The following is a 121896-nucleotide window of genomic DNA, read 5'->3' as shown; positions in this document are numbered from 1 at the left end:
CCATTTCTAAGCTGAAGAGCCATTGTTGTCCGTAAACGCCTCCAAGGTCATGTGGCCGGCATGACTGCATGGAGTGCCGTTGCCTTCCCACCAGAGTAGTACCTATTGATCTACTCATATTTGCATGTTATCAAGCTGGTAGGTAGGCAGAAGCTGGGGCTAATAGGGGGAGCTCACCCTGTCCCATGGATTTGAACTGCTGACCTTTCAGTCAGCAAGTTCAGCAGCGCTGCGGTTTCACCCATTGCACCACTGCAGCCCCTAAGAACAAATCTACGGAACCTATTTTGTTCGTAACTTGGGGTCTGCCTGTAATATATTTCTGTTTTCTATCTTACTTAAAACTACTGGTCTTTATTTGCACACTTTAACATTGTTCATGATTCTGGACACTTCAGGTTTGTCACATGAGGTGATCTTCAGATGTATACGGTCACCTGGTTTGTTTAAGTACACCAAAATAATAGTGATGACATTATTATACATTTTAGGGAGTCCCCAGTGGTGCAGTGAGTTAAACCCCTGTGCTGGCAGGACTGAAGACCGACAGGTCGCAGGTTCGAATCCGGGGAGAGGCGGATGAGCTTCCTCTATCAGCTCCAGCTCCTCATGCGAGGACATGAGAGAAGCCTCCCATAAGGATGATAAAAACACCAAATCGTCCGGGCGTCCCCTGGGCAACGTCCTTGCAGACGGCCAATTCTCTCACACCAGAAGCAATGTGCAGTTTCTCAAGTCGCTCCTGACACAACAAAAAAATTATACATTTTATGACAGGACCATCATTTATAATGACATCATGTCACTTTTGATAACACAGATGACACTGGGTTGTTATGGGTTTTCCAGGCTGTATGGCCATGTTCCAGAAGCTCAGGAAAGAATGCCATACAGCCCAGAAAACTCACAGCAACCCAGGGATTCCAGCCATAAAAGCCTTCGACAACACACAGATGATACTCTTCTCTTCCCTTTCTTTCTTTCTTTCTTTCTTTCTTTCTTTCCTTCCTTCTTTCTTTTTTTCCTGCAGAAGAATCCAAAAGATATTTTCTGCTATAGTCCAAGAGTTTGGCTTAGAATCACTTGGAAATGTGCTTCATTAGATTCCTACAAATAAAAAAATGGAAATGCACCAAAGAAATGCAAAGACAAAATGACAACAACCACTCCACCCAAGGTATTATACGCAGCCCAGTGGCATCTGGAGTCATTCTCTGGTTCATTTTGTGAAGTGTAGATATTATTAGAAAGTACATCAGTATCCTTTGGTAAGTCTCTAAATATATCTATCATAGAGATGCAATGATTTGTGGCTCTGGATTGTTTAATAATAGAAACAACACAATGTTCCCAGGCTCTTATAATTATACAGTGGAATGAAAAAAAGCTCAAGAGAAGTAGTATTGGATTCTTCTCTGAAAGGCCTGTGGGTTTTGTTCAAGACAAATTCCTGGAATCGGGATGTTTTTAAATTGTAAGTATATATGATTCTTCGATGCCAAGCTACAGCCAGTGTTGAGGAGTGCTGGAAGCTGCAACTCAACAATATCTGAACAGTCATGTGATTCCAACTCTAATTTAAAAGGGTATCTATGAACAAGAGGAGAACAGATCCACCTCCAATCTGAGCAGCTTTATGTGACAGATCAATGGTCTGACTCAATGTTAGAAAGGTGCATATGGTGGACACTACAATACAACCTCCAGGATTTTTATTTGGATTGCCGCGCATCTGTTGACATTAGCAAGCAAAGGATTCAGTGGCACATTTTGGCTTCCTGAGTGCTGAGAGGCTGGGGTTTTTAACAAGCGTATAGAAGAGCAGCCATCTTGTTCTGGCTTTATTCGATACTTTAAAATCTAAAGGAATGGAAGAAAGAAAGGGTTAATTTCCAATGGGTTCTATGACATTGTACTCCAGATCTGTTCCCTCGATGGCACGGCCAACAGGTAGAACAGACAACTGACTATTAAAATGCAATAAACTCTTGACTCCAGCTGCGGTATGAGCCAAGCACTCTTGGCACCATTATCATCTATCTATTTATCTATCAACCACTGTGTGCATTTGAAAGATGGAACATTTCTCCACAAATGTCAACATTTTGTGCAGAACACGAAATACAGCACAGGATGAAATTTGATCATTTAGCAAAGGCACTGCTCGAACTCTAAAGGTTTACCAGTAAATGACAGAATATTCTGACATTTCCTACTGACATTTCCTAAAACATTTAAGCCTTATTGGTAAATGTCAAGCTTTTATTTGTAATATTTGCTACAGAATAGCACTAGGGATAAAAAAAATCATACTCAGAGGTACCAGATCCTCTCTGACCTTGGATGGTAAGGGTCAACTTTGATTAATACTTGGATGAAGACTGCCAATACCAGGTGGTGTAGGCTATATTTCAGAGGCAGGAACCAACAAAGGCACCTCTGATGATTCCTTGTCTAAGAAAACCCTATGAAAATCATGGAGTTGGCATGAGTTGATAGGCAACTTGAAGGCATACACAGAGAGACCAGGTAAGTACATAATCCCAGACAAATGTTTACACAGTCAAAATCTACCTGTTGCATTACTGAAGTGGCTATACAAGGTGCCAGTCTGTTGCTGCCTCTCTCTGGTTTTCATCATGACATGACAAAAGCAGATAAGAGTAGGGTTTGTGTGATAATTGTCCATAAAAAGCATCCCAATCCACGTCCTGAATCCTGCAGTGAAATAATTGTTCTCATTGTTATACAGTAGAACCTTTACATAAGAATGTCCCAACATAAGTATGTCTTGACTTACAAATCCTCCCCCAGCCTATAGCAATGTTTTGACATCCAAACACTGTTTTGACCTGCAAACAGTGCAAAAGAGGCCTCCTTGCCCCCTAAACTAGTTCTAACAGCAAGAAACAAAACCTGAACAGCTCTGGATCTTCATGCAAGGCAGGAACTCCAACTCCGTGTGATTGTTTCCCCTCCATGTGATTGTGTCCTTCTGACTCACCCGCACCATAGCAAACCTACCTATTAGGCCAGTGTTTCTTAACCTTCCTAATGCTGCGACCCCTTAATACAGTTCTTCATGTTGTGGTGACCCTCAACCATCTAATTATTTTCATTGCTACTTCATAACTGTAATTTTGCTATTGTTTTGAATCGTAATCTGATATGCAGGATGTATTTTTATTCACTGGACCAAATTTGGCACAAATAACCGATACATCCAAATTTGAATACTGGTGGGGTTGGGAGGGGGGATTGATTTTGTCATTTGGGAGTTGTAGTTGCTGGGATTTATAGTTAACCTACAATCAAAGAGCATTCTGAACTCCACCAATGATGGAATTGAACTAAACTTGGCACACAGAACTCCCATGACCAACAGAAATTACTGGAAGAGTTTGGTGGGCATTGACCTTGACTTTTGAAGTTGTAGTTCACCAACATCCAGAGAGCACGGTGGACTCAAACAAATACTCAATATGCCCAAATATGAACACTGGTGGAGTTTGAGGAAAATAGAGCTTGATATTTGGAAGTTGTAGTTCTTGGGATTTATAGTTCACCTACAATCACAGCAGGAGAAGGACTTTAGGTAGGAGGATTCACCCTCTGTTTCCAAAAAGGAAGATAAGGACAGGTGGACAGATCTTCAGCCTTCTCTGCCAAAGGGGTTCTTATCATCAGAAATATATGTTTTCTGATAGTCTTTGGCAACCCCTCTGAAACCCCCTCGCAACTCCCCCAAGAGTCCTGACCGCCAGGTTGAGAAATGCTCTATTAGGCAAAGTATGAAGGGAGTATTCTGTCCATCTACCATCATTAGGTGTCAGATTATGTGTCATAATCTGCTCAGCACCTACATTGGGCAGATAACTCCAGTGTAAATCTGCCATCAGAGCAATCTTCAGCATGTCCTCCCTTTTGCCATCACTGCTGCTTCTTGCCATTGGAAGAAGCAGCGGGGAACTTCAGAGTACTGCTAAACTTTGCCAAATGTAGAGCAAAGTTGGTTTAAAGTAGTAACAATAACAACAAAACCCACAATACTCACTGTAAGCCACTGAGTGTCAGGGACAGCCAGTGATCCATTTGAGGTGAGTACAGGATTTGTGGGCAATATAGACAAGACCTTTGTTGGCTTGTGGAAATGGAACAGGGCAGGGAGAAGACATCTAGTTATTTGCCTCCAATAGCAACATTTTAACATCAGAACAGGCCCTCATTCATTATTCTGTTAGTTGTTTTTTTCACTGTTCTTATTTACAAAACAGATGGAAGTGTGCAGCCACAGCTTGTTCTTTTTGTTTGATTGTGGGTCTGCCTGTTTGCATATTTGCTTCCTTTTAAAGTCTGGAATAATTGGGAATCCTACACCCTGAGGACCCCATGCCCTTACCCATGTCAGCTGCTTCGTAGCCTTTGGGCATGATTGTCCTGTCTATCCGTGCAATGAGCCAGGCTCCCACCATGACACTACACAGCAGCCGGAAGAGGCACATACTCAGACCCAGCATCACGTTGTAGAAGAACAGAAAGTAGTTGAAATTGTGGAACATTTTCCTGAAAACAATAAAACAAACAAACAATCGGTCAAATATCACAGGAGATCTTAGCATCTGTACGCAAGAGACAAGTCCCAGTGTTGCAGTTTTCATATGTACATCAAATGTCAGTTTGGGAGAACAAAAGAGTGCCCCTTTAGCCATGTTTGCATAGATTCATATTATTTAGCCCAACCAGGTTTTGAGTATTGTGAGTGATCTTCATTAATCCAGAGTAAAATAAAATGAGCCACACTCTAAACTCACTGGGAGAGTCACAATTTGTATCTCTGTTGCACTCCAATGCCATCATCAAGGCTATGCAATTTTGCAAATATACCTCTGGATGTAATATTGTAATTGATTAGTACATCTGAAGAAGTAGATTGAAATCCACAAAAACTCATGATGAAATAAAACAACATTAAAGGGCTGCTCCCTTATTTCTTCCCTCCTCCAATATTCCTTTTCATGCTGATGCAGACTTACATGGCTGTCTCTTTGAAAACTATTCAAGAAGAGATACACACATACATGTGTGTACGAACAAATGAGATGGGGAACTTTCAGTTTTCATGTCTCAACATTGCTCCCCCCAATAGCTACTGTATTGCAATTACTCATTGAAAAAACAAAACAAAAAACTGCAAGAAACCAACCAGGAAAATAAGTAAGACCATATTTTCTCCAAAGGCATGCAAGCACCAAAAATATCTTTATCTTTCTCAGCAAGACATATATAAGAGGCAAGACGATATATATATGTGTGTGTGTGAGAGAGAGAGAGTATATATATGTGTGTGTGTGTGTGTGTGTACACACACACACACACATATATACTCTCTCTCTCTCTCTCCCCCTGTGTACACTATACACACATACATATACATATGCACACACAAACTATTGTTCCAGAAAGCTGGATTTCAAGAGTCATTTGTGTGGTGGAATCTTAAGTGGGTTCAATTATACATCTGAACAAGTCCAGAGTTATGATGTACAGAGCTGCTTAGATCAGGTTTATTCAAAGTGGTGGTCCATGGGGGACGCCTGACTCGACAGCAGTATATGTGAAAAAGATCTTGGGGTCCTCATAAACAAGAAGTTAAACATGAGCCAACAAAGTCATGTGAGGGAAAGTCATAGGAAGGAGGGAGCAAGCTTGTTTCCTGCTGCCCTGGAGACTGGACGTGGAACAATGGGTTCAAACTACAGGAAAAGAGATTCCACCTGATCATTAGACAGAACTTCCTAACTGTGAGAACTGTTTAGCGGTGGAACTCGCTGCCCTAGAGTGTGGTGGAGGCTCCTTCTTTGGAGGCTTTTAAACAGAGGCTGGGTGACCATCTGTTGGGGGTGCTTTGAATGCGGTTTTCCTGGTTCTCTTCCAACTCTAGGATTCTAGATACTCACCTACTCGTCTACGTAAGAGCTGCAAAGATGTAGGAGTCAGTGGCCACAAATATGGCACTGGTCCCTGGCACATTCAGAGAAAAACACTGGAAGTCCCTCTCATCACATAGCAAGATAGGCATCCGCTTAGAGTCAGGGTTGATGCCAATGTTCTGGCTATTCAATACCACAGCTGAGACAGCAACCCTTCCTGTCTGCACAGCTTCCGCTTTTTGTTGTTCTTCCATCTTTTTGTTAGGTTACTTCAGTATATATGTTCCTCCTAGTAGGAATTGTCCACATTTTTAGAAGTATGACTCTTCCACCTTAAACATTAGAACTATACATACACACATGCATACAGGGTTGGAAACACTTTTGTTTGTTTGTTTGTTAATGCAAGCTGACAAAAATGCGGATCCCTTAGGGAAAAATAAAAGTTGGTATCACAATTCTCTGGGACTGACCTGTTATCAAGAGCCAAAGGCTTTTCCTTGTCATCCAGTAAAATCTTTGGCTGAAGGAAGAATATGCCAGCAGTCCCAATCTGCATCAGCATGAACCCCACGAAAATGCCAATTGTGAGACTGAGATAGAAAAAGCAGCAGGAGGTTAGACTTTTAAAAGATTCAATTAACAAAAATAAAGGGAGCGGGAGACAAAGTCTTGTCTTGAGCCAAAAAGGATTTAGATATATACAGGCTCAAGACAAAATCATGATATGAATGTGATCCAGAAGCAGTATATGAATAATTTCACTGTACTCCAAAAATAGTGGCATCATCTCATAATAAAGCTTTCTGGAGCAGTATAACAGTGGTTCTACAACTCTCAGAAATCCCAGCCAGTTTACCAGCTGTTAGGATTTCTGGGAATTGGAGCCCAAAACATCTGGAGACCCACAAATTTAGTACCACTGCACTAGAAGCATATCACCAATTATAGACTATAAGACACTGGTTTGCCTGCAGCCTCCAAGTAAATTTGCGTTGAACAAATTACTGCTTCACAGCACATCCTCCCGGCCACTCTACTAGTTCAACTACAATTGAAGGTACTTACATCACCATTCCCACACTTTTCAACATGTTTATCCCTTCGCCATTCATGATGGGCAAAACGAAAATGTACATGAACACCAGCCCCAAAAGACACTGCACTATGTGGATGATCAGGTATCCTGTGGGGAAAACACACAACCAATTAGAAAGGAAATAAGAGGGCAACCCCCAAAATGAATGCTTGTTTACAGTATAGAGCTCCACGTACCCCATAGAATGTATGCAATTTGCCAGCCAGAATATCTTGCTATTGATGCCTGTTAATGTTTCAACAAAATGAAAAATGGAGAGACATTTATATATGATCGTTTCCCATCTGTGTAATGGATAAGAAGAGTATATTTACAGCCTGACCTGCATCTTTAATGGAAATTATTTCTTGGACCAAATTCTTTTTTTTCCAACTGAAGTCATTACTAACAATGCTACACAATTACTAAGAGACTGATATTTGACATACGTGTATATAAAATCCAAACATCCATCTTCCATCTCGCTTTCATCACATCCCAGTGCGATAGGAAAATATGACAAGACCTTGCTGTCCAGCATGAAGTCAAGCAATCATTATTGTTTTCAGTGACCATACTCACTAATATTAGAAAGCAAGCTTGGTCCACACACCAGCCAAATTCTCAATGTCACCTCTTTATTTTCTGAAGTAAAAGGGAATAGATATGTTTGATTCCCTTAAGGAAAAATAAAGCTCTGCATTTTGGAAATACAATTGCAAAGAAAGGCAGCCTCTCAACATCCCTGATACTTGATGATCAGAAAATTTGATGGATCTTTCTATGTTGTTGTCATAGCATGTGTTATGGTTGTTAATAATAGATAATATCTAATCATATTTGCCACAATGTACTTCCCTGCTATCCTTTGCCTATACAGCAAAGGTAGAAAATCTGTGGCTATTCAGTGATTTTGGAACTCTAGTCCTTATCAGCCATAACTTTCAGTCTCCATCAACCATAGCCAGCAAACAAATAGATATTGGAGTCCAGCAACGTGTGATTCCACAGCCATAGCATTTAAAATCGTGTCAAACTGCACTAACAGATGCACTTTCTCTCTGTCTTATCCCTACCACCCACTTTTCAATCTATTATATATAATAATAATAATAATATTTTTCTAATAATAATAATAATAATAATAATAATAATAATAATAATAATAATATACTTTATTTATATTCTGCTTTATCTCCCTGAAGGGACTCAGAGTGGATTACAACAATAATAATATTTTTCAAATAACAATAATAATAATAATTATAATAATAATAATACACTTTATTTATATTCTGCTTTATCTCCCCGGAGGGACTCAGAGTGGATTACAATAATAATAATAATATTTTTCAAATAATAATAATAATAATAATAATAATACACTTTATTTATATTCCGCTTTATCTCCCCAGAGGGACTCAAGAGTGGGTTACAGTACACACATATATAGGCAAACATTCAATGCTTTTTATACAGAGAACAACAATGACACGCAATACACAACAAAGGCAAAGGTTTCCCTTCCATCTCCGGCATCTGGAGACAGCGCTCATGGGGAGGTGCTCTTGTTCCATTTTTCCATGCTGAGGAGGTTATTATCCATAGGCCCTCCTGTTCATGTTTCTGGCATGGCTGCATGAGTGCATTTTGCCTTCCTGCCGAGGCGGTACCTATTGATCTACTCACATTACATGTTTTCGAACTGCCAGGTTGGCAAGGGCTAAGGTTAAAAGTGGGAGCTCACCTCAACTCGTGGTTTCAAACTGCTAATCTTATAGTCAGCAAGATTTTCTGTAGCTAGTGGTTTAACCTATTGTGCTGCCGCGGCCCTTTTCAGTCTATCTTAGGCATAGCAATAATTAAGAGATGCCCAGAAATGACTGATAATAGGAGTCAGGGAGTAGCAGTTATGATGAGTTTGATTCAAGGTTTTCTTACAGAGGACAGATTTAAGGACCAAAGAGACTGAGGACTCACCACACTTTGAGTAGATGAAAGTTTGCTGAACACCAGCGGAAGGAATTCCTTCTGCCCTGCCCACAGTCGCTTCATGTGTTTCCTAGGAAAATGCATTATCATGCTGTGAAAATTGAGTCAACGTTTTTCCAGTCTTGTAGCTGCAGAAACAAAGGCCCCATCTATACCAAACATTTAATGCAATTTCAAACTGGTATTGAAGAAAGTGGTTTCGCTGGGCAGACGATTCCATAGGAAATGTTGGAATTGGTTTGTAGCCTCGATGGTGATTACACAAACCACAGAGCACTGGAGCACATTGAGGGCTTTCTTTTACACATTTATGTGGGAGTTTGTTGTTCGGTCGCTACAGTTTGAAGCCAGCTTCGAACTGCATTAAATGATCAGTGGGGTCACAGATACACATGTGACTGGAGGAAGTCTAGTTGTAAACTGCCCTCAGATCAGCCAGAAATGTGGACTTTCTATGTATTGTCGAAGGTTTTCATGGCCGGAATCACTGGGTTGTTGTAGGTTTTTTCGGGCTATATGGCCATGTTCTAGAGGCATTTTCTCCTGACGTTTCGCCTGCATCTATGGCAAGCATCCTCAGAGGTAGTGAGGTGACTACCTCTGAGGATGCTTACCATAGATGCAGGTGAAACGTCAAGAGAAAATACCTCTAGAACATGGCCATATAGCCCGAAAAAACCTACAACAACCCTGTGGAGTCTCTGTCCCCATGCCTAAGCCCCAGCAGAAATACCAAACATCACAAAGTCAGGACTGAGAACATGCATACCTGTAGCAGGCTAAAATGTGGAACACGTAGGTGATGCATGTGAGAGAGGCAGTGAAGGTGGTGAAAATCCAAACACCTGTGGGACAAAGAACCATAGTCTTTAGCCTGTATTAAATTAAATCTATCCCATGTATCAAAATGACAATGTTCTCAATCCAACATCCCTTCAGGATAAAGTAAATATGAAATATAGAACAGCCATGCGAGGTGGCTTTGAGACTATACTGCACAGGGAGGAAGGGAGTATCAACTTACCCAGTACCCCAAAAAAGAAGAGCCAGGCATATAAGGGACAGTTATGTATGCATATATATTTTTTGGCTTTTTTGTGATTAATATCCATATATATCAAAAGCTGGTTTTAGAACTAGGATCCCTGCAAAGTGTTACCTTCTATGTTGGCAAGAAATTCTTTCAAACGCTGGATACTTGCAACTGCTTCTGATGCATTCCTGGATGTGTTGCTGGAAGCAGCAAGTGCCTCAAAATCCAGCTCCAAGGTTTCCAGCACATGAGAAACACGCACGTAAGCATAACGTTCCACCACAACAAACTGGAGGAAAAGTAGATTAAAAAGCTCCTTAATTAGCTTGCTGAGAGTTTATCCACTCAAATATTTCATGCTGCGAATCCAGCCATGAGTGACTGATTTTGGCAATGTTTTAATTTGCTATGCAAATGACTATAATTATCTACCCAACATCCACCGGAGAAAGAAGCCTTTCAGTATCCAAAAAGGCCTGCACTACAGTGAGTACTCCAGCAGCCTTAGAAAACTAGACAACACCTATGCACTGACTTTTTTTTTTACCATTCAAACCAAATGCCAGCTTTGCTGATGTAGGGCCCTTCCACACAGCCCTATATCCCAGAATATCAAGGCAGAAAATCCCACATGATTGGAGTGTGGGCTCAGATAACCCAGTTCAAAACAGATATTGTGGGATTTTCTGCCTTGATATTCTGGGATATAGGGCTGTGCGGAAGGGCCCGTAGAAAATATATTACTTTGAGCTTCTATTCTATGTGACTCCAAGAGTCTCTTAACTTTGAAAAAGGCAATGAGCAATGCTCAGCCATCAGTCAGCTCTTTAGTTGGTGGAATTATCTGTACATATTAGTGAGCTGAGAGCTGGTATTTTAATACTTTAATACTTCTTCTCTTCACTTAGGGTACATCTGCACTGTAGAACTAATGCAGTTTGAACCATATAAACTTCCATGGCTCAGTGCTACGCAAACATGGAAGTCGTAGTTTTACAAAGCCTTTAGCTTTCTCTGTGAAATACTGCTTGCACCTCTCCAGATGACAACTCCCATGATTCCACAGAATCAAGTTAAAGGGGTATCAAACTGCATTAATTCTACAATGTGGATCAAGCATGGGCAAACTTTTTTGCCCTGGGGCCGTCTTGTGGGCCCGGTCGCAAGGGCTGGGCCAAGAGGGAGTGCAGGTGGGGCCAGAAATGGGGGAGGGGCAGTGGGGTTGGGTCAGGGCCAAAAGAGGGCACAGCCAGGGTTGGAAAGATGGGGCTGGGGCCAGGGCTGGGAAAGGGAAGGAGCAGGTCTGTCAAATGGCATTAGAATTTTTGTCTCCCTGGTTCCTCTGGGCCATGGGAAGGCAGCAGTCTGTCTTCCCAGGTCCAGAGAAGGGAGACAAACACGCCACTGCTGAGCACTCTCCAGAGAGTGCTTGGCAGCGGTGTGTCTCTGACTTGGTCCTCCTCTCAGCCTGGGAATGTGACTGGCCATTGCGTCCGCATACTGAAAGGAGGGGCAGAGCAGATGGGGGGTGGAGCCAAGAGCCCAAAGGGCCATGTCTGGCACATGAGCCTGGGTTTGCCCATGTCTGGTGTAGATGCACCCACAGCCTGCAGTAATCATCTTGCAGAAGAGACATACACAATGGCTAATACCATTGCTTCTTAAACTATGGATCCCAACCCCAAAGGGGGTTGTCTTAGCTTAATGTTGTGGTCATGAAAAATTTGGCAATAGTAAAAGGTTTCAGAATGCCACCTAGTGGTTTTATAGACATTTACATGACTCTATATAGCAACAACACTGTTTACAGGGGACTCTAGAAAATGCTTCAACCTTTTTTTTTTAATTTTCATGTCAGGAGCAACTTGAGAAACTTCAAGTTGCTTCTGGTGTGAGAGAATTGGCCATCTGCAAGGACATTGCTCAGGGGACGCCCAGAAGTTTTGACATTTTATTATCCTTGTGGGAGGTTTCTCTTATGTCCTCACATGGGGAGCTGAAGCTGACATCCACGCTCCCCCCGTATTCAAACCTCCAACCTTTCAGTCTTGCCAGCACAAGGGTTTAACCCACTGCACCACTGGGGGATTAAGCTGTACTACATAAAAAGAAAAATCAAGCAAGCCTTGCAAATGCTGATTTGTTATCAGAACATGTTTGGTTTTTTTAAATACCTATTTCATACCTATATACCTAGGGTCATGTAAATATTCCTTGGGGAAAAGGTGTTGTGAGTGGAAAAAGTTTTAAAAGCCCTGCACTAGACGAGCTTTCTGGTTTCTTTCTTGATGACATAGGCAGATACAACTGGGAATCGCTGTCCCATCTCTCCACACTTGTAAATTTTAATTTCACAGATTGGATTATTGTTGCTACTAAACACCATTTTAATAGAGTCCACCATAACACCACTGTCCATCTTGAGCTGTATAAAGTCAGGATTAGTAAGTAATCAAATCTTTAGTTACTGGGAAGAAAAATGATGGGAAGGCGTGCATGAGCATTTCTACATATTCTCACTCAAATGGACAGGGGAATGGGGATGGCATTGGGAAGTGCAAGGAGGGCCAGAGCCCCCATAGCCCATTCCCACTGCTCTTGCCATCATCCCACTGCTGTCCTCTTCATGCTCTCCCATTTCATTCCCTCCCCCTCACATGAAGAAGATAGCAAATGTGCAAGGGAATGCATGTGTGCAGCCAGGCCCACCCTCCCTACCACTACATATACTTTTCCTCTCCACTGAAGTCTTGTCCACCCCCCCACCCCCCGCAAAGTTGACTGTGCATCTCCACATATATGCTACTCACACATTTCAAAAAATGTATTAGCAGTGACATATCTTTTTCTCCTAAAACTTCTTGAACATACAGTGCAGACAAAAGCATCACCCTGAAAAAACTTTCTCCACAAAGAAAAGAAAGAAACGAAATAATATGCAAGCTCTCAGCTTACCATGTAGAGGCATATGATGGCCAGCAGAGCCATGCAAATCATTCTGCTGGGAAACTGAAAACAAGGGTCCCATTTGTAAATCTTTCGCTGGATCCAGGATTTCTCAGGCTGCCTGTCAAGAACAAACAATGCATGAAGTATACTAAGGAGATGGGTCTCAATGGAATTAAGAAAGAAAGTGTGATCTGTGGTCAGGAAATGTTTGGTAGACAGCATCTTTTTCTCTTTCTGATATTGCACTATAGACCCCAATATAGCTGTCATCAGCAGATGCCTTCTCTCCATTGTGAACATTGCCCTGCATCCTATCACACTATGTAAAATTATTGTTGTTCCTGGTTATAAATGACATTTCCTAATTGTTTTTATCTTTAAAACATGGGAAAAGTTTATGAAACTGCAAAAACTTTGTCTTTTGAAGTTATACCAAAAGGTTAAAATGGCATATGAAAGGTTAAAGACAGCAGCCACAAAAATAAAGTTTCTGGAGTACTTTCAAGGTAAGAACTACTTTCAAGGTAAGTAAATTAAACAGAAAATAACAGTTTTACGCCAGGAACAGATTTTTGTTTTCAAATTTTGTTACATAGTTGGATTGCTGTGAGTTTTTGGGGGGCTGTATGACTATGTTCCAGTAGCATTGTCTCCTGACATTTCACCTTCATCTATGACAGGCATCCTCAGAGGTTCAACTGCCATAGATGCAGGAGAAACATCAGGAGAGAATGCTTCTGGAACACGGCCATACAGCCCAAAAAACTCACAGCTAGCCAGTGATTCCGGCCATGAAAGCCTTTGACAACACATTTGTTACACAGTGCAATTTCAACAGGAGTAGATGTCTTGGATCAGTGCGGTTTACCTGTGAGTCAACTCATCATTCAACAGCTGAGTCAACAAATTGACACTAGCTGGAAGTAATCAATAGGGTTCAGGTCAATATGTCTTCTGTGGGCAGCTTTATTCATTCAGACAGAGGACACATCTACACTGAACCATTTATTAGGTCAGTTTAGGGTTGGATCATCCTGTGGGCAGTTACGAAATGCACATGGACTGATCCAGATTAAGACCAGGAATGTGGCTTAGTGTGGCTGCATCCCAGGTAAAAATAGCTCAGAGTAAAGCCCAAAGTCTGCACTAGGATTTGGGCTCTTCCTTGAGTTTTGGCAATGCAGACACTAACAGCAGGCTCCAATGTGGAACAGCTGTGGGTGTCCTGCTAGCTATCCCAAGCTTTCCAGATTCAGGGGACAAGAGACATTTGTCCCCTCCTGCTACCTCCCTCCCTGTCAGTGTTAGCTACAGCAGCAACATGCCTCTCAAAAAATTTCCCTTTCTCTTTCTGTGCCATGCGATTGGCGAAGGAGCCTGGGGGACGGGAGAAGGGCTCAATAGGGGCCATGGTAGCACAGCAGGTTAAACTGCCAGCTGCAGAAAAACTTGCCAACCAAAAGGTTGGCAGTTCAAAGCCATGAGTTGGGGTGAGCTCCCGCTGTTAGTACTAGCTTCTGCCTACTTAGCAGTTCTGAAACAATAATGTGAGTAGATCAATAGGTATTGCTTTGGCAAGGCGGTAAAAGGTGCCCATGCAGACATGCTGGCAATCTGATCAGTTAGGCGTCCACAGACAACAGACTCCTTGGCATGGAAAATGGAACAAAAACACCTCCCCATGGCCAGAGTTGAGCATAGCCCCCAGATTCTGGAGATGTAAAGAGGGAAGCCTTTGCCTCTGTCTGTGAACTGTCTGTCTTTGTTATTAACTGTACAATAGATTGAATGTATTCCAATCTAAGTCCCCTCAGGGAGATAGAGCGGAATATAAATAAAGTTTATTATTATTATTATTATTATTATTATTATTATTATTATCCCTACTTGCTCCTCCCAAGCTCTGTTGCCAGTCAGATGGCTCAGAAGGAGGAAAGGTGACTGCCAAGCCACACGTGTATTGCCCTGTCATCACTGTAGTTAAGCAACAAGAAGGGAAAGAGTGTGGCAGTTGGCCCCCTGGCCCAAACTGGCTTTGGCATAACTAAGGATGCTCTCCAACTGTTGAAGTGGCTCAGGGTGGCTCTGTCAGGTTGCAGTGTGGGCCGGAATCATCATTTTGGATGCCAAAAATGGCCCATGTTATGTGTAGAACTGCCCAGAGACAAATGAAAATAAGAAATGTTCTGAGTATTTAGGAATAGTTGGAATATATGACACACAGTGGATAAGCTGGAATGTGTCCAGAGGAGGGTGACTAAAGTGATCAAGGGTCTGGAGAACAAGTCCTATGAGGAGCGGCTTAAGGAGCTGGGCATGAGAAAGTGGAGAGGAGATATGATAGCCATGTATAAATATGTGAGAGGAAGTCACAGGGAGGAGCAAGCTTGTTTTCTGCTTCCCTGGAGACTAGGACACGAAACAATGGCTTCAAACTACAAGAAAGAAGATTCCATCTGAACATGAGAAAGAACTTCCTGACTGTGAGAGCCGTTCTGCAGTGGAACTCTCTGCCCTGGAGTGTGGTGGAGGCTCCTTCTTTGGAAGCTTTTAAACAGAGGCTGGATGACCATCTGTCAAGGGTGCTTTGAATGCAATATTCCTGCTTCTTGGCAGGGGGTTGGACTGGATGGCCCATGAGGTCTCTTCCAACTCTAGGATACTATGATTCTATGATTTTTGAGTTCCAATTTCAAAAAGGAAAAATGAGCACAACACAGAAAACAGAAAAATGAGCACAAAACCATCCTCACTGCTTTGGAGGCTTCCTCATCAGTTGCTGGACATACTGAGCCTGATGCACTTCCAGGAAAGATGTTTCCCCCTGTAAGAGAGAAAGAAAGAGTTTCTGATTGTTCCAACGATCCCAGTTTTGAGTTGGCAAATTGAAAAATCTGTGAATGATGCAGAGTTTAGGAGATCATGCCTTGATATCTTCCATAGATTTCCTCTATATTTAATAAATATGTGCATACATATGTGCTAAAAGAGACCTACACGAAGTCAACTTATGCATAGCACAAAGAATAGTACAAGAGTCGATCCAACGTCTAGTTCCAAGAAACACATAAAAGTCAAAATCACAAGCAAAGAACTTGCTATAATGGCAAGTTAGAATGTTGCAGCTGTCTTCTGTCATGTGAAATGGGTGCATGACAGGTAGGCAATTTTTAACACATGGAACAAAGCAAATATATTACCAGCAAAAATACTCACAGTTTGATTAGTCTGGAATTGGAACCATGAAATTTTCACAAACGTAAGGACAAATCTCCCTAGCAGAAATACCAGGCAGAGCAAAGAAGGCCAGTAAAAAATGATATTTTCATAGACTCCCACCATCTGTGTAGATAAAAAATGGATTTAGTAGGTTTCCAACATGTACAATTGCTGGTCATTTCTAAACCTGAGGCAGACTCTGTATTATTTTTTTCCCAGGCTTCAGCACACCATTGCTTTCTCGCAAGAGTGCAAGGTACAAGTAAATGCAGTTGTTAGGTCTGATCTTACTGATAGTTCCAACTCGAGTAGATCTACTGAGTCAATGAAATAGACATATGTGTTGATTCACCAGTGAACAAAATGGATATACTGTAGTTGGGACTAATTAACAGAATTCCAGCCTTAGACTCAGCCATAGCATTAAATTAATGGGGTTTACAAAAATGGTGATTTAAAAAGTCTTATTAATTCTTTATATGCAGAGTGCAAACATGATGTATCATTTGGGTTTTGTTTTTTTTTTTTAAATATATTTTTATTGGCGTTTTCAATTAATACATACAGTGAGGTACGGAGGGGTAGCGGGTATAGGGATTTAGGATGGGGAGGGGAGGGGAAACGAGGGGAGGGGGTGGTAGGGTGTGTGGGTGGGAGATCACCAGGGATTGGGGGTAGGGAGGATCCCAGGGGGAGTAGAATGGGGAGTAAAGGGAGTGCGACTGCTTAAAAAAAAAGCTTGACTTCCAAAATAGTTGGCGGAAGATGTTCCTCAGTTTGTAGTTTCTTTACTTCTTCCCTTGTTGTTTTGTTTCCACTACCCTATGATCCGTATTCTTGTAGGATATTTTTCTTTTCTTTTAGGTATGACCTCATCGGTTCCCAGTCCGTCCTTCTTTTCTTATTTTTGTCATGTAGTAAATTGGCGAGGGAGTCCATCTCCATTAGGTCTCTGGCTTTTAATAGCCAGTCTTCTGTCGTAGGCAGCTCTTTTTGTTTCCACTTGCTCGCAAGTACTGTTCTTGCTGCTGCTGTCAGATGGTAGAGAATTCTATCTTTATTAGTATCAAGGTCGAAGTCTATTAAGTGAAGTAAGTAATATTCAGGTTTTAGATCGAATTTTGTTTGAATTATTAGTTGGATCTGTTTGTGGATCTCAGCCCAGAATCTCTTCACTTTCTTGCACTGCCACCAGGTGTGCAGGTATGTACCTAGTTGGGAGCCACATTTCCAGCAATTGCTGTTAATTCCTTTATGGAACCTCGATATTTTTTGTGGAGTAAGGTGCCACCTGTAAGCCATCTTGTACCAATTTTCTGTTATTGCGGCTGAGCTGGCGTATCTGATCTTTTTCCTCCAGATGTCTTCCCATTCTTGGAGCAGGATGGTGTGTTCAAAATCTTTAGCCCAAGCAATCATGCATTCTTTAACTAGGTCCTTTTCCGTGTCCCATTCTAATAGTTTGCTATATATCATTTTTATAAGTTTTTTCTCCTTCACCATGACTGAATCCCAGAAGTTGCCTGTCGATGCAAAATCCGCTTTCTTGTCCTCCTTGAATGCGTTTGCCACTTGGTGATAGTGGAACCATGACAGATTTTCGTCGATCCTCCTGAGCGATTCGATGGATTTTAGTCTCCACTGGTTATCCTTCTTTTCTATCAGGGTTTTGTAGGTGTGCCAGCGGCTGCTTGGGAACTCTCTCTTATGATTGGCTTCGATGGGTGATAGCCATAAAGGTGTTTTGCAGTAAAAATTTCTCTTATATTTGTCCCAGACTTTGAGGAGGGCTGCTCTGACAAAGTGATTGGTAAAGCTTTTTTCAATTTTTGCTTTGTCATGCCATAAATAGGCATGCCAGCCTCGCCTCAAGTCAAAGCCTTCTAGATTGAGCATCCTTGTTTTCGAAATGGTGGCCCACTCCTTCACCCAGGTCAGCACGCTGGCATGATAGTATAGTTGTAAATTTGGTAGGTTTAGCCCTCCTCTTTCTTTTGCATCTGTCAGCGAATTATATTTAATCCTAGCTTTTTTGCCATTCCATACAAATCTTAGTATGTCTTTCTTCCATTGTGTAAAACAATGGTTGGTTCTTAATATCGGAATCATTCTAAACAGAAAGGTCATTTTAGGGAGTAAGCTCATCTTTATAATGGCTATTCTGCCCAATAAACTCAGATTTAGTTGCTTCCAGCTTTCTATCTTTTTGGTAATGTCTCTCCGTGTAGCCTCATAATTGTTCTTCACTAGCTGTGCGTTGTTTGTTGTGAGGTAGATTCCTAGATATTTTATCTTGCTGACGATCTCGAATTGCGATATGTTTTGTAATTTTTCCTTTTTTGTTGGAGTCATATTTTTGGTCATAATTTTGGTTTTTAATTTGTTTATCTTTAGTCCTGAGACCTTCCCATAGTTGTCTATTTTGTGAATCCAATTTGAAATCGCGTCGAGGGGTTTTTCCATAATACAGACAATGTCATCCGCGTAAGCTTTAACTTTGAATTCATCCTTTCTGATTCTAGTTCCTTTCAGATCATTGTCTGCTCTTATATCCTCCAGCAAGATTTCCAATGTCAAAACGAATAGCAGGGGTGATAATGGGCATCCCTGCCTCGTTCCCCTTTCAATATTGATGTTTTCTGTTTCCTGTCCGTTGACCCTGACATTTGCTCTTTGTTTTGAATATATTGTTTTTATCACGTTTATAAATTGAAAGCCCATATCTTTTTCTCTGATTAGTTGCAACATAAAATCCCAACTGACCCGATCGAAGGCTTTCTCGGCATCTAGAAACAACAGGCCTAGCTCTTTCTGTGGATTACTTGCGTAATACTCTATTATGTCCAAAATCATTCTTAGGTTTTCGTGCATGTGTCTCGATGGGAGAAATCCCATTTGATCTTCATTGATGATGTTACTGAGGAGTTTTTTCACTCTACTTGCAATTATACTGGTAAAAATCTTATAATCTGTGTTCAACAGCGATATAGGTCGGTAGTTTTTCATGTTTTCAGTCTCTGTTGAGTCTTTTTGGATGAGTGTGATGGTTGCTTCCTGCCAGGAATCGGGCATTCTGGCCTCGGATAAGATGTTGTTGAATATTACTTTTAAGTGCGGGCTCAGGTCATCCTGGAATATCTTGTAGTATTTTGCAGTGAATCCATCAGGACCTGGTGCTTTGTTATTTGGTAGATCATTTATTGCTTTCCTGATTTCCGATTCTGCTATTGGTGTGTTGAGGAGTTCTCTTTGCTCATCGTTAATTTTTTCCAATTTGTGCTTTGCCAGGTATTCTGCTATGTCTTCCGGTCTGATTTTGTCTTTCTGATATAATTCCTCATAGAATTCTTTGAATTGGTTTAATATCTCTTCTTCTGTGTAGTAGGTTTTCCCGTTTCTTGCGATTTTGGTGACGTGCTGTTGTTGTTTCTTCTTCATCAGTTTCCTGGCTAGCCATTTGCCCGGCTTGTTTGCGTTAACAAAATAGTTGACTTTCATGTATTTTAAATTTTTTGTGAGTTTTTCAAGTTGGGATGAATTTAGCTGTTTCTTCAGCAGATCTAACTCCAGCTTAATCCGTTTATTTTTTGTTTTTTTTTTAGTTCCACTTCTTTTTCCTTTATTTTTTCTGTTAGTGTAAGTAATTCTTCATGTCTTTTCCTGTTCCTGATTGTGCCTTTCTGGATGAAGTGCCCCCTAAGCACTGCCTTGCTGGCGTCCCAAATCACCTCTGGTTGAATTCCATCATTTTTGTTGAGTTCGAAGAATTCCTGGATGTTTTTTCTAAATGTCTCTATATCTTCTTCTTTTCGTAGTAGGAATTCATTTAATTTCCACTTCCGTTGTCGTCTGGGCCCTTGGGTCTCTATTAGGATCGGGCAGTGGTCGGACAGTGTTCTGGGCAGAATCTGAATTTTCTTCAGCTTAGTCATTAAAGTGTTTGAGGCCCAGCAGGCGTCTATTCTGGACCATGATGAGTGTCTGTCCGAGTAGAAGGTGTAGTCCCTTCCCTCCGGATTCCTAACTCTCCAAGCGTCTTGGAGGAATAGATCTTTTCTTAAATCGAGGAAGCTAGTTGGTAATTTCCCTCCATTGGTGTCTTTCCTGTTTTTCCTTGTTCTGTCCATGTTGCAATCTATTACGCCGTTGAAGTCTCCTACTATCATAATATCCATTTGTGTGTGTTCGGAGAGTTTTTTCCGGAGTTCCTTAACAAAGTTTGTTTTGGGACCCGTGGGGGCATAAATGTTACAAACCAGAATCTCTTGTTCGTTGTTTCTGATTTTAATCCCCACCATCCTACCATCTTCATCCTTAAACGCCATTGTTGCACTTAATGAGCTTTTAGCATAAATTACTACTCCTCTTTTTTTTTGTGTTGCTAGTGAGTGAAATTCCTTTCCCAGTTGAGGTTGTGTCAGGTATGTACTGTGTTTCACCGTGATGTGCGTTTCCTGAAGGGCGATCAGATCATAATTACCTTTTTTGAGTAGATTGAATATTAGTCTTCTTTTATTCGGGGTGTTCATTCCGTTGACATTATTAGAGTATATTTTAATCTTACTCGTCATCAGGGGGTTGCTTCTCGCTGGCTAAAGGTCCCATGTCCTTCTTTCCCTCCTCTTCGTCCAACGATTCTGGTCTTGGCCTCTTCTTGTCTTTCTTCCTCCATTCCTCGACTTTGTGCCTGAACCCTGTCGGGTCATGACTCATTTTATTTGGTTCGGCTGCACCTGCGGGGTTTGAGGATAAATCCAGATCTTTTTGGAGTCTCCTATAGAATTCCTTCGCTTTCTCCTCAGATGTAAGCCAGAATTTGCTTTCTCTGTATGTCACTTGAATTCCCTCTAGGCGCTCCCATCTAAATTTGATCTTGTGTTTCTTGAGTTCGTCTGTCAATAAATAATATTTCTTCCTCTTGCTTATTGATGTGGCCGTGAATTCTTTAAGTATTATCACTTTTTTCCCCTTGTATGTGATCTGATCTCTTGCTTTCATCCTGATTATCTCATCACGAACACTTCTTCTACAGAAGTTGACCACAATATCTCTGGGGACCTTGTTTCTTTTAGCGTAGCCGGAATTTATTCTCTGTATCGTGTCAATCTCCTTGCTTATTTCCTCAAGGGCAGTATTAATCGTGTGGGCAGTGATTTCCGTTATTATTTCTCTTAAGTTTTCACCTTCTTTCTCTTCAATATTTCTAAATCTGAGTTGGAAGTCGGTCTCTTTGCTCGCCCATAGCTCTTGTTGTTTTTCTAGTTTGTCCTTCGCCTCCTCTAATTTCTTTATTTTGATTTCCGTTTTGTCTTGACCTTTCTTTAAGCCTAGGCTTTCTTTCTTTAGGGTTTTTATCTCGTCCTGTACACCGGAGACCTCTTTCCGTATCTGAGCCATGTCTTCCTTCATTTCTTGTCTTAATTTTCCCATTTCTTTTTGGAATAGCTTTTCCATATTCTGCTGTGTTTTTTCCTGGCTTTCTTCTATTTTTTTTTCAATCTTTTCTTGCATCTTCATCATTTCCTGCAGTAGATCTTTGAAGGTTGTTTCTTTCGGAGTCGTTTCGAGTTGTGTGGAGAGCCTTCTAGCAGGGGTGGGGATCAGAACCGGTGCTTGCATTGTGGGTGTAGTTGCGATTGCAGTTATAGGGTTTGTTGTGGAGCTTGTTATGGAACTTGTTATTTTGCTTTGATTCGCTGCTGTTGGGATTTTCTCCGCCATTCTCCCTCTTTCCCTTCTATTGGGATGATTGGGTCTTGGGGTTTGGAGTAGTTTCAGTACCGGACAGTCCTGTTTCTGATGTTGCTTGAGGTGTTTTATACCTCTGTGCTTCCTTGGTCTGCCACGTCACTTAGAATGTTCTTACTCAAAGTTTTAATTCTGTTTCTTTTTCCTTCCCCGGCTGGTTACTTTTTGGGGATTTTCCCTGTGGTGTCTTTTCTGTGTTATTCCCTGTCTTCTCTACTGGTTCCCTCTGCGCGTCCTTTGCGTCGGCTTTGAGTCGGTTTGTCCACTTGCGGGAGATCCTGTTGGGGTGGGGCAGTCCTTCTCGTGAGGAGGAGGGCGAAAGGCAGCAAAGTAAGTGGTTTTACTTTTATTACTCGTCGGAAAAACGCGGGGCGGTAAGATCAGCAGGGTGGGTAGAGTTGGAACGGGGTGGGAAAGCCGAGGGTAGGTCCAGTTGACTTGGGGGTAAACTAAGAAAAAAAATTAAGTAATGATGCGAGAGTGCTAGTGACTACTCACGTTTTCCTGCTTTCCTGCTTTCCGCTCCCTCAATTCTCCAATTCTCCAACTCTCCAATTCTGCAGCCCGTGTAAAAAGAATAGGAGGACAGAAGAGATCCTCAGTTCCTCCGTTTTGTCCGTTTTGTTGCCTTGCCGTATCATTGCTTGCTTTCAATTCACGTTTTGTTGTCCTCAATCCCGCTGTAAATAAGTAGTGGGCCCGGTATTCCGCCTCTCTATTTTCTTCCTTCTTTTTTCTCTTCTTCTTCGTGTTTCATGACTAGGTGCCTTTTGTGGAGGCAGGTTACATTTACAGTTCTTTCGAACCGTGCTTTCCCCTCTGGGTGCCGGCCCTGAGATTGCCAGGCAGGTTTGACCATCCCCCTTGAGAGGAGGCAGTACTACCCGCCCTCGCAATTCAACAGGGGTTTGGCAAACAAACCGACCTCCGTCCGTCGGTTTGTGGGGTTTCTGGCCCCTTGCCCTGTTGGGGGGAAGCTCAGGTCTTCCTCTGGCTCGTGGAGCCTTGGAAGCCTGCTGCTGCCGCCATAACGCCTCCACCGGAAGTCCCTATCATTTGGGTTTTGGATTAGGACTCTGAAGACCTGGGTTTGAATTCCCACTTAGCATGAAAACCCACAGGATGGCCTTGGGCAACTCACACTCAGAGGTGGCCCTAGGTAATTTTCAACAGTAAGCAAACAATATTTTGGCGCCCCCCTCCCCCCCAACCAATCACTGATATATATTTTCTGTGCATCGTGGGAGTTCTGTGTGCCATATTTGGTTCAATTCCATCATTGGTGGAGTTCAGAATGCTCTTTGATTGTAGGTGAACTATACATCCCAGTAACTACAACTCACATATGTCAAGGTCTATTTTCCCCCAAGAGCGCCTCAAGAGCGCCCCTGGGCAAAATCAAGTATACTGCGAATGCTTACTTTGCGTAATGGTTGAGCCGCCCCTGCTCACACTTTCTCAGCCTCAGAGAAAATTAAGGGCAAATCCAATGCAAACCAATGCTGCCAAGAAAACCCCATGATAGGGAACCCTAGCATTATCATGAGTCAGAAATTACTTGGAAGCATACAAGGGCATCAAATATGAGAGTTGAAACGATTGGATTTATCACCAAAGGTTATAATATTAAAACATATCTAAAGTATCATGGAGCCCCCAGTAGCTCAGCGGGTTAAACTGCTGAGCTGCTGAACTTGTTGACTTAAAGGTCAGCAGTTCAAATCCAGGGAGCAGGGTGAGCCCCCACTGTTAGCCACAGCTTCTGTCAACCCAGCAGTTCAAAAACATGCAAATGTGAGTAGATCAATAGGTGGAAAGGTCACCACGCTCAAGGCAGTCATGCTGGCCACATGACCTTGGAGGCGTCTACGGACAACGCCGGCTTTTCGACTTAGAAATTGAGATGAGCACCACTCTCCAGAGTTAGGCATGACTAGACTTAATGTAAAGGGGAAACCTTTACCGTTGTTAAAATATCCTATTAAAAACAGTTGCATTAAAGGCACAACAGTAAAAGAAATATGGCACCCATTAAAAGCCTCTTCCTTGCCAACCATGCAATTGCTAAAAGCCCAGAATACAGACCTTAAATATGCCCTGTGTCTTATGGTGCATCCACAGTCCACAACAGCAGTTTGATGCCATTTTAACAGCAGTGACTCCATCCTACAGACTCCTAGTATATATACTTTGGTGAAGTATGTGGTGTCTGTTACAGAGTTTTGCTGCAATACTTTCCTGAACTACAGCACTACTGCTCTCTAGACAGACCACAAACACCAGCATTCTATAGTATGCAGCTATGACAATTAAAATTGTGTCAAGATATTATAATTTTACAGTCTGTATGCACCCCTGCTTGTATATGGAGTAATGGTCACACAACACCATAATTATAATGATAAATCCTAATCCCAACCCTAGCTAGATATCATTTATCACCTGCACCCAATCCTTCATCCCACAAAGGAATAACCCAATAATTTTCACAAATTGTGTGCCAACTAAAAGTAGCAAGGTATAAGAAGAACAGGAAAAGTTGCACTATTAGAAATAGAATCAGAACCCTGTTTTGAAACAAAAGGGTATATTTAAATATAGGCATTGGTATGCCCTTCCACCAGCAAATTCCAGGCTTCAAACTGTCCACACACACCACACTCAAAATGCAAAGCAAAACAAGCATGCAGTCAGATTCAATCACTTCTGAAGACTCTGCCAAACATTCAACTGTTTGGAAAAGATATAAATGTTTGCTTTGAAAACTGGATAAGTCACTTTGCTCAGTTAATCGTCCTTCACTATTGAAGGACAAGGAAGATTAGCTGGGTAAAATGATTAAGAATCCAAATTTGCTAGACAACAATGTTCAGAATGATTAAACTGGCCTACCAAAATCCTGAGCCCTTCAGATGTTTTGGACTACAGCTCTTATCACTCCTGACCACAAACCATGTTGGCTTCAACTGGTGGGAGGTACAGTTCAAAAGTGCCAGAGGACACCTTTCCATATTTCTAATGGGTAATTCCATCGTGTACAACTGGCCCACAATAGTAATAGTGTTTTCTGCATAAGAGCATACTCTGTAACAAAGTCAATGTAGCAAAAGTATTTAGAAATATAAGCTTTAGAAGTATCCATAAGAAGGAAATCTACAATTTTGAGCAATGATAATCAATTGTTGAAAAGATAGAGACTAGTGCTATAATTTAGTCAGATGTGTTGCATTATATGAGTTATATGGGGTTTTGTTTGTGTTGTATTTCTGTGTGGTTAGTTTCTCCTAAATAATATATTACACATCATTTTTTTATTCAAATACACATGCACATATATACACACAAACACACATATCAGAAAAAAAAGAGGATCACACTTAGGCAGGCCCGTAGCCAGGATTTCAATTCGGGGGGGGGGGCTGAATTTGTTTCGGCGGGGCTGAGTCTGAGTGAAAGAGGGTCTACCCTAGCAAACCTTTTGTATCGTTACCCCAATACCCCCATGCATATGGGATATATTGAGCATGGTGATCAGATCATGATATGAATAAACATAGCAATTTAAATAATCCACCAGTAAGGCCTTTTCACGAACCACAATGAGAACTTAGGTATGAGGTCCACCAAGTTGTTGTAGTTGTTGTGTGTCTCCAAGATGTTATTAGTTTATGGTGACCATTAGGTAAACCTGTCATGGGGTTTTCTTGACAAAATGAATTCAGGCTGAGAGTGTGACTTGTCTAGGGTCACACAATGGGTTTCCATGACCGAGTGAGGATTTAAGTCTTGTTCTTTAGAGTTATGGTTCAGCACTCAAACCAATCTATTGTGCTGGCTCTCACCAGGTTACCAAAGGCAAATCACATCCACAGGTACATCTTCCCACCCCACTAAAAGATTATAATACTTGCACTGTGGCCAAGATAATTGTTTACTCCAAGATTAGCCTTCTTTACTTAGTTGTCAACAAAATCCCCAAACTAATAAATGCAGCATGGTTACATACCCATGGGAGGTACTCACACACTACTCTGTGCAGCATGTACCCCCACTGTATGCACATGTCATATATCCGTGAGTGTTTCCATACCTGTGTTCATTCCTGAATTGTATCTGCGTAAACAAGGTTTCTGTATATAGGTCAAGAATTGATATAGATGTACATACAGTTCAAACGACAGCGCCATGTGCAAAGAGTGCCCACAAAAATACTCCTTAAAGGTAAAATCAGAATGGATATAGTGCAATTCTCCAGATGTTGTTAGACTACATCTCACAGGACAGTCAATGGAGAGGAATCCTAGATGTCACAGTCCAACAATACCTGGAAGGCTGATCTTTGTCCATCCTGCTACACTATACATCATCCTAGAGATAAAATCCACTTAAAACCCGGTTTCCGCCTCCTGCAGTATTCTGGGGTTTGTAATTTATGGAGGCGCCTTTAACACCCTCACTAAGCTACAAACCTCAGAATGTAAAATCTGATTTTAAATGGATTTTTTTCTCTGGTGTGATTTTATTTTTGTCATGTCAGGAGTGACTTGAGAAACTGCAAGTCGCTTCTGGTGTGAGAGAATAATGTGAAGAAGTGGTATATTTATGTCGGTAGAAGAACAGATGTAGCCTTGGCTTCTACTTCATTAAGGATAGATTTTCATTTTAATGGCCCTTCAAAATCTAAGTATTTTAGCTTAAGTGACTGCTATCTTGGATAGTTCATCTTCATTATCAAAAACAATCTGCTGTTCATCAAAATCCAAGGAACATGGGGGTGCAGAGTGCATTGTCCTTCCTGAAACCAATTTGTATTTATTATGTCTAAAAGTAGCTCTTGCATGTACTTCCAGGTTGTCCTGTCTCTCACTCTACCCCTAGCATATTCCTTGTATACAAGTGAACTCCTGAAAGGGGGTAAAGTTGTACCTTGTGAATTGACTTGGCACATTGTGAATTGATGGCGGTTAGTTTTATCTACTGCTGTTTTAAAATTGTATTATTTTATGCTACATGTGTTGACGGGGATTGTTGTTATAATTTTATGTGACTTTTATACCTTTGTACTGTTTTTACCTGTTGTATGTTATATGTGCATCCCGGAGTGCCTTGTAAACCACCCCAAGTCCCTTTGGGAAAATGGTAGCAGGATAGAAATTATTATTATTATTATTATTATTATTATTATTATTATTACCTGTGATACAAATAACAGTTTATATGGTTTAGCAATATTACCCAGACATACTCACTTGCCCATGGGGGCACTGTGTGATGTGCAGGAACACGACCACAAACCTGCAAAAAAGGAAAGAGAAAGAGGAAAAATTACTGCAATTCTTTGATCCCAAGATACACATTTTCCTCCATATAAACGTCTCTAAAGAGGGGGCGCATCTTAGAATCACAGGAGACATATAGATAGATAGATGAAAGGATGGATGGATGGATAAATAGAGCTTTTTTCTGTTGATGGTAGTGAAATTAGTGCGCATCTTACAATTGATGACATTTAAAAATCAAAGAAATACAGTAATAATTCAGTTGTATTATGCTAAGTCTTAACAACCCAGGGTTTTGCTACTGCATCCAATGTGGGTGTTGCTTTTTGAATTACGAAGTGCAGCACCTACGTTCTGCTGAAATTCACATTAGTAAGGCATGGCTATTGTCTTAAAAAAAAAACACAGCATTTTTCTCCACCTGAGAAAAGCTGAAGAAGGTGGTGATGGTGATGGTGGTGGAAGACAATTGAAGACTATCAAAATATTGTTTAGTAAGACAATATGTATACTAGATCCACAGTCCCATTGATGTGTTCCCAGTACGTAAGTCTCAAGCAAAGCATTGGCTTCAGGAGATGGAGGCTGAAGGCTGATAACCAAACATACTTTGTCCTGAGCACAGTAAAACAGAAAATATTTGGTGGCATTCCTATGTTTCTTTGCCTAGGGATCAATTTGCTTCTAAGCAAGTGGGTGAAGGTAAAGGCCAAGAGGTTTGAACTATGTGCTCAAACACATCTTGAACTATGTGCTCAAATACATCTTGAAGAAACAGACCCCACCCTCTCTTAGAATTTAATGTGGAGTAAGGAGGGTTCGGTTCATTGCCCAGGGGATTGTCTTGCCCTTCCTCTGAGGCTGAGAGAGTGTGACTTTCCCAAGCTCAGTTTCCATAAGTGAGTGGGAATTCGAGAGGTCCCCAGAGTCCTAGTTCATCACTCAAACCAAACCGCTACACCATGCATACCTTGAAGTAAACACAAGATAACATGTGGGCATTTTGGGTTCTCTTCGCCCCATTTCAGTCAGCCCTAGGAGTGTCATCAGACCCATTTCTCAGTTTGCTCACCAAGTTCCTGTGTAAAGGAATCCAAGTGCGGACCCTGCAATCTGGGCACGAGTCGAAAGGCAAGCAAAAAGTGGATAGGAAGAAAGACCAACTTCCAAGGCACCAAGAAGAATTGCAAGAGCAGCTGAAAGAAAAGATTAAAAAAGGCATCATAAAATCCTCACATTCTTCATTTTAGTTTTGGAGAACTTCTCCAAGTAAACACAAAAGTCTATAATTACTTGGAAGGTTAGGCAAACCATGTATGTAATTCCTTTATTAATATTAATAAACAAAGTTATACAACTTGGCAACACCCAGAAAAAATTACATTTATTTCTTTTACATAAATCTTACAATCATAATTATGTTTCTGTTCTGATGAAAGGAGGTCTGCATGTGCAAGCTTAGGAGAAATCCCAGAATCAGCTATTGTGTTCTGGGGTAACAATGCAATTCTACACCAGGGGACTTCACTGTCTCTCTCACAGTATTTTTTCCTTCTGGCAAAGGGGGTATAGAGCTTTGGAGACACCTTGCAGAGGGATGGCAATAACTTAGGGGCAAACATTTCTGCCTTACAATCTTCCAGGGGCTTCACAAACTGCCAAATATCCCCGCCCCAATAAATTGACAGAAATCCATGTCTGACTTTGAAAAATTGATATTATCATGTTGGATAGCGCAGGACATTCCTGTATCCTATTGATATAGTCTGTCCCTCCTAGAGGCCTTCAGGAGAGCAATTTGCCATCACTACCAATGGGAGAAGGGCTGATAAAAAATAGTAAGTGGAGTCTAAAATGACTGTGGAGCCACAGAAACAACCTGAAGACCTCATGTGGCATTAGGAATGCACTTTTCCTACATCTGACTTCCATGGCATTGGACCAGAGTCTTATTTCTCACATCTAAATCAGTAGTTCTACACTTAGGAGTAAGTGTAGTATAATAGTTTGACTGCTGAATGAAGGATCTCATTGTACACAGGCTTTCCCCCATTTCTACACACTTTAAAATCATTTTAAAGAGAGGTTTATGTAACCCATCTAATGACAAGAATAATTCTGCTGTTTGCCCATGGGACTTTGTCTTTAAAATGTCTTTAAAGTGTAGAAACAGAGGAGGGTTTTTTTGTTTGGTTGTTGTTGTTGTTGTTGTTGTTGTTGTTGTTGTTGTGTTGGAGTTGAGAAGCAATTGACTCCAGAGCTCCCCCATTCATGTAGAAAGGAAACGAAATAATTTTAATTAATCAGCCAGTTGTCCTTATCAAAATACACAATATAAACACAACATACAGTATACATCTAATCCGAGTAAAATATAAATATACAAGTACAGAGAGAAAAAGTGGGGGGTGGGAGAAGAAAGGGATAAATGAGCTTATTTTAAGGTAGAATGGGAACTGTTGGATTTCTCTGTTTTATACCTGTTTAATTATGTGAAAGTATGGGTGTCCTTGTGGGTACTGATGTACTGTGATGTTCCTTTTGTCACCATGGGATGAGGTCCTAGGAATTTAGAAGGCTATATTCAAATCCCTGCTCTGTAATGGAAACCAACTAGGCAAATCACATTCTCTCAGCCTCAAAGGAAGACAATGGCATCCCCCACCCCACCCCAAACAAATATTTCCAAGAAAACCTAGGATGGGTCTTCATAAGTCAGAGTCAACTTGAAGGCACACAATTACAACAAGAAAGATTAATGACTGGGGTTGGGGGCGGGGGGGAGAGAGAAGGCAGAGAAGTTCTAGATCTTAGAGAAATCATACCCCAATTTCAGAAACCAATAATCAAAAATAGAGGGTTTTGGAAGGTCTCTCGTCTATCTTCTGCACCCAGAGAGCACCATGAGGAATTATTTAGAACTGGGACACCCCGACTCCATCCCTCACAAACCTTACTGCAGGTGAAATACCATTGGAACTCCATATCTTCAAGAACCACTCAATCTTCCTAATACATGCTCTTTTCTATGGGGAAAAAGAGGAAAATTCCAAAGGGAAAGAGAGGGGGGGGGAGAGACAGACAGAGAGACAGAGACAGACAGACAGAGAGCGGTCTATATTTGCTCTGATTAAACCCTTTGTGCCAGCTACTCTGTGAACATGGGGCTCACTCAGTATCTTAATTGATCTGTGCACGAGACTGAAGTTTCTGTCCAAAAGATTTACCTGGAACCCATTCAGGCACATGTTGCAGTGGAAAATAGCCCTCTGAAAACATAATCATGACTTTGTTAGCCGTCGCCCCGAAGGCAAAAGCTAGTGACCACCGGTTGCTGAATGCCCCTGCAAAATTCAAAGGTCTGAGAAAAACAAGGGGGGAAAATCACAGTTAGTAGAAAGGAAATTTTGAGTGAGCATTAGGAAGATTGTTTTTTTCATGATACATACTGTTTGATAGTAGAACACGAGGAAAGAAAAGGCACTTAGAATCCTCAGCTAGAGCCTTTTTGGTGCATAAGATCAATATCCAAACTATCAGAATTGCATTGAACACTGCTTTGGCAGATAAGGTGGAATCATAACGCATAAGTGTGCAAAGTCATCTCCACCATATTGAGATGTAAAGCATCCCATTTACATTCCAGTAATAATGTCTAATTCTTAGATATCACTGCAGAGAAATAGAAGAAGATAAAAAGATAGAATGAAACTAAGATCTTCTGAGGAGGCCCTGCTCTTGGTCCCGCCACCATCACAGGCGTGTTTGGCGGGGACGAGAGGCAGGGCCTTCTCAGTGATTGCCCCCCGGCTATGGAATTCCCTGCCTGGCAATATTAGATCAGCCCCTTCTCTCTTGTCCTTCAGAAGGATGGTGAAGACCAGGCTGTGGAACCAAGCCTTTGGGGCAGTTAAATGAGGCAAAATGGTGTCCTGAGATGGTTTTTAAGCAACTTTTAATGTGAATATAAGTGATTTTAATGTTTGTATATAATTATGGTTTTATGTCTCGGCATTGAATGTTTGCCGTATATATGTTGTGCTCCATCCTGAGTCCCGTGTTGGGTGACAAGGGCGGAATATAAATGTTTTAAATAAAATAAATAAATAAACTCTTCCACAAGATCTAAGAAACAAAATTTAAGACATCCAGATGCCTCGAGGCTGATCAAACACAGCAGCTCCTCCCCTGTGCTTCTCCCCTCGGACCATAGTTGATGTGTTGGATGATGGCACCTGTCCTAGGAGACAATTCTCTACTACTGGCTCAAATGTATTATCACTCTGGTTTATTCCAGAATTTATTCCAATGCCAGAAATACAGCTTAATGGTGTAACATTAGAAAATGTTGATCATTTCCACTACCTTGGCAGACACCTCTCCACAAAAGTCAGCACTGACACTGAAATACAACACCACCTGAGCTCTGCAAGTGCAACTTTTTTTTCTGAATAGAGCAGAGAATATTGTCGAAGGCTTTCATGGCTGGAATCACTAGGTTCTTGTGAGTTTTTTCGGGCTATAGAGCCATGTTCTAGAGGCATTTCTCCTGACGTTTCGCCTGCATCTATGGCAAGCATCCTCAGAGGTGTGAGGTGAGGATGCTTGCCATAGATGCAGACCTCTGAGGATGCTTGCCATAGATGCAGGCGAAACGTCAGGAGAAATGCCTCTAGAACATGGCTCTATAGCCCGAAAAAACTCACAAGAACCTAGAGCAGAGAGTGTTTGAGGACCAGGACATCCGTAGGGAGGCCAAGGTGCTTATTTATAAAGCTATTGTCCTCCCAACCTTGCTTTATGCCTGTGAGACGTGGACTACAGACATCACACGCAACTCCTGGAACGATTCCATCAGCACTGCCTCCAGAAAATCCTGCAAATCTCTTGGGAAGACAAGTAGACAAATGTCAGCGTGCTGGAAGAAGCAAAGACCATCAGCATTGAAGCGATGGTCCTCCGCCATCAACTCTGCTGGACCAGCCACGTTGTCCGGCTGCCCGACCACCGTCTCCCAAAGTAGTTGCTCTACTCCGAACTCAAGAATGGAAAACTGAATGTTGGTGGGCAGGAAAAGAGATTTAAAGATGGGCTCAAAGCCAACCTTAAAAACTCTGGCATAGACACTGAGAACTGGGAAGCCCTGGCCCTTGAGTACTCCAGCTGGAGGTCAGCTGTGACCAGCAGTGCTGTAGTATTTGAAGAGGCATGAATGAAAGGCGAAAGAGAGAAATGTGCCAAAAGGAAGGCGCATCAAGCCAACCCCGACTGGAACCGCCTTCTACCTGGAAACCGATGCCCTCACTGTGGGAGAAGATGCAAGCCAAGAATAGGGCTCCACAGTCACCTACGGACCCACCAGTACACCAACCTTGGAAGACTATCCTACTTGGACAATGAGGGGTTGCATAATTAGTAGTAAAATAAGTAGTAAGTAGTATTCCAGAATTGGGATTTACATCTGTCTGAATACACCAGGCTTTCCCAATATATTTTGTGTAAATGGAGCGTTGCTTTTTTCCTCCTCCTCCTCCTCCTTTCTTTCTTTTGGATAAGCATGTGTGTCAATAAAATTTTCCAGCCAAGGGTAGTGCACTCATGAGTTCTCTTCCAGTCGAAAGCCTAGTGCTAGAAAACAGGAATTAAAGAAATATGGGCTACAGCAAGGTTCAAGACTCACATCACAATCCCACACCTCCTGTTGAGAAGAGGCCATTTTTCATCTACTGGACTTCTCCTAGCTCTTCTTTCCAGGCAGGAGAGTATAATGATTATAGCAACCTGGAAGGAGCGGAGAAAAGCAATGAATGCCAACCCATCAAGCAATGTCCCTCTCAGCTATGACAAGCTGCCTATCAAATCAGTGTACTTACTGATGGGATAAGCGAATAATGCAGGAAATATTCCAGCTGTATGGAACTGTTGCAGGTCTCGTTTACTGACTGTCTGTTCAGGAAACATGAACACAGATGGACATACTTATCCGAGAGCTGTATGAAAGTTTCCCGGTCCCCAAATCTTTCCTTAGAATAAAGCTCTGTCTCAGGTCACATCATTTATGATTGAAATATCTGGAAAATGGCTTGTGAGACAAATTAATAAAAGCATCCAGCAGCTGTTGTATATTACAAAAACTATAAAAAGCATAGGTATAGCAGTTTCCCTGAGGCCATCAAGTCTGTGGAAAGTTGCAAATCAGCAGTTGAGCCCCTGTTCTGCATAGAAACAGTTAAAAGTGTTTATTTGTAGGGCTGGAAACAAAGCTGAAGTCAATGAAAATGAAGCCCTTACTTTAGGCACTGCGCCCAGTGTGCCAATCACCACTGGGACCACCTTGACTGGCTTGTACCAGTCTTTGCAGTTCAATCTTTAAATCCTCATATTGTGTCAGCTTTTCTAGTTGTTTCTCTTCAATCCTGCTGTCACCTGGGAGGAGGATGATGATGATGATGATGATGATTATTATTATTATTATTATTATTATTATTTGATGTTAATGATGCCATCCCAACACTTCTATGTACAATACATCTCCACATTTGCTGGGATTAGGGGCACAAAACCGCAGTGAAAGTGGAAAAAAATATTTTTTAAAGGAATTTTTTTGTAACCAGAGAAAAGAGCTTTTCTAGGAACCTCTATGTCCTTTAGTGTGACTTCTGGTGGAAGTTGATCGTACAGTTGCACGTTGGAATCTAGAAATTCCTAGAGACTGTATTAATCAAATCTACTAATGATCAAATATGGAAAATGCAACAGCGAGTTAAGAGGAAGTCGTGCTAACAAAATGTTAATCTTATTGACAAAGTTCAGAGAGGTGCCTGGCATAATTGTACTCACCCAGGATTAGATTCAATATTCTCCCTATCAGTGAGATGCTTGTATTTCGTGTCACCCTTGCATAATGTGAAATGATTAACACATGTTGCTGAATCATAACCAAATCCATCATAGGCAATACAGCTTCAGGCATTTCCTGGCTAAGCCAAGAGGTGAATTTGGGAGTGGATAGGCAGTTGGTGGATCCATAGTACTCTTTCTTTATCTGTGGTAACACAGTGATGGATATAACGTTGGCAGGATTGGGGGGCAGAACTGGCCCAAGACATTTGTGCCTATTTCCATCCTTATAAAGAAACATATGAGGTTGGGAGCCAAAGTCTTAGGGCTTAGGGCTAAACTACATGTTATGTTAAATTTTCTTTTTGTAACTATAAAGTAAGCAAGCACATCTCTGATAAATATAGGTAGGTAAAGGTAAAGGTTTTCCCCTGATATTAAGTCCAGCTGTGTCCGACTCAGGGTGCTGGTGCTCATCCCTGTTGCCAAGCTGAAGAGCCAGTGTTGTCTGTAGACACCTCCAAGGTCATGTGGCCGGCATGACCGCATGGAGTACTGCTACCTTCCTACTGATCTACTTTTGCATGTTTTCGAACTGCTAGGTTGGCAGAAGCTAGGGTAACAGCTGGAGCTCACCCCACTTCCCGGATTTGAACCGGCAATCTTTTGGTCACCAAGTTCAGCAGTTCAATGGTTTAACCCACTGTGACATCGGGGGCTTCTGATCAATATACATAAGTTTAACACACAAACACATAGGTTCATATGTGTGTGCATTCGTGCATGCAAGATTTCTACAACTTCCTAAGAGCAGCATAGGATTTTGGAATTAAAAAAGTCTGGAGAATGTGGAGCCTTACATTTCCTCAGACTGTGTGTGTTCTGTTTCTTATGCAGAGTAGGAACATGCTTGTTGTTGTGCACTTTCAATAATAATAATAATAATAATAATAATAATAATAATAACAATCATCATGATCATGATCATGATCAAATGGGATTTTGGCCTGCATAAATAGGAGTATAGTGTCTAGATCCAGGGAAGTCATGCTACCTCTCTATTCTGCCTTGGTCAGACCACACCTGGAATCACACCGTGACCAGTTCTGGGCACCGCCATTGAAGGGAGATGTTAACAAGCTGGAATATGTTCAAAGGAGGGAAACTAAAATGATCAAGGGTCTGGAGAACAAGCCCTATGTGTGGTGGCTTAAAGAGCTGGGCATGTTTAGCCTGAAGAACAGAAGGCTGAGAGGAGACATGATGGCCATGTATAAATATGTGAGGGGAAGTCATAAGGTGGAGGGAGCAAGCTTGTTTCAGCTGCCCTGGAGACTAGGACGTGGAACAGTGGCTTCAAACTACAGGAAAGGAGATTCAACATGAACATTAGGAAGAACTTCCTAACTGTGAGAGCTGTTCAGCAGTGGAACTCTCTGCCCCAGAGTGTGGTGGAGGCTCCTTCTCTGGAGGCTTTTAAAAAGAGGCTGGATGCCCATCTGTCGGGGAGCTTTAAATACAATATTCCTGCTTCTTCGCAGGGGGTTGGACTGGATGGCCCACGAGGTCTTTTTCAACTTTATGATTCTATGATTAGCCTTCAAAAGAGAAGACTGAGAGGAGATATGATGCAGGCCTTGTATACATATGTGAGGGGAAATCATCGGTGGACCCCCCTCGATGGACTGTCACCTTGTCATGGTGAGGGGGCTTGCGCGTTCCGATGAACCTGTAGGCACAACAACTGGAGTTGTGCACTCCCAGGAGTGGCTGCGGGGGAGGTTCCAGACCAAGCACAGTCCGAAGACCCAAAGACCTCAACGGCGGAGCAGGTGGAAAATAACATGGCACATGTTACAACGGCTGTGAAGGCGGAAGAAGGCTGCAACAGACTGAGAAGCCACGGTCATTGTGTTAAACTACATCACCAGTGGAACCTCACTCTGTGAAGTCTGTGTGTTGATCAGTTGTGCACTGACCTCCACACATTAAAAAAAACCCACGCACAGGCGTCTTCCAAAGAAAATAAAAACAAACCAACCAAAGCCCCATGGCGATCAGCGAGTGGTGACGGGGGCAGGACTGTGAAATCTGGAAGCCCCTAGTCACAGACTGGCACATGGGCGGTGGGTACGGACTCAATCGTTCTACCTCAAGGTCCGAGGCAGTTGAGTAGTTCGGCAGCTGTATCTGCGACTGAGCAGCCGTTTTTAGGACCCACTCTGCTCACCCCACACGGGGAGGGGGCTAGAAAAGGTGCCCTAAACATAGTCTGCCTCACTTACCCCTGACTGGACTGCCGCGTCCAGTGGGGTCACCACCCTGCGGCCAAAAAAGAAAAATGAACTTCGGTACGTGGAACGTACGGACTCTGATGGACAACAGCGGCAGTGAATGCCCCGAACGCAGAACTGCCATCATTGCAAGGGAGCTGGGACGCTTCAACATCGACATAGCAGCCCTTCAGGAGACCCGGAGAGCAGGAGAGGGACAGCTGAAGGAAGAAAAAGGAGGCTACACCTTCTTCTGGAAGGGACTGCCCGAAAAAGACCAAAGAATGCACGGAGTTGGCTTCGCCATCAGAAATGATCTGATGAAACATCTGCCCGAAGCACCCACTGGCATCAACGAACGACTCTCAACCCTCCGAATCGATCTTGCCAAAAACCAACGGGCAACCATCATAAGTGCCTATGCACCAACACTAGATGCTGACGAAGACATCAAGGAGAAATTCTACTGTCAGCTGGACACTGTCCTATCGGGGATACCTAAGGAGGACAAAATCATCCTCCTGGGGGACTTCAATGCAAGAGTCGGGCGAGACTTCGACCTGTGGCCAGGGACCATAGGAAAAGACGGGGTTGGAAACAGCAACTCAAATGGCATCCTGCTTCTCACCAAATGTGCGGAGCACAACCTTGTCATTACCAACACGCTCTTCCGCCAGAAAAACAAGTTCAAGACATCATGGATGCACCCCCGGTCAAAGCATTGGCACCTCTTAGACTATGTAATCACACGCGCCAGAGACCGCCGTGACGTGCTCCTCACAAGAGCCATGACAGGTGCTGACGACTGCTGGACTGACCACAGGCTAATTCGATCCTCGATGGCTATCAAGATTGCCCCCAAGCGCAGACTCCAAGGAAGGAAGACAAGGCGCAAAATGAACACCCAAGCCCTTCAGGAGCCCTCCAGACGAGCCCATCTCCAAACAGCACTCAAGAACCATCTACCCACAGTACACCCCGAAAATGTTGAGGAACATTGGAACAAACTGAAGACCTCCATCATCCAAGCCTGCGAAGAAACTGGTTTGATGAAAATGACATCGAGATCCAACAGCTAATTGACAAGAAAAGGAAAGCCTTCCAAGCATGGCAGAGAGACATCAACTGTGCTGCTAAGAAAAAGATCTATGCCAGTGCAAAAGCTGAGGTCCAAAGAAGGACAAGAGAGCTCAAGAACATCTGGTGGACAAAGAAGGCCGAAGAAATCCAACACCTGGCAGATACCCATAATGCTCAGGGATTTTTCAAAGCCACAAAGGTCATCTACGGACCAAGAAACCATGGCATACAGCCTCTACGCTCATCAGATGGAACCAAACTCCTGAAGGACCAAAACTCAATTGCACTACATTGGAAAGAACACTACCAAAGCCTCCTGAACCGCAGCTCCAATGTGGCCGAAGAGGTCCTCTCACAAATCCCACAACAACAAACCAGGGATGAGCTTGCAGCACTGCCCAGTTTGGAAGAAGTCAGCAATGCCATCAGCCAACAGAAGAATAACAAAGCCAGTGGACCAGATGGGATCCCTGCTGAAATCTTTAAAGAGGGAGGACCTGAGCTGACACACCAACTCCACCAGCTCATAGAAAAAGTGTGGGTGACCGAGAAAATCCCAGCAGACTTCAAGGATGCCACCATCATCACCCTCTTCAAAAAAGGGGAAAGAACAGACTGCGGAAACTATCGAGGTATCTCCCTTCTAACCTCTGCTGGGAAAATCCTCGCAAGAATCCTTGCAAACCGCCTTCTGCCCCTCTCAGAAGACACCCTCCCAGAATCCCAGAACGGCTTCCGCCCCTCCAGAGGAACCGTGGACATGATCTTCACTGCAAGACAGCTCCAAGAAAAATGCAGGGAACAAAACCAACCTCTGTACATGGCATTCATCGACCTTGCAAAGGCATTCGACACAGTGAATCGCAGCGCTCTCTGGACCATCCTCCACAAAATCGGGTGCCCAAGCAAATTTGTGAACATCCTGCGGCTCCTCCATGATGACATGATGGCAACAGTCTTAGACAGCAGTGGCTCCCAAAGTGACCCATTTAAAGTGGAATCCGGTGTCAAACAGGGATGTGTTATTGCCCCAACTCTATTCTCCATCTTCATCGCTATGATACTTCACCTTGTTGATGGGAAGCTTCCCACCGGAGTGGAAATCATCTATCGGACAGATGGCAAGCTATTCAACCTCAGCAGACTGAAAGCCAAAACCAAGGTTACAACAACATCTGTTATAGAACTCCAGTATGCTGATGACAATGTCGTCTGTGCGCATTCAGAAGAAGATCTACAAGCCACTCTAAACACCTTTGCAGAAGCATACGAGAAGCTCGGCCTGTCATTGAACATTGAGAAAACCAAGGTGCTGTTCCAGCAGTCACCAGCCAACCCCTCTCCAATGCCAGTGATACAGCTTAATGGTGTAACATTAGAAAATGTTGATCATTTCCGCTACCTTGGCAGCAACCTCTCCACCAAAGTCAACATCGACGCCGAAATACAACACCGCCTGAGCTCTGCAAGTGCAGCATTTTCCAGAATGAAGCAGAGAGTGTTTGAGGACTGGGACATCCGTAGGGATACCAAGGTGCTTGTTTATAAAGCTATTGTCCTCCCAACCCTGCTCTATGCCTGTGAGACGTGGACTGTCTACAGACGTCACATGCAGCTCCTGGAACGTTTCCATCAGCGCTGCCTCCGGAAAATCCTGCAAATCTCCTGGGAAGACAAGCGGACAAACGTCAGTGTGCTGGAAGAAGCAAAGACCACCAGCATTGAAGCGATGGTCCTCCAACATCAACTCCGCTGGGCCGGCCACGTTGTCCGGATGCCTGACCACCGTCTCCCAAAGCAGTTGCTGTACTCCGAACTTAAGAACGGAAAACGGAACGTTGGTGGACAGGAAAAGAGATTTAAAGATGGCCTCAAAGCCAACCTTAAAAACTCTGGCATAGACACTGAGAACTGGGAAGCCCTGGCCCTTGAGCGCTCCAACTGGAGGTCAGCTGTGACCAGCAGTGCTGCAGAATTTGAGGAGGCACGAGTGGAGGGTGAAAGAGTGAAACGTGCCAGGAGGAAGGCGCGTCAAGCCAACCCCGACCGGGACCACCTTCCACCTGGAAACCAATGCCCTCACTGCGGAAGAAGATGCAGAGCAAGAATAGGGCTCCACAGCCACATACGGACCCACAAGGAAATCCATAATGGAAGACCATCTTACTCGTCCAACGAGGGATCGCCTAAGTAAGTAAGTAAGAGGGGAAATCATCGGGAGGAGGGAGCAAGCTTGTTTTCTGGTGCTCTGGAGACAAGGACATGGAACAACAGTTTCAAACTACAGGAAAGGAGATTCCACCTGAACATTAGAAAGAACTTCTGAACTGTGAGAGTTGTTCAGCATTGGAGCTCTCTGCCCCAGAGTGTAGTGGAGGCTCCTTCTTTGGGGGCTTTTAAAGAGAGGCTGTTGGGGTGCTTTGAATGTGCTTCTTGGCAGAGGGTTGGACTGGATGGCCCACAAGGTCTCTTCCAACTCTATGATTCCATCATTCTATGAATCCTGCAAGCAGTAGACGAGACACCACACCATCAAGTCATCTCATCAAACCAAAGCACTTCTCAAAATAAAACCCAAACATACCTTTGCCAAAGTCAAAGAATAGGGAGGGGGGCACTTAAAAAGTAGAATTAGCAACATAGGGAAGGCATTCCATCAACTAGTTCCTTCTCTCCCTCCTGCAGCCCCACTGACTTTGTTGTAGGGGAAAGTGTCCTACTAACACCAACTAACCCTTGTAAGTGCTCGCACTTTCTTTGTACTTCGTAATTCAACACTGGATTAGGACACCATGGTTACACCACCCTTAATTCCATAACATGCTGTTGATTCAGTTAAAGGAGCTCACCGAAATCCAGAATTGGGTTGTACAATGCAACTCCCCAATGAAAATCTCACATGTACCACAGCTTCACCACTTAAACCTACCGTGTCTCATGGAAGGGCATCATAGTCATGCTGAGGAGGTCGCCACCAATTAGATGGATGTTATTCTAGAAGCACAGCAAGGTGAAAGCAAACATACCCGAGACATCTCATCTTTATGTCTCGCCATGAGTTCCATTATGCATTTTTTGTCTTTTACCTTTGACCATTCGGGATAGCAAAGGTAAATGTGTGGCATTTCTCAGCTTCCACAGAGCAAAGCATGAACAGAAAGCAAACATTTGGTTAATTATTCACTTCAGGTATAGACATGTAAATGCAGGATCCTGCAACACATTGAATGGGGATTTCCTGGTTATTTTCAGATGAGATTGCAATAAAGAACTATTATCAAAGAGTGATAATGCAAATGGAATAAGAGGGAAAGGTTAAAGGCAGAGGTTGCAAATCTGCGTGGTCTGAGTTTGAAAACATCAAGCATTTGTTTGCATGTATAGGCATTTGCAGAAAGACCATCCTTGCTATTTTTAGAACCTTCAAATGGATGAAGTCTATTATTTATACACAGCAAGTTACAACATAATCTACTTACAATGGCACATTGGATAAAGAAAGAGGAACCTTGCTCTTTCTATTGTATACCTAGTGCAAGGGAGTTGGACTGCAACTCCTAGTTGTATCCAATTTAGCCAACGGTGATGCTGGCTAATTGCTCTCCCTTTTAATTGCAACAATTAAGAAATGGCTGCAGAAAAAATTAGTCTAATTCAGTGTTTTTCAACCTGAGGGTTGGGACACCTGGGGGGGTTGTGAGAGGGGGTTTCAGAGGGGTTGCCAAAAATCATCACAAAACATATATTTCTGATGGTCTTAAGAACCCCTTTGGCAGAGAAGGCTGAAGAGCTCTCCGCCTGTCCTTCTCTTCCTTTTTGGAAACAGATGGCAAATCCTCCTACCAAAAGCCCTCCTCCGCTGTGATTGGCTGGCCTCTGAGCCAAGGGGAGGGCCATTTGTGAGACTCCAAGCGGAGAGTGGAGAGCAAGCGTGCTCGGCGCATGGCCATGTGGTGCGCATGTGCGGGCAAGGGACAGCATGCGAGGCTAGAGGGAGGCTCACGCTAGCAAGTCCCTTCAGGGCATGGGGGTTCTGTGAGGGAAGTTTGGCCCAATTCAATTGTTAGTGGGATTCAGAATGCTCTTTGATTGGAGGTGAACTATAAATCCCAGCAAGTACAGCTCCCAAATGACAAGGTCTATTTTCCGCAAACTCCACCAATGTTCACATTGAGGCATATTGAGTATTTGTGCCAAATTTGATCCATCATTGTTTGAGTCCACATTGCTCTCTGGATGTAGGTGAACTACAACTCCAAAACTCAAGGTCAATGCCCACCAAACCCTTCCAGTATTTTCTATTGGTCACAGGAGTTCTGTGTGCCAATCATTGGTGGAGTTCAGAATGTTCTTTGATTGTAGGTGAACTATAAATCCTAGCAACTACACCTCCCAAATGACAAACTCAATCCTGCTCCAACCCCACCAGTATTCAACTTTGGGGGAATCGGATATTTGTGCCAAATTTGGTCCAGTGAATGAAAATACATCCTGCATATCCGATATTTACATTACAATTCATAACAGTAGCAAAATGACAGTTATGAAGTAGCAACAAAAATTATTTTATGGTTGGGGGTCACCACAACATGAGGAATTGTATTAAGGGGTCTTGGCATTAAGAAGGTTGAGAAACACTGGTCTAATTAGACATCTTTCTCTTCCAAACACATGCAGTCACTTCTGTTTCTTGGCATCTCATTTGGCATCTTTTGGTTCAATCCTGAGGGCTAAGACAATGGATACAATGGCTTTGTTTCTTGTAGAGAAGCGGAAAAAAGTAGGCTGCATTCCTGTGGAGGGAATAGGTTAGTTTTGTTTATGCAGGACAGACTTTTTGGCTCATACAGTTTTGTTCTTCCAAAGGAAGAGATGACTGTGCGGTTTTGCAGAAACAGTTACAGAGTTGCCATGGCGGCCTGAGGAAATTACCTCCCGAGACCGACTTCCAGGCAGTGAAGGGGGAAGCCAAATGAGCCAATTCTGTGGCAGAAAGAATTACAACAAAATTAAAAGCCACGTAGCAAGTTCTATAGTCTTAAGAGACGGATTTGTTGAACCAATTTCTTCACCGCCTTTCAAGGATCAAAATCAAGACTGTTTTGGTAACTTGTGTCAGAAAATATACAAAAAGACTTGCTTTAAAAGTATCGGTTTCAAGCCTTCCTTAGCTTCTAGTCTTTGGTCAGCCTTTTTGGCCTATCTGGAGATACACTTTACTCATACTTCTCTTCAAAACAGATTACTGCTAGATGCCTCCATCCAGAGTCATAACATCAAATTACAGACTAGGGGTGCCAGAACATGGAAATGGATATATAATTAGGTCATCCAGTGTGATCCGATGGTCAACTCCCTCCAGGCATGGTGGTGAGATTTTCAGAGAGAACACATCACTAGGGATCTCTGGGTCCTCTAATGTGATTTTATGTTCGGTTCTAGAGCAGGAGTCCACACACTTTTGAAGCCAAGGGCCCTCAGACTGTTGGGGGGCAGGACTATAGTATTTTTTTTAACAAAAAACATGAATTCCTATGCATACTACACATATCTTTTCCCTTTCACAGGGGTCTTGTGTGCCTAACCTTAGTGAAGATGGAAGGATGATTGTACTCATGTCAAAGTCTAGAAATTTGAGTAAAATACCAACATCCAAAAACCTAAATAAAGGTATCCATGGATCAATGTGAATGTTGTTATTTTTTCAGTCGCTTCCGACTCTTTGTGACCTCATGGACTACCCTACGCCAGAGCTCCCTGTCGGCCATGACTACCCCCAGCTCCTTCAGAGTCAAGCCAGTCACTTCAAGGATACCATCTATCCATCTTGCCCTTGGTTGACCCCTCTTTCTTTTTCCTTCCATTTTCCCCAGCATCATTGTCTTCTCTACGTTTTCTTTTCTTCTCATGATGTGGTCAAAGTACTTCATCTTTGCCTCTACTATCTTTCCCTCCAATGAGCAGTCGGGCTTTATTTCCTGAAGTATGGATTGGTTGGATCTTCTCGCGGTTCAAAGCACTCTCAGAACTTTTCTCCAACACCACAGTTCAAAAGCATCTATCTTCCTTCGCTCAGCCTTCCTTTTGGTCCAGGTCTCATCCATAGGTTACTACAGGGAATACCATTGCTTTAACTTTGTTGCCATTGTGATGTCTCTACTCTACACTATTTTATCAAGATTGGTCATTGCTCTCCTCCCAAGAAGGAAACATCTTCTGGTTTCTGGCTGCAGTCTGTGTCTGCAGTAATCTTTGCACCTAGAAATACAAACTCTGTCACGGCCTCCACGTTTTCTCCCTCTATTTGCCAGTTATCAATCATTCTTGTTGCCACAATCTTGGTTTTTTATGTTTAACTGCAACCCAGCTTTTGTGCTTTCTTCTTTCACCTTGGTTAGAAGGCTCCTCAGCTCCTCCTCGCTTTCAGCCATCGAAGTGGTATCATCTGCATATCTAAGGTTGTTAATGTTTCTTCCAACAATTTTAACTCCAGCCTTGGATTCGTCAAGCCCCGCACATCACATGATGTGTTCTGCATACAAGTTGAATAGGTTGGGTGAGAGTATACAATCCTGCTGTATGCCTTTCCCAATCTTGAACCGGTCTGTTATTCCACGGTCAATTTCTTACTGTTGCTACTTGGTCATTATAAATAAATAAATTATACATATTATTAATTATACAAATTAATTATACATATTAATTATACAAATTATTTATTATAAATAAATAAATAATACAGATTCCTCAGGAGAGAGACAAGGTGAATGTGAATACTGTACTCAAATCTTATTGAAAGAGGAACTGCCCGCTTCTCTGAGCAGGATGACAAAGGTAAGGACATAGTCCAGGGAGAATCAAAAAGAAGCACTGCCTCCCCACCCCCAGCCCCTTATTCTCTTCACTTCTGAGTTGTTGTTTTGATTCCTGGGCAGGAAAATGGTGGAAACCCTGTCCTGTTTCATGTCTCAGCTTTTGTTGGGGGCCTGATCCATTTTTGTAAGCCTCCCAAAATTGGGACGGTTGTTTTTGGTTCTTTCATTTCCGGGCCCAAAAATTGGACCATTATTGGGGAGGGCTTCCTACCCACTGGCTCCCCTTCCTGCTGTGCATTCTTCTTACCTGGCACCTGCTGTTTCTACTCTTAGAGTAAGAGGCGCTTGGCCATAGGCACTGGCAGCTGTGCACACTTCCTGGGCCTGTCTGCACCCCCCATCACACATGCATTCTCCTTGGAAAGAGTGTGTGTGTGTAGCAGGGCACGCAGGCATGTTCGGAGCATGCCTGCAGCCAAGCTCCAGACTTGGCTGCCTGCATGCCCTCGCCACACATGCCTCAACAAACTGTCCAAGAGTGTGTATATGGCAGGACAGGCAGGCAGGCCTCGAGCATGCCTACAGTCAAGCTCCAGACCTGCCTGCAGGCCCCGCCACACACGTACCCTCTTTCCAAGACAAGGAGGCAAGTTTGGGTGCACACAAAAGCAGGCTTTCGTGTTGAGCAGATTTTCATGTGGCGAGGGGCCTCCCCATTTTGTGCTTCCAAAGAAATGGAAGACACAAAAGAAACGGTAAGAACAAATTTCACACATATGCCTAGTGACAATGGCCATGAATCAACATTGGAGCTTTCCCCTTTCTGTGCAATCATCCTCAATTTATCCATGGGTTGTTTCAAAATCCATAACATTGGCTCCAAACCCTGCCCTCGATTTATATATGAGATCAACTTATACATGAATATGTACGGTGGTCTTTGCTCTGTATTAAAAAAGAACACAGTATGTAAATAAGTTCTGGTGGATCAACTTTATTTTCCACCAGTATACAAATGATACAGTATACAAATGATGTCAAAACTTGCCCAATTTCAGTGGGTCTTTCAGTAACAGAGTGAAAAAGGTAGAGCAGCATGGACATAACTATATCAGTAGATTACAACCCATTTCAGAAGCATCTGCTATTTTGTACTGAAAAACTGAGAACACCATCTGACAGTATCTTTGAGCTCAAGTCACTGTTCAGAAAAAACAATATTCAAAGCTGATGTTTTCTGGAAAGCTTTCCATTTTTGTTAAACAATACGATGAAATTATTTGATTTCACACTTGGGATATTATCCTGGAATACTGGTTTGCCTTTCCCTGTTGGATGTGACAGCATGCGAGATCAGAAGGGGGGAAAGCAACGAGGACTTGTAAAATCGAACAGAATGGATGAAGAGAAGAGTCAAAGTCTCAAAGTATAAAGATTATTTTATTTTTCTAATAAGCCCAAAGCATTTCAGCCTTCTTCAGGGGATGATAAAAAAAGGAAATGTACAATGTATGAAAAATAAAAAAGAGAGACAATTTGTCTTCACTGCATCAGTTATATGTACATATATCTTACATCTATTGCATTTAAAATGTCTCATTTTTAAGGGAAAATACTAGTATTTACTCGAGTCTAATGCACCATCAAATCTAATGTGCACCTCAATTTTCAAAAACATGAAACCAACAAAAAAAATCCTGACGAATATAATGCACAGCAGCAAAAAGTGTACTCTTTGTTATATCACCATCATCAATCTTTATTGCGGTCCAAAGACTCAATTTGCTCAGTGGGAAAAGTGCACAGCAAATTCATAAACCGATAAAACCACTTAAAAACAGGACGAGTGCAATTCTAGATGCATATGAACAAGGGAAAAAACACTGCAAATATATACAAGGCAAGATTCAACCCGATTCTAATACAGGAAGTTGTCTAATCCTGGCTACCTTGGAGAGAAACTTGGCAACAGCTAAGGCCACGTGAGGAAATTGTCACCTAAAAAAATCCTTTACTTGGAATTGGACAGATCTACTGGGTAGGTTGCTCAGTGGGTTAATAAAATGTAGCCAAACCTGCTTGTAAAAACTGCAGGACAATAAGATGTGATACATACATTCAACATCCATGGTTATTACATGGGCAAAGTCTTCCACAAATCTGCCTTGAAGCACTTTGGATGGGAACACATTACACCTTGTCTTTGTTATATGGACATTAGAGTTGCTGCCTGCTTAGAAGTCCTTCTTTAAAAACAAAAACATTAGAATACCAGTTTCCACCAATGGAAAAGAAAAAACTTGGGGTGCTTTTCCATGCCATTTAGTCTATGCCATAGAATAAATCCATTTTAACTGCCTTGGTTCAATGCTATGGAATCATGAAGGCTGTAAGGAGGGCTGGCCCAATGGGTTAAACCCTTGTGCCAGCTGAACTGCTGACCTGAAGGTCGGCGGTTCGAATCTGCAAGACAGAGTGACCTTCCATCTATCAGCTCCAGCTCCCCATGCAGGGGCATGAGAGAAGCCTCCCACAGAATGGTAAAACATCGAGGCATCCCCTGGACAATGTCCTTTCAGATGGTCAATTCTCTCACAGCAGAAGTGACTTGCAGTTTCTCAAGTTGCTTCTGACATAAAAAAAATGAGGGGTGTAGTTTTACAAGGTCTTGAGTCTTCTCTGCTACAGAATGCTGATGCCTCACCAAGCTGCAAATCCCAGAATTGCATAGGATTGAGACCATTAAATTAGAGATGACATCTCCCAAGTAAGAGCTCCAGGTGCTCCTGACGCAGCTTACCTTTTTGCTTTGGCTTAGTACTAAATTATTATATGACTCGAATCTAATGTGCACCCTCATTTTGGCAAGCTAAGTTAGCAAAAAAAAGTGTGCATTAGATTTGAGTAAATAGGGTGTATAACTCAAGAAGACTACTTTCTGAGGTTATATCTCGAAAGTGATCATCGGGGAAATAGAAGGCAGACTGTTATACTGTTTTGAGTATCCGTTACCCAGAACTCCAAAATCCAAAAATATTTCTAAATTGCTTCCATGAGTGACAGAGTGACACTTTTGCTTTTTAATGATGGAAAAGTTACAAACTTTGCTTCATTAACATAATTATTGTACGTATACGAATGTATAAGTTATGAGCAGGTTTGAGGGCCAAAATGATGGATTTTGATATGCTTCATTGACAAATTGAGGGTCATGTCCCCAAAGGGGGGGAAAATACTAATGTAATTTTGCCGCTACCATCATTTCCTCAGGCATTCCAAAAGGCCAAAAGCAGTGACAAGGTAAAGAGCGGAGAAGAGTTTGGTGCTACTTTTAAGTTCTCCTACAATGGACTAGGATCGTGCCACTGTAGTCAAAGAAGAGGATGGTACATTTTTTGGGTTGTTGTAGATTTTTTGGGCTGTATGGCCATGTCCTAGAAGCATTCTCTCCTGACGTTTCACCTGCATCTATGACAAGCATCTTCAGAGGTTGTGAGGATGCCTGCCATAGATGTAGGCAAAATGTCAGGAGAGAATGATTGTAGAACATGGCCATACAGCCCAAAAAACCTACAACAACCCAGTGATTCCGGCCATGAAAGTCTTCGACAGATTGATTTTTTGTTAATAGCTAATACTCACACTGATTTGTGGATAAGCTGACCCAAGTTATGGGGGGATGATATTTTTACTAAAAGTGCTAGAGTTATACATAAGTAAATAAGGTATTAAAATATAAAGTCACCTTAGGGCTATGTATTTTATATATGAAACAAAAAGGAATTTCCACTTTTATTCTCTTTAGACTTCCTAAGTCTATGCATATACATCCAGGGATGATAGTGTCTAGTTTTCCTTTTCAATTCCTTGTAGAGTCTATTATACAACTCGCCCGGGTAGTGGTATCTTCATGTAGAATAAAGTAATTGATATGTTCTTAGAGAATATAACTAATAATGTTTTGTCCTTGTTAATGTATTAAACTGAAATATTTGAAAGTTCTAGTGTAGCCCCTGAGGAAGGCCAACCCTGTAAATAGTTGAAATGCATTGGGCTTTTAAAAACAAAGAAAGCAAGTGACCATCTATGAGCACATGGAGCTTTGTCTCCTGGTTTGCTTTTCTCTATATCAACACAAGCCATGTATATAATTTTACAGTTTATATATAATTTTATTAGTGTTTACAGCACTAATACGTGCTTTTGTAAGCTGCCCCGACTCCCTTTTGGGAGATGGTGGTGAGATATAAATAAAATTGTTGTTATTGCTGTTATTGTTATTGTTATTATTATTTGATACACAACAAGATTAGTACACAGCAAACAAGATCACTATGCTGGCTGTTGTATTGTATCACATGTCGAACACTTCCTAAGTGTGATATATTGGTGAATAATGTGTGCAGATTCGAGTAGAGTGGCCTTTTGCAGCTGACAGTAATTTTGTCAGCACTGATTGTTTTTAAGTGCTGGCCAGGGTCTTTAGGCACTGTATCCTGTGTCCTGAGCACTACTGCAACCACCTTTACTGCCTTGAATCAAAGTCTTTGTAGATCAATCTTTAAATCCTCGTATCGTGTCAACTTTTCCAGTTGCTACTCTTCAAATCTGCTGTTGTCTGGGATTGCAAAAGCAACAAGCCATACTTTCTTTTGTTTTGTTTACCCCCACGATTGTGAGGTCAGGAGTATTGTGCTCCAAAACCCTGTTGGTCTGAATTCGGAAGTCCCAGAATAGTTTGACATGTTCATTTTCTGTATCTTTTTTGGGCTTGTGATCCCACCAGTTCTTTGTCACAGGCAGATGGTACTTGTGACACTATTTCCAATTCCTCCAGCCAGAGCAGCTAAAACGTCTTGGGTACAAGACAGAGTTTCATAGGATACAAAATACTGGATACACAGGAGATGCCAATTTGGGGTAAGGCAGGTGGGTGTAAGTAAGTAGCCAGCAACTAAAATGTTGACATTTCTTTGGCACCTTGTAGCACCAAGTCCAGGTTTTCACATTACAAATTCCACAAACTAGAGGAAACTGCATTTCCTCAACCACCTTATTATATGGCTCTGGATTAAATACAAATATTGTCAGAAAAATTCTGCAAGGAGTCCACTGATTGAGGATCTGATCTTGGTTTCCTGTATTTCTGCAGACTGGGATTGTTCAGAAGTGTATAGAATAGCAGCCATCTTGTCCTGGCTCTGCATGAAACCCGATAACCTAAAACAAAGTTACCACAACTTGCTTTATTACAAATTTGGCACCCATTCTCTCATTCTTTCCTTTTCTTTTAAAAATTACTGACCAACAGACAGATCAAGGGACTATACGTACATAGATAGGTAAAGGTTTCCCCTTGACATTAAGTCTATTTGAGTCCGACTCTGGGAGGTGGAGCTAGTTTCCATTTCTAAGCCAAAGAGCTGGCGTTGTCCATAGACACCTCCAAGGTCATGTGGCCAGCATGATTGCATGGAACACCATTACCTTCCTGCCGAAGGGGTACCTATTGATCTACTCACATTAGCATGTTTTTGAACTGCTAGGTTGGCAGAAGTTGGCAATGGGAGCTCACCCCATCCTGCAGATTCGAACTGCCAACCTTTTGGTCAGCAAGTTCTGCAGCTTAGCAGTTTAACCTGCTGTTCCACTGCAGCCCTGAATACTGCACACATATTCAAAAACAACGTGTGGCTTTACTAACCAGCCCTAGATATCCATTTCAATCCAGTATCAACAATCCTCAAAGTTAGAATAAAGCTGATGCAAAGGAGAGGGTTTCTGCTTGCTCATTTGTTTGTTCTTTTAGAACAAATTTGGCCAGTGCTCTAAATTGAGTTTGAAAACTCATAGAAATAGTACGTAGGGCTGCCTGTAAGCCAGGGGGGAAAAAACCTGACCTACTATCATTAAGAGAAACAACTACCATTAAAAAAGCAGCAGTGGGTTGATGGGCATGTTTACAAGGTCACTGTTGGTGCTTCTCGACTATCATACTGCTGCCATTTCCCTAGAACTAGAAACCATGTTATCATAACTAGTGAGCTATTTTCTTCTGTTGTAGGATAGTGGAGCAAAAAAAAAAAAAGCTAATATGTTGAGCTGTGCCCTTGGGATTCTTTCATCCAAGATTCAATTTACTTACCTGTTCTTGTCAGCTCATTGATAGTAAAGTTGGAGGTGGCTTTCCAACTTTGCTTTTCTCTGTATTGAGTATCAAGGAGGTGGCAAAAGCAGACAAGAGTAGGATTGGTGTGGTAGTGGTCCAAGAACAGCATTTGCACCCAGGTATTGAACCCTGCAGCAAAAGAAGGACAAGTTGTTTTATACATGCTGTCCAAAGACCGTTTCTGAGCTATAGATGGAAGTGGAAAGCTATTATGTCTCTAGAAGACCTCCTTATAAATATTTTGGAGGATACCTCTGTTAGGTTTAGGGCCCATCCCAGGCACTCACCATTATCACGGGTTTCAAAGCCCTTTGGCATCACAGGCCTGTCTACTCGTCCAATCAACCAGGTTCCTATGACAATGCTATAGAACAGTCTCATGAGACAGGAGGTGAATCCCACCACCACCGAGTGGAAGAATAAGAAGTAGCTGAAGTTTACAAATGCTTTCCTGCAGAAGAAAAGAGGCACCATTTAAGATTTACTAAATGCATGATTGGTGGGGATGAGAGACGGGGCCTTCTTGGTGATTGCCCCCGGCTATGGAACTCCCTTCCTGGTGAGATCAGATCAGACCCCTCTCTCCTGTCCTTCAGAAGGATGGTAAAAACTTGGCTGTGGGACCAAGCTTTTGGGACAGGGCTATAAAGCAGCAATAGGAAAGATTACCAGGCCAATTAGATTTGACGCAGATGACCAGGATGGTTTTAAATGGTGTATTTAAATGGTGTATTTTTTTCGTGTCAGGAGCGACTTGAGAAACTGCAAGTCGCTTCTGGTGTGAGAGAATTGGCTGTCTGTAAGGATGTTGCCCAGGGGATGCCCGGATGTCTTTGATGTTTTACCATCCTTTTGGGAAGCTTTTTTCATGTCCCCACATGGTGAGCTGGAGCTGACAGAGGGAAGTTCATCCGCGCTCTCCCCAGATTTGAACCTGTGACCTGTCAATCTTCAGTCCTGCCAGTACAGGGGTTTAACCCACTGCGCCAACAGGGGCTCCTTTGTCCTGGCATTGAATGTTTGCCATATATATGCTGTGCTCCGCCCTGAGTCCCCTTTGGGGTGGGAAGGGCAGAAATATAAATGTTTTAAATAAATAAATAACAAATAGGGCTCATTATAGTAATCCAACCGGGCTGTAATTAAAATACAGTCACTCCAGCTAGGTTTGATATCTCAAGGAAAGGCTGTCACAAAATCCTTAACTACCCAACTGGCCCCTCTTAAACCAATGCTTTGGGCCTGTGTCTTCAAGGGGACTGTAACACCATACAGCACTTGCCAAATCCCTATTTCCTGCTCTGTTTTTATATGTGCTCTATTGCATTTGCCTGCAAGTGTATTGAATCCCCAGCGATAGTTCTTACAAAAGACAAGATAAACAAAAACCTTTGTCAAGGTACATACTGTATAGGTTTTCTGCAGCTAGACTTTGCTACTTTCTTTGATGAAATATGTTTAAGAGGATGGTAAAAGCAAACAAAAAAGACAAGCAGACAGTTTAACATGTTTGAGAGGAAACACTGGCAGGGGGAGAGTGTGGGGTACCTTTCAGTATCTTTCAACAATGGGGTGGTAGTGTCCAGTGGAAAAGCTGTATTCCAGGAAATGAATCACAGGAAGGCTCTTGGTTCCTGACACTAACCTGTTATCAAGTGCCAAAGGTTTTTGCTTGTCTTTTGGCGAAAGCTTCGGTTGAAGGAAAAAAATGCCAGCCAAATAAACTTGCATCTTCTTGATAAACATAACAATAGCAAGAGAAAGGCTGGAAGACAAAAGATCAAGAAGGCACAGCCAAGTAAACAAACCACAAGGACAATGGATCAGTGTTGGTGAAGACTACTGGAGGCTAGGAATGAAAATGGATGGTCTGCATTGGGCAGTGCCAGGTCTTTCTCCAGGACTTAAGGCCTGAATGAATGACTAGATCCAATATCCATTTTCAACAGTATTTTCAAAAGTTAAGATCAAAGGGGTAGAGATTTAGGGCCCTTACACACAACCATATAACTTAGGGCTCTTCCAAACAGCCCAATATCCGAGAATATCAAGGCAGAAAATCCCACAATATCTGCTTTGACCTGGGTTATCTGAGTCCACACTCGGATAATGTGCATTTTCTGCCTTGATATTATGGGATATAGGGATGTGTGGAAGGGCCTCCAGAATATCAAGGCAGGAAATCTCACAATATCTGCTTTGAACTTAAATTTATGGCAGTGTAGACTCAGATAAGCCAGATCAAGGTAGATATTGTAAGATTTTCTACCTTGATATTCTGGGATATAGGGCTGTGTGGAAGGACCCTTTCAAAGAATCAAAGAATCAAAGAGTTGGAAGAGACCTCATGGGCCATCCAGTCCAACTCCCTGCCAAGAAGCAGGAATATTGCATTCAAATCACCCCTGACAAATGGCCATCCAGCCTCTGCTTAAAAGCTTCCAAAGAAGGAGCCTCCACCACACTCCGGGGCAGAGAGTTCCACTGCTGAACGGCTCTCACAGTCAGGAAGTTCTTCCTAATGTTCAGATGGAATCTCCTCTCTTGTAGTTTGAAGCCATTGTTCCGCGTCCTAGTCTCCAAGGAAGCAGAAAACAAGCTTGCTCCCTCCTCCCTGTGGCTTCCTCTCACATATTTATACATGGCTATCATATCTCCTCTCAGCCTTCTCTTCTTCAGGCTAAACATGCCCAGTTCCCTAAGCCGCTCCTCATAGGGCTTGTTCTCCAGACCCTTGATCATTTTAGTCACCCTGCTCTGGACACATTCCAGCTTGTCAATATCTCTCTTGAATTGTGGTGCCCAGAATTGGACACAATATTCCAGATGTGGTCTAACCAAAGCAGAATAGAGGGGTAGCATTACTTCCTTAGATCTAGACACTATGCTCCTATTGATGCAGGCCAAAATCCCATTGGCTTTTTTTGCCGCCACATCACATTATTGGCTCATGTTTAACTTGTTGTCCACGAGGACTCCAAGATCTTTTTCACACGTACTGCTCTCGAGCCAGGCGTCCCCCCTTTGCCAGAGCTTCCCATGACAATCTCATTTGCCAAAATAGAGAAGCAAAGTGTTTTCTGGCATGAATTTGTGATCTGAAGCCCCTTCCCTATAGCTGAATAAAATCCCACATTCTCAGCTTTGTACTGGATTATATGGTAGTGTGGACTCACGATAACCAAGTTCAAAGCAGATATTGTGGAATTTTCTGCCTTGATATTCTGGGTTATATGGCTGTGTGGAAGGGCCCACAGTCCATGAGCATTTATTTCATAATAAGAATGGGTTCCTACGTGGTAGGGAGATGAAATTGATGACATTTGCAATTCTTTGAGTTTTAATAAATGGTGCAAGATCTTGTGGATTCTAGTGAAAATGGAAATAACTAACACATACATTATCCCAGATGCTTACTTTGCAGAATCTCAATCATTTAATATATTATTCAACAAGCCATCCCCTGCCACGCGTTGCTGTGTATATGTGACTTGTGTGTGTATATAAGTGTGTTTGTGTGTGTGTGTGTATGGGTGTATATGTGTGTGTATATATTTGTGTATTTGTGTGCTTATATGTGTACATGAATACTGTATATATGTGTGTGCTTGTCTATATGCATATTTGTGTGTATATATGTGTGCATATGTATATATATGTGTGTGTGTGCATGTATATGTGCATGTGTATATGTATATATGTGTGTATATATATGTATGTGTATATTTGTGTGTTTGTGCATATACGTGTGTGTGTATGAATGTGTGCATATGTATATGAGTGTATGTGTATGTGTATATATAGTGTATTTTTTTGTTATTAAGTCTGTTCCACTGGGGTTTTGTGTGTGTGCGTGTGTATGTGTGTGTGTTTATGGGTGATGGGCACTCATTGGCCTGTTAGGTGTATTGTGTCCAAATTTCGTGTCAATTAGTCCAGTGGTTTTTGAGTTAAGTTAATCCCACAAACGAACATTACATTTTTATTTATATAGACAGATCGGCAATTACTATCCACACATTTTTTCAAGTCAGTGTTAAAGGAGAGGCAACCAATGGTCTCCAACCCACACTGACTGGAAATTGCATTCTGTGCAGCCAGACTATCTTGCTGACAACTGCAGAAATGATCACGTTGGGTCTGTTCTAAAAGGCAGGAAGAGCAAGGTGATTATTATGGCTGCTGACACTTACATGACAGTTCCCCATTTGTCAAGAAGTTGCTTCCACTGACCATGCTTCATAGGCAAAATTATAATATACATGATGATCATGCCAAACACCATAATCACAAGCTGCATGGCTGAAAATCCTAGCAGAGAAAACACAAGTTGTCAACAAAATGGAGAAAATATTAAACAAATATATATCTCATACCACATGTTTGAAGCACAGATGTTCACATACCCCATAATATATAAGCAACTTGCCAAGAGGTAAATTTTCCTGATGAAACCTGTTAGAGCAAACAAACAAAAGGGCAGTTTATTGATGCATGTATCTCACAAATACCATTTAGAAACACTGAAGAAGAAGAAGAAGAAGAAGAAGAAGAAGAAGAAGAAATTATTATTATTATTAAACACAATTGGCGCTGACAAGATTACAAGCTGCCAGCTGCAAAAGGCCAACCTTTTGAACACATTATTCACCTATACCTCACACGGTCCTAGACACTTGGGAAGTGTCCGATGTGTGATCCAATACAACAGCCAGCAGAGTGATCTTGTTTGCTGTGGAACTCATTTTGTTGTGTTTCAAATAATAACAACAACAACAACAACAACAACAATAATAATAATAAACTTTATTTACATTCCGCCGGACTCAGAGCAGATAATAGCATCTACAAACATCTGAAAACATTCAGTGCCTTTACAATCAAATACAATAAGACACACAACACACAAATACAAACATAGGCAGAAGTTTCATTTCCGGCTTCTGGGGACAGTTCTCATCTCTGGCTCTGGGAAGGTGTTTTTCTCCATTTTCAAGCCTGCATTGGTACCTCCTGGTTGTGTGGCTGGCAAGATTGCTTGGAGCGTCTCCTTGCCTTTTCCCACTGAAGTGGTACCTATTTATCTACTCACATTTTGAAGAGCTAGGAAATCCTATACTTCTGTTTATGGAGATTGAGCAGAATATAAATGGTGATGGTGATGATGATGATGATGATGACTATTATTATTATTTGAAACACAACAAGATTAGTATGCAGCATACAAGATCACTCGGCTGGCTGTTGTACTGGATCACACGTCGGGCACTTCCCAAGTGTCTAGGACTCTGTGATGTAACAGCGAATAATGTGTACAGATCCCAATAGGGTGGCCTTTTGTAGCTGACAAATGGTAATCTTCTCAGCGCCAATTGTGTTTAAGTGCAGACCAAGGTCTTTAGGCACTGCACCCAGTGTGTCGATCACCACTGGAATCACCTTGACTAGCTTGTGCCAGAGTCTTTGCAGTTCGATCTTTAAATCCTCAGATCTTGTCAGCTTTTCTAGTTGTTTCTCTTCAATCCTGCTGTATTTTGTTTTTGGAAAATGAAAGTTTTTGGTCCAATCTGCATCATCCATATGAATCCAGGTAATGCAAAATAAATTTCCTAGTATCTTAAAAAAGAAATTACTAGCTCCATGCTTTCAATTCATAGATTGTCACACACTTTCCTATGCTTCTTTATTGCTTGTGCCAATCTTTATATCCATATATTATTATTTATATATTATATATTATTTATTTATATATTATATATTATTTATTTATATATTATATATTATTTATTTATATTATTTTCTTAGCAGCAAAGTCCTCTGCAATCTCAAAGAGCAGAAGTATTGATGGTACTGAAAAGCCAGCTGTCAACACAGCACAAACAAAGCTTCAAATTTGCCAGATCACTACTGGAAAATACCTGAGGATATTTTTTAAAACTCACCACACTGTGAGGAGGTGACACCTTAAAATCATCTGACAGAAAAAGAGATTTCTTGCCTGCACGCAGCAGCCTTATTTGTGTTCTAGGAAAGAAAACAACAAAACATTATTTTTAAAACTAGTTCATTGGAACATGTGAAAGCTACCACACTTCTCATAGCCACATTCATACTTTTGGTATGCATGAAAAGTACTACAGAGAGAGATGTATAAAAGCTAACATTGGCAATAAAGTACTGAAAACATTATGAAGCCCTGACAAAGAGAAATGTTCACTCAAAACACTTCATGGACTTTTCAAGGAAAAAAATTCAAAAGATGTGTAAGACTCAAAAATAGAAAAGCCCACCAGATCCCTATTTCATATGCACTGCTACTAGAGAAACTTGTAATCCACTACACTTTAAGGGCTATTAATGGCAGTGGTAGAAGGGTTCAGTTCCACCTGAAGACCAAAGGAAAATCATAATCCATTTTCATAATCCATTGGAAAAGCTACTTTTGAGTTTACATTTCCCAACATGGCTATGCTTGCTGAGAGATGGTGGGAGTTATAGTCCTAAGTAGCAACTTTTACAAACTCTGGTCCATGTGCTGGTACAACAAACATCTTGAATTGAAATGTTACATAAAATGCATGTCACACACACACACACACACACACAATATCTCTGATGCTGCTCTATGTCATCTATATAAATAAAAATGTAATGTGGTTGAAGACCTTCCACAGGTGGCATATGACCCCTAAAAATTGAGTCTAATGTATAAAAAATACCCAAACCTGTGCTGGAAATGTAAAAAACATACAGGAAGCTACTACCATATGTGGTGGACTTGCCCAGAATCCATCAAATATTGGCGAGTCATACAAGAAGAGACCCGAAAAATCCTAAAAAGAAGTATTCCGCAGAAACCAGAATACTTCTTGTTAGGTCTTACGGACAAAGATCTAAACCTAAGTAACAACGAGGACGTACTCTTCACACATATAACCACTGCTGCACGATTAACTTTTGCCAAACACTGGAAGGAAGAGCACATACCCACTACTGAACAATGGCTGGATAAATTACTAGATATAAGGGATATGGATAAGCTGACATTCCTCCTAAGAAACAGCCTGGGAAGACCAGCAAACATGACGGACTGGTCTTGCGTGGAGGAATATGAATATGGCAAAATAGATGACACTTAAAAACACTAAAATAAAATAAATAAAATAAATAAGGAGAGAGGAAGATAGCATAAAATATGAAGAAGGAAGGGTCAAAAAAAAATATCCCAGCTCCCTCGAAAGTAAAGGGAGAGCAAAAGATATAGATTGATAACCCATTGGGAAACAGAATGGAAGTCACTTTTAATTATGTCGTGCTATGTTGTGTCTTGTCTTGTGGTGTATGTCAGTATGTAGGGGAGCAAAAGGATTGACATATTTGGAAGATACATGTTCGTTTATGCAGATACATCCGCATATTTGTATCAAGAAATGAGGGACTACAGCTATACCTCTACCCCCCATACCCCCCCCCCCTTACCCCATCTCCCTGTGTTTTCATGTTATTTTTATATGTGCTAGAAAACTTAATAAAGATTATATTTTTTTTAAAGTAATGTTAGTGTGTGGGATTAACCTAACTCAAAAACCACTGGACGAATTGACACCAAATTTGGACACAATTTGGTCTGACTCTGGGGGGTGGCGCTCATTTCAATTTCTAAATCAAAGAGCCAGAGTTGTCCGTAGACACCTCCAAGGTCACATGGCCGGCATGACTGCATGGAGTGCTGTTACCTTCCCACCAAAACGGTACCTATTGATCTACACACATTTGCATGTTTTTGAACTTTTAGATTGGCAGAAGCTGTGGCTTATGATGAGAGTTCACCCCACTCCAAAAAAATCGAGGGCACCAGCATTTTCCCCCATTATCATTAAATCAAACCACAGTTTAGCAAACTCTTATTATCCATGTTTGGGAATTGTTGACTTATCATTATCATGAACCATGGCTGGCAAATATGATAGCAAGATCATTGTGCCTGCCTAACATATTTTCTTTAAAAACTGAAATAATGTCAGGTATACTCATAAAGCAGGAAGGAAGAGAAACAGCATTCTTAATGGCCCAATCAAGGCTGGACAATGATCAATATCATTTCTACACCAGGCCCCTCTAACCCAGAGGCTATACTTACCTGTAGCAGACTAAGAGATGAGCTACGTAAATGAAGCATGTGAAACAGGAAGTAATCAAGCTGAACTGCCAAACACCTGTAGAACAAGAAGTTGCCAGCTTTAGTCAGTGTCATTTCCTTCTAGTATTCCCAATCAATATCTAGCTTAGAAACCTACTATCTCTTATATGTGTGTGTGTTCTCTAGAAGGCCTATTTAGGGTGGCTTTATCCCTCATCTTTGTGAGGGAATAGTAGCACTAACACTCCTATTTCTACAAAAAAAAAGGGGGTCACTGACAAAAAGTATCCTGGCAGACAACCAAACACATGATGAGTAGTGCTCAAAGTGAAGAACCTCCTTCTGATTCAAACTATAGGAAAGGAAATTCCACCTGAACATTAGGAAAAACTTCCTGGCTGTTCAGCAGTGAAACTCTCTGCTTTGGAGTGTGGTGGACGCTCCTTCTTTGGATGCTTTTAAACAGAGGCTGGATGCCCATCTGTTGGGGTGCTCTGAATGCAAGTGTCTGGGTATACTGTTTTTAAAATATGCACTTGTGATTGGAACTGTTTTTTTTTCTGATGCTGTTGTTGATTTTACATTTGTTTTTATTTTATTTTATTGTGTATGTTTTTACTTTGTATTTTCAGGCTTGTCCCCTTGTAAGCCGCGCCGAGTCCCTTCAGAGAGATGGTGACAGGGTATAAAAATTAAGTTGTTGTTGTTATTATTATTATTATTATTATTATTATTATTTTATTAACACCGCATTATGTCACAGCAAACGAGATCTGTATGCTGGATTTCATATCACAAAATCACAAAGTCGAACACTTCCCAAGCATCTGGGACTGAGTGATGTATTTTCAAATGATGTGTGCAAATCCAAGTAAGGTGGCCTTTTGCAGTTGACAGATTTGATTTCCAAATGCTGGCTTAGATATTTTGGTACAGCACCCAGTGTGCCAATGACCACTGGGACCACCTGTACTGGTTAATGCCAGAGCCTTTCTAGTTCAATTTTGAGGTCCTGATAATGGCTGAGTTTTTCCTGTTGTTTTTCCTCAATGTGACTGCCACCTGCAATGGCGACATCAATAATCCAAACTTTTTACTTTTCCACAATTGTGATATCTGGGGTATTGTGTTCCAAAACTTTGTCAGTCTGGATTTGAAAGTTCCACAGTATTTTTGTGTGTTCATTTTCCACTACCTTTGCAGGTTTATGATCCCAACAGTTCTTTACTACTGGCAGGTGGTACTTGTGGCCTAAGTTCCAGTGAATCATTTGGGCCACAGAGTTGTGCCTCTGTTTGTAGTCCATTTGTGCGATTTTCTTGCAGCAGCTGAGGATATGATCCATGGTTTCATCAGCTTCCTTGCTGCTGCTGATGAGGATGATGATTATTATTGGTAATATGTGTCATAGAAAGACAATGGTCAAAATACCCTAGAATTTGCTAAGAAAGGCTGGAGGCACAGAATTTCCTTATTCTCCCAGTGGCTATAGTTCGTGCCACTGGAAATTGAGGAAAGGGGCAGGTCTTCAGGAATGACAGTTGCTCTTTTTTCCACTAAGTGCTCAGCCCTTTAGATGCAACTGTCTGTTCTGAACATGGCTAAGACAAATCACCAAGTAGTGACCCAAAAAACGCAGTGCAGTGGCTAAGGCTTTGTGAACACAGTAGAGGAAGTGACCTTCCTTCCACTCAGGGAAATTGGAGTAAGGTAGAAAAGAACCTGCTTAGGAGACAGCTCTCTGCTCTGACCAAGAAGGCATTACTTTTGAGCTTCATCCTCTTTTATGAGTTTAAATGATGAAACCTCAGCGTTTGGAAGGAAGGGAATCTGGAGCAAAAATCATGTATGGGGTAACATCAGAAATAATAAGTCTGAAGGCTCCTCAGGGGAGAAAAAGACTATGAACAAATGTGTAAAAATTATAGGCAAGCACTCTCACGCAGCTGGTCTGAGTCCCTCTACGGAGGTAGAGAAGATCGGGATATAGAAGTTTTAAATAAATTAAATAAATAATTTTTTTGCCTAAGAATTATACTTAGACCAAAGCAACTGGCACCATCCACATAAAATCATGCTGAATTTAGAATATCATATAATATGCCTCTAACCCACATGGTCTACCTTTTAAGACACTTCCAAATTCTTGAATAGCAGAGTAAATTTCTGGAGATCCATCAGCAAATGTCGATGCAGCAAAACCATCGAATAGAGGACTGAATATTCGAATAGTCCAGGCGACCAAAATATATTCGTAAGTGGCAAACTGGAGGACATATGAAACAGCAACAATTAGTCTGAATATCTTAAAAGCAAAATCACACAATAAAACAATCCATTATATGGGTTGTTGTAGGTTTTTTTCGGGCTATATGGCCATGGTCTAGAGGCATTCTCTCCTGACGTTTCGCCTGCATCTATGGCACGCATCCTCAGACCTCACTACCTCTGAGGATGCTTGCCATAGATGCAGGCGAAACGTCAGGAGAGAATGCCTCTAGACCATGGCCATATAGCCCAAAAAAAACTACAACAACCCAGTGATTCCGGCCATGAAAGCCTTCGACAAATCCATTATATGTTCTAGATTGGGCAAAAAAATGAAATAGCTGGGTATCTGTGAAACTGAAAGAAGGCAGCCCCAACACAACAACTTCTGCCTTGTTATTGAACAAGGAGTGGGCCACAGATCTTCCTCAACTTCCTCCCCAGCCAAGTCCATGTTGAGGGATTATGGAAGACATCACTCAACATCATCTGGAGGGCTGCATCATTCTCACTCCTGATATAAAAGTTATGTTTGTAGCCTTCCACAATCCAGTGCTCCCTTCATTTGAGAGCAGTGGTTTCCAACCTTTGGTCCTCTGGGTGTTTTAGACTTCAACTTCCAGAAATCCCGGCCATCTTACCAGCTGTTTGGAATAGCTGGAGCTGAAGTCCAAAACACCTGGAGGATCAAAGATTGGGAACCACAGATTTGAGAGTATAGGTCCCCCAAGCCAGAGGCAGAATGGCTAGCAGGCAGGAAAAATGGAAGTTATATTCTACAATATTTGGAGAGCCTGAGAGTAGGGAAAGCTCTACACCTAAATATCTATTGTCTGACACTGTTTTCAATTGATACATTTAATACCACAAAAACATGAATGTGCTGTTTTCAGCAAGAAACTCTATTGGCTGATTTGGAAAAAACAAAAGGGAGGGACTGTTGTAGTAGTAGCGGTGTTTTTATTTTGCACATGTCATGAGACACATGGGTTAGAGTAAGCATTAGAATTATTCCAGGCACATGATTATGAACTGCAATCTTTTTTTTTTTTTTGTCATGTCAGGAGCGACTTGAGAAACTGGAAGTCGCTTCTGATGTGAGAGAATTGGCCGTCTGCAAGGACGTTGCCCAGGGGACGCCCGGATGTTTTTGATGTTTTTATCATCCTTGTGGGAGGCTTCTCTTATGTCCCCGCAAGAGGAGCTGGAGCTGACAGAGGGAACTCATCCACGCTCTCCCTGCAACCTGTCGGTCTTCAGTCCTACTGGCACAGGGGTTTAATCCACTGCAATGATTAACTATTTCTGTCTTCATATGCCTTCATCACACTGGAAATAATTCTGCCAAGTTGCTGATTAGAGACTGTTTTGTTTTTGGGGTTTTTATCATGTCTGAAGTGACTTGAGAACATACTGCACTGCAAGTCGCTTCTGGTGTGAGACAATTGGCTGGGGAACACCCAGATCTGTTAGCTGAAAGACTTCTCTCATGTCCCCGCAAGCTAGAGCTGACTGACAGGAGCTCACTCCATCTCACAGATTCGAACCGGTAACCTTCAGGTCAGCAACCCAACTTTTAGATCAGCAGTTCAGCCAGCACAAGGGTATTAACCTATTGCGCCACTGCGGCTCACATTAGAGACTGGTGGCAGTAGATGTTGCTTTCATTCAAGCTGAGGTGGAAATGTTTTCCTGTTTAGCAACTGATATACTAAGCAACTGTTTTTTGCTGAGAGAATCACCCTATGGAGCTCCATTACCATGTAAAGGCAGATGACGACAAGCACGGATGTACTGATCATCCTGCTTGGGAATTTAAAGTTGGAATCCCATTCATACAGCCTGCTTTTGATCCAGGATTTCTGTAGCTGCCTGTTGATAGACAAAATATACAGGAAAGGAGTTACATTTTTAAAAAATAATGAGAGCACAATTCTTCTCTTCCATTCCTCCCTCAGAATTTAAATTTCCCAGAAGAAGACTAGCATTGTTGTCTCATTTCAATGTTTGAACTAAACCTTCCTATCACGAGTGCCATAGTTTGCCAAGAAAGAATGGCAAGACTGCTCTACCTCATAACCCAAAAAGCTGGTGACTCTATCCTGATAATTATGAAAAACATGTTCTGTGCAAACATTGTTTATTGGAGGGAGATGAAACAGAGAGCAAACAGGACTTTGATAGAACAGCCCTTTGTGCAAACGAGTCCTCCTTCATCAAGTAGGACTGAATGCATTGGCAGAGGCTGTCTTCTGACCAAGGCAGAATAGAGAGGTAGCATGACTTCCCTTGATCTAGACACTATGCTCTAGATTCAGGCCAAAATCCCATTTGCTTTTTTTGCCGCTGCATTACATTGTTGGCACATGTTTAACTTGTTGTCCACAAGGACTCCAAGATCTTTTTCACACATACTGCTCTCATTTGCTTATCGACTCTCCTTTGAATAAGCCCATCCATTCCTGCCAGTTACTGCGGAAGCATGTCCGGTTTGAGGATTATTATCACATGGACCTATTCTATAGGGTTCCTTTTTCAATTTGAAAGTGAAAATGCTCCAAGAACAGAAAGATTCTCACTGTAGTGGAGGCTTCCTCAACAGAAGTTGGACACACTGTGCTTGATGATCCTCCAGAAGAAAATTATCCTCCTATACAGAGCAGGGAGAGGAGAAAGGTCATGTTTCAGGAATTACACTCAACAGTTAGAACATTAAGCAGCTAATAATTATCACCATTCAAATTTAGGAAATGTTATTTTTAGCTCATTAATATTTTGACCTTTGACTCCTTGTACAAACTTTTTGAGAGATCTGATGTAATGAGCCGAAACACACAAGACTAGTTATCTTGGGCCTCTCCTTGTTGGTCCACATAACCAACAGGAAATATAGTGAGAACAGTACTTTGACATGCTAAGCTGGCACTGTGCTCAGAATACATCAAAGACCTGGGGCAATTCCCACATTCTCCCTTACCCAGAATACAAGAAAAAGCCATGGACATCATATTTAAAATGAGCTCATTAGGAGACTGAAGTCCCTTTGTTGTTGTTCATTCGTTCAGTTGTCTCCGACTCTTCGTGACCTCATGGACCAGCCCACGCCAGAGCTCCCTGTCGTATGGTCACCAACCCCAGCTCCTTCAAGGTCAGTCCAGTCACTTCAAGGATGCCATCCATCCATCCATCCATCTTGCCCTTGGTCAGCCCCTCTTCCTTTTACCTTCCACTTTCTCCAGCATAACTGTCTTCTCTAAGCTTTGCTGTCTCATGATGTGTCCAAAGTACTTCAACTTTGTCTCTAGTATCCTTCCCTCCAATGAGCAGTTGGGCTTTATTTCCTGGAAGATGGACTGGTTGGATCTTCTCGCAGTCCAAGGCAATCTCAGAACTTTCCTCCAACACCTCAGTTCAAAAGCATCTATCTTCCTTCGCTCAGCCTTCCCTAAGGTCCAGCTCTCACATCGGTAGGTTACTACAGGAAATACCATGATTTTGATTATGCGGATCTTTATCCCTTATCACTGCTATTGATAGTCCCTTATCATTGCTATTCTAATTACTCCAGAGAAAAAACAATCAGGGACAGCTAATCATCTCAACAAAGAATTCCCCCAGGCAGCAACAAGACACACCTAAAAACAGTCAGGCCATCAAATGCTGATCAAGGTGGCCAACTGAGACATTCACACCTATCTCCAACAGACAAAAGTTCTTTCTCTCACCCTGGACTTTCCACAGATATATAAACCCTTAGTTTCCAACAGACCTCACAACCTCTGAGGATGCCTGCCATAGATGCAGGTAAAACGTCAGGAGAGAATGCTTCTAAAACATGGCCATACAGCCCGAAAAATCTACTCAAAGCCAGAAAAGTTGAAGCTTTTAGAAATAATAAAAATATTTGAGTGTTTTGGAGCAAGAGGAAAAACAAGGAAACTGTAGGACCATGTAAGACCAGAGAGGATGGTGATGAATGAGGACCTTACCCTTCAGTAAGCCCAGAATCATCACCACCCAAAGGAATGACTATCACATCTAATGAGGCCCTGTGCACCTTCCAAACAAAAGAGGCAACTGACCATTCCAATGCAGGCACCTTATGCTAAGTTGTTCTACCAGTTGCCAGCTGACCCAATCCGGCAGAGAGAATCAGTGCCTCGGTAATCAAATGTGCCGTACATCTCACAAGATTAAGAACTTCAGCATCTGTTATGCTGAATGGGCTATAGGTCAAAACCCATAGCGAAGGCTCTGGGGGCAGCCCTAAACTGAAACGAATAAGTGCCAAACCTAACATCCTGTTGCCCTCGCCTTTGCAGAGCCCTAGCTGTAACCTGTCAAAATTAGTATCTGGTGTGGGATAGGGGAGTTAGCATGGCAAAACAGCCATCCATTCTGGTTCTCTGACCTGGAAATAGTCAGGTAACTCCCTAATAGGGTAGAACGCCTGATGCTCCCCCCCCCCACACACACACACACACAAAGTGATCATGGGGGACTCCTGTTTGAACCACTGGCCATTGTCCTGTGAGAATCCCTGGGTTCTGTTTTGTCCTCCATGCTGTTTAATATATATATGAAACTTCTGGGAAAAGTCATCCAGGGTTTTAGAGTATGGTACCACCTATATGCAGATGACACCCAACTCTACTATTTCTTTCCACCTATGCTAAGAAAGCTGTCCTGACCCTAAACCAGTGTCTGTCATCAGAAATAGACTGGGTGAGAGCAAACAAATTGAAACTTAATCCAGATAAGACTAACGTGCTCCTGGTCAGTCAGAAGGTAGATCAGGGAATAGAGATTCAGCCTGTGCTGCATGGGGTCACATTCCCCCTGAAGTCAAAGGTTCACAGTTTGGGGGTCCTCCTGGACTCAGCATTGAATCTGCAAGCCCAGGTATTGGCAGTGCCAAGGAGGGCCTTTGCACAATTAAAACTTGTGCGCCAACTGTGTCCATTCCTTGAGTAACCAGATCTGCCCATGATGGTACATGCCTTCGTTACATCCCATCTGGATTACTGTAGCGTGCTCTATGTGGGGCTGCCTCTGAAGAGTGCTTAGAAACTTCAGTTGGTCCAAAGAGCTGTAGCTAGGTTGCTAACTGGGACTGGCTACTGGGACAACCCCTGTTGTAACAGCTCCACTGGCTACCAGTCTGTTTTTGGGCACAATTCAAAGTTCTGGTTATGACCTTTAAAGCCCTAGATGGTTCAGGTCCAGGCTATTTGGCTGACTGCATCCCCTTGTACGAACCTGCCCAGGCCCTGAGATCTTAAGAAGAGGCCCTTCTCTCGATCCCACCTCCATCTCAAGCCCGGTTGGTGGGAACGAGAGAGAGCGCGACTTCCTTCTCAGTGGCTGCCCCACAACTCTGGAACTCCCTTCTTCTCAGTGAAGCCAGGATAACCCCCTCCCTGCTGTCCTCCTGGTGGCAGGACAAAACCTTTTTATCCAGGCAACCTTTTAAAAAAGGAAGATTTTAAAAATCAAGACAGGGAGCGCTGTGGTCTTAGCTTCAAATACGTTTTTAATCAGTTTTATGCATTGTAACTGTTAATTTTTGAATACCATTGATGTTTAATCCTGTTTTAATGTTTGTATATTTGTGAATTTTAAATTGTATGGAAATGCTTTTAATGCAATTTGCTTTGAGTCTCCTTTGTGGAAAGAAAAAGTGGGGTATAAATAAACATAGTAACAACAACAATTCTTTGTTCAATTTCAGTTTTAGCTAACTATCCTGTTCAGGACAGTTCTATTTGGGAATGAAATTTTTGCTGTATGATATACACAAAGGATTCAGATTGGTTGGGTCATCAAAAAACACTCACCCTTACAGACTCCAGGCCAAGAAGATCTCTCACATCTTTCACAAGAATAAAAATAAATTTTCCTAGCAGCAAAACATAGCATATTATGGATGGCCATAATACAATTATGTCGTTATATCCTCCGACCATCTAGGGGGAAAAAGTAGAATTACCAATGAAATTTACATGCCATATACTGTGTTTCCTTATATTCAGCAAAACATTATTGCAGAGCTGAACATTACAAGGCTACACTTGTGCTAATGTGTTTTTGGAAAGACCCTTCTGATTGCCCAACCATAAGGGGGCAAATTGTTTGTTTGTTTATAAAGCTATTGTCCTCCCAACCCTGCTATATGCCTGTGAGACGTGGACTGTCTACAGACGTCACATGCAGCTCCTGGAACGTTTCCATCAGCGCTGCCTCCGGAAAATCCTGCAAATCTCCTGGGAAGACAAGCGGACAAACGTCAGTGTGCTGGAAGAAGCAAAGACCACCAGCATTGAAGCGATGGTCCTCCAACATCAACTCCGCTGGGCCGGCCACGTTGTCCGGATGCCTGACCACCGTCTCCCAAAGCAGTTGCTGTACTCCGAACTTAAGAATGGAAAACGGAACGTTGGTGGACAGGAAAAGAGATTTAAAGATGGGCTCAAAGCCAACCTTAAAAACTCTGGCATAGACACTGAGAACTGGGAAGCCCTGGCCCTTGAGCGCTCCAGCTGGAGGTCAGCTGTGACCAGCAGTGCTGCAGAATTTGAGGAGGCACGAGTGGAGGGTGAAAGAGTGAAACGTGCCAGGAGGAAGGCGCGTCAAGCCAACCCCGACCGGGACCACCTTCCACCTGGAAACCAATGCCCTCACTGCGGAAGAAGATGCAGAGCAAGAATAGGGCTCCACAGCCACATACGGACCCACAAGGAAATCCATAATGGAAGACCATCTTACTCGTCCAACGAGGGATCGCCTAAGTAAGTAAGTAAGTAAGTAAGGGGGCAAATGTCTGGATCTAAAAAGACCCTTCTGATTTTAATCCCCCATCAAATATGTTTGAGAATGTACAGAAATACTTTTGAAATGAATGACTAATTGAATGAATGACGTTAACTTCTACCCACCTCTGTTTTTCAATTTTGGAATTTTTGGCCCACAGCGGCTTCTAGGAAGAGTAATTACCCCCCACACCTATCACTCTTGTTCAGCCCTGAATAATAATAATAATAATAATAATAATAATAATAATAATATAATACACTTTAATTAAATTCCACTCTATTTCCCCTGAGGGGAAACAGATAACAATATACATATATAGGCAAACATTCAATGCCTTTTGAAAATTACTAAAAAGCAGAGCAAAAAGGTAAACAATAAACAACAACAAAACTTTATTTATATACCGCTCTATCTCCCCAAGGGGACTAAGAGCAGTTTCCAAGTGACATAATCAATACATACAAAGAGAACAGCATGAACATAAAATTACAAGACAAAGTAAGCATTAAAATCCATAATAGCACATATATTTGAAATAATCCCATCTGGTCAAGGCAGTTTAAAAGGCAATAAACATACCCAGTGATCTGAATGTAAAAAATATTTTCTGACAAATGAATTTTAAAAGATTAACATTTCCTATGATGGTCTTCATCATAATACTTCACTATTGCTTTGTGTTATGACTACAGTATTTATAAAAAGACTACACACAGATACAGGATGCAGACAAGACCTACACAACATGTTGCCAGCAGGCCACATGTGGCCCACACAAGCATTTGGTGCGCAAATCATTAAGTTACACTGGTTTTCATCCCAGGAGGAATGCTGGCAATCGACCAGTCTTGGCCAGAGCTTGGAAAATTAAATTTCCAAATTAATTTAATAACATTAACTGCCTGTCATTATCAATTCACTATTTTAAACGCCGATCACCGAAAATGTTTCATTCAGTATGTTAATTAATTAATTAACTCATCATTTAAAATGTTAATGTTGGGCCAGACCACTAGATTTACAGAGAAATAGCATAGAGGTTGCCACAGGATCAAACTTTCTTAATGACTCCTTCAAAAGGTCTCTTTGTGACCTTTTACATTTTCCTTCCTCCAACCTGAAATTTTTTTTCCTATAGGGACCATGACAGAACTGTTGCCTGGAAATAGTGGGAATCCAACATGTCTAGTAACTGTCAAATTGTGAAAGGTCATCTCAAATCATAGGATCTCATCATACAACCTCTTTTCAGTTTATTAACTCATCTCCATCTCTCTTTTCATATCTAAAGGCTACATACCTTTACTTCCGTCTTCAAATACCTTGTTAGTTAAAGATTTTAAAAAATTCATTATTACAGCTAGAGGGCACTAATTCACCACAAATACAGCAATATGTGGATAATGTGTTGTTGAAGAATTTCATGGCCAGAATCAGTGGGTTGCTGTGAATTTTCCGGGCTGTAAGGCCATGCTCTAGAAGCATTCTCTCCTGATGTTTTGCCCACATCTATGGCGGGCATCCTCAGAGGTTGTGAGGTCTGCTGAAAACTAGGCAAGTGGAGTTTATATATCTGTGGAATGTCCAAGGTGGGAGAAAGAACTCGTGTCTGCTTGAGCCAAGTGTGAATGTTGCAATTGGCCACCTTGATTTGCATTAAATAGCCTTGCAGTTTCAAAGCCTGGTTGGTTGCTGCCCGTGACAAGAGTTAGAAATGGATTTGATTTCCAACAGACCTCTGAACAAACCTCTGAGGAAGCTTGCTACAGATGCAGGTGAACGTCAGGAAAAAATGCTATTGGAACATGGCCATACAGCCTGAAAAAGCTCACAGCAACCCAATATGTGGATAACTACAAATATTGGTCAATGAAGCAAGAGTAGGGATTTCGTAACATACAATTGTATGCAGAATAGAATGCGTCCTCACGCCCAACAGAGACTTAAGGTCTGCAAAGATATCTAGAGAGTATATGTTATTTGATTTGTGTTTGGGTGCCACGTTTGGTGGTATACCATGCAGCTGTGGACAAGTCTGCATAAGGATCACCATTGGGCAGCATTTCCCAAACGCGAATCAAGGAACATGAAAGGCACTGCAGACTAAATCAACCAGAGAAGCTATCCATAGCAGATGACTTCTCTGATGAACCAACCTGGACACAGCATATTATTTGAGAACACAGAAATGCCCCCATGTCAGACTACACAAACAAGCCATTGAAATCCACAAGCATGTGGACAATTTCAACAGAAAGGAGGAAACCATGAAAATGAACAAAATCTGGCTACCAATATTAAAAAGAACTCTTACTTACTTACTTAGGCAATCCCTCGTTGGACGAGTAAGATGGTCTTCCATGATGGGTTTCCTTGTGGATTCGTAGGTGGCTGTGGAGTCCTATTCTTGACCCGCATCTTCTCCCACAGTGAAGGCATGATTTTCAGGTGGAAGGCAGTCCCGGTCGGGATTGGCTTGACGCGCCTTCCTCCTGGCACGTTTCTCTCTTTCACCCTCCACTTGTGCCTCCCCAAATTCTGCAGCACTGCTGGTCACAGCTGACCCCCAGCTGGAGTGCTCAAGGGCCATGGCTTCCCAGTTCTCAGTGTCTATGCCAGAGTTTTTAAGGTTGGCTTTGAGGCCATCTTTAAATCTCTTTTCCTGTCCACCAACGTTCCGTTTTCCGTTCTTAAGTTCAGAGTAGAGCAACTGCTTTGGGAGACGGTGGTCAGGCATCCGGACAACGTGGCCGGTCCAGTGGAGTTGATGGCAGAGGACTATGACTTCAATGCTGGTGGTCTTTGCTTCTTCCAGCACGCTGACGTTTGTCCGCTTGTCTTCCCAAGAGATTTGCAGGATTTTCCGGAGGCAGCGCTGATGGAATCATTCCAGGAGTTGCATGTGACGTCTGTAGAAAGTCCACGTTTCGCAGGCATATAGCAGGGTTGGGAGGACAATAGCTTTATAAACAAGCACCTTGGTCTCCCTACGGATGTCCTGGTCCTCAAACACTCTCTGCTTCATTCGGGAAAATGCTGCACTCACAGAGCTCAGGCGGTGTTGTATTTTGGTATCGATGTTGACTTTGGTGGAGAGGTGGCTGCCAAGGTAGCGGAAATGGTCAATATTTTCTAATGTTACACCATTAAGCTGTATCGCTGGCATTGGGGAGGGGATGGCTGGTGACTGCTGGAACAGCACTTTGGTTTTCTCAATGTTTGGTTTTCTTGATTAAAAAGAACTCTAACATCAGGACAGTAAATAATGAACGACACCCAGAAGACAGGGGAATTACAGACAAGAAACAATCAGAGTGAGCTAACACTCCCCAACAAAGGATTCCCCCAGCTAGGAAATAGCCAAGCTTTGAAACTGCAAGGCCATTTAATGCTAATCAAGGTGGCCAATTGCACCATTCACACTTGCTTCAAACAGACAAGAGCTCTTTCTCCCACCCTGCACATTCTACAGATAGGTAAACCCAATTTTCCTGGTTTCCAAAGGACCTCACAACCTCTAAAGATGCCTGCCATAGAGGTGGGCAAAGCATCAGGAGAGAATGCTTCTGGAACATAGCCACACAGCCCGGAAAACTCACAGAAACCCAGTGGTTCTGGCCATGAAAGCCTTCAACAACATATTGTACACTGTATTGTTTTTAGCAGTTAGCAAATCTGAAACTCTTTTAAAGAGAGAGAGAAAAATCACTTCCCCTTCTACACTTCATTGCAATGGTTTTCTTCCCCAAACGTATTTATTTTTAATATTTCACAACTCTAATTATCTGAATTGGGTCCCAGGAAGTTATTTTCACTTCCTAAATTCTTCTCAAATAAATAACACTGCCTGTTGTTAGTGAAACTCTCAAGAGTCAAAGTGGTGAAATGGTCCTTGGTCGAGTGGTCCCTGGTCAAAGTGATCCCTGGTCAAAGTGGTTCCTGGTGAAATGGCCCTTGGTCAAGTGGTCCCTGATCAAAATGATCCCTGGTCAAAATGTTCCCTGGTCAAAGTGGTTCCTGGTGAAATGGTCCTTGGTCGAGTGGTCCCTGGTCAAAGTGATCCCTGGTCAAAGTGTTCCCTGGTCAAAGTTATCCCTGGTCAAGTGGTCCCTGGTCAAAGTGGTTCCTGGTGAAATTGCCCTTGGTCAAGTGGTCCCTGATCAAAATGATCCTGGTCAAAGTGGTCCCTGGTCAAGTGGTCCTTGGTCAAGTGATCCCTGGTCAAAGTGGTCCCTGGTAAAGTGGTCCTTGGTCAAGTGGTCCCTAGTCAATGTGGTCCCCGGTCAAGTTGTCCCTGATTTAAAAAAAAGGTTGGGAACCATGTCCTAAAGCGAATATAATTTTAATGACACTCTCACTTTGTATCTTGCTCACACGGGACAACAGTTCTGCCATAGCTCTCCGCCTTTCCTTTCTAGTGTATCTTTCCTATAGGAACACTAACTCAATATCCATGGGATTCACAGATGGTTCCTCCAAGCAAACATTGGCTAGACACAGGCTTGTTGAGCTTCAACAAGATTCCTGCATTGTGCAACTAGGTCTAGAGCCCACACTTTTCATTATTCAAAACACATGATTTAAAAATCACACATATGTACTTACATCCTCCTCGGGGCACTGCGTAATATCTACGATTGTAATTGCCAACCTGTATATATAAAACACAACAACAGTAGCTGCATTTCTAAGACAACATGATACTATATGAAAGTGAGCCTTCATGAATTACAACAAAATAGTAACATAATCATAACTGTCATCTCTCCCACTTGCTCTACTTCTCCAGATACATCTTTTTAATCCAGAAACTCAATTCGTCCATACTTCAGAATGTTCCATCTGGTTCCACAACAAACAGAGGAAACTAGGGAAGCTACAAGACTATCTCATAGCCTTTGAGTTCCTCCATATCCTCAAATAGAGTTTAAAAAAAACCCAAATGTTAGCATTATAGGATTAGTGCCACCACTGCTTTATTAATGGCCACTGTAACTATTTTGCCATTCCATAATGGTTACTGTCTGTTCTTTGTGATTTATCTCTTGCCTTTTCCAATCTTGCCAATCATGTATATAGTTGGCCTTGCACATTTGCAGAAGCCGAGGCAGATGTCCTCCACAAAAGTTCAAAAAGGGAGTATCACTGATACCCTCTCAAGGATAGCAAATGTAGGCGGAGCCCCACCATCAGCCTCCACTGTCTCTTCCTCTCACAGTGGGGGTGAATGTAGACATGTTACTCACAGATGCAGGGCAGGGAAGGTGCCTGGAAGGGCAACCAGAAGGCACACTTTCTTCTACCCCTCTTGGTGACAATGGCCAATGCCAAACTCCACAGGGGACTCACCTGCCCTCACTGACTTTTTCTTCACTTGCCCATCCTTTTGCCCTCCCTACATCTATCTCTGCCCACCTAAATACTACTGAACCGCCCAATCACTCCCTCTCTGCCTCGCTCCAGAAATCTGAGAATTCTGTGCAAATACACATGAAGAAGCCCAAGGCTTCAAAGGGTAGTTCATGGCAGTGATTACTCTTCCTCTCTTTCTTTCAAAGTCTGAAATTGCTGTGTGAATGTGCATCAAGGGGCCTTAGGTTTCAATAGATGGGTTTGTGGCACTATCAATTGCCCCAAAGTTGCTGTGAATGTGCACTCAGCAACCTCAGACTTCAGGAACAGGAGTTGACAGTAGTGATGATTCTTTGTGTTTCTCCCTCCTGAAGCTTGAGTCCACCACACACACATTCATACAATGAGTTCAAACTTATGGCTCCTTAGTCCACCAAGATAGATCCACCAGGTCTAGCTAACGCGATCAAAGCCATGAATGCAGAGAGCTAACTAAATACAGGCAGTCCCCAAGTTATGAACAAGTCTCTTATGGGTGCTTTGAATGTGATGTTCCTGCTTCTTGGCAGGGAGTTGGACTGGATGGCCCATGAGCAGGCCCGTGGTGAGGGGGGGGGGGTTAGAGGTTCACCCCCCCCCCGAAATGTTTCACATTTTTTTGAAAAACCTGGTTTACACATGAATTTTAACTGGTTAACCAAATCCCCATGCTAAGTTTATGAGATGCAAAAAATCAAGAGTCCCTCCAGAACTGCAAGCACTATCTCAAGCAAATATAAGCAATTCATTCACACTGTCATTACTTGCAGCAATAGCCGATGTAGTTGTTCTGGTACAGCTGTATCAGGAGCTCCAACTTTATTTGCTTTGTATTAAATGTTTGCTTTCAGTCCTAGGTTTCAGGGACTCTGCAGATAGGTGGCTTCTTTGGTTGCAGTCATAGGGCAAGTCACCTGTCCATCATTGTTAAGTTTTGGTCCCGCCCCTTGCTCAGGGCAATTGGGGAGGGAAGGGAGCCATTTTTAGTTAGTCTCAACAAGGTAGGCTTATGTATAGGATGTGTGAAAGCTTTCCCTGTACAAAAGTTTCAACCCTTAAGACCTTCTGGGGGAGAAAGGTCTTAAGAGTCTCCAAAGAATTTCCAGGAAAACAGCCCTAAAGAACAAAGAACTCCAGCTGGAGAACATCTACTGCCTTGCTGGTAGGTCCACTCGGCATTCGAGATGCAGTTCGACCCGGTAGCGGAGCCCACATCAGTAAGAGTTAGATTACAGTCAGCCTGGGAGAAGTTAAAAAAGGGATTTTCCTTTAAAGAAGAAGTTATTGAAGACAGTTGCCTGTCCTTCATGGGCAAGATTAGGAATTCACCAGTTGCCTAAAAGCTTGGAATCATTTGCTTAACTTTACTGAAGACAAGAGAAGTTTCTGATTGTTCATTAATAAAAGACTTTGTTGTACTTCTCAAGCCATCTAAAGACTGTTTGTGGTGGAAACCTCTGAGAACTTCTCTTTAGGCCCCCTGGCTTCCCGCTGGGCAAAGGTTGCACATCTCCTGTTCTAAAGACAATTATTTACAGGCCCAGCGCATGACAGAACAGTAGTGAAGCAACCAAGTTGGGGGAGGGGGATGTTCAATGCTCTCATTAAGTAGGCCAGACTTGGTGGAGGTGATTGACAAGGGCGGAGCTACAGGTTATTGAAGGCTGCTCTGCCCCCTGCTGTGCTCTTTGCTTCAGCGTGAGCTAGGAGGCAGGTTTCAAACCGCCCCCCTGCGAAATTTTCAACCCCCCCCCCCCGAAAATTTCAACCCCTCCCGAATTTCTTTTCTGGCTACAGCCCTGCCCATGAGGACTCTTCCAACTCAATGACTGTATGATTCTAAGTGAGATTTTGTAGGTTTGTTCTTAAGTTGAATTTGTTTGTAAGTCGGAACAAGTACATTTTAAAGTGTAATTTCAGCCACATACACACACACACCTACAGACACACCCCTACACACACATCCTAATAATAATAATAATAATAATAATAATAATAATCTTTATTTATACCCCGCCACCATCTCCCCCAATGGGGACTCGGGGCAGCTTACATGAAGCCAAGTCCAAACAACAATTTACAATAAAATATGATACAAGTTACAATAAAATAAACAACATCGCAATAAAGTACAAAATGTATTAATACAATAAACAATATTTAAAAAAACAGTAAACCAAACATAACAACAGAGAGCTGGCCTCATGTACATAAAATGATTTAAAAACTCAGGGTGAGATAAAAGAACAGAATTATTTGTGAGTGAGAACTCGTAAAGAGATAGGGTGATAGACTGACCATACCGGGGGGGGGGTGTACTCCTAGGACAAGAACGTTGAGGGGGCAATAGCTTAAGATTATGTAACTACTCTCCAAAAGCGCAACGGCAGAGCCAGGTCTTGCGATTCTTTTTAAAGATTTCTAAGGTAGGGGCTTTCCTAATCTCTCCGGGCAATGAGTTCCAGAGTTAGGGGACCACAGGGGAGAAGACTCTCTCCATTGTACCCACAAGGCGAGTTTGAGAAACTGGCAAGGACAAAAGGAGGGCCTCCTTCTGGGGCAAGAACTTTGGGGCAAGATCGAAGAGTTCGGGCTAGTTCACGGAGAGAGGTACGGTCACGAAGGTAGGCAGGTGCCAAACCGTTTAGGGCTTTATAGGTCAGAACCTGTACCCTATACACACACCTACATACATATACATATCTACACACACACACACTTTGGATAGCACAGGGAAGGGTTAACACCCCTGTGGCATTTGTTTTGCTGTCTGTGTCCCTGTTTGATTATTTCAGCTCACTTTCTGTCACCGTGATAATTGATTTTGAACAATTTGACTTTTTGTGGAAACAAGAATTGGCGAGAAAGTTTAAGTTGAGACACCTTTTCCCTGTGATAACTCTTTCAGGAGTGAATTTCCCTTCCAAGGGGTAGATTTCTCTCCCTTCCTCTTTTTCTCACCTCCATTTGTAACTATGAGTCATATGTAAGTCAAATGCTTTAAACTTGGGGACTGCCTATAATATTCCTGCAGGTTTCAGATTACAGTCATTCATTCAAATTTAAGGCAATAAAATGCCAAAAACCCTCTTTTGATGTTGGCCCCAGACAACAAGCCATCCACCTTACACCAAAGGAAGTCAATGACAATCCTCCTGCAACTTTGCAAACAAAACCATTTGGTGAACTTAAATAAAGTAAATGTAATTTGCATTCAGACATGCTCACAGTGCCATTGGATTTTATGAAGATATAGATCCCATATGTTCTTATGAGTGGCATTCGAGCCATTTTCCCCAATGAATGATCTACTCACCATGCTACTGTGTAAAGAAATCCTAACACAGCTCCTACAATTGGGTATCTCGAGGAAAGACAGGCAAAGAAAGGATACATAGCAACGCCCACTTCAATGGCTGTGAGTATGACCCAAAAAACTGCAAAAAGAGAGAAAAGGATTGTGTTTTTATTCTGTTCTCCAAAAGCTTTTTCAAAGCACAGTTATTCCATATTGAGACCCACTGTATTTGATAGAATAGCTACTATCAAAAACTTTTTAAAAATTAAGCCTTGAGCACTATTTATGCGATTATTTTTCCTTCAAGACTTTATTTTTACAGTTGGCAGAGGAGATATGACGCTTTTGAGAAAAGCTGTAGTTCCAGTTTTCATTACTGAAGGTGCTGGATACAGCTAAAGGGATATGCAGTCCTCTAGCCATCTGGAGGACCATATCACATCCATTTCCCCTTCCATATTGGGAGGAGACAGGGAAAAAATAAATGAATATGCTAGATACACGACCATCAATGACAAGTGAGAAACTGCCATATTTGTTTGGTTAAGTACTTCAACAATCACTTTAAAGATGTTGATGGAGAGCCTCATTTTGTAACCCCAAGTGGAGTGATGCTCCTTGACCTACTATGGTTTCCCTTCCACACACCTAAGTAAGTAGTTATTTGTACAGATTTTCAATTACCATTCAACTGCTACCATTTGCCAACAGTAGAAATCAACTTAGTTTGGATTTTGTTGCATTTTCCCTCTTCAAAATAAGAATCCCAGTCTTAGAGGTAAGCAGTTCAGGGCTTCTGCAATAGCATCAAAACAACTGCACATGGGCAAAGCCAAGGCTTGCACTGTTTGCTATCGCTACCAGAAGGCATCAGAGAAACAAACAAGTTCTTGTGTTGTCACATCAAATTATGGGAGGGTGACAAATGATGGGAGAAGACAACATTTGTTGTTAGCCATCCAAGTTGGTTTTAGGACTCTGAAACTGATCCTGAATTAGAAAGTGCAGAATCTTTTATGTATGAGGGTTGAATGAAAAGTAATGCCTCCACCTTTGTTACTTGGGTTTGGTTAGGAATATTTTAATAAATCAAACGCAGAAATAATCCATAGAATGTTCTCTTTAACTACCACTATTCACTTTTCCACATAATCACCAGACAATTGGATACATTTCTGCCGACAATGAACAAGTTTTCTGAAGCTGTCATGGAAGAAGTCGACACTCTGTTTTCGCAACCAGCGTCTCACACTTCTCTCAATGTCTTCATCAGAAGCATAATGATGTCCCCACAGATCCTCTTTCATTATTGGGAACAGATGGAAGTCAGACAGTGCTAAATCTGGACTGTATGGAGGATATCGTACGGTGGTGAGATCCAGTCTCTGAAGTTTCAAGTCTGTGCGCTTTCATTTCAGGCGTCAGCATCATGAGTATCCATCATGCACAGCCAAGCAAAGCAATAACGTGACCTACACATTTTTTTGAAATGCAGATTATGCTTGAAATTTCTCTCTGAGTGATACGACGATTGTCCTGAATCAATCTGTCAATCTTTCGCTTGTGAAACTTGGTAGTTGCTGTCACAGGACGTCCAACTCTTTGTTTGTCACGCAAGTCAGATGTTCCCACCTCCACATCTTTAAATTTACTCACCCAACGACGCACAATACTCACATCAACACAATCTCCATAAACAGCTTGCATTCTCTGATTAATCTCCTTTGGGGTGACACCTTCTGCTGTCAAGAATTCAATGACTGCACGTTGCTTAAGTTGCATTGACCGACCATCTGCGCAGAGTTCCATACTTTGCACTTTAACAACACAACTATTCAATGCTAAGGCTTCCTGCCAAAATGGTACTGTAGAGGAGAGTCTACTGAACAAGCCAGTACCTGCCACATACCAGTACTGCCATCTGTTAAGGAGTTATGAAGATGGAGGCATTACTTTTCATTCAACCCTCGTATATGAAATAGTGCAAAACAAGGCTTACAGTATAGCTATGAACTGAATAGTGTGACCAGAGTAAGAAGAGAAACATATCATTTGTATCCCCTGCATCTGACCTAAGGATAAACTAGTGGTATATCATTTACCAACAGCCCAATTCGGTAGAAAATCTGGAATGTAGTCCTTGTCAAACAGGAACATCACTTTATTAGCAGTAACTCCAAATGCACATCCAAGGGACCACCGGTTGCTGTACACATTTCTGTCAAAGGGCCTGTAAAATAATAAAATCATGATTAGTAAGATGACACTGAAGCTTTACAACAGGATTGGGAAATCTGGATACCTCCAAATGTTGTGGGACTCCAATTCCCATCACTTCTAACACTGCCCAGGAATAATGGGAGCAGGAATCCAAAGGAATGGGCATGCTTGGATACTTGCAAGGTCCAAGAGTCACTGACACTAGGAAAGTTTGGGGGCACACCAGTACCCCCCTCCCCTGTTAAACTAGAAGCAATCACAAGGTCTTTTGTCATTTTTTAAAGAAAATACTAGTGGGTTTAAAAATGTTTGTGTGTGTGTGAAAATGGAGTGTGAGGACAAATTCTGTCATGTAATCATCTGCTCAGGAGCTGCACTGTGATCAACTTTTTGTGTTCAAATATTGTCATTTTATATTGTCTGATGTGTTTATTTATACTGTTTTGCTTATTTTACTTTATTTCCTTATATTTTAATGTTGTATTCTTATGTGTATATTTGCATTGTTGTATTGCTGGGCTTGGCCTCATGCAAGCCACCCCGAGTCCCCTTGGAGATAAGGTGGTGGAGTATAAATAAATAAATAATAATAATAATAATTATTATTATTATTATTATTATTATTATCTGGAGCTGCAGTAGTGCAACAGGGTGAGTTCCCATCTGTCAGTCCCAGCTTCCCATGCAGGGACAGTAGAGAAGCCTTCCACAGGATAGTAACACATCCAGGTGTTCCCTAGGCAACGTCCTTGCAGACAGCCAATTCTCTCACATCAGAAGCAACTTGCAGTATAGTCTCAATTCGCTTCTGACATGATAAAAAAAAATCTCCTCAGTGAAACCACTTTCTTCAATATCAGTTTGAAACTGCATTAACTGGTGAGTGTAGATGTGCCCTAAGTTGCAGGAAAAGGACAAAATTCCCATTTAAAGGAGTCTTAGATGTTTTTTCTCCTAAGTCACAAACACATAATACATTTGATTTGGGATGGGATGGAGAGTTCACTGGCTCCTTATTACCCTTGGACTGCCAAACAGAAGAGAGGCACATTTGCGCTTTTATCACTATCAGAAAGCGGAGAGGTACTAACATCACACAGACATAATTCAATGACAAGGGAAGGGCTATTCTGTTCTATCCACCAGCCAGAGAAGGAGCCGCTGCTCCAGAGATTGAACCCCCCACCCCTACCCCACCCATCCTTTTCCTTTTGGATCATAAATATTATTTATGAACCATCCAGGCAGGGAGTGCTTGATTAATATCTGTTCATGGTTTAAAAATGTCTACATGTTTTAACGCAGCAATGAGGATGCTTGCCATAGATGCAGGTGAAACATCAGGAGAAAATGCCTCTAGAACATGGCCATATAGCCCGGAAAAACCTACAACAACCCAACCATAATAACACCAGTAAGACCATAACTTAAACAACACTTCTTAACATAGCACTGAAGCACACCTAAAATAAAATGCCAGCTTAGATATTTTATGAAGGCAATGTATTATTTGGGGTGAATCTCGGGTTGCAAAACTAAGTTTGCAAAATTACTTTTACAAATGAGGGCAGCCTTTTGTTTCTGTATCATTCTACTATTGCAATTTTACGCAGGGCAAAAGTCTCCTTTCAGCTGGAGCTTGGGTACAGCATGCTACTCTGAACCACAGCCTTTCACAATATGTTACAAAAATAACTGCAAAGTTTGGGTCAGCAGATGCCACAAGGTGCTCCAGTCTACTCCAGTAGACCTTTGGGACTTTCATCAAACTTAAGTGTTGGTCCTGGTGAAGGGGGCACAAACTAAAGGTAAAGGGAAGAGGTGGGAAATGGTATAATATTAATTATAAAGAAATAAAACATGTATAAGTAGATAAAAGGTGTGTGGTAGAGATATACATTGTATAAGTTGTAACGGAATGATAAATATGCTTAAAGATGTATTTGATTATTTTTACTGTTAGATTGTATATAATATGACAAATTCTTCTATCTAAGATGTTGTAAAAAGAGGGAAGAATGTGTGCTTATACATATTGTTTGATAAATGTATAATTAAAAAAATTAAAAATTGGAAAAAAAACCCCATAACTTTGATAGAAACGTCTAACTTCAAATGAAATTGCTTTAAACATTTTTTTCAAAACAGTATAAAAATGATTGCAAGTGAGCTTTTTGCAGAACTGTGATTACTGTCTCCACGCTTTGGCAAGTTTCCACAGCTGTCTGCTTTCAAACTGTGCCAAGTTGTCAGCTGCTTAATCTATGGCAGGTCTCGTCCAATTGAATTGTCACAACAAGTTTGTATTTCCTGAGGCTCCCAGTTGGAAGGTCTATTTTGCACTTTTTATCTCAACCATGTTTTAAATTTCATGGTGCTATTTCATTTAGTGTTCAGGTGACTCATGGCATTTCTTCTGTTATCTTGTGGGATTGTTAGCCGCCTTGAGTCTCCGTGGGGAGAAAGGCGGGATATAAATAAACATTATTATTATTATTATTATTATTATTATTATTACTATTATTATTTGATAAACAACAAGATTAGTACACAGCAAACAAGATCACTATGCTGGCTGCGTATTGGATCACATGTTGGACACTTCTCAAGTGTCTAGGACTGTGTGATGTATCAGCGAAGAATGTGTGCAGATCCGAGTAGGGTGGCCTTTTGCAGCTGACAGATGGTAATTTTGTCAGCGCCAATTGTTTTCAAGTGCAGGCCAAGGTCTTTAGGTACTGCACCCAGTGTGCCAATCACCACTGGGATCACCTTTACTGGCTTGTGCCAGAGTCCTTGCAGTTCAATTTTTAAATCCTCATATCACGTTAGCTTTTCCAGTTGCTTTTCATCAATTCTGCCGTCACCTGGGATTACAGCATCGACGATCCATACTCTGTTTTTTAACATGATCATGAAGTCAGGAGTATTGTGCTCCAAAACTCTGTCAGTCTGAATTTGGAAGTCCCAGAGTCGTTATGATGATGATGATGATAATGATGATGATGAAGGTGATGATGATGATGATTATTATTTTAATGACACAAAAACATAGTATGTCACATCAAGCGAGATCTATATGCTGGATTTTGTATCACAAAATCACAAGTCGAACACTTCCCAAGCGTCTAGGACTGTGTGATGTATTTTCAAATGATGTGCGCAGATCCAAGTAAGGTGGCCTTTTGCAGTTGACAGATCGTGATTTTGTCGATGTTTATTGTTTCCAAATGTCGCCTGAGGTCTTTTGGCACGGCACCCAGTGTGCTGATGACCACTGGGACCACCTGTACTGGTTTTTGCCAGAGGATTTGCAGATCGATTTTGAGATGCTGATAATAGCTGAGTTTTTCCTGTTGTTTTTCCTCAATGCGACTGTCACCCGGTATGGCGACATCAATAATCCAAACTTTTTTTATTTTCCACAATTGTGATGCCTGGTGTATTATGTTCCAAAACTTTGTTGTCGTCATCATCATCATTATTATTATCTTGGTTATTATTATTAGTTATTATTATAATTTTGGTTATTATTATTAGTTGTTGTTATTATTGTTGTTGTTATTGTTGTTGTTGTTGTTGTTGTTATATTGGCAGCTCTGACAATACCAACAAGAGTTATTTCAGAATGAAGAGGGAACTGCCATAATGAGATTTAATGCTAAGAAATCTGTAGATAAAACAATAACATACTGATAACCAAAAACAGCCTGCAATTTTTAATTCTGTACTTGTACTTCTGGGAGTGCCTACCCCACCTCATTCCCATTGCCTGGAACATCTCTTATATTTCTTGGAAACCTGCAATGGTCATGAGCCAAAAGCAATAAAAGCTTTTTTCTGATAACAGGCAGCTTGCTCCAAGTAATTTCCTTTCTGAACTTGAACTTCTGGGAGTGTCTATCCCTCCTCATTCTCATAACCTTTGAGGATGCCTGCCATAGATATGGGCGAAATGTCAGGAGAGAAGGCTTGTGGAACATGGCCATACAGCCTGGAAAAACTCACAGCAACCCATTTCCTTTCTCTCTTCTAAAAAGCGGATTTACAATGGTGCATACTATTTATGCTGTCTATTCCACTCCAAGGACTTATTCTATCTCTTGCTTTTCTATTTGATCCAGAGACATGAAGCTATGGAATCTCATACCCTTTGAACAGGGCCATGTCAGGACATTTGCTGACTGGACAACACCCACCCATTTAAATTAAGATACATTAACATCACAACCCTGCTGCACTATTGCATTACACAAAGTAGAAAATAAGGATTCTTCTTCTCATCTCTGGGAGTAACAATACAATTAGAAGAAATCAAATAACTATTCCCTGCCGTTTTATGGCACTATGTTACTTAAAGCAGTTGTTTCCCCCTGCATAATGGAAGGGATGACTCATTCCCTGACATTTTATAGATTAATATATGGATGCTCTTAAAAAATTGGACAAACACTATTCTCATCCCAAGAATACTCATCTGGAAGTAATCTCAACACACACATTTGCACCAAAACAAACACACATCAATATGTACAAGACAACGGAGAAGTTTTTCTCCCTCTCCCATAATATTTGAACCCATCGCCACCCAATGAAACTAAACTGAGAGAAACTGAAGAGAGATAAAAAGAAGGAATTGTTCGCAAAGTACATAGTAAAACTGCTGAATTCACTAGCAGAAGATATACAGTATGTATTTATTTGTTTATTTATTTACAGCATTTTTATCCCACTCTTTTCAGCCCAAAGGCGACTCAGGGCGGCATGCAAATTGGTAATAATTAGATGCCACAACATACATACACACAAACTTTTAAATTGCGTAATAAAATCCATTTAAAAACCATTAAAACTATAATAATCAATGTCTTCCAATTCAACTCCTTATCCATTTACAATGGTAGGTTTGCAAACGTTGATAACTTTAAGCACATCCACACTGGTTAAATTGGCAAGAATAATGCAATATAAGAGAAGCAATCTACATTAGCTCTGATGTTGGGGTCCAGTAAATCAATTCTGGGTTTTGTTCCAGACTTTAAAGAAGATATCTAAGTGCTGAACCTCGTTTGGGAAGAGAGGTCTAAGTTCTGGGTAGCTCCATGAAAATCGGTTCTAAAATCAGAGCGGGCTCACCATTTTTGTGCTATAAGGAGCCACTGACAGCCACTGGTTCAGAGCCATCAGATTTTTAGAGAGCTTGAAGACAAATTGCAAACCCAGACATTTTCTTTCCCAGGCAGAGCAAAGGCGATTGCTTAATTTAAGCAATTTACTGTAAGTCTTTTTAGCTGGGAGGCAAAAGAAAGCCAGACTGCCATTCCTGCAAGCACTAGAGGAGATATGGAGAGAGAAGCTGCTGTCACACAGGTGCAATGCTCCTAGCCCAGTGAGAGCAAACCTTTGAGAAATGGAGTGCTGAAACTGGGGGGAGGAGGGCTGGGCACTCAGCAGGAGGGGAGAAGCAGAGGGGGGCAAGTGGGGCAGTTCCTGGTGGGCAAGCAAGGGGGGACAGGACAAGCAGGCAAGCAAGCTAACCAGAGAGTGGGAAGGGAGCAGGCAAGCAAATGAGCAAACAAGGGGCAGGCAAGTGAGTAAATGGGCAAGTGGGAGCAGGTGATTGGGTGAGTAAGAAGGGGGCTGGTGGCCAAGCAAGTGAATGGGCAAGCAAGCAAGCAGGAGAGGGCAAGCGACCGTGTCTCCTCTTACAAACCAGCTTGGGCACTGCGGTCAGTGGAGGAGGTCCTGCTCTCGGTCCCACCCCCATCCCAAGTATGGCTGATGGGAACGAGAGAGAGGGCCTTCTCTGTGATCACCACTGTGATGAAGCATTGATTTTTAACTGTAAGTTAAGCGTAGTTATGTATATGTCTCTACAGTTAAACATGATTCGATGTATATATATATGCTTAGATGGTTGAATATTATTATATGTATGTGTTCAGGAGGTAAAAGACAGTTATGGATGTACATAAAGGGTTAACCATTTAGAAATGGCAGAACTAGGGGGGTGGGACCAAGCTCAGCACTCTGAGTTAAGTTGCCATGGAGAAAGGGGTGGAGCCAACTGCACTTACCATAAGCAAACATTTTGAGGCTTCAGTCCTTTGGTCATCGAGCCAAAGGGAAGGTGGTTCAAACATGTGGTGAACCATACTAAGGGAAAGCTTTTAGCCTGAGTGATTTAAATAAGTCAAGGGGACTTATTTAGGTTTGTGGTTTAGCTGTGTTCTAATAGGAGAAGAAATCCCACTGGGAATCTTTACTTCAGCAGGAAAGCTGTCCCCCTCCCTCCTCTCCTTCAAAAAACAACTGAAAACTTACTTATAGTCATTAGTATATGGAGAGGAGGGGGAGGATTAGAAGGGAGACAAGGGCATTAGCTGACCTTAGTTAATCTGTCAAATAAGGAAACATATTTAGAAGTGTAACAACTAAAGAACTAGTTGGTGAAGTAAAAGACATCCTAAAGTTATATTAAGATTTGTTGAAACTGTAACTTGTAAAGCTTTGAACCTCAGGAGAAGAGAACTCTGAAAACATTAACACCCTTCCATAATCCAAATAAATTTGTTCTTGCTTTAGTAACTCAAGTCTCAGGGTAATATTTCAAAGAAAAAAAGGAAACCTTGCTACACACCAAAAGAAGCACTACAGGGTGGTAGCAGTGAATCTATTTGAAAATAAGGGAATCCATTAATAAACTAAATAGGAAACCCTTATTAATTGGTGGCAGCATAGCCTAGTACCTCACAGATGGTGGCAGCATACTAGATTTAATAGAATATCAGACAACGAAGAGGAAGTCTTTACAACCACCCACCTCTGAATGCCCTCCCTAAAGACATAAAGCTGGCCCCCTCCCTCCTCTCCTTCAAAAAACAACTGAAGACTTACTTATGGTCATTAGTATATGGAGAGGAGGAGGATTAGACAAGGAAAGATCACTACCTCCGGTCAAGTACCATAGTATCTGGACTCAATCTAGGTTATGCTAGCCCAGTTACCATCACTGGCTGCACAACTTGTTGAACAATAGTTGGCTTCTATAAATTAAGGTGCACTTGTCAGCCCCAGCCAACCTAGCAGTTCAGAAACATGCAAATGTGAGTAGATCAATAGGTACTGCTCCAGTGGGAAGGCAACGGCACTCCATGCAGTCATGCCGGCCATATGACCTTGGAGGTGGCTACTGACAATGCCAGCTCTTCAGATTAGAAATGTATGTTGGAATTCGCCCTGAGTCCCCCTTGGGAAGATAGGGTGAAATATAGCCATCCCCTGCCATGTGCTGCTGTGGCCCAGTCTGTGTATATTTATTTTGTGTGTGTATATATGTGTATATGTGTACATGTGTGTGTTTGCGTATATATGTGGTTTTGCACATGCATTGTAATGTATTTTTAAATGGCTTTTTAAGTCTCTTCTGCTGTGTTTTTCAGTGTTTTTATGAGTGATGGTCACTTGTTGGCCTGATAGGTGGATTGTGTCCAAATTTGGTGTCAATTCGTCCAGTGGTTTTTGAGTTATGTTAACCCCACAGATGAACATTACATTTTTGTTTATATGCATTATTATTAGGTAGGCAAACAAGTGAAGGGGAAAGGGTGGGGACAGGCAAGCAGATGAGCAAGCAGGGGGTGAGTAAGCAAGGACAAGCAGGCGGGCAGGCGGGCAAGCAGGGCACAGGTAAGTGGGCAAGCCAGGGGGTTGGCAGGTGGGCAAGTGGGATGGCGAACTGGCGATGGCGCATGTGCCAAGGGAGATGGCACTGGATGTCCCTTCTGGCATGCATGCCATAGGTTCACTACCACCGCTCTAGTCCAATGGTGCATTAGTCTTTTTTAGCAGTAGGTTAGAAGAGCATCAGGAGAGACATTTTCTAACTTACGTGACAACGCCAATAAATCCACTAAGCGTAGGACATTTTTCATCAAAACAACATCTTCTTACTCTCGTCTCAAGACAACTCAGCACTAAGATGATGAAAGCCTGCAAGAACAAAATCACCACAGTAGTAGAGAAAGAACCAACATTGACAGAAAAATGGCCATATTGATTGTGGATACTCAGAACTGTAGTCCACTACATCCCCAGATCACTGGGGTGGTGAGACCTGCACACCAGGCAAGAACCCCTTTGAAAGTACACAACCTTCAAATCCCCTCCACAACAAACAGAAATGCATATACAATGTCCATCTTGCCCACTGCTTTAAATGTTGATAGAATAAGCTCCTTTGAGGCATAAAGACAGTTCTACCCCCACTATTGCTCTGATCCTGGGTTGGGAAACCCCCCTCCCAATGTATACCCCTTGATCACTCTGCATCAGGGGTGGATATAGTGAATCTCTTCAAATATTATTGAACTGTAATTTCCAACTGCCCTGGGCAGCCTAATCAATGGTGAAGCATGCTGGGATTTGGAGTCCAAACCATGTGAATGACTATTATTATTATTATTATTATTATTAACTTTATTTGTACCCCGCTAGCATCTCCCGAAGGACTCGATGCGGCTTACACGGGCCGAAGCCACAAAACACAATACAATAGAAAACATAACACAGCAATAAACAAAGCAAATCAAACAATTAAGCAAAATAACCACAATGACAATACATCAAGACACTATTAAAACTGGTTCGGCCAGCGCAATGGGGTACAGGGTTAAAAGTGCTGAGATGGCAGGAGGAACGTAGGATTAAAAGTGCGGTGTGCAGCAACATTAGTTGTGCTAAAGTGCATCTAGGACTTGGGATGGGGATTCCTAATCTGCGAAGGCACATCGGAACAGCCAAGTTTTTAGGTTCCTTCTGAAAACTGCCAGAGTAGGGGCCTGACGAAGCTCTTTTGGAAGGGCATTCCAAAGTCGGGGGGCCGCCACAGAGAAGGCCCTGTCCCGCGTCCCCACCAAGCGCGCTTGCGACGTAGGTGGGATCACGAGCAGGGCCTCCCCAGATGACCGGAGCGAGCGTGTGGGTTCGTAGATGGAAATGCGGTCACGCAGGTAGGGTGGTCCCAAACCGTTCAGGGCTTTGTAGGTGAGCACCTGCACCTTGAATTGGGCTCGGAAAATAAATGGCAGCCAGTGGAGCTCCTTGAACAAGAGGGTTGACCTCTCTTGATAATGAGCTCCAGTTAGCATCCTGGCTGCTGCCCGCTGGACCAATTGTAGTTTCCGAGCCGTCTTCAAGGGCAGCCCCACGTAGAGCGCATTGCAGTAATCCATTCTAGAGGTGACCAAGGCGTGGACCACCCCGGCCAGATCCGCCTTCACGAGGTACGGTCGCAGCTGGCGCACAAGTCTCAGTTGCGCAAAGGCCCTCCCGGATACCGCCGACACCTGGGCCTCAAGTGTGAGCGAAGAATCCAAGAGGACACCCAAACTGCGGACCTGTGGCTTCAGGGGGAGTGTAACCCCGTCCAACACAGGTTGCCACCCTATACCCCGATCCGGTTTACGATCGACCAGGAGGACCTCTGTCTTGTCGGGATTGATCTTCAGCTTGTTCTTCCTCATCCAGATCGACACAGCGGCCAGGCACTCGTCCAGCACCCGAGAAGCCTCCTTGGAATTAGGTGGAAAGGAGTAGTAGAGTTGTGTGTCATCCGCATAGAGATGGCACCCAACTCCAAAACTCCGGATGACCTCTCCCAGCGGTTTCATGTAGATGTTGAAGAGCATGGACGACAAGATAGATCCTTGCGGGACCCCACAGGTCAAAGGCCAGGGGTCCGAGCAGGCGTCTCCCAGCTTCACCAACTGGGTACGTCCCTCCAGGAAGGACCGGAGCCACGACAGAACCGTGCCCCCAAGGCCCATCCCAGAGAGACGACCCAGGAGGATACCATGATCGATGGTATCGAAAGCCGCTGAGATGTCCAGGAGAACCAACAGGGTCACACTCCCCCTGTCCAGCTCTCTACGGAGGTCATCCACCAAGGCGACCAAGGCTGTCTCGGTGCCATGACCAGGCCTGAAACCAGACTGTGCCTGATCTAGGTAGTTGGTATCGTCTAGGAAGCCCTGGAGCTGCGAGGCGACCACCCGCTCCAGCACCTTACCCAGGAAAGGGAGGTTGGAGACTGGTCTGTAGTTATTCAGCACCGTGGAGTCAAGGGAAGCTTTTTTGAGGAGTGGACGAACCACTGCCTGTTTCAAACCAGATGGAAAAATCCCTTGCTCCAACGATGTATTAATAATCAATACAAACCAGTCAACCAACCCCTCCCTGGCTGATTTAATGAGCCAAGATGGGCATGGGTCTAGAGGTGAGGTGGTCGCCCTCACAGCCCCAAGAACCTCCTCTACGGTTTCAGGAAGAACAAGCCTAAAAGAATCCCACGAAATTGGACAAGCAGGTACCTCCGTCACCTCTTCAGGCACTGCGATGGAATTGGAGTCGAGCTCGAGGCGTATCTGGGCGACTTTATCTGCAAAATGGTGTGCGAAATCGCGACACCGAGCTGCGGGGTCGTCAGGGACCTCCTCCACCGCAGGTGGGTGGAGGAGCTCTCCCACGACCCGAAACAGCTCCGATGATCTATTTGCTGCAGATGCTATACGAGCGGTCGTGAATGACTTCCTGGCCGCCCGTATGGCCACGGAGTATGCCTTAAGAGAGGCTCTAGCCCGTGTTCGATCAGATACAACTCGAGATTTCCTCCATTTGCGCTCTAGCCCCCTTCTCGTGTGCTTCATCACAGCCAGCTCCTCGGTGAACCAAGGAGATGGCCTGTCACGACGCAACGAGATGGGGCGTTCGGGTGCGATCATATCTAACGCCCTGGTCATCTCCCCGTTATAGAGAGTTACCAAGGCGTCGATAGAATCGCCAGGCTCCAAGGCAGGAAGAACCCTAAGATTCCTCAGGAATCCATCCGGATCCATCAGTCTCCTAGGGCGGACCATCTTAATTTGTCCTCCACCCCTGCGGAGGTTTAGGGTCGCAGTAAGTCTAAATGTGATCAGATGATGGTCAGACCATGACACTGGAAGGATGTTTTGATCTTCCACTCTGATCAATTCGTCGTCCGCCACAAAGACAAGGTCGAGAGTGTGCCCAGCTTGATGCGTGGGGCCGGATATTATCTGTGACAGTCCTATGGCCGTCATGGTGGCCATAAAGTCCTGAGCTGCGCCAGATAAAGTGGTCTCGGCGTGGATGTTAAAGTCTCCCAGCACCACCAGGCGCTGGGAGACCAAGGCCGAATTAGAGACCACCTCCGCTAACTCAGACAGGGAAGCTGCTGGATCTCGGGGTGGACGATACACCAACAGGAACCCCACACTGTCACGGCTCCCCACCTTCAAGTGGACACATTCAAACCCAGAAGCTTGCGGGACAACGCATCTGGTCACGGCGATGGATTGCCGGAAGACCACTGCGACCCCTCCTCCCCGCCCCCCTTGTCTAGCCTGCTGATGCACTCCAAAACCTGGTGGGCACAGCTGAGAGAGATTTACTCCCCCCAGCTCGTCCAACCAGGTCTCGGTAATGCATGCCAGATCCGCCCTCTCATCCAGGATCAGGTCCTGGATGGCCGCAGTCTTACCATTAACGGATCTGGCATTAATCAGCAGGACCTTTAGACCAAGGGGGCTGCCATGGAGCCTACCACTACCTACCTTCTCCAGGGTCGCAAGGACTCTGTTGCGCTTCTCCCTGGGATGACGGTGACCCGCTATTCTCCTCCCCCACACGACTTGAATGGCACCCCCCTCCTCCGGAACCCTCTCCCCCCCTACATGGCCGGGGTCTGTAACTAGTCAGCTCTCAGAGGAAGGAGTTGGGCTGGGGAATAGTCTCCCTTGGGCGTTGGGAAGGGATGTTTCTGAAGATGAGGTAGATAATGAAACATCAAGGGAGCTGAGTGGACTGAATAAGGGAAGGGTTCTCGAGCGAAGGAATGTAGCTGGTTGAGTGGGGGCGACCGGGACAGATGGAGTCTCAAAATTATACGAACCAGGAGGGGGGGCCCTAACCGGTGAGCTAGTTGTGGATACACGGGGACCTGATGGGGTATGGCAAGAAGGAACCCCGGAGGCAAATAAGGGGCGTATCTGAGGGTCCACAACTACCCTCCTAATGGTAATGCCCCATTTCTTTAAGTCATAGCGCTTTGCCATAAGCTCTCCGAGCCATGAGTTGTCTTCTGGTGTTATTTGAAGACGGGAGGAACGGTCAGATGATTGGTAGTCCCTCCATAACCATACTATGGCTTCTAGTCTATCCTACTCCTACTCTATTCTACATGAATCCTAGTCCAAGACTAATTCAACCCAACCCATCAGCATACTTCAGACAAGTCAGGGACTTTAATTAACTGGCAAGAGTTGTCTTATGCCAAGACAACATAAGGAGAATGTGCATTGATCAGGAAACATGAAGAACTGTCAGACACTTACCGATGGAATAAGTGAAAACCGTATAAAATACTCTATTTCCAGTAAATCGTCACAGGTGCTATTTGAGGTGGTGTCACAGGTGCCATTCAAGTTGGTGTCACAGATGCCATTTGAGTTGTCATCACGATCCCTGTTAAAAACCAAAATTGTAGAAAATAAATGCTTTAAAATACATGTAACATTTGATAAAATACAACAAGGTTACAACAACATCTGTTATAGAACTCCAATATGCTAATGACGTCATCTGTGTGCATTCAGAAGAAGACTTGCAAGCCACTCTAAACACTTTCACAGAAGCATACGAGAAGCTCAGCCTGCAATTGAACATTGAGAAAACCAAAGTGCTCTTCTAGCAGTCACCAGCCAATCCCTCTCTAATGCCAGAAATACAGCTTAATGGTGCAGCATTAGAAAATGTTGACAATTTTCACTACCTTGGCAGCCACCTCTCCACAAAATTCACTGAAATACAACACCGCCTGAGCTATGCAAATACAGCATTTTCCTGAATGAAGTACAGAGTGTTTGAGGACCAGGACATCCATAAGGATACCAAGATGCTTGTTTATAAAGCTATTGTCCTCCCAACTCTGCTATATGCCTGTAAAACGTGGACTGTCTACAGGCATCACATGCAACTCCTGGAACAATTCCATCAGCATTGCCTCCAAAAACTCCTGCAAATCTCTTGGGAAGACAGGCGGACAAATGTCAGCATGCTGGAAGAAGCATGCTGACCACCAACATTGAAGCAATGGTCCTCCGCCATCAACTCTGCTGGACCGGCCAAGTTGTCCAAATGCCTGATCACTATCTCCCAAAGCAGTTACTCTACTACCAACTCAAGAACAGAAATGTTGGTGGGCAGGAAAAAAAATCAAAGATGGGCTCAAAATCAACCTTTAAAACTGTGGCATAGACATCAAGAACTATTAGGTGTCCTGGGGGTGGGTTCGTAGGTGACTGTGGAGCCCTATTTTTGACCCGCATGTTCTCCCGCAGTGAGGGCATCCGTTTCCAGGTGGAAGACGGTCCTGGTCGAGGTTGGATTGATGCACCTTCCTCTTAGCACATTTCTCTCTTTTGCCCTCCATTCAGACCTCTTTAAATTCTGCAGCACTGCTGGTCACAGCTAACCTCCGGCTGGAGCGCTCATGGGCCAGGGCTTCCCAGTTCTCAGTCTCTATGCCACAGTTTTTAAGGTTGGCTTTGAGCCCATCTTTAAATCTCTTTTCCTGTCCTCCAACATTCCATTTTCCGTTCTTAAGTTCAGAGTAAAGCAACTGCTTTGGGAGACAGTGGTCAAGCATCCAGACAACGTGGCCGGTCCAGTGGAGTTGATGGCAGAGAACCATCATTTCAATGCTGGTGGTCTTTGCTTCTTCCAGCACCTGACATTTGTCCGCCTGTCTTCCCAAGAGATTTATAGGATTTTTCAGAAGCAGCTCTGATGGAATCATTCCAGGAGTTACATGTGACGTCTGTAGATAGTCCACATCCCACAGACATAGAGCAGGGTTGGGAGGACAATAGCTTTATAGATAAGCACCTTGGTATCCCTAAGGATGTCCCAGTCCTCAAACACTCTCTGCTTCATTCGGGAAAAATGCTGCAATCGCAGAGCTCAGGTAGTGTTATATTTCAGTGCCAATGTTGACTTTTGTGGAGAGGTGGCTGCCAAGGTAGTGGAAATGGTCAACATTTTCTAATGTTACACCATTAAACTGTATCTCTGGCACTGGAGAAGGATTGGCTGGTGACTGCTGGAAGAGCACTTTGGTTTTCTCAATGTTATTGACAGGCCGAGCTTCTCATATGCTTCTGCAAAGGTGTTTAGAGTGGCTTGTAGGTGTTCTTCTGAATGCACACAGACAACATTGTTATCAGCATACTGGAGTTCTATAACAGATGTTATCATAACCTTGGTTTTGATGCACCAAAATTAGCCTGCCATGTCGTTTTATGTGGCCGGTGAGGCTTTCAATGCCAGGGCCACAATACAATCTATACAATCTTACAATTACAAACAGTCCTTTAAAGGCAACCAGAAGGCTGATGTGACCCTCGGTGAAAATGAGTTTGACAGTCCTGAGCTAGACAGTCCTAGAGAGGAGTTGTCTCTATCACTCTTTAGGACAGTGGTTCTCAACCTGTGGGTCCCCAGATGTTTTGGCCTTCAACTCCAAGAAATCCTAATAGATGGTAAATTGGCTGGGATTTCTGGGAATTGTAGGCCAAAACACCTGGGGAGCCACAGATTGAGAACCACTGCTTTAGAACCTCCAGCATGACTGAAAGAAGTAGATTTAAGCAAATCTGTCAATCACATCTGCAAAAGTCAAAACCACTACTGTGGATGGATGGCTGTACAGTCTGAATATCCATCTCCTTCCACATAAGAGCATTGTGTCTAGAGTCTAAGTTTACCCACAAGTATCAAATATCCTTTGTCAATATGTATAGGAATTGACAGCAGAATTGACAACAGGTTGGAAATAACTTGCTAGATTAAACTATTATTATTATTATTATTATTATTATTAACTTTATTTGTACCCCGCTACCATCTCCCCAAGGGACTCGGTGCGGCTTACATGAGGCCGAGCCCAATACAACAACAAAAGCAATAAAAATCGATACAAGCAATTAAAAAACATAGACAATAAAATACACAACATTATTAAAAAGCAACACATAATTAAAACAGTGGGAAGGCCAAATGTAGAGTTAAAATGGGAAATAATGCTGGGCCATAAGCGAAAGGTGATACTAGTGTTTGTGGAGGGCATACAAGCGGACTCAGGGAAATGTAGAGTGCTTTGGAGGACAAAGTGCTATGGGATTCATTATTCCGGGAAGGCACACTGGAATAACCATGTCTTCAAGCTCCTCCTGAAGACTGCCAGGGTTGGGGCCTGTCTGATGTCTTTAGGGAGTGAGTTCCAGAGTCGAGGGGCCACCACCGAAAATGCCCTCTCCTTCGTCCCCACCAAACGTGCCTGCGATGCTGGTGGGATCGAGAGCAGGGCCTCTCCGGAAGATTGAAGGGATCGTGTGGGTTTGTATACAGAGATGCAATCATATAGGTAGGCGGGTCCCAAACCGTTGAGGGCTTTATAGATAAGAACCTGAACCTTGAATGGCAGCCAGTGGAGCTCCTTGAACAGGAGGGATGACCACTCTCTGTAAAGTGCCCCAGTTAACAACCTGGCTGCCGCCCGTTAGATCATCTGAAATTTCCGGGCCGTTTTCAAGGGCAGCCCCACATAGAGTGCATTGCAGTAATCCAGTCTAGAGGTGACTAAGGCGTGGACCACCCCGGCCAGATCCGCCTTCCCGAGGTACAGTCGCAGTTGACACACAAGTCTCAATTGTGCAAAGGCCCTCCCGGCCACCACCAACGCCTGAGCCTCAAACGTAAGTGAAGAATCCAGGAGGACCCCCAAACTGTGGACCTGTGACTTCAGGGAGAGTGCAACCCCATCTAGCACAGGTTGCCACCCTATACCCCGGTCTGGTATAGGACCTGGTCGATCGTAAACTAGTTGTGTGTTGTTCAGTTTCCCTCACTCCCTGAGCATTGACAAGTTGAAATGACACTCCCTATCACAGCTTGGCAACAGTTAGTTATATTCCCTAGCTAAACCTAGTTCAGTTTACTTAAGTGGTAATTTGCTTCCTCTTTCCTGTAGAGAGTTGACTAAAGAATGCCATTTCTTTAATGCAATGAATGAGAGGTTTGACTCATGATTTATTTGCCTGTCTGTCCTGACCTTAAACTGACTGGTCTGCTTTGTCCCTTTCTCTCACCACCTAAAGACCTTCAATGTAAACGCCTTCAAAACCCGTTTCTCTTCTCTTCAACTGTATAGGAACAAAGTGAAAATTACATAATGAACATCCTTAAAGAAGCCAATGACAAAGCCATGATAACCAAATCATACATTCTCTACCACTTAAAAAGTTGATTTGAAAACTAATAGTACAACAAATAACTGATGCAACAAGTTGTATTTCAATAATTATATGTTATTATATGTTGTTTTATGTTAGGTTTCATATGTGAGAATTAATTTTCTCCTAGCAATTACTGTCAACAAATTAATGTCTAAATGTAATGTTCATGACCTATTGTGATTATTTTAAGGCACTGGAAACATTGGGGGGGGGGGGGGAGCCTCATTCTTCTATTATTTTATTAATTCAGTATTAAATTGAATTATATAAATAATGCCACAGTAAATATTAACATGAATAATAATCACAACTATTCATATCTTCTGTTTTATAATCAATTTAAACCATAATTCAAAAAACATCCCTCAAAAATATACCCAGACAGCAATTACATAACATCCGTAAAACTTTTATTTGTGTATTTATTTATTTATTTGCCATATTTATACCTCGCCCTTCTCACTCCAGAGGGGACTCAGAGCCGTTTACATAAAGGCACAATTCAATGCCACACAAATATATAACCAACAAAATAAACATATACATTAAAACCGATTGCTAAAACATACCAAAATTAAAATTATTAGAATCATGTGGCCCAATATCATAGTCCAAGGTCATTTCAGTTATCATCGCACCATTCTGCATTCACCTATTGCACCTACAGATTATTCCAAAAACTTGGTCTCACAACCACATTTTTAGTTTTTTCCTGAAGGTCAGGAGGGAGGAGGCTGTTCTAATTCTGCTAGGGAGGGAGTTCCATAGGCGAGGGGCCACCACTGAGAAGGCCCTGTTTCTCATCCCCACCAATCGCGCCTACAAAGGAGTCGGGACCAAGAGCAGGGCGTCTCCGGCAGATCTTAATGTCCAAGATGGTTCATAGAAAGAGATATGTTTGGACAGGTAAGCTGGGTCAGAACTATTTAAGGCAGTGGTTCTCAACCTGTGGGTCCCCAGATGTTTTGGCCCTTAGCTCGCAGAAATCCTAACAGCTGGTAAACTGGCTAGGATTTCTGGGAGTTGTAGGCCAAAACACCTGGGGACCCACAGGTTGAAAAGCACTGATTTAGGGCTTTGTAGGATAAAGGCAGCACTGAATTGTGCTCGGTAACAGACCGGCGGCCGGTGGAGATGACATAACAGGGTAGGGAGGGTTTGTATGCATCCTGTTTGTCACTTTGGTGAGAAATCTGGCTGCTGGCCATTGGACTACTTGAAGCTTCCTAACAGTCTTCAAAGGCAACCCCACATAGAGTGCGTTGGAGTAATATATTCAGGATGTAACAAGGGCATGGACTACCGTGCACAAATCTGACTTCCCAACTGGTGCACAAGTTTTAATTGTGCAAAAGCTCTCTTGGCCACCACCAAGACCAGAGTCTCCAGGTTCAGCGATGAATGCAGGATCATTCTCAAGCTGCGAACCTGTTTTCTTCAAGGGGAGTGTAACCCCATCCAGCATAAGCTGTAACCCTATACCCTCTTCAGCCTTTCAACTGTCCAGGAGTACTTCTGTCTTGTCTGGATTCAATTTCAATTTGTTCTCCCTCATCCAGATTGTCACAGCTGTCAAGCACTGGTTCAGAAACTGAACAGCCTCCTTAGCAGCAGGTGGAAAGGAGTGATAGAGATGGATGTCATCTGCGTACAGATGACAGCAGACTCCAAAACTCTGGATGATCTCTCCCAGTGGCTTCATGTAGATGTTAAACAACATGGGGGACAATACTGAGCCCTGAGGGACCCCATAGGACAAAGGCTGCAGGGCTGAGCAACAACACCTTCTAGGAGAGACCCTCCAGTAAAGCAACACACTCTGCAATGTCTTGGAGGGCATGTGGGAAATGATTCACTATTTTTTAAAATTAAACATAATTAAATCTATGGTTTACATGTAAAGTTTACACTGTAAACATCTCAGAGTGTAAGATTATTGCCTACAAATGAAAGATTTTATGATGAGCATGACCGCCCAAATGATCACATCATGATGTACATTATTTTTACTTTCTATATTTGCACAAACAAAAATGTGTAACATCAAAATTTAATTTCTAGATTACTAAAATCAGCTCATTCTGACATTACAAAAGCCAGGAAGATTTAAGATTAAAGACAAGCATGTGATGGGCACATTGTCCTAAGAGAAAGACAAATTTAACCCTCCAGGAAATGAAAAAGAATTGGAAACTCAGAAAACTACAGCACAAGAAAAACTGATCTGAAAAAGATAAAGACCAGATTGGTTTTCTTCACTTGTTTTTTAGAGAAATTAATCAGTGGTTATATCATTGTCTATTCCTTTGAGATTCATACGAGTATACTATTTCTGGTGCAGTTTGGCTAATTGGTCTCTTAAAAACAATTACTGAACTATACCTCTATAATATGAATCTCTCAAGAACAAAGGAATAGTATGAAATAGAAAGCACTAGATAACCATATGAACTACTTGAATCTTGAAAACTACCAGTGTTTTGTCATTTACTTTTTTTTACCACCAGCAATTAACTGTCTGAACAAATTAAATAGAGAAGTAGCTGGATATTTCAATTAGGTGACAGCGTGCAATAAAAACACACAAAAAAAATCTAGATTGTTTCTATCTATTCTATGCATACAGCTTCCCAATGTACATATTCCGAGATTGAGATCCCTTCATCTCGGGTCCTACATGTAATCTGATTCCTGCAATTTGAAGTAGTAGCCAATTCATTCAATCTCTATTTTGCAACTGACCCTAAAAGGAGTGTCAGGCACCACAAGCACGGCATTGAGTCTAATATTAGACCCCACTCCCTCCTCTTGTACTTACCAGCCTAATTATGAAAACTGGGGGAGTCACAACTTGTGCAATGTGTTGCGATTTTTTTTATCCTAAGAATGGCATTGACCTATTGTAGCAATAACTCTCATCAAAGCTAATTAAAAACACACACACTAACAACAAAAACATTTTTACAATATAGAACCCATGTAAGGGATAATACTAATAACAAAGTACCTTAATGTATAGTACAAATAACAATACATGAATAACAAATAGGAGAAATACTGGGGAATAAGCAGGATTGACTCCCAAGCTACCCCCAAGTGAAGATATTATTTGCCTACTAAACTCAAATAGTACAAACTAAATATGTTTGTGTTGTTTATAAAACTAGATAATGTATATCGACTTTTACATAACATGATTTCTACTATTCGTCAGGCACTGTAATGGATGATCTGCTCATTCTCTCTCAAATACTGTATTTATTCAATGCTAATGCTCACCTTTTAAAAACTAAATTACCTTCCCAAAATTAGGGTGCACACTACATTCACATAATATAGTAAGTACTTTTTGGGGTTTTCAGAGCTTTGAAATTTGGGGTGCGCATTAGATTTGATGGTGCATTAGATTTGTGTAAATATGGTATATCTCAACAAGCTCCCAGTCTTGCTTAAATTTCTTTGTTGTATTGTGCTTAATGTTTCATTCTGTTCATTAAAGCTACGTCATCTGTAACAACCAATTTTCTGCTGATGGGATCTCTTTAACTTTCCACTTTTGTACAGATAGAATTAATAGAATACAGCACTGTAAAATGCTTCCATATTTCTTTTCATGTTGATCATGAACATCTTGGAGCCCCCGGTGGCGCAGTGGGTTAAACCCCTATGCCAGTAGGTCGCAGGTTCGAATCTGGGGAGAGCGCAGATGAGCTCCCTCTATCAGCTTCAGCTCCTCATGCGGGGACATGAAAGAAGCCTTCCGAAAGGATGATAAAACATCAAAACATCTGGGCGTCCCCTGGGCAACATCCTTGCAGTTGGCCAATTCTCTCACAGCAGAAGCAACTTGCAGTTTTTCAAGTCACTCCTGACACGACAAAAAAAAGGTCATCTTTGTTATTGTATTTATGTGTCACTTTTATCTCAATTTATGTGGTCCCAACAAGTTCTTATTTCATATGTAACTTCAAGTGCATCTACACTAGAATTAATGCAGTTTGACACCACTTAAACTGCAATGGCTCAGTGTTATGAAATCACAGGCACTTTGGTTGATGGGTTACCTGCACTCTTTGACAGAGAAGGCTGAGGAGTTATAATATTGCAGCTCCTATCACTCCCTATTATTCAGTCACAGTAGTTAAAGTGGTGTCAAACTGTATTCATTCTCCAGTGCACACTCTGGAAATAATGCAGTTTGACATCACTTTGCTATGGCTCAAGGTTATGGAATCCCGGAAGTTATAGTTTTACAAGGTCTTCAGCCTTCTCTGCTTCTCCAAACTACAGCTCTAAAAGGGTTTGTTCTTGTGACTTGATTTCTGTTGAAACACTTGACCATTCTTTCTTTGTATGCCCTAAATATGATAATATATGGATGGAATACAGGATTTCCATTTTTTTCACAGTGTTCTCAATGGTAAAGGTGTTACAAAATTCTGTATTTCCAAAACAACTGTGATACATTATTTTGTGAGACTGTTGCAAATGTTATTTTTGAGATTAGTGGCACAGTGGGTTAAAACGCTGGGCTGCTGAGCTTGTTGACCGAAAGGTCGCAGGTTCAATTCCGGGGAGCAGCGTGAGTTTCCGCTGTCAGTCCTAGCTTCTGCCAACCTAGCAGTTCGAAAACATGCAAATGTGAGTAGATCAATAGGTACTGCTCCAGCAGGAAGGTAACGGCACTCCATGCAGTCATGCCAGCCACATGACCTTGGAGGTGTCTATGGACAACACCGGCTCTTTGGCTTAGAAATGGAGATGAGCACCACCACCCAGAGTCAGACATGACTGGACTTAATGTCAGGGGACTACCTTTACCTAATTTTTAATTACGCTTTTCCTTTTTTATCTGTGACTTCCTTTTGTTATATATGCCTGTATTGTGATCTTGTTAATGTATGCCAATAAAGGCTGTTTGTTGTTGTTGTTGTTGTTGTTGTTGTTGTTATACAACTCCCAGGATTTCCACAGCATTGATCCCAGGCAGTTCAAGTGGTGTCAAACTGCATTCATTCTACAGTGTGGATGTAACCTTTTATCTCTTGCATAGCTCCCATCTAAACATTTCCTATATTTTCAATGAAATCTGTGGCTTTTGTGTTGTATCCATGCATCTTCCTTGATTGTATTTCAGTGAGATTGCTTCCTATTTTTCCCAATGAATTGTTATGCCAGGATTCCTGAAGGCGCAATTTTTCAATTTCCTCAAAAAGTGCACTGTGGTGTTCTTAAAGATCACAAGTTTCTTCCTATCTATCTTCATTCTGTTTTGATAGTGTTGCTGAAGCACGTCATCTTTGTTGGCAGGTTCTTCTGTTCAGCCACCCAGGAATTCTATCAGTAGACTTCATCCAGTTCCCAAGGTACGTCTGTACTCCTTCTCCACAGCATTTCAATCAATGCATGTACAATTATGGTATATAGATCTTAATTCTGTCTCTCCAAACATGAAATCTAAGAGACTTTGATCTTTAAGATCTAGCAATGCTATAGCATCCAAATCTGGTCTCTTTCCAAGGCCAGTTCTTCAGTCATGTGTGCCAGTTTCAATGTTCTCTTCTAGTGCCTCCATTTTGAAATGAATTTGTTTCATTTCTCTCTAGAAATTAAAGTCTATTTTATTTCCCCAAATTCCTCCATTTTATCCTGTTTAATATCACACTTGCAGCTATTTTCTTCATTCCAAACCTCATAGCATTCATAGCTGCCTCCGTTCTTGCAAAATCATTTGATTGGCATAAGATCCCATGGTCATCTATTCCACTGACCCTCTTCTTCAGCCTGCATATTTGATCCCTTATGAGCTGGAACTTCTTTCAACCTTAGATTAACCGTGTGTGTGTTTTTTGAACCACAGTTTCAACTTTGTCCTACGCTGAAAAGCCATGTTTGCACTTCTTTTCCCCCCATTTTCTCTAGAAATGAGCAAATTCTGTGACTCAACATCCTCAAATTTCCCAATTCTTTGTTGTTCCAGAATTCTGAGACTGAGCTCTGGCCTCTGAAATAACTTATAGCAGATCTTAACCCCATTAACACCTTGAGCTTAATGTTTCTTTTCTGTTCCCCTTTAAACTCTTGAAAACTTATAAATCACAACAATATATACGTGCACTGTTCAAAATTAATTTTGCCAAACTCATGGCAATTTCTTCATCAGGTCTTCTAGGAGCCCCCGGTGGCACAGTGGGTTAAACCCCTTTGCCAGCAGGACAGAAGACCGACAGGTCGCAGGTTCAAATCCGGGGAGAGCGCGGATTAGCTCCCTCTGTCAGCTCCAGCTCCCCATGCGGGGACATGAGAGAAGCCTCCCACAAGGATGATAAAACATCAAAACATCCGGGCATCCCCTGGGCAACGTCTTTGCAGATGGCCAATTCTCTCACACCAGAAACGACTTGCAGTTTCTCAAGTCACTCCTGACACGACCAAAAAAACCCAAAAAAACAGGTCTTCTTTTGAGTTGGTAACCACATTTCTATTCCTTGAACTTAAACAAATCGTTTTAATTACTCATGTGCGCCAGCCTTCAAAGGCTTAGATTTGATTCCATCTCTCCTGTAATGAGTAAACTTAGTTAAACAGACAAAATTAAGAAAAAGTTAACACTTCCACATGAAGCGCCCAAATTGGTTGTAACAAATTCCTTTTAAAAATATCTCTGTGTCCATTTTATTTTCCCAATTTATTATATTTTGTAAGAAAATCAAATGCCTTTGCTGTCCAAACTGAACTTTTCCACAAAATAAAACAAAACCCCACTTACTTGGGTGACCATTTTTGCTGATCAGACTACTACTAAAACAAAAATGCAACTCATCCGCCTGCTCTTTTGCATTTTCCTTTATCAATTTGCAAAATCACAACTCCAATTACTTTTTATTTAACCATAAAATACTCCCCCTAGATAATATAATAACATTTTGTAAAACAATTCTACAAGATTACTTCAGTGTAACAAGCATCCAATTTTCCTTAGGTAGGCTTCCACTAAAAAACAAAGCCTCAGAAAGCAAAACTTGGTGTCTCCTCTGTTTTTCCTCCTGCATTTTCCTTAAAAAATACTACAACTCCTTCTGTACCAAAACTTAAAATTCATTTAGATCTCTTTCCTACATCTTAAGGGTCAAAAACTGCATCTTGTCCTAGATTTCAACTTCTTTGCTACATATTACCTCTGATGTTTGACTATTGTTGACTATTTCCGCTACCTTGGCAGCCAACATTGAACCGAAATACAACAACACCTGAGCTCTGTGAGTGCAGCATTTTTCTGAATGGAGCAGGGAGTGTTTGAGGCTCGGGACATCCATAGGGATACCAAGGCATTTGTTTATAAAGCTATTGTCCTCCTAATCCTGTTATACTCCGAAAAGTGGACCATCCACAGATGTTACACTCAATTCCTGGAGTAATTCCATTAGTGCAAATTTCTTGCTAAGACAGGTGGACGAATGTCAGGGTGCTGAAAGAAGCAAAGACCACCAGCACTGATGCGATGCTCCTACACCATCAACTCTGCTGAAATGTCAACGTTGTCTGAATGCCCAACCACCGTCTCCCAAAGCAGTTACTCTACTTCCAACTCAATAACAGAAATGGAACATTGGTGAACAGGAAAGGAGATTTAAAGATGGGTTCAAAGCCAACCAAAAAAACTGTGGTATAGACACCAAGAACCGGGAAGTCCTGGTCCTTGAGTGATCTAACTGGAGCGTTCAATGACCAACAGTGTATGAAGAGGCATAAATGGAGGGTGAATTGAAGAAATGTGCCAAGAGGAAGCTGCGTCAAGCCAACCCTGACCAGGGCTGCCTTCCACCTGGAAACCAATGCCCTCACTGTGGGAGAACATGCAGGTCAAGAATAGCGCTCCAGAGTCACCTACTACATTTGGAAGGCCATCATACTCAAACAACAAGGGATCGCCTAAGTAAGTAACAGCTGTCCCACTTACATCAGGACAAAATGGCTTGACCCTGCCAAGAGCAGAAATTCTGACCCTTAAGCAACGCCCTCAGTGCCTTCTCTGTCAGAGACAAAATTTACTCTGACACATGGTTTTCAACAGGGCTAACATGTGTCCAGAGTCTATCCCTTTAAGGGAGCTATTAAAGGGATGAACTTTGCAACTCCATTGCGACCCTGAGCGACCCTGGAGTCCCAGACCTATTTTTGTTGAAGTGCAATAAATGACATGCATAAAGGGGTTGAACAATTCTCTAAATAAAGCGTTCATTTAGAGACGTCCCAAAATCACAGCATGACAGGCACATGAATGTTTTTAGAAGCGGTCTCTTGAAAAGGAATGAAGCATATGCTTTTTCCTTGCGGGAAAAAAAATTTCTGTATTTTGAATGAACTGCACAACAATGAATGCTTCTGTCTAAATAGGTTCAAAGAGCATTTAAGACAAAACAGAGGTACTTCTGGCCAGTTGTAAGGCTGAACAGGGTATAGGGTTGCAACTTGTGCAGGTTCACAGCTCGGGAGTTTTCCTGGACTCATTGCTGAGCCTAGAACCCCAGGTTTCGGAGGCAACCAGGGGGACATTCACAATTAATACTTCTGCATTAGTTGTATGCATACCTTGGGAAGTTAAATTTGGCCACAGTAGTCCACACACTGGTTACATCCCGAATAGACTCCTGCAATGCGCTCAATGTGAGGTTGCCTTCGACAACTGTTTGTAAGCTTCAAGTGGTCCAACAGATGGCAGCCAGATTGTTCACCGGAGCAGCATACAGGGAGCATACAACCCCATTACGCCAGCTCTACTGGCTGCAAGTCTGCTACCGAGCATAATTGAAAGTGCTGGCTTTAGCCTAAATGGTTCTGGCCCAGCCTACCTGTCCGAACAGATCTCCCCCTATGAACCATCTCAAAGTTTAAGATCGTCGGAGGGTCCCTGCTCTTGGTCTCACCTACTCTGCAGGCGCAATTGGCGAGGATGAAAGACAGGGCCTTCTCAGTGGTGGCCCCTTAACTGTAGTATTCCCTCTCCAGGGATATTAGATCAACCCCTCCCTCCTGACCTTCTGTAAGAGAGTAAAAACGTGGCTCTGTTACCAAGCCTTTAGAGAACTTGTGCAACAGATAGATATGGAATGATGTGCAATGGCTATTAGAATGAGCCAGGTTACATTTGAGGATTACGTGATTAATTGTGATGATATTGTTTTAAATGTATTTTATAATTCTATTTAATTAAACCCTTGTGACGGCAGGACTGTAGACTGACAGGTTGAAGGTTCGAATCCAGGGAGAGTGCAGATGAGCTCCCTCTGTCAGCTCCAGCTCCCCATGCGGGGACATGAGAGAAGCCTCCTGCAAGGATGGTAAAACATCAAAAACATCTGGATGTCCCCTGGGCAATGTCTTTGCAGATCGCAAATTTTCTCATACCAGAAATCACTTGCAGTTTCTCAAGTTGCTCCTGACATTTAAAAAAATCTCTTTAAACGTTTATTTTAATCGTACATTGTTTTATGGCAACAAATTGTTACCTATGTGTAAGCTGCCTTGAGTCCCCTCCAGGGTGGAGAATGACGGGGTAGAAATGTTTTAAAGAAATAAATAAAGAGCAAATGGAAAATCGGATACACAGAATTAAGCAACTTAAACATACAGTATTTACTGTATGTTTTCTTGTGATAGAATATGGTGAACGTACAATGAATTACAGTGAAAGTGATCCACCCCTAATTCACCTAGCAAATGTTTGTCTTCCTTTGGAGTTATAGTAAATATTAAAATGTCACAATTCTTGGAAAGGTGAAAGAAAACACCAGGAAGTCACATTGTTCCGCTTCCGCAAAAGTAGTAGAGTTTTGTAGCTCCTCAAATACTAATACATTATGTCACAAAGTTTCATGGAGTAGAATCCACTTCATCAGTAACTAATCAGTAACAGCAGAACACTTAGTAGAAAATCAAAATTTGAAGCAAACATTATATTTAATATGAATATTTAGGGGACGAGCTGGTGACATATCATGCTCTTCTGAACCAAGTGGTATTGTTGTTGTTGTTGTTCATTCGTTCAGTCGTCTCCGACTCTTCGTGACCTCACGGACCAGCCCACGCCAGAGCTCCCTGTCGGCCGTCACCACCCCCAGCTCCCTCAAAGTCAGTCCAGTCACTTCAAGGATGCCATCCATCCATCTTGCCCTTGGTCGGCCCCTCTTCCTTTTGCCTTCCACTTTCCCCAGCATAATTGTCTTCTCTAGGCTTTCCTGTCTCCTCATGATGTGGCCAAAGTACTTCAACTTTGTCTCTAGTATCTTTCCCTCCAGTGAGCAGCTGGGCTTTATTTCCTGGAGGATGGACTGGTTGGATCTTCTTGCAGTCCAAGGCACTCTCAGAACTTTCCTCCAACACCACCGCTCAAAAGCATCGATCTTCCTTCGCTCAGCCTTCCCGAAGGTCCAGCTCTCACATCCGTAGGTGACTACAGGGAATACCATGGCTTTGACTAGGCGGATCTTTGTTGCCAGTCTGATGTCTCTACTCTTTACTATTTTATCGAGACTGGACATTGCTCTCCTCCCAAGAAGTAAGTGTCTTCTGATTTCCTGGCTACAGTCTGCATCTGCAGTCATCTTTGCACCTAGAAATACAAAGTCTGTCACGGCCTCCATGGTTTCTCCCTCTATTTTCCAGTTGTCAGTCATTCTTGTTGCCATAATCTTGGTTTTTTTGATGTTTAGCTGCAACCCAGCTTTTGCGCTTTCTTCTTTCACCTTGATTAGAAGTCTCCACAGCTCCTCCTCGCTTTCGGCCATCAGAGTGGTGTCATCTGCATATCTGAGGTTGTTAATGTTTCTTCCAGCAATTTTCACCCCAGCTTTGCATTCATCAAGCCCCGCACATCGCATGATGTGTTCTGCATACAAGTTAAAAAGGTTGGGTGAGAGGATGCAGCCTTGCCGTACGCCTTTCCCAATCTTGAACCAGTCTGTTGTTCCGTGGTCAGTTCTGACTGTTGCTACTTGGTCCTTGTACAGATTCCTCAGGAGAGAGACAAGGTGGCTTGGGATGCCCATCCCACTAAGAACTTGCCACAATTTATTATGATCCACACAGTCAAAGGCTTTAGAGTAGTCAACGAAGCAGAAGTAGATGTTTTTCTGAAACTCCCTGCCTTTCTCCATTATCCAGCGGATATTTGCAGTCTGGTCTCTCGTTCCTCTGCCTTTTCTAAACCCAGCTTGAACATCTGGCAACTCTCGCTCCATGTATTGCTGGAGTCTTCCTTGCAGGATCTTGAGCATTACCTTACTGGCATGAGAAATAAGGGCCACTGTACAGAAGTTGGAGCAGTCTTTCGCATTTCCCTTTTTTGGTATGGGGATATAAGTTGATTTTTTCCAGTCTGATGGCCATTCTTGTGTTTTCCATATTTACTGGCAAATGGCATGCATCACCTTGACAGCATCACCTTTTAAGATTTTAAACAGTTCAGCTGGGATCCCGTCGTCTCCTGCTGCCTTGTTGTTAGCAATGCTTCTTAAGGCCCATTCAACCTCACTCCTCAGGATGTCTGGTTCTAATTCATTCACCACACCGTCAAAACTATCCTCAATATTATTATCCTTCCTATACAGATCTTCTGTATAGTCTCGCCACCTTCTCTTGATCTCTTCAGCTTCTGTTAGGTCCCTGCCATCTTTGTTTCTTATCATACCAATTTTTGCCTGAAATTTACCTCCAATGTTTCTAATTTTCTGGAAGAGGTCTCTTGTCCTTCCTATTCTGTTGTCTTCTTCCACTTCCATGCATTGCTTATTTAAAAATAGTTCCTTATCTCTTCTGGCTAACCTCTGGAATTGCGCATTTAACTGGGCATATCTCCCCTTATCCCTGTTTCCTTTTGCTTTCCTCCTTTCTTGGGCTACTTCCAGTGTCTCAGCAGACAACCATTTTGCCTTCTTGGTTTTCTTTTTCTTTGGGACGTACTTTGTTGCCGCCTCCTGAACAATGTCGCGGACTTCTGTCCATAGTTCTTCTGGGACTCTGTTTACTAAATCTAGTCCTTCAAATCTGTTCTTCACTTCCAATGTATATTCGCTAGGAATGTTAGTGAGATCATATCTAACTGGTCTGTGTATATTCTCATGACATCATTGAGGTGCTCATGCTCCAGCGCCCCGACAAGGCGGTGATCCTTTGCTGGAGACCAAGTGGTATAGAGAATTAAATACAAAAACATAATTTCTAAATATAATTACAAAGTATATAACAAACTAACAGTAACATGAATAAAAAAGTAACCAAAGTATATACTCTAATATAATGTAACTCAATATTGCCATTAAATAAATATCAGTTGATAATGATGAACATGATAGATGAAAACATTGTACACCAGCTATTTGAAAAATAGAATCAGCACTAACTTAGCACAATCCAATTTTATGGATCTAAACTTAAAACCTAGCATTCCTAAAAACAACCTTTTCTTATATACACCTTGGCTTCCCAGATACAGACTTCTCAAGGAAGAAATGGATTAGCTGTCCCAAAAACTCAATTCTGTTTTCTCATTCTTCCAGGAAAATCAAAACTTGCTCTCAAACTGATCCTGAAAATTTGTTTCAGCATGGCCACAAACTGCCTTCTGAAAGCTCCAAGACTTGATTGATGCATGATTTGGATTAGGGAAAATGAAGTAAATTCCCTTCAATTCAGTTTAATTTCATTCTGTTTGGCTTTGGAAAGATGGAACACATTAAATACTCTGAACTTTGAGATTGGCATAATGTAACCTGTGTTAACTTGCAACTGGCATATGGAGTATCCATCCAAGTAAAATTATTCATAATTCTGTTGGCAGTGGGGTGTCATGATTTAAGCAATTCATTTAAAAGCATAATAATAACAATAATGATGATGTCTAGATCTGGAACTCTGAGCAGTGGTCCTCCAGATTTTGAAACTTCAACTCCTAGAACCCATGGCCAACAAGGGAAATGGTCAGGATTCTGGGAGTACAAACACAAAACTTTGGAAAGTCATTGGATGGGAATTACTTTTTGGTCAAGAATAGTCTCATGCTGTCCACTGCATATTTTTAAAAAAGGTAAAGGTTGTCCCCTGACATTAAGTCCAGTCATGTCTGACTCTGGGGTGTGGTGCTCATCTCCATTTCTAAGCTGAAGAGCCAGCATTGTCCATAGTCTCCTCCAAGGTCATGTGGCTGGCATGGAGCGCCGTACAGCATATTTAGGGCTGACCAAATATGAAAGTTACCCTTTTGTGATATTTTGGCAAACCAAGGGCATAACATTATTATTATTATTATTTTCATCATCATCATCATCAACAACAACAACAACAACAACGTCTTTGTCAGTGAAGACATGCATCCTTCCCTTAGCATGGTAATTTAATAGGCTGTATCAACAAGACATTTGGGGTGAAAAGATCAAGTATGTGAGACAAAAATTAACCCAGGTGAAAATGTCTTGTACAAGAACAAAAATTGGGGCCAAAGATCATTTGGGGACGTTTTGAAGTGGAACACTTCCCAAGAGCCCTGATATGAGCAACTGGCAATGATTTCCCCGTAGAATGTGCCTGGGGCCCGTAACATATTTGCATCTATTGAGTAAAACCGCCTCTTCCTTTCCTGGAATCTCACTAGGGACTAGCAGCCAACAGTTCAGGAAGGAGCACCAGCTCATGGAGTATCACTTTGAGTAGCCCAGTTGGAGAGGAGCATTCTTGGGCCCCTTCTACACTGCCAAAATATCCAGATTATCAAAGAAGATAATCCACATTATTTTCTTTGAACTGGATTATATGAGTTTACAATGACAATTCAAAGCAGATAAACTGGGTTTTATATGGCAGTGTAGAAGGGGCCTAAGTGAGGAGCCCTCGGTGGCGCAGTGGGTTAAACCCCTGTGCCAGCAGTACTGAAGACCAACAGGCCGCAGGTTCGAATCTGGGGAGAGCGGGATGAGCTCCCTCTATCAGCTTCAGCTCCTCATAGGGGGACATGAGAGAATCCTCCCACAAGGATTTTTTTTTGTCGTGTCAGGAGCAAGTCACTTCTGGTGTGAGAGAATTGGTCGTCTGCAAGGACATTGCCCAGGGGACGCCTGGATGATTTGATGTTTTTATCATCCTTGTGGGAGGCTTCTCTCATGTCCCCGCATGAAGAGCTGGATGATAAGGATGATAAAACATCAAAACATCCAGGCATCCCCTGGGCAACGTCCTTGCAGACGGCCTATTCTCTCACACCAGAAGCGACTTGCAGTTTCTCAAGTTGCTTCTGACATGACAAAAAAAAGGGGGGGTTTAAGTTCCAAGCAGAACTAGGGAAAGGAAAGAAAACAAAAGTCATTTAAAAGAGCAGAAGTTTCCTAAACATCTTTCCTCAAGCTGTTGCTGTACTTATTTACTTACTTACTACTTGCTGTATCTCTGTATGAAAAGAGAAAAGGAACCAAGAGCAGCCTCATGCTTTCATGGCACTCCAAAAGACTTATTCCAAAATAAATACAAGCATTGAGTATAATTTATCTAGAATCCGCAAGACTACAAAATCAAAAATTGTCCACATGGGTGACTGAAAGAGGAAACCGAGGAGTCCCTTTTATAGAAATGGGTTTTGATAGATAGAGATGGCCTTCATCTGAAAGTTGAAATTGGGACTCCATTTCCAAGAAACCTGGCTGATCACCAGGTATAGACCAAAAATCCCTTATCTGGAACTCCAAGCCTGTCCACATGGGTGGCTGAGATAATGATACCATGGCTGTTCAAGGGCTCAGTGCACACAAACTTGGTTCCATGCCTAAAATTATTTCAACTACTGGGTATAAAATTATCTTAAGGCTGTGTGTACAGGAAACATCAAAAAATGTGTGCTTGGAGTTGGGTCCCATCTCCAAGATAACATTGTGCATATGCAGAATCCGTAGTAGGGAACACTGCTAGTCCCATGTATTTCCAATAAGGGATAGATGCAGGCAGTCCCCGGGGTTACAAACATTCACCCATAGTTAAGAACAGAGGTGAGACAACAGGAAGTCGGAGAAATCTACCCCTCGGAAGAGAAATTCACTCCTGAAAGAGTTATCATGGGGGGGAAAGTGTCTCCACTGAAGCTTTATCCCCAATCCTTGTTTCCACAAACCACAACAAACCGAAATGTTCAAAACGCAATTCTCACCGGGGTGGAAAGTGAGGTGAAGGACCCTTCCACATAGCCATATAACTCAGAATTTCAAGGCAGGTGATCCACAATATCTGCTTTGAACTGGGCCCCTTTCCACACATCTGAATAAAATCCCACCTTTTCTGCTTTCAACTGGGACACGTGGCTGTGTAGACTCAGATATTGTGGGATTTTCTGCTTTGATATTCTGGGTAATATGGCTGTGTGGAAGGACCCTGGGTTATCTGAGGGCCCTTCCAGACAGGCCCTATATTCCAGGATCTGAGCCCAAGTTTTCTGTTTATCCCAGATTATCTGTCAGTGCGGACTCGTATATTTATTTATTTACACCATTTCTACCCTGCCCTTCTCACCTCCAAAAGGGGACTCAGGGCGGCTAACACAGGCAATAATTCAATGCCACAATATCAATAACACCAATATAAAATCAAATACATAACAAATTAAAACAGTAATATTACTTAAAAGCACATAATCACACAGTAGCACACTCACAAAGCCGTTTCCAATTGTCGTAACAGTCCTATGGTCTAGGTTCAGTGTCTAAGGTGCTGCTATGCCCACTAGCCAAAGGCCTGGCTCCAGAACCACGATTTGATTTTTTTCCTAAAAGAAAGTAGGGAGGACGCCGATCTAATTTTGCTGGGCAGCGAATTCCACAAGCGGGGGGCCACCACTGAGAAGGCCCTGTCCCTCGTCCCCACCAGATGTGTTTGCGACGCTGGTGGGACCGAGAGCAGGCCCTCCCCAGTAGATCTCAAATTACAAGGTGGAACGTATTCCAGTTTAAAGAAAACCTGGGATCAGATACTGGGATATAGGGCTTGTCTGGAAGGGCCCTTAGTCCACACTGCCTATAATCCCGTTCAATGTGGATGTGTGGAAGGGGCCAAAACCATCTGAACAGGGGCACAGACAGCAAAACAACAACCATAGGTGTGTTCACTCTTCCCTATGCAGTCGAAAACTAAAAAATATGCATTTTTGGATGGGATTACACTTAAAAAATGTCCCTGTTCTGACTTGTATACACATTCAACTTAAGAACAAACCGACAGAGTAGATCTTATTTCTAACTTGTACTCCAGGCCTATTTTTCCCCTTGCAAAGCCTTTGGCTGAGCCCCGCATTTCCAATGCCAAGTGCATGTAAGTGGAATTAATGCAAGTTGGCATTCCTTTGTGTGTCTCCATGGGATTCTATTAGGAGTGGTCCTTTGGTGAGGCAGCACCGTTCTTCGGCAGGGCTGTGTAAGGGCCCTTCCACACAGCCATATAACCCAGAATATCAAGGCAGAAAATCCCAAAACATCTGCTTTGAAATGGCTTATCTGAGTCCACACTGCCATCTGTATCACTTCAAAGCAGACAATGTAGGATTTTATTCAGCTGTGTGGAAGGGGCCCAAGACTCCCAACTCCAACTCCTCTGATCCACAGTCAGAGCAGCTACATCCATGCCAAACTGCATTAATCTTGGGTTGCTGTGAGTTTTGGGGCTGTAAGGCCATGTTCCAGAAGCATTCTCTCCTGATGTTTCACCCACATCTATGACAGGCATCCTCAGAGGTTGAGAGGTCTGTTGGAAACTATGCAAGTGGAGTTTATATATCTGTGGAATGTCCAGGGTGGGAGAAAAAACTTCTGTTTGAGGTATGTGTGAATGTTGCAATTTGCCATCTTGATTACTATTTAATGGCTTGCAGTTTCAAAGCCTGGCTGGTTGCTGCCGGGGGGCATCTTTTGTTGGGAGGTGTTAGCTGGCCCTGATAGATTCCTGTCCGGAATTCCCCTGCTTTTTGTTTTGCTCTTTATTTACTGTTCTGATTTTAGAGGGTTTTTTAAAACTGATAGCCAGATTTTGTTCATTTTTATGGTTTCCTCCTTTCTGTTGAAATTGTGGATTTCAGTGCCTTCTCTGTGTAGCCTGACATGGTGGTTGTTAGAGTAGCCCAGCATTTCTGTGTTCTCAAATAATATGCTGTGCCCATGTTGGGCCAGCTAATCACCTCCCAACAAAGGATTCGCTCAGGCAGGAAGCAGCCAGGCTTTGAAGCTGCAAGGACATTCAGTTCTAGTCAAGGTGGTCAATTGCAACATTTACACGTGCCTCAAGCAGACAAGAGCTCTTTCTCCCACCCTGGACATTCAACAGATATATACACCTCACTTACTTAGTTTCCAACAGACCCCTTCAACGTATTGTCAAAGGCTTTCATGGCGGGAATCACTGGCTTGTTGTGAATTTTCCGGGCTGTATGGCCATGTTCCAAAAGCATTATCTCCTGACGTTTCACCTGCATCTATGGCAGGCATCCTCAGTGGTTGTGAGGTCCTCTGAAATGCAGGCAAAACATCAGGAGAGAATGCTTCTGGAACGTGGCCATACAGCCCGGAAAACTCACAGCAACCCAGACCCCTCAATATCTGAGGATGCCTGCCATAAATGCAGGCAAAACATCAGGAGAGAGTGCTTCTGGAACATGCCCATACAGGCTGCAAAATTCACAACAACCCAGGCCCCTCAACCTCTGAGGATGCCTGCTATAGATGCAGGCAAAACATCAGGAGAGAATGCTTCTGGAACATGGCCACACAGCCTGGAAAACTCACAGCAACCCAGACCCCTCAACCTCTGAGGATGCCTGCCATAGATGCAGGCAAAACATCAGGAAAGAATGCTTCTGGAACATGGCCACACAGCCTGGAAAACTCACAGCAACCCAGACCCCTCAATATCTGAAGATGTCTGCCATAGATGCAGGCAAAACATCAGGAGAGAATGCTTCTGGAACATGGCCATACAGGCCAGAAAAAATCACAACAACCCAGACCCCTCAACCTCTGAGGATGCCTGCCATAGATGCAAGCGAAACATCAGGAGAGAATGCTTCTGGAACATGGCCATACAGCCCAGAAAACTCACAGCAACCCAGACCCCTCAATATCTGAGGATGCCTGCCATAGATGCAGGCAAAACATCAGGAGGGAATGCTTCTGGAACATGGCCATACAGGCCAGAAAAATCACAACAACCCATACCCCTCAACCTCTGAGGATGCCTGCCATAGATGCAAGCGAAACATCAGGAGGGAATGCTTCTGGGACATGGCCATACAGCCCAGAAAACTCCCAGCAACCCATTGATTCCAGCCATGAAAGCCTCCGACAACCAAATGCATTGATCTTCCTGTGGAGATGGACACTTGAAGCGCAGGAAGTGACTGGGCGACTCTTCTCTCCTTCCTCCTTTCCCTTCTCTTCTCCTGTTGCACATAAGCGGGTCTTAAGAGGAGGGCTCGGCTGAGAAAAGGAAGGGAGGAGGAAGAGGCAGCTGCCTTCCTTCTGCTTCCCTTCCTTCTTCCCAGGGAAACAAGCAAAGCATTCAGGAGAGAAAGTCCGCCAAAGGACATACAACTCCAACTCTTCCCGACTCCATGGCGTTGAGTGGTGCCAAGCTCCATCATTCGAGGGAAAATGGGCGGCGAGGAAAACAAAACTCGGGTAAACAAAGCAACCCAGATTGGCAACCCCTCTTACTCGTAGTCCTCGAAGCCCAGGCTGGTCTCCTTGCCCATGGCTCGGGCTGGCCTCCACGAAGGCTGAGATTAGAAGAGCATCGAGTTGGGCTTCCCTCGTTGCCTTGATGCAAAGCTAGGAAGCCCCAAAGGCGAGCGTTGGCATCCCCGGGCTTCCTTTCCTTGTCCTTTTCCCCAATCCAAGGGAGTTCACTCTCCTCTCTTTCCGGATCTCCACCCAAGAAGCCTCCAGTGGGCGAGAAGGAAGGGCCCTCTTGCTTCCCAAACAGCGCCTTCTCCCTCCTGGAGAAGAAGCGAGGAGGGGCTTGGAGAGTCAGCCGAGGCCACCCCCAGGCATGCAGCTCTCCCAGCTGCCTTGGCAGCCGCTGAACTCGCTGCCTGCCGCCCGACCCCACCCTTCACAAGGCCTTTTCCGGAGTGGGAAACCTCCCCAAACTCTTTCCCCGCAGCTCAGGCCCTCCCGATCATCACCCCTCGCTTGGAGAAAGGCGGAAGCTGCACCCCTCGGAGGGGCCTCTCCAACACTTGCCAAAAATGCCAACCTTTTGGAGCATGCCTCATTTCGCAACACAGTGACATCATGTGTGAATGAGGGGGGATAAGGGATGGTATTCCCACAAGTGATGGGAATGCCCAAAGGTAACTCACTCCCTTCTGGGAAAACACAGAACTCTAAACGATTTTATTGATCAGCCAATTGGCTTTATCAAAATACGCAATATAAACACATCATACAGTATACATCTACTCCAAATATATACTATATATATATAGTATATATAGTAAGGTAAAGGTTTCTCCTGACATTAAGTCTAGTCATGTCCTACTCTGGTGCTCATTTCAATTTCTAAGCCAAAGAGCCGGCATGACTGCATGGGCTGCATTTACCTTCCCACCAAGGTGGTACCTATTGATCTACTCACATTTTTCATGTTTTGCATGTTTCACATTTTGCATGTTTTCAAACTGCTAGGTTGGCAGAAGCTGGGGCTAACAGTAGGAGCTCACCGTGCTCCCCAGATTCGAACCGCCAATGTTTCAGTCAGCAAGTTTTCAAACTGCTAGGTTGGCAGAAGCTGAGGTTAACAGTGGGAGCTCACCTTGCTCCCCAGATTCGAACTGCCAATCTTTCGATCAGCAAGTTTTCAAACTGCTAGGTTGGCAGAAGCTGGGGCTAACAGCAGGAGTTCACCCTGCTCCCCAGATTCAAACTGCCAATCTTTCAGTCAGCAAGTTTTCAAACTGCTAGGTTGGCAGAAGCTGGGGCTAACAGTGGGAGCGTACCCTGCTCCCCAGATTTGAACCACCAATCTTTCAGTCAGCAAGTTCTCAAACTGCTAGATTGGCAGAAGCTGGGGCTAACAGTGGGAGCGCACCCTGCTCCCCAGATTCGAACCACCAATCTTTCAGTCAGCAAGTTCTCAAACTGCTAGGTCGGCAGAAGCTGGGGCTAACAGCAGGAGCTCACCCTATTCCCCAGATTCAAACTGCCAATCTTTCAGTCAGCAAGTTTTCAAACTGCTAGGTTGGCAGAAGCTGGGGCTAACAGTGGGAGCGTACCCTGCTCCCCAGATTTGAACCACCAATCTTTCAGTCAGCAAGTTCTCAAACTGCTAGATTGGCAGAAGCTGGGGCTAACAGTGGGAGCGCACCCTGCTCCCCAGATTCGAACCACCAATCTTTCAGTCAGCAAGTTCTCAAACTGCTAGGTCGGCAGAAGCTGGGGCTAACAGCAGGAGCTCACCCTATTCCCCAGATTCAAACTGCCAATCTTTCAGTCAGCAAGTTTTCAAACTGCTAGGTTGGCAGAAGCTGGGGCTAACAGTGGGAGCGCACCCTGCTCCCCAGATTCGAACCACCAATCTTTCAGTCAGCAAGTTCTCAAACTGCTAGGTTGGCAGAAGCTGAGGTTAACAGTGGGAGCTCACCTTGCTCCCCAGATTCGAACTGCCAATCTTTCGATCAGCAAGTTTTCAAACTGCTAGGTTGGCAGAAGCTGGGGCTAACAGCAGGAGCTCACCCTGCTCCCCAGATTCGAACCACCAATCTTTCAGTCAGCAAGTTCTCAAACTGCTAGGTTGGCAGAAGCTGAGGTTAACAGTGGGAGCTCACCTTGCTCCCCAGATTCGAACTGCCAATCTTTCGATCAGCAAGTTTTCAAACTGCTAGGTTGGCAGAAGCTGGGGCTAACAGCAGGAGCTCACCCTGCTCCCCAGATTCAAACTGCCAATCTTTCAGTCAGCAAGTTTTCAAACTGCTAGGTTGGCAGAAGCTGGGGCTAACAGTGGGAGCGTACCCTGCTCCCCAGATTTGAACCACCAATCTTTCAGTCAGCAAGTTCTCAAACTGCTAGGTTGGCAGAAGCTGGGGCTAACAGTGGGAGCGCACCCTGCTCCCCAGATTCGAACCACCAATCTTTCAGTCAGCAAGTTCTCAAACTGCTAGGTCGGCAGAAGCTGGGGCTAACAGCAGGAGCTCACCCTATTCCCCAGATTCAAACTGCCAATCTTTCAGTCAGCAAGTTTTCAAACTGCTAGGTTGGCAGAAGCTGGGGCTAACAGTGGGAGCGCACCCTGCTCCCCAGATTCGAACCACCAATCTTTCAGTCAGCAAGTTCTCAAACTGCTAGGTTGGCAGAAGCTGGGGCTAACAGTGGGAGCGCACCCTGCTCCCCAGATTCGAACCACCAATCTTTCAGTCAGCAAGTTCTCAAACTGCTAGGTTGGCAGAAGCTGGGGCTAACAGCAGGAGCTCACCCTGCTCCCCAGATTCAAACTGCCAATCTTTCAGTCAGCAAGTTTTCAAACTGCTAGGTTGGCAGAAGCTGGGGCTAACAGTGGGAGTGCACCCTGCTCCCCAGATTCGAACCACCAATCTTTCAGTCAGCAAGTTCTCAAACTGCTAGGTTGGCAGAAGCTGGGGCTAACAGTGGGAGCGCACCCTGCTCCCCAGATTCGAACCACCAATCTTTCAGTCAGCAAGTTCTCAAACTGCTAGGTTGGCAGAAGCTGGGGCTAACAGCAGGAGCTCACCCTGCTCCCCAGATTCAATCTGCCAATCTTTCAGTCAGCAAGTTTTCAAACTGCTAGGTTGGCAGAAGCTGGGGCTAACAGTGGGAGCGCACCCTGCTCCCCAGATTCGAACCACCAATCTTTCAGTCAGCAAGTTCTCAAACTGCTAGGTTGGCAGAAGCTGGGGCTAACAGCAGGAGCTCACCCTGCTCCCCAGATTCAAACTGCCAATCTTTCAGTCAGCAAGTTCTCAAACTGCTAGGTTGGCAGAAGCTGGGGCTAACAGTGGGAGCGCACCCTGCTCCCCAGATTCGAACCACCAATCTTTCAGTCAGCAAGTTCTCAAACTGCTAGGTTGGCAGAATGTTTTCAAACTGCTAGCTTGCCAGAACCTGGGACTAACAGCGGGAGCTCGCTCTGCTCCCCAGATTCAAACCGCCAATCTTTCAATCAGCTTTCAATCAGTTTTCAAAATGCTAGGTTGGTAGAAGCTGGGACTAACAGTGGGAGCTCACCCTGCTCCCCAGATTCAAATTGTCGATCTTTCGGTCAGCGAGCTCTGCAGCTCAGCAGTTTAACGCACTGCACCACCAGGGGCCCATATACATATACAGAAAGAAAAAGTCTGAGGAAAAGATAACCAAAACAATAGAACAAATATTCAAAGACAAACAGAAGACGGGGCGACTTGGAAGGCTCTGAACAGACTACTCTGGCACCATGAGATGAAGAGCCAGCCTTAAGAAACGGGGCCAGAGCTTTCCAAACATTTCATGTTGGGGACACACTTTTTAGACATGCATCAATTCACAACACAGTATTTATTTATTTATTTATTTATTTATTTATTTCTCGTATCAATAACAAACCAAACAGTTGTATTTTTTTTAAAAAAATGCAAAGTTTGCAGACTTGGTATTCTATTAAATGTCATTTGACCAGTAGCTGGCCACTTGGAGTGCCTCTGGTGTTGCTGCAAGAAGGTCCTCCATTGTGCATATAGCAGGGCTCAGGCTGCATTGTAGTAGGTAGTCTGTTGTTTGATCTCCTCCACACTCGCATGCCGTGGACTCCACTTTGTAATTCAGTTTGAGTAGCAAACTAGAGGTTCAACCAACCCCTTCTAAGAGACACAGACACATACATAAATGGTAATACCAAACGGTATGGGGATACAACATATCTCATGAAAACCTTTCATTTATATTTTTAAAAAATAGGCAGCAACATACCTTTACAAGATTTTTGTCAATTCTCGTTATGCACATGTGGCACAGCTACACACTCCCATCGACACACTAATGTGTCACGACATAGATTGGAAACCTCTGTACTGATTAAAGCTATGGGGATACAACGAATCCCCTGAAAGGTTGGAGGTTCAAATCTGGGGAGAGTGTGGATGAGCTCCCTCTGTCAGCTGCAGCTCCCCATGTGGGGACATGAGAGAAGCCTCCCACAAGGATGGTAAAACATCAGAACATCCAGGCATCCCCTGTGCAATGTCTTTGCAGACAGCCAATTCTCTCACACCAGAAGCAACTTGCAGTTTCTCAAGTCGCTCCTGGCACACACAAAAAATGCCATGTCGCCGAGCCCTGGTACTTTGAGTTGTGTCAACTCAGCATTATAATGCCGCCAAAAATCAGGGCATGCCATAGCAATATCCTTTGCACATTGAGGAAGTTGTAATTTGGTGAACACTCTGGCTGAGAGTGAACTTCTTGTGGTTTTCTTAGGCAATAAATATTCAAAAGGGAGTTTTGTCAGTTTCTTCCTCTCCAACTCCAGGAGGGTGTAGCTATAAAAATGGAGGCAGGGCTAAAGGATAAATATATAAACAAATATAGCCTACAACACCTGGTATTTGTGGCAATCTCCCATCCAAGTACTAACCAACTTATCATCAAAGACCCCTTACACACATCTGAATGAAATCCCACATTATTTGCTTTGAACTGGGATATATAGCAGTGTGGACTCAGATAACCCGGTTCATAGCAGGTATTGTAGGATTTTATACCTTGATATCCAATTTAGGTTATATGGCTGTGTGGAAGGGCCCCAAGATCAGATGGGATCTGATGCTTTTGGGGTATTTAAGCCTCTCCCTAAACTACAAATCCCAAGATTCCAAAGAGCATTAGTTAAAACATAATCCTGGTACAGTGTGTACAATTCTGTGGTGTGAAAAGGAGCCCAGATTGGGGAAGCCTGCCATGGCCTGGAGCCTAATTCATACAGCTATGTGTAGCTGAGGGGAATTTAGTCCACAAAATCTCCTAGATCTATTGGTTTTTAAACAACCTCAAAACTCTTTGCAGATTCTCTTCTCTGAAGTTAAAATTAGAGGCACACTTGCATCTGAAATAGTCCACACAAGAAGGCGGATAGGCAGGGTAGATTAGTAATTTTGATGTAAAAGAGTGTTGTAACACCTGTAAATGTTACCAATTAGACTCAAGACTTTTGTTTTCTTTTTAAAGAATTTTCTTACAAGGCAGATCCATGCATTATTCGCTGTAGTCCAACCCCGTAATTTCCCTTGTGTTTTTATTACACCAAAGGCAGAACAGCAGCATCAGTGGCTGTAGCACAGCTTTTACCCAACCAATAGCCCACCTCACATTTCTCCGGAAGTCTCCAATTCACTGAGGACAGCAATGCAGCAGCATTTCTTAGCTAAGGGTGGGGCTAGTTTTTGTGTTGTTTTTGCATTGATTTTGGATAGGGGCCAGATCTCTGTAGTGATTAAACCCATCCCAGCTAAGGGGTGTTGTCCATTATGTAAAAAATCAAGCAAAGCTGCATAAAATCAGTAAACAGTGGCATAATGCATGTCCAAATAGTAAAATATAGAAAAAATACTCTACTTAGAAAAGGTTACATGGCAAATTCTACATGGCAATACAGTGAAAAATATCAGCTTATCCCAGTTCTCAATTATTCATGTGATTGGGGCCCTTCCACACAGCCCTATATCCCAGAATAGCAAGGCAGAAATCCCACATTATCTGAGTGTGGACTCAGATAACCCAGGGCCCTTCCACACAGTCCTATATCCCAGAATATCAAGGCAGAAAATCCCACATCTGCTTTGAACTGGGATATAAGGCGGCTTGGACTCGGGACCCTTCCACACAGTCATATATCCCAGAATATCAAGGAAGAAATCCCACATTATCTGAGTGTGGACTCAGATAACCCAGGGCCCTTCCACACAGTCCTATATCCAAGAATATCAAGGCAGAAAATCCCACATTTTCTATGGACTCAGATAACCCAGTTCACACTCAGATAATGTGGAATTTCTGCCTTAATATTCTGGGATATAGGGCTGTGTGGTAGGGCCCCCAGTTCAAAGCAGATATTCAGATATTCTGGGATATAGGGGTGTGTAGAAGGACCCTTTCTCTCTCAGAGGGCCCTTCTACACAGCCCTATGTTCCAGAATATCAAGGCAGAAAATCCCACATTATGAACATGAAGAAAACTAAACTTTTATTTAAGAATGTGAATAAGGAGAAACAAATAAAGATCCAACAACAGGTTGGAATAGAAGGGGTTAAGAAAATTAGATATCTAGGAGTCTGGATCACAGCCAGAAATGGACAACTTTTAAAGAATAACTATGAATTAGTCTGGAAGAAGGTTCAAAAGGATTTGCAGAATTGGGACCGGCTGAAACTATCTCTTCTGGGTAGAATATCCTTGATAAAAATGAATGTACTACCAAAACTTATGTTCTTGTTCCAGAATATACCGATAATAAGAAGTCAAACTCTGTTCAAACAGTGGAAGAAAGATTTAACGAAATTTGTTTGGAAAGGAAAAAGACCAAGAATCAATTATATGAACTTAATAGATAAGAAAACAAGAGGAGGATTGGGATTTCCCGATCTGAAGACTTATCACGAGGCCTGCGCACTGTCCTGGATTAGGGATTGGATGACTTTAGATAAAGAGAAGTGCCTAAACTTAGAAGGTCATGATTTAAGAGTGGGATGGCACGCATACATATGGTATAATAGAGAGATGAAGGAGAAAAATTTCGGCAACCATTTCGTGCGAGCCTCCCTATTACGGACATGGATGAGGTATAAAGCTTTTTTTTATAAAACAACACCACTATGGATTTCAGCAATGGAGGCGCATCAAAGAAGATTATTAGGATGGAGGACATGGCCAAGATACAAGGATATATTGGTGAAGGGGACAACAGAGATGAAATCATTTGAACAATTAAAGACTTTATTTAGCAATATAACTTGGTTGAACTACCTACAAATTAAAGACTATTTTAAACAAGACCAAAAAATAGGTTTTGATTGGAATGAGAATACATGGGATAGAATACTAAAAACACAAAGGAAAACGGTTACAATATTATATAATAAATTGCTCCAGTGGATGACAGAAACAGAACAGGTAAAAACCTCTATGATTAAATGGGCGGAAAATATAAGAAGGCCCATCCATTTTGGGGAATGGGAAAGGATATGGAATAAAAAATTGAAATATACATATGCTATGGATCTAAAAGAAAATTGGTATAAAATGTTTTATAGGTGGTATTTGACTCCGAGCAGACTGAGTCATATGTATCAAAATGTATCAGATAAGTGCTGGAAATGTAGTGAGCAAGTAGGCACTTTTTACCACATGTGGTGGACATGTAAAGAAACAACAAAGTTTTGGTCTATTATTTATGAGGAGTTACAAAAAATATTAAAGAAAAGCTTTAAGAAGAAACCTGAATATTATCTTCTGGGATTTACAGACGATGATTGTAAACTGGATGAGAATGAAGATAAATTATTTACCTATTGCACAACGGCGGCTAGGATGGTTTTTGCCAAATACTGGAAGAATGGTGAGGTTCCGAATATTGAAGACTGGTGGAATAAAATTAAAGAAATAAGAGACATGGACGAATTAACTTTTTTGTTGAGAAGAAATGAAGGAAAAGTTTTGAGGAGGACAGATTGGTCCCTGATATATGATTATGAAAAGAAAGTTGAAAAAACAATGGGATGAGAATAGATATCAAGGTGAAGAAATATTTTGAAAAGATCCTGAGGTTGGAGTGGAAGTCATTTTAGAATAGTTTATGTAGTTGTATTGTATGTATTAGATGTTAGTTAGATATGGTGGGTTTTTGTTTTTTCTTGTGTATACCTCTCCCTTTCCGACTGTTCTATCCTCTTATTTTTTGTTCCCCCTCTTTCCTTGTGTGGATTGTGAAAA

General features: G+C 42.7%; 2 protein-coding genes across 2 annotated transcripts; both read right to left on the bottom strand.

Moving 5' to 3' along the window:
- Positions 1–766: 766 nt before the first annotated feature.
- On the bottom strand, positions 767–40555 carry LOC132768130 (stimulated by retinoic acid gene 6 protein-like). Its single transcript, XM_060763763.2, has 18 exons — positions 40351–40555; positions 33102–33174; positions 32909–33009; positions 30456–30589; positions 28301–28424; positions 27199–27244; positions 16199–16324; positions 15736–15806; positions 12989–13100; positions 10160–10322; positions 9770–9845; positions 8989–9070; positions 7206–7254; positions 6999–7116; positions 6404–6523; positions 4400–4563; positions 2575–2718; positions 767–1860 (listed from the first exon to the last, which is right to left on the bottom strand). Exons 1-18 carry the CDS (start codon positions 40377–40379, stop codon positions 1742–1744), a joined length of 1851 nt encoding a protein of 616 aa, XP_060619746.2. The 5' UTR covers positions 40380–40555; the 3' UTR covers positions 767–1741.
- A 5102-nt stretch (positions 40556–45657) lies between these two features.
- On the bottom strand, positions 45658–114017 carry LOC132765513 (stimulated by retinoic acid gene 6 protein-like). The gene is made up of 18 exons (XM_067463963.1): positions 113640–114017; positions 90949–91078; positions 86427–86527; positions 78418–78545; positions 76334–76454; positions 72232–72277; positions 66651–66779; positions 63393–63463; positions 62574–62685; positions 60670–60811; positions 58546–58621; positions 56348–56429; positions 54812–54860; positions 54599–54716; positions 52051–52170; positions 50693–50856; positions 50382–50534; positions 45658–49456 (listed from the first exon to the last, which is right to left on the bottom strand). The coding sequence occupies exons 1-18, from the start codon at positions 113675–113677 to the stop codon at positions 49308–49310; spliced, it is 1929 nt and encodes a 642-aa protein (XP_067320064.1). The 5' UTR covers positions 113678–114017; the 3' UTR covers positions 45658–49307.
- Between the last annotated feature and the right edge of the window lie 7879 nt (positions 114018–121896).

The sequence above is a fragment of the Anolis sagrei genome, chromosome 2, assembly GCF_037176765.1.
Source record: "Anolis sagrei isolate rAnoSag1 chromosome 2, rAnoSag1.mat, whole genome shotgun sequence".
In the NCBI taxonomy this organism is placed as follows: Eukaryota; Metazoa; Chordata; class Lepidosauria; order Squamata; family Dactyloidae; genus Anolis; species Anolis sagrei.
This window is presented reverse-complemented; position numbering and strand designations above follow the sequence as displayed.

What these genes read in the sequence shown, in the direction of transcription:
- LOC132768130 (XM_060763763.2), bottom strand. Translation starts at nt 40,379, where the DNA reads ATGACTATGATGCCCTTCCATGAGACACG. An exon ending in CCATCATATGCCTCTACATG is followed by an intron (nt 10,323 to 12,988) that starts GTAAGCTGAGAG and finishes CTTTTCCTCCAG; the next exon opens with TTTGTTGTGGTGGAACGTTA. An exon ending in TTTCATCTACTCAAAGTGTG is followed by an intron (nt 7,255 to 8,988) that starts GTGAGTCCTCAG and finishes AAACATTAACAG; the next exon opens with GCATCAATAGCAAGATATTC.
- LOC132765513 (XM_067463963.1), bottom strand. Translation starts at nt 113,677, where the DNA reads ATGGGCAAGGAGACCAGCCTGGGCTTCGAGGACTACGA. An exon ending in CTGGGCTTCGAGGACTACGA is followed by an intron (nt 91,079 to 113,639) that starts GTAAGAGGGGTT and finishes GGTTTTTAACAG; the next exon opens with GGATCGTGATGACAACTCAA. An exon ending in TCGTCATCTGCCTTTACATG is followed by an intron (nt 60,812 to 62,573) that starts GTAATGGAGCTC and finishes TATGTCCTCCAG; the next exon opens with TTTGCCACTTACGAATATAT.